The 104,544-nt window shown below is 44.9% G+C and overlaps 2 protein-coding genes across 3 annotated transcripts; one reads left to right on the forward strand and one right to left on the reverse strand.

Moving 5' to 3' along the window:
- Nucleotides 1–4,371: 4,371 nt before the first annotated feature.
- Nucleotides 4,372–83,926, reverse strand: ATP6V0A4 (ATPase H+ transporting V0 subunit a4). 2 transcript variants are annotated; one of them, XM_068277339.1, is made up of 21 exons: nucleotides 83,848–83,926; nucleotides 70,889–71,059; nucleotides 69,557–69,635; nucleotides 50,665–50,762; nucleotides 49,255–49,380; nucleotides 48,456–48,553; nucleotides 47,899–48,025; nucleotides 47,729–47,811; nucleotides 36,357–36,450; nucleotides 34,990–35,202; nucleotides 33,186–33,336; nucleotides 32,880–33,019; nucleotides 32,039–32,196; nucleotides 27,722–27,815; nucleotides 27,519–27,637; nucleotides 21,414–21,630; nucleotides 19,797–19,904; nucleotides 19,565–19,714; nucleotides 11,328–11,445; nucleotides 8,271–8,442; nucleotides 4,372–4,585 (listed from the first exon to the last, which is right to left on the reverse strand). In XM_068277339.1, the coding sequence occupies exons 2-21, from the start codon at nucleotides 71,003–71,005 to the stop codon at nucleotides 4,492–4,494; spliced, it is 2,556 nt and encodes an 851-aa protein (XP_068133440.1). In that variant the 5' UTR covers nucleotides 71,006–71,059; nucleotides 83,848–83,926; the 3' UTR covers nucleotides 4,372–4,491. The 2 variants fall into 2 exon arrangements, with proteins under 2 accessions (XP_068133440.1, XP_068133441.1); XM_068277340.1 differs by lacking the exons at nucleotides 4,372–4,585; nucleotides 11,328–11,445 and having other exon boundaries at nucleotides 8,326–8,442.
- An 8,901-nt stretch (nucleotides 83,927–92,827) lies between these two features.
- On the forward strand, nucleotides 92,828–103,855 carry TMEM213 (transmembrane protein 213). Its single transcript, XM_068272903.1, has 3 exons — nucleotides 92,828–92,934; nucleotides 96,509–96,547; nucleotides 101,987–103,855. The coding sequence occupies exons 1-3, from the start codon at nucleotides 92,871–92,873 to the stop codon at nucleotides 102,157–102,159; spliced, it is 276 nt and encodes a 91-aa protein (XP_068129004.1). The 5' UTR covers nucleotides 92,828–92,870; the 3' UTR covers nucleotides 102,160–103,855.
- Nucleotides 103,856–104,544: the final 689 nt, after the last annotated feature.

Raw genomic sequence — 104,544 nt, forward strand, 5'->3', positions numbered from 1 at the left:
TAGAAACAAAGTAATTAGACATTCAAGACCAAAGCCTTATCAGCACCCCTGATATTACAGGTGTGATTGTCTTTCCACCAAGTCAGTGGAAATGACTGCTAAATTGCTGCTTTCTGTAGTAGAAAAAAAAAAATTCCCCCCAAAAGAAAACACACCTATATGAAGAATCTCACTAATGAATGGCCAGTTAAGTGCTGCACTGGGAGGTTATTGTTCTCAGTCGTCCAGAGATTACTGAAGTTTGGCAGCATCTGCTGCTCACCTCTCCACAGGCATGAGGATAATCAACTCGCTCATCACGTTCATCTATTGGTTGGAATACTTTTGGGATCCAATCAAATTTGGCCTGAGTGCAGGCTCCTTTCCTCAGGCCTGGAGCGAAGGCCTCATAACACCCATCTACAAGAATGGGGACAGATATGATCCAGCAAACTACAGAGGAATCTGTGTCAGCAGCACACTGGGGAAACTGTTTAACAGCATCATCAATAAAAGGATCCTCTCCTTCCTCACACAGCAGGACGTACTCCGCAAAAGCCAAGCCGGGTTCATGCCAAACCACCGCACAACCGACCACATCTACACACTGCACAGGCTCATCAAGACCCATGTCCACAGCTCACATGGCAAAATACACGCTTGCTTTGTTGATTTTAAGAAGGCGTTTGACTCGGTATGGCACCCAGACCTTTTCCTAAAACTCCTAGAGAGTGGAATAGGAGGAAAAACCTATGCTGTTATCAAGAATTCATATACTGGGAACCAATGCAGTGTGATGGGAAGAGAAGTGCCTTCTTCAAGCAGGGTCGAGGAGTCAGGCAGGGCTGAAATCTGAGCCCAACACTCTCCTGGCGGTTAATTGTTTTTGCCAAATAGGCAAAAATCCTTTTTTTAAAAAAAAAAAAAATTTTGTTTCATGTAAAGCTACCAGAGTGGTAGCTACATGAAACACCACTAGAGGGCGCATGTGTCCCTCTAGTGCGATCGTCGCCGGCATCAATAGCAAACAGGGGAACGCGTATATAACGCGATCCCCTGTTTGGCTTCTCCTGTCGCCATGGCGACGATCGGAATGACGTCATGGATGTCAGCCGACGTCCTGACGTCAGAGGCCTCCGATCCAGCCCATAGCGCTGCCCGGAACTCATTGGTCCGGGCAGCGCAGGGCTCTGGTGGGGGGGGCCCTCTTGCGCCGCTGCGTGCGGGCGATCGCCGCAGAGCGGCGGCGATCAAGCTGTACGTGCAGCTAGCAAAGTGCTAGCTGCGCGTACAGCACTTTGAATGGAGCAAATCGCCCCACCAGAAGCAGAGATATCCTCCTGCGCGGCATAGCCCGAGCTCAGCTCGGGCTTACCGCCAGGAAGGTTAACATATACATTAACCAACTGGCTGTAGCCCTGGAATCCTCCCCAGCTCCAGGCCTCCTCCTTCATGACCGTGAGGTGAAGTTCCTGCTGTATGCAGATGACCTTGTGCTGCTCTCCCCAACAGAGAAAGGACTACAGGACAGCCTGGCAGTATTGGAGAGTTTCTGTACCACATGGGCACTGCCCATCAACCCAAAGAAGATAAAAGTGATAGTGTTCCAGAGGAAGAATGGAAATAAAAACCCCACCTCCTCATTTATATTAAATGGCTCCCCACTGGTGTCCACCAACAGCTACACCTACCTGGGGCTGGAGATCAACCAATCAGAAAGCTATAAACCAGCAGTAAAGGCCCTGAAAGAAAAAGCCTGCAGAACAATTTATGCCATCAGAAGGCATCTTTACCACCTAAAACCAGCAGTGAGAGCGTGGGTAAAGATATTCGACAGCATCATCACCCCAATCCTGCTCTATAGCAGTGAGGTATGGGGTCCAGTCACCTACCCAGACCAATCAAAATGGGACTCCAGCCCAACAGAAATCTTCCATCTAGAGTAGAGGTAGAGACAGGGCGGCACAGACGGACATGGAAGCCCCGGGAGGAGAGACTGTGCAGACAATGTGACCAGGAGGTCTTGGAGGATGAGGCCCACTTCATGCTACACTGCAGCAAATACGCACCTGTGAGGACCGCCCACTTCCAGAGACGCTCCGCCCACATCCAGGATTTTACCTCCACAGATGAGGAGAGGAAACTCTACATCCTACTGGGGGAGGAGGAAACAACCGTGCAAATAGCTGCCCGATATGCCACAGCCTGCCACCAACTGAGAGGAACCTGATATCACATGGACTGTATACCCCCAATACCCCCCATGGACTGTATATCCCAGCCCCCCCATATTGTCCCTTACATCCCCCACACCCTAAGGACTACATACCCCATCCCCCTATACCCTTCCCTTATTCCCCCCTACCCCCCCCATGTTAATGCTGTGTTTTTGCTTTGGCAATGCTAAATGTATTTTGGTCCTGCCACTAAAACTTTTTGGGATTGGGTTGGTGTTTGTGCGGGGGGGGGGGGGGGGGGTATTATGAGTGTGTGTGTGTGTGTGGTGATTGGGGGTTCAGGTATTGTGAGCGTGTGTGAGGGGAATGCAGGCATATTGTGTGTGTGTGTGTGTGTGTGTGTGTGTGTGTGTCACTGGTGGTGGTGGTTTGAGGGTGGGGATGCAGGTATTGCGAGTGTGTGTGAGTGGTGGTGGTTGGGGATGCAGGCTTCGTGAATGTCAAGGGGATGCAAGTGCTGTGAGTGTTGGGGGGGGGATGCAGGTGCTGTAAGCGTTGAGGGGGTGGGGAGGATGCAGGTGCTGTGAGAGCGAGTGCTGGCAGGAGGGGGAGGAGGGGCAGGTGCTGTGAGTGTTGAGGTGGGGGGATTCAGGTGCTGTGAGTTTGAGTGTTGAGGGGGAAAAGGTGCAGGTGCTGTGAGTGTTTGGAGGGAGATGCAGGTAGCGGGAGTTTGTTTTGGAGATGGAGAGCGGAGTTGGTGCAGGTATTGTATGCATATGTGCCAGGGGGGAAGGGGAGAAGCAGTGCAAAAAAAACAAAAAACACTTGGTCCTTACCAAGTGCTGAATCTGACTTTGGCCAATTTCCGTCCCTTTCACCCATGTCCTGGACCACAGTGGGTATTTGTCTGGCACAGTAACAGCTGCAGGAGCATTGCAGCCTGAACTGTTCTCTTCCTGCAGCTCACCAGCTAATGTTAGCACGCTGCACTGCTGGGGCTGATGTATAGTCAGAAGCCCTATGGCGGAGGTTGTTTACATGAGCTGATAGTAGCTGATGCTCCAGTTTCATCTTCTAGTTCCTGTGGTCAGCCTTCTGCTGTACACAAGGACAAGCTGCATTGTTCAGAGCATAACGGGCTGTGGATGCAGCGGACTAGGGCGGCCACCAGCCTGTAATGGCTGCAGCAGTTTGGAGGTGATTACAGTAATTGTGAAGACAGCTCCTCACTTTGGCCACATGCCCCTGGAATACATCCACCTTAGGCATGGGCCTGTAGGGCCTTCCCAAAAATCCGTCCATGACAGTCAGACTTTAGAAGGCGGCACCCGGCTGGTTGGCTGGGAGTGGGGCAAACAAACAACTCACTCTCCTACTTCTTTAAGAACACCTCGCTTAGTGTGATTGTCAGTGGGGGTGGGCAGATACTTCCTCATCCCTCGGCCGCGTCCTCCACTCCTCCTCAGGCTCTGCCAGTGCCACTCCTCCCTTCTGCTGTTTGCCATGTAAGTCACAAGTGCCACAGATGTTGTCGGGTCTCTCCTACTCACTGTCACAGTCAGATTGGCACAGAACAGGCACAGCTTCAGCTTGATCCAAAAACCTCTCCTCTGCTATGGCAACAGATCTGGATCCTAGTCATAGCTGCCTGCAGGCAGCCTTAGCATCATGCTGTGAATCAGTCAGCTTACCGCCCTCTAATTCAAGCCGCCCGGAAGCATGCAATTCACGCTGGTTTATGGGAGAACCAGCCCTGCTTCCTCTACACTACTTTTTTTCAGAGCTGGGACAAGGTCCTCCAGCACCCAAGGCTGAGACACCAAAGTGCGCCCCTCCATCCCTCCCACCCCAGCCATCACACAATGATTGCTATTAGAGTAAGAGGTTCCCTGGGGTCCCCAACCCCTCCAACACCCTAATCTCTAGTTATCTGGCTTGCAGTCACTGCTTTCTTATGTCTCTCTGCTTCAAACATAAAAGGGGAATGATAGCTGAGTGAGTTGTGCGACCCCTACTACACTGCGCCCTGAGGCTGGAGCCTCTCTCGTTTCTGCTTCGGCCCGGCCCTACTTTTTTCCCCTAGTATTTACATACTTCTGTGACACAATCTTAACACTCAAATGTCTAGAATAAAATAATGTACAAATGGAGTAATTTGTATGAATGGATATCTATATGTCTTTTGAATTGCTGTGAGGAATCAGATAAGGCAGAATAGAACACAGAGTATGCTTTATTATGGATGATTCAAATTTCTGGCAGTCTAAACAGAGCTCTGTTCTTCCCACGTGGTGGGAAAGGTGACAGTGGGTATTGCTGAAGTGTCCTTTGCAGTTTACTCATCAGCTGTTCCATCCAGCATCCGTTGGAAGGAGAATGGACTGAAAATGTAACCTGTTCCTGAGTAGAATTTGTTCTGGAACTCCACCCTGCGGGGAAATGGAACAAAGCAGCTTGTCAGAACAGAGAACAGGAGAGATTAGATAATAATAGGACAGAGCACATAGGGGGTCAGGTAATGCTAGGTAAGAGTGCAAGTGTGATCACGTAGTATTAGGTCAGAGCACAGGAGTAGTTAGATGAAATTTGGACAGGACAACAGGGTGATCAGGTAAAATTATCCTATACAATAAAACCTAACTGTCGCTGTATTCAGCAGCTGTACCTGTGTTCCAGGTTTTTTTGTTACTGTGCATATGCGCAGTACTGACAGCCAGACCCGGGACAAGGTCCTCCAGCACCCAAGGCTGAGACACCAAAGTGCGCCCCTCCATCCCTCCCACTCCAGCCGTCACACACTGATTGCTATTAGACTAAGAGGCAGTAGGCACCCCAGGGCCCCCAACACCTTATTCTCTAGTTATCTGGCTTGCAGTCACTGCCATTTATCCCCTTTTCTTATTTCCTTTATTTAAATACAATAGGGGAATGATAGCTGAGTGAGTTGTGCGCCCCCTCCTACACTGCGCCCTGAGGCTGGAGCCTCTCCTGCCTCTGCCTCGGCCCTGCTGACAGCTGGGACCAGGGAGCGAGGCGGGCAAGCAAGGTGGGCGGGTGCGTGTGGGCAGGTGTGGGCACGCGGTTGGTGCGCAGCAGACGCGTGCATGTGCACTGGCGGCGGCGGCAGTGCGCATTCGCGCACAGCAACCAGCACTTCTCACCTTCTCTCACATAAGTACCAGCTACACATAGTATATCAATGATTTTCCTCAATGAGTAAATATAATTTGAATCACCTCCTCTGCTACCAGCAATGTCTCCTCTTTCCTTCCTCACACTTCACGTCTAACCCCAAACTTCCCCTCTGTGCCAAACACCACTTCCTCCCTGAGGCTCCATGTATTCCTTTGTATGCGTTCCAACACTTCCTATTAAATGTCTGCTGTGCGTTCCATCAAGTACAAAGAGACATCACCACCGTGTGGACAATATGAGAACTTCAGTGGAGTTCAAAAACGTTATAAACATACTGTACTGTATATCAATACTACACAAATGGTGCCGTTTTCTTAATTTCCAAAACAACTGTTTTGGATCACTTTTTTTAGTCTGAGGTCATATTTCCTGGAGTTTTCAATCCACTTAACCCTTAAAATGTTTTGTTTTTTTTATAATTAACCTTAGTCACATCCTTAAGTATCACACAGCACTTATCAAGCACACTTTGCAATAGAAACTGCCCAGCCAAATTTTACAATATTTGGGATCTCTGGATAGAGGTTCACAGCCCCAATCTCTCTGGACTGCATTAAAGAGACTCCGTAACAAAAATTGCATCCTGTTTTTTATCATCCTACAAGTTCCAAAAGCTATTCTAATGTGTTCTGGCTAACTGCAGCACTTTCTACTAACACAGTCTCTGTAATAAATCAATGTATCTTTCCCCTGTCAGACTTGTCGGCCTGTGTCTGGAAGGCTGCCAAGTTCTTCAGTGTTGTGGTTCTGGCGTTCTGCTATGAACTCCCCTTTATGCAGACTGCCTGTGTGTTATTTAGGATTAGAGCAGCTTCTCTCTTCTCTCTCTTATCTTTTACAAGCTGGATAAATCGTCCTCTGAGCTGGCTGGGCTTTCACATACTGAGGAATTACAAACAAGGGCAAAGCTGTTTGCAGGAAGAAAAGAGCAGCCTGAAACTTCAGTGCATGGGGGAAAGAAACACACAAATGATCTCTTGAGATTCAAAAGGAAGGCTGTATACAGCCTGCTTGTGTATGGATGTATTTTCTATGTGTGGACATACTGTACATCAACCTACTTCCTGTTTTGGTGGTCATTTTGTTTGTTTACAAACAAACTTTTTAAAACAGTTTTTAACCACTTTTAATGCGGCGAGGAGCGGCGAAATTGTGACAGAGGGTAATAGGAGATGTCCCCTAACGCACTGGTATGTTTACTTTTGAGCGATTTTAACAATACAGATTCTCTTTAAAGAGAAACTGTAGTGAAAATAATGCTGTTTAAAAAAAAAAAAGGAGCAATTTTATTAACAATATCCTATACAATAAACCCTAAGTGACACTAGCTATCCCTGTGTCCCAGGTTTTTTGTTACTGCGCATGTGCGCAGTAACTGACAGCTCAGACCAGGGAGCAAGGCGGGCGAGGTGGGCTGGTGCAGGCGCGCGATCGGCGGCGGCCAGACACTGGGACAGAGCAAAAGGTGTGTAGGGCAACACTGGGACAGAGCACAGGGGCAGTAAGGTAACACTGGGGCAGAGCACAGGGGCAGTAAGGTAACACTGGGACAGAGCACAGGGGCAGTAAGGCAACACTGGGACAGAGCACAGGGGCAGTAAGGCAGCACTGGGACAGAGCACAGGAGCAGTAAGGCAACACCGGGACAGAGCACAGAGGCAGTAAGGTATGCAAAATCGATACACCACTGTCTACTATACAAATACACTTTATTTTCCATTGCTAATACAAAACCCCTCACAACCCATTAAAAAGCAGATCTGCGGAGTTCTTCCTAAGCTGACTAAATCTGTGGGGTCTGCCACTGCCGGCTGAGGGAAGTTCTGCGCACGGAGGGATGGTGAGAGCCCGCAGTGGCAGACCCCACAGATTGCTACGCAATGCATGAACTAATGCTTATGCCCACTTACACCTATAGCGCTTACTAACAAGCTCATGACATAGCCTGCCGGCAGGAGGGGAGCTGTCCTTGCAAGTGACATTTTAGAAAAACTGCTACCACAGGAGGGAATTCCGAAATCTTGGAGCACAAAAGTGCGCTGCCAGTGTGGTGGCCTAGTGTGTGTTACTCCCGGGAGTATGTGGACTTCCTCATATGTGTGAATGCAGTGGTGGAGTGAGTCTGGAATGGGTGACACAGCCGGCTGTTAGTCAGCTTAGGAAGAACTCCGCAGATCTGCTTTTTAATGGGTTGTGAGGGGTTTTGTATTAGCAATGGAAAATAAAGTGTATTTGTATAGTAGACAGTGGTGTATCGATTTTGCATTCTAGGATAACATATTCCCCACTGGCTCCCCGAATAGGGTGCACAAAACAGATAGTTTGGGCACAGGATATTGTTGAGAGGCAGTAAGGTAACACCGGGACAGAGCACAGGGGCAGTAAGGTAGCACTACAAAAGCTGGCAGATTGGGTGGAGAAGATGGCATATCTTGTATGGGCCAGGGGCCAAAGGAGAAGCATCCTGTAGGTAGGGGTGGTCAATTAGATGCAAATAATTTTGAACTGATGCAGTATTACTGTATGTAAATTTTGTATAACAATTGATCAGATTTTACCAGGATTTGATTTATTCATTTTCAAGATGCCTACATTTGCATACACAATTTGCATAATGCAGCGTAAACTCAAAAGGATTTGCACCTCATTGACCATCCTTACCCATAGGCAAGTAATGAAGCTTCCCTGCACCCCATGGCACACACCATTACAAATCTCCCTTATGGGGAAGTTGAGGAGTGGAGATTTTAAATTTTTTTTTTACCATTTTTACCATAAGGAGCTTCTAAATTGCTGTTTTTGTAAAGTATTACACATTTCTAATACTAATAGTTCACATTTGCATATTATCATGCAAGATAAATACAAGATGATATTTAAAAGAGTACCCTGAAGCAACATTATGAAGAGGCTACATACCAGTGGAGACGCAGGGCATGCAGGAAGGCGGAGAGACCCTCCATGACCAGCAGGATGGCTATTGTCAGAACGGCAAAAGCAGCAAAGATTATAAAAACACCTATAAGGCCACCCCAGCTGGCACTGGACAGACCAGCATGCATCACCATCGTCCACAGTACCTCAGAGAGCTCTGCAGAGAGAAGAGGAGGGTAGATCAGTACAGAAACCACCACTTACCCCACAGTTCATTCCATACACTGGGAATGAATGTTCATAAAACAGGTAAGAAAAAAAAAGCAATTAGTTGTCCAAAACAAACAATCCTTTATTCATTGAACAGCTGAGACTTTATTCACATCTGTGGACATTGTTTGCTCTTGCTTTTTTTTACTGCACCTAAAGCAACTCCATTGTGTATTGCAAAAGTATTCGGACCCATCAAAAATATTTAATAGAAGGGAGGAGGGCTAGAAAACAGATGTATATATTAATGGACAACTGAAGTGAGAGGAATATGGAGGCTGCCATATTAATGTCCTATAAATCAATACCAGTTGCCTGGCTATCCTGCTGACTAACTGTCTCTTACTTTTAGTCATAGACCCCGAACAAGCATGCAGCAGATCAGGTGTTTCTGACATTTTTGTCAGATCTAACAAGGTTAGCTGCATGCTTGTTCAGGTGTTATTCAGACACTACTGCAGCCATATAGAACAGCAAGTCTGCCAGGCAACTGGTTTTGTTTAAAAGGAAATAAATATGGCACCCTCAATATTCTTTTAAGTTCAGTTGTTCTTTAACTACCCAACGACTGCGTCACGCCGATGGGCGTGACCATGGCATCAGCCCCAGAACCGCCTAACGCCAATTGGTGTCAAGTCCTGGAGTTGCAGTTTACCAGGGTACGTGCCCACTCCGCTCCGTGATCATCCTGCTAGCCGTGATCGCTGCGATCTCCTGCAGCGCTGTACGAGGGACACTCGGCTGTCCCTCAGAGTGGCTCCCGGTTGTGTGTCCTCTCATAGGCTGATTCCTATGAGAGGCGGGGATGAGTGCCAATCACCGTCCTATGGCAATTAAGACGGCATAGGTGGGCGGGAGGGAGGGGGAGGGAGGGAAAAGCCTCCCTTTTTTAATTAAAAAAAAAAAAAAAAACATACACAGGATCGCAGCAGCAATCAGAGTCCTCCAAAAGAGTGTCCTATTAAGGACAATAAAAGGAGGAAAAATGCATTTGTGTGCTGAGTTGTAGGGCTGTGCAGCACGCTGACAAAGCTGCACAGCCCTCTATTGTGAAAAATGGCTTGGTCACAAGGGGGGTATAAGCCTGTGGTCGTGAACTGGTTAAGCAGTGTATGGCTGAAGGGTGTTAAGCATAGTTTTGACTCCCTAGTAGACAGACTTTTTTTTTGACCTTATGGGTTCACTTACCCTACTTCCTCTTCATTGTGCACCTTGGGCATTAGCCCACTGAAATATTATGTGTTCATGTATCCTCTGAGGAAGTGGGCCTCTGGCCAGTAAACACATCGCAAAGTTTTCAGATTAACATTTTTCAAAGCCAACTTCTTCACTGACCTTAAAGCGGAATATAACCCTGCATTTCAACTTTGCTCTAAAACATTATTTACAGTATATTATATGCAACCAGCATTTTTTTTTTACTAGACCAGCATTGGAAGGGTTACAGAGAGCTTTAAAGTTCCTGGAGATTTCTGCAGACGCATCCGAAGCTGACATAGATACATTTTGTTTACAGAAATGTATCCAAGTGTTGAATGTGACTCACTGTCTCTGACTGAGAAGGAGCTGGAGGACAGCCAAAGAGTGTGTAACATTTTTCAATAGAGACATTTAAGTGAATAGAATGTAACAATCTGAACTTCTGCATATCTCTCCTCGGAACTTTAAACCTCTGTGTTTAACCCTTCCAATGCTGGTCTAGTAAAAAAAAAAATGCTTTTTGCATATAATATGCTGTAAATAATGTTTTAGAGCAAAGTTGAAATGCAGGGTTATTTTCCGCTTTAATTGTTAATTGCTTTAGGCCCCTTACCCACTCTAACATTTTTGCCACGATTTGCGGCAACGCAGTCCACAGGGACATCAGAAATACATAGACTGCACTGTGTGATGTTGACATTCAAGCGTTGTGATTCACTGCAGAATCCTAATGTATGGTTGCCGACAAAAATAAGCAGAAAAATTGTATTGGAATAGAAGTGCCATGTCTTGCATCAGCATGTCTGTTTCCTGATGCGCTCAAGTGGAGCAGGGGCCTTAAGACGTGTGCTTTAAAGGATGATCTGTAATCATTTTTAAGCCTTGTTGGCCTTGTCTTGGGCAATGACCTTGTCATATAAATAGACATGTTTTAAATTGTATTTGGCTGCCAATCACATGGGATTTACACTTTTCTTGTTAAAGGGGAACTTCAGCCTAAACAAACATACTGTCATTAAGTTACATTAGCTATGTTAATTAGGATAGATGGGTAATATAATTTTTTACCCACCCTGTTTTAAAAGAATAGGCAAATGTTTGTGATTCATGGGGGCTGCCATCTTTGTCATGGGGCAGCCATCTTTTTGGTTGAAAGGAGGTGACAAGGAGCAGGAGACACAGTTCCAACTGTCCTGTGTCCTGATCACCCCTCCCAGCTGCACACGCTAGGCTTCAAATGTTAAATTCAAAATGTAAGAAAAAAAAATTGCACCAAAACAGCAGAACGAGAGCAACAACATCAGAAATCCCATCATGCTTTGCACAGCATCAGGGGAAAAAATCCCGGGCAGTTTTCTTCTGTGCAGCTAAAAATGAGGCTTGGATAAGAGAAACAAAGTTCTGATGCTGTGAAACTTTTAAAGAAACATCAAGCCTTTTCAGTGCTGCTGAGTAGATTTTTAGTCCGGAGGTTCACTTTAAGTATACACTTGGTATACACTGTATTTATACCCTGCCTACATTTTGCTTGTCTAAATACTCCCTTTTAATTATGTATGTAATAATTGAGTGAGTGAAGCTCACCTTAGTAATGAGTTCATCTTTTTTATATGGTCTGAGGAAGTGACTTACGTGCATGCGCCAGACTCAGCGCCCAGAGCCGCAGGTAGGAAGCTGTGTTAGAGATGCAGCCCAGGCAGTACTCTATGGTGTGAATTGCTTGATGGACAAAAATATCGCCAAAATCAAACTGCAGAGGAAACAGAAAACAAAGCAAACCACATTTTCACCGGTCTGCTTTCTTTTTTTCCTTTTTTTTTAAATATATATTTTGTGGAGTCAAGGTAAAATAAACATTGCAATCTCTCAAGTAATGCGCCGATATTTAAAGAGAGTCTGAAGCTATATTAAATAACTCTTTTTCTTGCGCAGTTAGCTTCAGCATTAAGATCAAAGCTAATTTGCCACATTCCTGTTTCAGAACGAGGTATTTATCCCCCTGAAATCCCCAAGGCAAAATTCTGCGATCGCAGAATTTTGTTTCCTGGTGGAGGCAGAGCTTTGCGCTGTAGCTTTGCCTCTGCTCCAGTCAATCTCAGCCGATATCTGCTTCTCCACGCCCCTCTCAGTCTTCTTTCACTGAGAGGGGCGGGGAGAGGCGGAGAATGACTGGACTGGAGGCAGAGCTACAGTGCAAAGCTCTGCCTCCCCCTGCCAGCAAATTATACAACCTAAAAAGTTGTAGAATTTTGCCCTGGGATTTTGGGGGTATAAATACCTTGTTCTGCTGCGGGAATGCGGCAAATCAGCTTTGATCTTAATGCTGAAACAAACTGCACACGAAAAAGAGTTATTTTATATGGCTTTGGACTCTCTTTAAACCAAGTACAAAACATGGCATCAAGCAAACTTGTTACAATCCTCAGAGTGGGTTTGTGGTACCAATGGTGTCCGAGGACCTTCCAAAGGAGACAGAAAACGAAACAGGGACGCCAGGAGCCCCTGATAGTGTAGCACGTCGAGGGCATGGGATACTCAACAGTATGTGCAGAATACTTATAATAATAGGTTGCTAGACCAGCAACCACAGTGTAACAGCTGGTGAGGAAAGCCCATCCTCATTTGGGTTCTTTAGTCTTCGTCAATGTAGGTCACTCTCCAGGCAAAGAAAACGTGGTGTAAGAGTTACAAGGAACCAACGTACACAGCCAACACCCCGAGCTGAGGGGGTTGGTATGGGATATTACTGGAAGGGAGGAGGCGCCCCAAGATGTCATGTGTAGAAGGGATAATGTCAGCTGGATAAAACATAAATAAATAGGCTTACCTCTAAAAGTAGGGGGTAGCCCAAAATAATATTTTTATCAGAAACCAGACATTTGAATGATAACGTGTTTTGCGGTTCGCAGTTCGCTTCCTCAGATCAAATAGCAAAAGTGTCTCATTACTACCGATTTGCAAGCAGGGAGGGCCTATATGAGGGAGGCTCAAAGTCTCATAGAGGCGCTCCCTGCTTGCAAATCGCTAGTATTGAGACAATTTTGTTATTTGATCTAAGGAAGTAGACGGCGATCCACGAAAGGTGTTATCATTCAAGTGTCTGGTTTCTATTAAACATGTTATTACTTTATTTGGGCTACCCCCTTCTTTTAAAGGTTAGCCTATTTATTTATGTTTTATCTAGCTGACACTATCCCTTCTATACATCACATCTTGGGGTGCCTCCTCCTCCCTGTAATCCTCAGAGTGGATCCTTTAATGGTGCGACTCATTTTAAATCGGCAAGTGCCAATAACAGTAACATTAAAGTTGTGTAGACTAGAGAAAAAAGAGGTGGAAGTTTAAGATATAAATATAGGGGAGAAGGAAGAAAGTATTGGGGAGGGGAGAGGGGGGAGGAGGAGTGCATTCCCTGACGTTGGGCTCCCGCTTCTGACTAGGTTAGTCAATGTAAAAGCCAACAATAGTATTATTCTTGACCTTGTACTTCAAGAGTTACGAGGACGCAGTTTGTTAGCTGAGTGGTTGGCTCGTTATGGAATCAAGGGTTGTTTGGTCTGTCAACGCATCTCTGACATATATCCAACATGCCTAGGCTGAGATGTATTTTTCCATCCTGTTTTGAGAAGAATGCACGGATTCCTCCATTTGTATTATATGGTTGATTGACCAGTTGTGGGAGTTGTAGGGTGTTTGTGGACTTCCATTGTCTTGCTTTGAGTTGCCTAGAAGCTACTAGGATATGTCTCAAAAAAGATTGATTGGCTTTTGATAATGAACCTGAGAAAGAGAGAGAGAGAGAGAGAGAGAGAGAGAGAAACTTGGGTTTTTTTGTTTGCTTGTTTTTTGTTTTTTTTTACAGGGGTTTCATATAATATGATTTATGTTTCAAACATGCCCCCTGTAATTTGGTTGGGCTGGGCAGTGTGTAATGACAAGAGATGGTCAATGAAATGCTAAAAATACTGTCTTGCATGCAAATTTATTGCAAATGGTTTGCAGCTTGGAATTGGGCTATTACGTTTCAGCAGGAAGTATATTTGGTTGAGCCAGTTCCAACCAGCATACAATTTGCAAGCAAAATGTGCTTGAAAGCAAAGACCTTTAAGCTTCTCATTGACCACCTCTAGTGATGACATCATCACATAACCGTTGTAAATTACCTGCTGGAAAAGCACTTTGAATGAGAAGCAATGGATTGTAATATTTTTCAAGGAGCAGTATTTTATTTTAATGTAAATATAGAAGTCTTACAGCTGTGTGTGGGAAGAAGATATGAATTACAAAATCATTAGTAGGCCATGGGGGAGTGCATAAGGCAGTAAGGAGTGTACATATGTTGATAATGTTCGTGAGACAGAAGAAATGGGGTGAATTATAGGCAAAGCACACGAGATAAAATTCAATTCAGAGGTAAAATAAGATTAAACTGAGGTTAGTGTAGAGAGCTGCAGAAAGGAGCAGCACACGAGGAGTTAATGAAAAGGATAGATACATGTATCTGCAGCTAAGTTCTCTAATTTGGTTACAGTTAGCACAGTGTTGACATGATGTAAGCTTATAATCAAGAAAGTTGTCACTAATGCTGGGTACACACTATGAGATTTTCTGGTCGATTTACTGTCAGATCGATTATTTCCAACATGTCCGATTTGCTTTCCAATCGATTTCAGAGAATTTTCCAATAGATTTCCTATAAAAGTGAACTTAAATAAATCGGAAAATGCTCGGAAATCGATTGGAAAGCAAATCGGACATGCTGGAAATAATCAATCTGACAGTAAATTGACCAGAAAAATCTCATAGTGTGTACCTGGCATAAGGCCAGACCTCTTTTACTTGCCTTTAGCTGCTCAAGCAGCATTTTGCAAACATCTTGTGTGATTGTTGCCTGGGGTTTAGTGTGCCGGAGGAATCTGCATTCAGAGCCAGTTACAGAGTTTGTTCATACTTGGAGGCAGCATACATAAGAGATGTTAGATTAGAGACAATGGAGGTGCCTGATGCATGGTAGTCTGAGAAAAGAGTGTGGATTTGGTTGAAGGTCTCTCTTCAATTATCCTGGTCTGGGAGGGGGTGAGGCCAGTGTAAGATGCTGAGAGGGTAAAAGTAAGAAGATTGTGGTTGATGAGGAGAAATACTGAGTTGTTGAGGTAGGCGAAGGTGCAACGTTTAGAGAAGACAAATCAAGCGCATATGATGAGTCTATGCACTGAATAAGCTAGTGATGGAGACATGGCTGGATTTTCCATAAGGCAATATAGGCTCGTGCCTACAGGTGCCTTATGTGGGAGAGGTGTCCCCCTGCCCTAAAGTCCCCCTGTTGAGTCATGAGTTGCAGCTGCTGCGCTCCTCTCTCTTCCTCGTTGTTTACCCATGCTAATGCTACTAACTGGATGCCTGCCTGATGCTACCAACTGGATGCCTACCTGATGCCACCAACTGGATGCCTGCCTGATGCCACCAACTGGATGCCTGACTGCTGCTACTAACTGGATGCCTGACTGATGCCACCAACTGGATGCCTGCCTGATGCCACCAACTGGATGCCTGCCTGATGACACTAACTCCCCTCAGGATCTTACAGTCTGCCTCATATCACTGACCTCAGAACTTACACCCAAATTATTGACTCATGTCACTAAGGATGACATGAGTCAGTGATTAGAGTGTAAGATTCCATGGACATTTAGTGGAATGAGACAGGTATAAGCGTTTAGGATATTTTTACTTCTGGGTGTGGCCTGTGTTGAGGGGTGGAGTTTATAGTGCCAGAACGCCTGGACCTACAGGGTCCTGAGTTGCAAATATGGCCCTGGATTGAGAGCATGCTGGAATTCACCGAGCTGGCAGGAATATTAACAATCAGATATTTGCCAATGATACCGCTCTGATGGCTGAAACTGGGGAATAATTAGGGAGCCAGAAAAAAAGACCCAGAGGAAATCGCACAAAGTTGCAAAAATACCAAAAGTTATTAAACATAATTGCAAGACATAAAAAACAGGGAGAGGGAGGAGAGGTCAATTGACTGGAAAACAATATGAGAGAATATGCAAGTAGTAAATGGACCTCTAGATAGAGCAAAAGTCGTAATGAACAATTCCTAATTACACCAGGAGCAGGAAAAACTGTATGTCTATATGATGAAAGTATTGTACATGTTTCGGACTAAATAGTGCTGAACTTTGATGAAACTGGAGAAAATAAAAGCCTGTAATGGGGTGAGCAACATCTCTGGACTATATAGTATAATAATCAATTATATTCAAGTGCAGGGCGCAATGGACCTATTTGGAGAAAAAAAAAGGGGACGGGGTTGGCTTTGGAGACTGCAGCCATCAGATGAAGAGACACTTTGTGCTTAGAAGAAAAGCTATGGCAAGTTTGGACAAGATACTACAGGACAGGGATGTAATTTTATCAACAATGAAAAGGATCATTTAATCTATGATCTTCCCAGTAGTAACATATGGCTGTGAAAGTTGAACTATAAATAGGGTCATGCATAAAAAATTGTTGCTTTTGAATAGTGGGTGTGGAGAAAGCTACTGACAGTTCCCTTGATCTAACCAGTAAATACTTCAAGTGTTCACCAGAAGGGTTGATACTACTATTAAAACTCAAATACTTTGGTCACACATTGAGAAGACCAGATTCTTTGGAAAAATCCTTGATGCTTGGAAAAATTGAGGGCACAAGAAGAAGAGGACAACAAAGACTAAGGTGGATAGACAGCATAGGTGAAGCTATGAACATGCCTATGCAACAGCTGACAGAAGTAGTGATTGACAGACACATCTAGTGTGCAAAAGTACATATGGTCACGAAGAGTTGGAGTCAACTAAACGAATGAGGAGGAGGGCAGCTTTGCTAAAAGTTGGTTAAGTTCATCCAGTGCGTATTGCGTGGTCACCGAGGATTAGAGTGGGCTATGTGGGAGACAAAAGAAATGAGAAGACTGGGCCAGGCCAGTAGACAGCCTAAACAAAGAAGGGAAACAGATAGCATGGTCCTGAAATGAAGAAAAAATGATGGAGGGGTGGGAAGAACATGGTAGGTAAGTGAAGGGAGAGGAGGTGAACCACATCAACACCTTTCCTGTTGCCAGGTGAAGTGCAAGCCTCCATAAGACAGTAAAGCAGCAGAAGTGGGATCATGGAATCACAGGGTGAAAGTCGGGATTAAGTAAAACCCAGAATAATGACAGATTGTGGATGGAAGTTGGTGCATAATGCAAACGTTATAATGTGTGAACTACAATTCACCCTGCGCGTAGTGAATTAGAATAACATGATCTGTTACAACGCAGAGAAAAGGCCCATAGAACGGTTTAGGCTGTGAGTTGACCGGCAGCATTATTCTGCAGCGCAACTGATACAGTGTAAATGTACCCTTAGATTTTAACATACCTCATACCTTTTTGAGATAAGAAAGAGGGACACTTAAGCCACGCCCCTGCCATAGCCCTTTTCACACCTTCACCATACCCCTAGTCAGGCATACCATAAAGATTTCATAAGAAAAATGTTAATTTATGATTCAAACTACATTGGTCCTTTCTATTCTGGTTCATTTTCCTTTATATTTACATGTTAAAATAAGAAATATATCAATTTAAAGGTTGGGAATAAAGTTTAGAGTCAATTAAACATATTTTTCAGTAGATAAATATATACATTTACAGATTGGTACATCAGTCCTGAAAGAGGGACAAATGAGGAAGAAAGAGGGACAGAGGGACTGGGTTCCCAAAGAGGGACTGTACCTCCGAAAGAGGGCCGTTGGGAGCTATGTTTTTATATTAACTACTTAGCGACCGCCCCACGCCAATGGGCGTGGTCACGGCGGCTGCCCCAGGACCGCCTAACGCCAATTGGCGTCAAGTCCTGGGGCTCAATTTGCATGAGATCGCGCGCACGCTGCACGCGCATCTCATGCTCGGAGGGCGGAGCTCCGCCCCCTCTTCAGTCTCCGAGCGGCTATTGCCGCTCGGGAGACTATTAGACGGCATGATCGCCGTCTATTTACTTGTACAGCGGGGGACAAGAGATCGATCGGCTCTCATAGGCAGAAGCCTATGACAGTTGATCGCGTGATTGGCCGGCTGGGGGGAGGGAGGGGATTTAGGGGAAAAAAAAAAAAGAAGAGTTAGTAAAAAAAAAATCAAAAAGACGCAACATAAATATTTATTAAAACATAAGTAAACACAAGGGGGGCCATCAGACTCCACCAACAGAGAGCTCTGTTGGGGGGGAGAAGAAGGGGGGGGGGGGGCGGGAAATCACTTGTGTGCTGAGTTGTACGGCCTGCAGCTATGCCTTAAAGCTGCAGTGGCCCATTTCGTTAAAATTGCTCTGGTCTTTAGGGGGGTTTTCCACTGCAGTCCTCAAGTGGTTAATTAGCATGATCATCTCAAATTTATTTGCGCCTCAGTGACAATCCCTACTGACTAATATGGACTTTTGTACATGTAGATTTGGGCAAGACATTTAATAAACACAATTTAAACTTAGCTGGTACTGGCATGTACTGACAGTCTAAGTACCTGAGCACACTTGTGTGTTGCATTGCTGATTTCTGCAATGCATGTCAGTGTGCAATATGTAAGGACATCAGAAAGGGCATAGAATGCATTTTAAAAACTCACTCCAACGCACACACTTTTTATTATGCTTTTTTTGTGCATTTTTTTTTAATGCACAAGTTTGCTCAGGTGCTTAGGGTTAATGCCACTTCTCAGTGGAATGTATCCCATTAGATAGTGGAAGCATGAAATGCTAGCGCACAGAGGGAGACAGCAAAATCAGCGTATGATGAAAGCAGTGGCGGACAAAGCCAACGTTGGGCCCCTGTGCAGAATAAATGATGTGGGTGTGGTCATAACAGATCATGGTTGGATCCAAACAATGCCGATAAGATAAAAGTACATGAACCTAGGTCACATTCTGTAGGCACTGTATTAATTCAACACACAATTTAAACTTGTATATGACTAGGATACAAGTTATTATCACTGTTTCTCTTGAGTTTCAGAGAGAAATACATGAAGAAAAGTCTAGAGGATAATCAGGCCCTAACTGGTGCAATTGCAGGGGCCCTAGAGGACATGGGGCCCCTGTGCGGCTGCACGGGCCTATGTCCACCTCTGGATGAAAGCAAACTAAAAAAATAAAATCCAGAAAAGTAGAAGGCTCAGATTTGCCAGTTCTGGATGGCGTGCGTACAATATCTGAAAAGAAAGAAAGTCTTATCTAGGGGCAGAGAGTAGACAATAGGCCTAGATTGGTTGCAGGCAGGGGTCACAAACAGGGCTGGTTCAAGTAACAATTGGGCCCCAGGGCAAAATTACCCTGGGAGCCCCCCAACAGACACCCCCCGCCCGAAAAGCGCCATTGGAGGCCCTTTGTTGCAGCCAAATTTCCCTCCTGGGCCCCTGAGCTGGCTGCTGACCCTCCCCCAATCACCTCTCAACAGACTCTGCAGAGTCCCTGGGGAGCAACAGTTAAGATGGGGGAGGAAAACCTTGGGGGCCCCTACAGGCTCTGGGGCCCTGGGGCAATTGCCCATCTTTTCCTATGGTAGCTCCGGCCCTGGTCACAGAGACATAGCTCAGATGTCAAATGTTTGTACAATACTTTGTTCAAGCACAAATAGCTCTTGATGTCTACTGCCTTGATAAGTTTTCTGTCAAATTTTTGCCCTTCTTTGAACATGTGGAAAGCTGTGTATCATGTAACTGCCCTCTTCTGTACCCACATATTTCTCCACTATCATTTATCTAAGATTCTATGTCTGTGTGCACAAAGACTTGGGAGTATTTTGTGTAGTCCATCCACATGATTCTCAGCATACATGTATGTATATACCTCTTCTCCGTGTTCCCCATGTCCTCCTCCGTGTCCTCCTCCCTGTACTGCCCCATGATCCTCCTTCTTCTCTTCCTTGGTGTGATTGGACTGAGAGTTCTCCATGTCTGATATCTCAACATGAACCTCAGGAGCAGAGGAAGGTGGAAGCTGCAGAGGAAGATGAACTGTGAGTAGCTAAATAATAAGTCCTGAAAAACATTTTAGAATAATATAACCTGTCCCCACTTACCCTGTGCTGGGCCTTCTTGTGATTGGCCCGAAGGACAAATGGTTTAATCAGCAGCATCCAAGGAACCGCAATCAGTGCAAAAATCACCAAAAAGCTCTGCACTTCTTTCTGAAAGAAAAATTAGATGATAATGTGGTAGGTTGAGTTCAGGAATGGTTACAATATCTGATAGAAAGATATGAGGCAGATGAACCCTTAACCTTTCTAAAATAAACAAAACTCAATCAAATTTGTTGAGGATTAAGGACAATGATACAGACGCTAATTCGCTAATTCCTTGTTAATAAATTAATAACTAGTGAGTAGCATGGCCAGATTTCAGGCAAGGCCACAAAGACCATGGCCTAGTGCACCAGGAAAGCAAGGGGTAGGCTGTGGGCAGCAGGGGGGTAGTAACAATTACCTGCTGAACAGACATCCTGCTTCACAGTTTGCACATAGCAGTGGGCAGCTACCAACAGCCAGATCTGGCACTCGGGGGATGTGAACGGGCACTGACTTTGCTGTCACTCACCAAGGAGCTTACAATCTAATCCCTGCGATCATGTCGCTAACTGTCCTCAAAGGAGCCTACAATCTAATCCCTACCATGGAGGGGGGGGGGGGGGGGGGTTAGTATGCTGTTGGCCCGGGGCAGCTGGTGATAGTGGGCCTTGGGCGGTAAGAAGTACAAATCCAGACCTGGTGAGTAGTCACTGAATGTACTTGTATTACAGTACAGGCTAGACCAATTTTTTTTAACCACCTTGGCGGTAATGACGAGCTCAGCTTGTCCATTACCACCGCGGTGGATTTCTCAGGCCCTACTGGGCCGATTTACTTAATTTTTTTTAAACACGCAGCTAGCACTTTGCTGTTACCCGACGTGCAACTCGCCGACCCCCCCCCCTCCCCAAGACCCCTGCGCAGCCTGGCCAATCAGTGCCAGGCAGTGCTGAGGGGTGGATCGGGACTCCCTCTGACGTCACAACGTCGATGATGTCATCACGATCGTCGCCATGGCGACGGGGGAAGCCAAACAGGAAATCCCGTTCTGAATGGGATTTACTGATTGCTCTGATCGCCGGAGGCGATCAGAAGGGGCGGGCATGTAGCTAGCGTTAGGCTAGCTACATGATTTAACACAAACATTTTTTACAAAAAATACCGCTACGCCGCCACCCTGGCGCAATCAATAGAACGCCAGGGTGGTTACAGTTATCAGTGCTGGATTGTGACGGAGCAGAACATGAAATCTGGAATCATACAAAAAGTATTTTGATAGGGATGGTGTGTGTGTGTGTGTGTGTGTGTGTGTGTGTGTGTGTGTGTGTGTGTGTGTGTGTGTGTGTGTGTGTGTGTGTGTGTGTGTATTTAATGTGTGTGTGTGGCCATTTTTTTTATATTATAATTAGCACCGTTCTTTGACTGTTACAGGTTTTTTTTTTTGCAGTGAAGGAACTACTATGGTGTAGCACAGTGACTCTTATGTTTGTGAAGATATAAATACTATAAATACCCTTGTGATAATTCAATATATTCCTCAATATCTGGCCTCATCTCTGTTGAAAGTTTATTCCAAGCATGCATGACTCTCCCTGGAGATAATAAGAGCCTTGGAGAAGGTGGAAGGGTCACCTGGTGCTCATAGAGTGGTGGATTGGTCGGATCATTGTAGTTGAACAGGAACATGTTGATGAAATGGATGAGGATGCTGGGAGCGTCCTGTGAGTTGAACGCGTTGTATGTGCACCACTTGAAGATGATCATGAAGACAAGGTACCCGAACAGGCACAAGATAAAGATGATCTCTGGGATGAACTGCAGGACGATGTTCATGCGATTCCGAAAGTTTCTAAAACACAATAAAATATTAAACTGGGATACTAGGATCAGCATAAAATATCTCCATTCTTAGGCCCAGATGCCAGATGTTCTAAACATCTACAGACCTGTCTCCACCTCCCCTTTCTGGGGATAGTTATTGAAAAGGCTGTCTACAGTATCTCCAACTTGAAACCATGCTATTAAGAAACAACATCCTTGACCCTCTTTAATCTGGCTTCAAAATAACATTACAACTGTAAAACAGTCCTCATCCAGATCTACAATGATCTGCTCTAGCAAGAGACATAGGCCAATGTTCCATCTTAATTTTGCTTGATCATGAAATCTTGCTTAAAACCACCCTGGCGTTCTATTAAGATCGCCAGGGCAGCTGCGGGAGGGTTTTTTTTAAATAAAAAAAAAACTATTTCATGCAGCCAACTGAAAGTTGGCTGCATGAAAGCCCACTAGAGGGCGCTCCGGAGGCGTTCTTCCGATCGCCTCCGGCGCCAAGAATAAACAAGGAAGGCCGCAATGAGCGGCCTTCCTTGTTTTGCTTAGATCGTCGCCATAGCGACGAGCGGAGTGACGTCATGGACGTCAGCCGCCTCCGATCCAGCCCTTAGCGCTGGCCGGAACTTTTTGTTCCGGCTACGCTGGGCTCAGGCAGCTGGGGGGACCCTCTTTCGCCGCTGCTCGTGGCGGATCGCCGCAGAGTGGCGGCGATCAGGCAGCACACGCGGCTGGCAAAGTGCCGGCTGCGTGTGCTGCACTTTATTTGATGAAAATCGGCCCAGCAGGGCCTGAGCGGCAGCCTCCGGCGGTGATGGACGAGCTGAGCTCGTCCATACCGCCAGGCTGGTTTTTAACAGACTACAAGAGTACTGTGGCATACATGGCTTAGTTCTCAATGGTTCAACTCCTTCTTCGTTGGCAGAGCACAAAGGGTATCCTTGGGCCGTTCCTCCCTAACCCTTTACCACTAAAATATGGTGTACCCCAGGGCGTGATACTATCCCCGTTGCTGTTTACCATATACATGCTTCCAAAATCGTCCAAATACATAGCCTGACATATTTTTGCTTTGCTGATGACCCAGCTATATTTATCATTCAAACCTGGCGTTACAGACCCTACTCCACAAATAAACATGTACTTAGCTGAGCTTCAGGAGTGGATGAATGACTTACTGGCTAAAACTAAATGCTGAGAAAACTAAGGTTCTTTTTATCAGACATCAACGCTTGACAGCAAAGCAGCTCCAGTCTCAGCCAGCACCACTAAAGGTGGCCACTAATGATCCAATCTTTTTCATCCAATCTTACCAAATCTATGTAGTATAAGGGTAAATTGAGTGAATATACTGAATGGATACTTCAGGCAGTTACCTTATATTACATAGAAATGGTAAGATTGGATGAAAAAGATTGGATCATTAGTGGCCACCATAAGGATAGGGAGCACAGACCTGAACAGCTCAGACTTTGTGCACAGCCTGGGTGTACAGATTGATGGGAAATTAAGCTCCAGGAACCAAATCTCAACTGTTGTGAAACATTTCTTTATTCACCTAAGGAACATTGCAAAAATTAAGCTCCTCATATCTCCAGCAGATCCAACCCTAGTTTATTCTTTCATCACATCACGGTTGGACTACTGTAATGTTCTCTATAAAGGCATCCCAAAGAAACACCTGCACCGAATTTGTAAAGAATGCCGCTGCAAGGCTGTTAACAAGCTAACCCTGCCATTGCCACATAACTCTGATCCTTCACTCACTCCACTGCCTACCGATAACGTGGAGACTTCTATTTCAGACTGGCTTATTGACATTCAAATATTTGCACAATCTTGGCCCCTGGATACCTGAAAGATTTGTTGCAATTGCATCATACCTTCCACAATCTTAGATCAAAAGATCTAATAACTTGGTCACCCACAGAGTCCACCTCAAAGCCTTTGGAGACAGAGCCTTTTGTCATGCTGCCCCTACACTTTGGAACTCCCTGCCACACCCAGTCAGGACATCTCCATCCCTGGAAACATTTAAGTCCAAACTAAAAGGCTACCTGTAGTCAGCATTTACAAACAGAGACATATCTATGCCCTTAGACTCCTATGGGAGGAAATCGCTCTACAAATGTTATTGTATTGCATTATTTCACCACCACCTATATGCAATGTCTGATTGCAGTGTGATTTTAAACAAAATTCACATAGTTTATTTTTAAAGGAAACCAGAGATGTTTGAATAAGCAGCTTTTATACTTACCTGGACCTTCCTCCAATCCCATGCTGGCTGTGGGCTTCATCCCCGTTCTCCTGGGCCCCTCTGTTCCTCTGCTCTGTCCCTCTACTCTGTCCCCGAGTATATATCTCAGTTGCAACCAGTCGTGGCTCACCATGCATGCACAGCCGTGACTGCGCTCCTGTCGCTGGGAGCGTATTGCACAGGCACAAAACGCCCCCAGTGACAGGAGCACGTTCACAACTGCGCATGTGTGGTGAACCGCTACTGGCTATGACTGAGATATATCCCGGGGGACTCAACAAATGACCAGAGGGGTCCAGGAGAACAGCAATGGAGCCCATGGCCACCAAGGGGCCCAAAGGAAGATCCAGGTAAGTATAAATGGTGCTTATTTAAATATCTCTATTTAAATATAGATCCTTTCCAGGGAGTGTTTTTGTAAAGAAAAAATTAAATACTGAGAATCCCCATGAAGAGATGGACTAGTCAAAAACCAAGTTCCGTAAGATTTCTACTAACGACTGTAAGTGACAGCTACATAGGAGAAAAATAATTTATAGCTCATTTTATTCGGGAAGAAGCATACTTCTTATTTGTGTTTAAATGCATTTGAAATTTTACAGTTTTTTGCAATAGTGGTCCTTTTAGCAATACAATTTCGGGGGTGATTGATGGTTTCTGAAATGATTACTAAGTCATGCCCATTACCGGACTAAAACCTGCTAACCAATCCAATCAGATTGATGCGCTTCACCTGTTTCTTTGGATTAACTACATCAATCTGATCAGATTGGTTAGAAGATTTTTGGCAGTTAATAGGCATAACCGACCGTTTATGATTAATTACTACGGTGTTCGGAAGCGATCGATCACCCCTGGGATTGTATTGTTAATAGGCACCTTAAGATTTCATCCAAACTCAAAAGCAGCCAGTTAAAGAGGGAGTGAATTTGTCTGTTGTTTTGTCTGCTGTTTATCAAGCTCCATCCCCCTATATTAGCACTGAAAGATCTACCATATTACAGTGATGAGGAGAAAGGTCTTTTCTCACCAACATTCTCAGCTTTTATGGGTGGTCAAATCTTGGGAGAGCTTTAGATGAAATTTAATGTAGATAAATGTAAGATCATACACCTTAGATGCCAATGGTAGAGCAACATAAGATACATGACTTACAGCTCGGAACATCAGACTTGGAGAAGGACTTGGGAATAATGGTTGATAATAAGTTAAACACCCATATTCAATGCCGCTCAGCAGCAGCTAAAGCAAATAAAATTGTGGGATGCATGAAACGGGAAATAAAATCACAAGATGCTAGTATACAACTCCCTCTGTATAAATCACTTGTCAGGCCACACCTGGATTATGGAAATACAGTTTTGGACACCACACTATGGGAAGGACATTAACATACTAGAACAGGTACAAAGATGGGCAACTAAATCAATAACAGGGATAGGAGGGCTCACTTACCAAGAAAGGTTGGCCAAACTGGGTTTATTTTGCTTGGAAAAAGATGGCTTAGATGTGACCTAATTAACATGTATGAATACATCAAAGGGAAATGTTAATGCTTGGCAGATCTTTTTTTTCTTCCCTCCCTAGGCTTGTACATCAGGAAATTATCTACGAATAGAGGAAAAAGGGTATTGCCATCTATTTAGGAAGGGATTCTTTATATTAAGAGTTGATAAAATGTGTCATATTTTACCACGGGAAGTAGTTATGACAAAATTTATATTCAAAAGAGGTTTGGATGCTTTCCCTGAATTGAAGGACGTCATCAGCTATAATTACTACGGTAGCTAATTCCCAGCAGAGTTGATACAGGGATTTTTCTGACTGCCGTCTAGAGTTGGGAAGGATTTTTTACCCTAAAGGTTAATTGACCCAAGCCTTTTAAGTGTTTTTTTGCCTTCCCCTGGATCAACTGGGATTTGTGAGGGTGCAGGAGAAAAAGGTACCTAAAGTGTACTTATTTATTTGTCTTCTTGGACTTGATGGACAAATTTATTTTTTCAACCAAACTAACCATGTAACTATGTTGTGGAGGTGAATGTACCATGTGTAGTTGTACATCATATGTGTACCCATGATTTGTAGTTACTGTACGTGCCTGTACCCATTCATTCAGTGGTCTCCAGACTGGGAAGCAGGAGATTTGGGCGCATGAGACAAGTGGACAAAAAGGGCGCCCCATTCACTCCCATTATAAATATCGTTTAATGGGCGCCGAACAGGGAAAAAAGGGCGCCGGAGATAAATAACGTTTTACAAACGGCGCCCGGAGATTTTTAATGTTTTATAACTGTGCTTGTGAGGATTTACGTTTAGAAAATGCACCCGTGACTAATAACGTTTATAAAAATACTAAACATATTTATCCTATTTAACTAAAACATTATTTAACATTTTATCCCTAAGGGCCCTTTTCCACCAGCGCGTTTGCGCTGGCTGAATCGCAAAAACGCAAACCGCTAGCAATTTTACAATCGCTACGGTTTGCTTTTTAACATAGGAATCGCGGTAGGTAATTTCCACTACCGCGATTCGTTTTTTACTTGATCGCGATCGCGCCGCGGAGCGACTTTTGCCGCGATTTTGCTATGCAGTGCATAGCATAGCAAAATCGCGGCCGCGAACGTCGGGGAATCGGCGGTAATTGCGATTCAGCAATCGCTAGCGTTCAGCGTGAACGCTAGCGATTGCTAGTGGAAAAGGGCCCTTACTGTTTGTAAAACATTATTATTCACAAAATAAAGCGATCAGTACCTAACGTAAATTGCAATATATTTTTTACAATCACTATTTGTAAAACATTTCTAAAACATTATTATCCACCCAAAAAAATGAATTAAATTTTTTTATTTACATTTTTTATTTATTAATGTTTGTAAAACATTATTATCCATCGGGGGTCTTAGGTTTAGGCACCACCAGGGGGGTCTTAGGTTTAGGCACCACCAGGGGGGTCTTAGGTTTAGGCACCACCAGGGGGGTCTTAGGTTTAGGCACCACCAGGGGGGTCTTAGGTTTAGACACCACCAGGGGGGTCTTAGCTTTAGGCACCACCAGGGGGGTCTTAAGTTTAGGCACCACCAGGGGGGTCTTAAGTTTAGGCACCACCAGGGGGTCTAGGGGTTAGGGATAGGTACAGGGAGGGTTCTGTGTGAGAGTAGGGTTAGGTATAGTTTTAGTACAATTTTAATAATACTAATCAACAGTTATTATGAATGTACTTATATTAATATCATTGTTATAAACAATATTTTCACATTTTATTATAATAATAAACGATAAATCAAGATTATTCATAACGATATATAATTATAATGTTTAAACAAATATTACTGTTTTTTTAACAAACGTAATTATAAGTTTCAGTTTACAAACAGGGAAGATTAACGTTTTAAGAATTGCAGATTTCATACACATTATTTAATGATTTATAAATTGTTAAAACACTATTTGTAAACGAAATTCTACACAATATTTTTATAAACGATAATAATGCTTATCGTTTACACCACGCGCCCTTTTTTCCCCGACGCCCTTTTTTGATGTACGCCAGACTGGGAGAAGTTTACTAAATTAATTCTGCTTCAAACATAAAATTAACAAATATTGATGTCTTATTCTCTGCTGAGTAAAGCAAACCTTACATGTGGTTGATAAGACCAACTATAACCCCAAACACCATCTGAGTGATCCCCAACACCACCGACATCTTCATCTTGTAGGAGTTAAGGAAAGTCAGCTTGTTCTTGGCAATATTCCAGATCTAGAGGAAGGGGAAATGGTCTAAAAGTCAGAAGAATGTCTGGATTATCTGCAGAGCCTCTGGATGAACTGAAAATTGTCTTACCGGGTCAATACCAAACGGATAGGGGTTTCCAGAAAAGACACCGGTAACACGTGGGTCCAGCTGCAGGTCAATGCCTGAGTGTACTAATGTATCTCTGAAGAAGAAATAATAGAAGATCTGAGCACAACCTAACATTATGTGATGTGTATAAAAATAGAGAATCATAACATTTACTGTACAATTTGTTGCACCACACCTTCCTCTGCTACCAATCTTGACACAGTTTAGAAGAGCTTAGAGGACTCTCTTAGGCAGTTAAAACTGACAGTACCAGGCCAGTCCATCTCCTCGTGGGGGATTCTCAAGGTTTTCTTTGTTTTCAACAGCATTTCCTGAACAGCAGTTGCAAAGTCTAACTGACAAAATAGTTTGCAAGTGATTAGGGAGGCTAGCTGGTATCTTATTATTTTGGCAGTTAAAGGGACTCCGAGCAGTGCCTGTGGTTATGCCTTTAAGCATACCCACAACTAATTAATTATATCCTCACACCTACCAGCATGATGTTTATAATTATATCCCCCTGGGTTCCTTGTATTTCATTGCATTGCACTGAATGGAGCTGCCGACACTGGGGAAAGTGTCGTCCTGCATAATACAATGCTGAATAAGGAATCCAAGATGGCGGCCGCGATTTCGATTGCGAAAATAACGGAAACTAAAAAGGTGTAGGGTGGCGGTTTATATTTTATATATCATTGGAAAGAGGAGAAAGAGAGCTTTAAAATGGTATGCATCTTTCCATAGTTACTGCACTGCTCGGAGTCTCTATAAACTGCTGTTCAGGAAATTGTGTTGAAAATTAAGAAAACCCTGAGAATCCCCCATGAGGAGATGGACTGGCCCAAAACTTGTCGGTTCTGTAAGATTTTAACTGCCTACTATTTCACGATAGTGATCCTTTAAAAACCTATAGCAGTTGCATTTGTATTACTGTGTTTCAAGCAAATGAAAATGGACAATAGTGCATTTCAAAATTATATTTTTAAGAATGCAGGACTGAGAACTCAACCATGGCAAGATCATTTATTCATTTTGCCTGCTATTAGAATGTAAGCTGTAAAAGACAGGACCTACATACCTCCTATTTCATAAAAGGGTGTAACCTGTAATGACTGGCAACCCATACCTCTTTTTCACTATTAGACTTTTATCTGTAAAGCAAGGCCCTGTCATATCTCCTGTTCCCTATACCAGTGCAAACTGTAATGAGCAGGACCCTAATATCTCATGTTCCCTATGAGATTAGACGCTGTAATAATCAGGACCACCATACAACCTTCTCTCTATTAGAGTATAAACTGTAATGAGCACGTTTTTAATACCTCCTATTCCCTATCAGAGTGTAAGCTGTAATGAGCAGGGCCCTCATATCTTCTGTTCCCATTTGGGTTTTAAAATATACGTAAAGACCACCCCCAGCCAAAAAAAAGGTTGACTGGCAAGTGGCAATACATATATGTCGTCTAGGCACAAACACGCTGAAACCAGTGCAGGAGATTTGGGAGCAGGCGGCGCCACCATAGGCCGTAATAGGAATTACGGCTATAGCAGGCACAGGCATACCTCCCAACATTTTAATTTTACAAAACAGGACAATTAGGCCACACCCCTGGCCACACCCCCAACCCCCTAGTCACGCCCACAAAAAAGTTTTTTATAAAAAGAATTATCAATTAATGTTACTTAGTCCCGAAAGGGGAGGCGCTGTGAGGGTGCCAGTGGGTGGGCAGAGAGAGGTGGAAAAAAACGATCGAGGCACCAGCCCGGGATGCGGTTATGCGGGTATGCGCTATATGTTGGGAGCGAATGAGACATCAAGCAATTGCGGCAGTTTGCGCGGGAGTCGTCCGGGATCTTAGAGATCCAATCCACCATAACGGTTGTTATTGTGGTCTGCCACTAAAAGACGTTCGCATGGTCATGTGACTGTACACACGTGGCGATATATCGCGAATACGACCTCTTGGCACTCAAAAAAATCATTGGTAGTTGGGAAAATCATCGGGAAAATTGCGACGTGGATTCATAGCTTAAAGAGGAACTCCAGTGAAAATAATGTAATAAAAAAAAGTGCTTAATTTTTACAATAATTATGTATAAATGATTTAGTCAGTGTTTGCCCATTGTAAAATCTTTTAAATCCCTGATTTACATTCTGACATTTATTACATGGTGACATTTTTACTGTTGGCAGGTGATGTAGCTGCTGCATGATTTTTTGGCAGTTGGAAACAGCTGTAAACAGCTATTTCCCACAATGCAACAAGGTTCACAGACCGGAAACTGCCAGGAGTACCACGGTCCTCAGAGTTTCTTGTGGGAGGGGTTTCACCACAATATCAGTCATACAGCGCCCTCTGATGGTCTGTTTGTGAAAAGGAATAGATTTCTCATGTATAAGGGGGTATCAGCTACTGATTGGGATAAAGTTCAATTCTTGGTCAGAGTTTCTCTTTAACTGCTTGCCCACCGCGTCACGCCGATGGGCGTGGCCACGGTGGCAGCTGATCGGCGTAAAGTCCTGGGGCAGCAGTTTGCAGGAGATCTCCTGCTTAAGCGGCGTGTACCGTGTTTACATCAGTATAGAGCTGCGATCAGCAGCAGCGCTGTACTGGGGACAGCCGTGACACGCCTGTCCCCCTGGGGGACTTAGAAGCGATCGGCGGTAATAGGCTGAAGCCTATCACAGCCGATCGCTGTGATAGGCTGGCGGGGCGAGGCAGGGAAAATCTTTAAAGAGAACCCGAGGTGCGTTTGAAGAATGTGATCTGAATACAGAGGCTGGATCTGCCTATACAGCCCAGCCTCTGTTGGTATTCCAAACCCCCCTAATGTCCCCCTGCACTCTGCAATCAGACATAGATCACAGCCACACTGTGCGTACTGTGTTTACATCTGTAGTGTCAGTCTCGGCTGCTCCCCCGCCTCCTGCAGAGCTCCGGTCCCTGCCCCTGTCCCTTCCCTATAATCAGCGGGAAGGGAAGGGAGGCAGGCAGGGACCGGAGTTCTGCAAGAGGCAGGGAGAGCAGCAGACTGACACTATAGAGAAAAACGCAGCCCGCTGCGACACGCTGTGTGTCGACAGCACGGCTGTGATTTATGAGGGATTTGCAGAGTGCAGGGGGACCTTAGGGGGGTTTGGGATAGCAACAGAGGCTGGGCTGTATAGGCAGATCCAGCCTCTGTATGCAGATCACATTCTTCAAACCCACCTCGGGTTCTCTTTAAAGAAATAGGGTTTTTTATAAAAAAATAAACAAAAATGTTTGTAAAAAAAAAAATTAACATGAAGGGAGCGATCAGACCCCACCAACAGAAAGCTCTGTTGGTGGGGAGAAAGGGGGGGGGGGAATCGCTGTGTTGTGCGGCCCTGCAGCTTGGCCTTAAAGCTGCCGTGGCCAATTTTACATAAAATGGCATTGTCACTAGGGGGGTTTAACATTGCGGTCCTCAAGAGGTTAAAGGGGTTCTGTGGGGTGTAAAAAGTAAAAACAAAAAGTGTCACTTACCTGGGGTTTCTACAGGCTCCCAGCAACTATTAAGTCCCACGTCGTCACTGAAGCCTCCGCTGTTCGTCACCGCCGGTGACCTGATAATTATTCATCTAACTAGACGATTAGCACTGCGGCTGCGTGGCCATGGCGCGCGTCATTGGGAGCTTACTGCGCAGTCGCAGTATGAAGTTTTCTTGTACTGCGCCTACGCAGTAATCTTCTGATGACTTTTGCGGGAGCGAGGACACTCACAGCCACGGCCGCGCAGCTGCAGTGCTATTCATCTAGTTAGACGAATAATTAGCAGGTCAACGGCGGCGACGAACGGCAGAGGCTTCAGTGACGGCGTGGGACTTTATAGCTGCAGGGGGCCGTAGAAGCTCCAGGTAGGTGACACTTTTTGGTTTTTCTTACACCCCACAGAACCCCTTTAAGAAAAGCCCTGATACCACCTATTCACCTATAAGTGTAAGCTGTAATTGGTAGGACCCTCACACCTCCCTCCTATTTCCTATTAGATTGGAAAGTTGTAATGAGCAGGCCCCTTATACTTCCTGTTCTTTATTGCAATGTAAGCAGTAATAAGGACTCTTATACTGTACCTCCTATTAGAGTGTAAGCTGTATGAGCAGGACTCTCATCCTTCCTGTTTCCTATTAGATTGTGTAAATTGTAATAAATAAGTCCCTTTCCTATTAGAATGTAGCATGTAAGGAACATGGCCCTCATACCTCCTGTTCCAAATTAGAGTGCATTCTGGAATGAGCAGGACCCTAATATCTCATATTCTCAAGCTATTAGAAGCAGGGCCCACATAACTTACGTCCAGGTGCCATTAGTGAACATTGGGCGAACTCTCCAGGATGATCCAAATATGTTGAAGGATTTGGCAAAGCAGTCATTGTAGATGAATCCAGTGTAAATGGAGAAAATGCTCATCATAAAGATCAGATATCGCCCTCCAAAGAACGTGTTCCAGATCTGGTAGAAGAAGATAGAAGGTGAAAAACAAAGTCCCTAAAAGTCTCATGGGGAGCAGTGGTGTAGCATTAGGAGTTGCAGAGGTCTCGACCGCACTGGGGCCCTTGGGCCAGAGGGCCGTGAAGGGCCCTCCTCAACCTCAGTATTAGCTCTCTATTGGTCCTGTACTGGTAATAATCACTACTATGTATGTTTTGAATGGTAGTAATCATTAACAAGTGTTCCCCATCCCCTTCTTGCACCTCAGACGCTGTGGTTGTCCTTGGCAGGTTTTGCTATGTATAGAGTGCTTGGGGGGCCCAATGTAAAACCTGCCCTGGTGACCATAGCTCCTTAGCTACGGCACTGATGGCGAGGCTCAAAAAGTTGAACTGTAAGGACGCATGAGAATGCAGAGGATGAACCCGCACCAGGACACCTAGAGCTGAGGGGCCCGCATGGGGAGCTCCTCTAGACACTGAATTAACCCTGTTTTTTTTATTGGTGCTTTAGTGGTAATGATGATCTCTTTTTGTGCTTTGCATAGTGGTAATCATTAACAGACCATTCCTCTCCCTCTACTTCCACCTCTCTCACACAGTGGCTGTCCTTGGAAAGCCCATTTAGGTTTTCTGTATTATGGAATACAGTGCTGGGGTTGGGGGAATGAAGAGGAAGATAACAATTTACTGTTATCAGCTCACCTCATTGTCAGTCTTTGTTGCTAGAAGTTGCTTTTCATTCATAACCATCCAGGCAGCAAAACCGAGCATGACGAGGCCATGGCCGCAATCACCGAACATCACCGCAAACAGGAAGGGAAAGGTGATGATGGTGTATGGAGCTGCAGCACAACATTATAGTTATTTATAATCAAGTGAATTAGAATGAGTAAAAGCAACGGAAGAAAATGGCACCTTATAGAAGAATCCTACCTACAAATATTAGAAACTCAGGGCAGAATGGGGAATTAAATTTCATTTTAAAAATATTATAGGTTTTGGACTCACTTGGGTTCATCTCTCTGTAGTTCCCAACACCATAGGCGTCCACAATGTTCTGGAAGCCGGCAGTGAATTTGTTGGTGCGGTTGAAGGTCGGTGGCACCAGATTGGTGGGGATGTTTGTGAGAATTGGAGGAATGGTGGATCCACTGCGCTCCTGTCATGAAAACAATCAACATCTGGGAGTTACACTGTTTCTCAGCTTAATACGTTAAGCAAAACAGATCATGTGACAATCACCACTCAATAGAAGTGTTATATTTTACAGGAGTGACATCGCTGCACTCTAGATATGATATATTTTACAGGGATGACATAATTGCACTACATACAGTATATGTCATATTCTGCCGGAGTGATATCACTGCACTCAGTATATGTCATATTCTGCAGGAGTGACATCACTGCTCTCAAGATATGTCATATTCTGCAGGAGTGACATCACTGCTCTCGATACATATGTCATATTCCGCAGGAGCGATATCAATGCTTTCAATATATGTCATATTCTGCAGGAGTGACATCACTGCTCTCCAGATATGGTATATTCTGCAGGAATTACATCACTGCTCTACAGGTATGTCATATTCTGAAGGAGTGACATTACTGCTCTCGAATTTCATCACTGCTCTCCAGATATGTAATTTTCTGCAGGAGTGGCATCACTGTTCTCCAGATATATCATATTTTGCAGGAATTTTATCACTGTTATGTCATATTCTGCAGGAGTGACATCATTGCTCGATATATGTAATATTCTGCAGGGCTGACATCATTGCTCTCGATATATGTCATATTCCGCAGGAGCTATATCAATGCTCTCAAGATATGTCATATTTTGCAGGAGTGACATCATTGCTCTCGATATATGTCATATTCCGCAGGAGCTATATCAATGCTCTCAAGATATGTCATATTTTGCAGGAGTGACATCATTGCTCTCGATATATGTCATATTCCGCAGGAGCTATATCAATGCTCTCAAGATATGTCATATTTTGCAGGAGTGACATCATTGCTCTCGATATATGTCATATTCCGCAGGAGCAATATCAATGCTCTCGAAGAAATGTTATATTGTGCAGGGGATATAGATATGTCGTATATTACAGGAGTGACATAATTCCTCTTCAGACATGTCATTCTGCAGGAGTGATATCACTGCTCTCCAGATATGTCGTATTCAGCAGGAATTACATCACTGTTTTCCAGATATGTTATATTTTACAGGAGTGACTTTTCAGACCCAAGTTATATTTTATAGGACAGATAAAATAGGAAAAGGCAAGTCCCACCACCTAAAAAGTGCTGGATCATTTGTTTACCAAACTATCACCAAACACAGAATGATCCATAAACAGCACCATCTTACATGCAGAATCCTACAACTTATTAGAACCCCCCCCTAATAATAATAATAATAACAGCAGGAATATTCACAAATTATAATTATAATATGCACACTGATTAGTTCATTGTGTAAGAAACATGAGTTTTAGTAATGTGTATTATATACTATGCAAAATTGCAAAAAATCCCACAAGCAACATCAATGGAAAAAACCTGCCCCTAAAAATGCAAATCATCCAAACATCAGAAATGCAACATGCTTCAACGATGTGTCCGTATTTACCCTATAAGTGTGCCTGGTTGTAATGAGTGCTATGGTGAAATATAGATAAATGCTATACGTCACCCAGCATAGTATAACATGATTGATCCAGAGACGGGAGTATGTTGTAGTTAGGTTGGGCCCCTAAAGCTCAGTTCAGTAGCATGTTAACACATCAGCAGTACAGCATATATTTACCATGCCCAGCTGAAGTGCTTTTTTGATTCGCTCTTTGTCGGGCACGGGGCACCAGATTTCAGCGATCACACACTGTTGGGTGACATCGATGTTGCAAAGGTTCAGCACATGGTATACAGCCTTCATCTTCTTCACTTTCACATTCCAGCTGCCGAGATTCTTAGCTGCCTCCAGCAGCACGCGCTGGCGATGGGATTCAGTTTGAGTGATGACCTGAAAGAAGAGTGAGTGGACAGACGGATGACTCTTCTTGGTTTATGATGTGCTCCAACACCCTGAGGCTTCTGTATTACATCTGGAAAACACTAGAAGGAGACAAGTGATACAGCAAACTTGGACTAGACTTTTAACAAATCACCTGCAATTACCTGTTAAAGGTTTTCAACCATTGCCTGGGTTATATCAGAGCAAGGTGAAGTTGCTGAAAAATTAGCAAACCAGTAATTCTCCAGCTGTAGACAGGTGCATTGCTTGCAGTGAGAATGTTTTGCTAATAACTTCAGGCTATCATCTGGCTGTGGAGAATGCATTTGGCTGTAATAGCACAGCCACCGATTTACTAACCTTTTACTGAGCACTATATTCCGATACATACACGGATATGACCCAGGTGACGGTTGCAAGCTTTTGCCATCTTACAGCAGACACTACAACATTCAGTCCAGGTTTGCTGTATCAATTATGTTCTTCGACCTTAGTAAATCAACCCATTGTGATGGAACAATTAAACTCAAAATACAAAATGCAAAGTCCACCCAACATAAATTATTTCAATTTATAGCAGTGATAGCGTAAAAATAAGTTACACAAGACTACTCTCTGAAATCACTACAACCCTTAACAAAAAATGCTGCAATCTATAACAATGCCTTATCTCACTTCAGGGAAGTTTGGACCCCCTGGATTGAGAAGGGGGGGGGGGGGGGCCTCAAAGGGTCCAGTTTGTGTTCTAATGCTATGGTTATATATTTTTCAGGAATACCTCCCCTCACTGGATTTATAGTTACCTACTTTTCTATTGTGGTACAATATCATCTCACCTTTGCTCATACTGTAAAGCTATGTACAGTATAGTTCTTGTTTTATTTCCATGTTTATAATCTAGACCTACATTTTAGAGCTTATAATGAACATAATCATGTGAAGACTTAATAAAACTGTTTGAAACTAAAGTAGAAAATGTAGATTAAGAGAAGAAGAAATTTGAGAAAACATTTCTTGAGTATATGATAATTCCCCTATGGGGTCCCGTGTACTAATCATACTTTCCAGGAAAAATAAATAAAAGTCTTTCCCATCACTAAGATTGTGGTGCATATTTTGTGGTGTATAATCTCTCAGATACAGAGGAATGCTCCTGCGCTCACCGAGTTTAGATCCTCAATCCTGACGTTTACATCAGCCGCCATGTCTCGCCGCTCAGATGCCGATTCCGGGCACGGATAGACAGTGGCTTTGAAACTGGAAAGCAAAAAATGTACATAAACGGTTAGCAAAACTACTCAGAAAGCCAGGAATAGGATCACACAACATAGATTTGTCTACAGTCCAAAAAACTGGAACTTCTAGTTACAAGACACTGTATCGAATAGGGACATGGAAATAACGTTCTCAAATTTACTGTTATTGACTACATTCCCAGATCTATGTCTTAGTTCTAAAGAGAAGGGAAGTATTTTGGATATGCACGCTAGATACACGGTTTCCCTAAAGGTTAAGTAACAAATTTGATCATTATTTATTCCTATGATTTTTCTATGATTTTTTTTTCTACAGTATATTGGAATGATTTCCCTTTATCATCAGGGGACATTTGCAAGATTATGTGACTAATGCTGGGAATACACCATGAGTTTTTTGGGCAAATAGATGGCTCGATATATAATTTTGGACAGGTCCGTTTTGATCCCGATAGTTTTTGTGCTAGATTTTCTCATAGAAATGAATGGAAATCGATCAGAAAAAAGATCGGAAAATAAATCAGAAAGTAAATCTGTCAAAAAAAAAACTTGTGTATTCCCAGCATAAGGACTTTTTCTTTGGGATTTTTTTACAGTTACTGTCTCTTTAAATCATGTTCAATGCTGGGAATACACAATGAGATTTTTCAGCAGATTTACTGATCGATCGATTTTCCGATCATTTTTCCAATCGATTTCCGTTCACTTCTATGAGAAATCGATCAGAAAAACAATCGAAAATCAGAACGGACATGTCGGAAATTGTCTAGCGAACCATCTATCTGCCAAAAAACTCACAGTGTATTCCCAGCATAAGACAATTACTAATTATTTCACTTCCTGTTGGTATCTGAACTCAGAACGTCCTCTTTGCTCTAAAAGATACAGCATAATAACCTTGAAACTTTCTTACAGCCAATTCAAATCCTGCAATAAATCTGCAGTGTGTCTACTTCCTGATTCATACAATAAGTCTTCTGCCGCCGCCCACCGCTCATATCTGGAGGCGGAGCCCAAAGGGGGGGGGGGAGACGTCCCCCCTTCCCCACTGCTGTGCCCATCGCTTCCCCTTCTCTGCGCTGCCACCCCTCTGGCTACCTATTCTGGAGACTACTATACTCCTGGCTACATATACTGGGGACACCTATACCCCTGGGCACATATACCCCTGGCTACATATACTGGGGACACCTATACCCCTGGGCACATATACCCTTGGCTACATATACTGGGGACACCTATATCCCTGGGCACATATACCCCTGGCTACATATACTGGGGACACCTATACCCCTGGGCACATATACCCTCAGTGCCGGATTTGTACTTTCCAGTACCCAAGGCCAGGTGTCACCAACCGCCCCCCCCCCACTCCACCCACCCCTTTCCCAACTCCATTCTGTCCAAAAGGATACATATAAAAACGGCACTTACTGAGGCCCTGAACAAGTCCCGTCGACGTTAATTTCTATTTCCCATCCAGGTACACTTGGATAGTGGGGAAAGACGTAATTTAATTACACTGTTTTTAAGCAATTTGGGCTCCGTCTTTCGCTGCCTTCCAAATTAGCTTCTGAGTGATGCTATAGCCGTAATTCACATGACGGTCTATGGTGTGCCTAAATTTGTCGGCGCCAAATTGTTCGGCCTTGGTCCAAAAACCTTACTAGTTGTTACTGATTTGAATGGGCTCCTTTCCATTGTGCTGCTCTGCCCTCGATTCAAGAAAGAAGCAGCGCATGCTCTGTGCGCTCATACTCCCTGTAATTCCACAATTCTGCCCAAATGTACACAGCAGCCAATACTGTTCTGGGCATGTGTACCTCAGAAATGACGCTCAGTTAGTGACATGACAATAAACTCCGTACAGCGCTGCATAATATGTCGGCGCTATATAAATACTTAAATAATAAATGTATGAGCAGCACTTGTACTCATAACACTCCTGGCCTCAGCTGCTAGGTACATCCAGACAGGAGTGCAAAATTGCAAGGAGCATGAGTGGACAGAGTATGCGCTGCTTCTTTGTGCTCTGTGCCACTGGCTGCAGTCAGAGCCACAAACTGGTGACAGGGCAAGGCAATGGAGAAAAGCCCATTCAAAACAGAGTAAGTAGCAAACAACATCTTGTCAGTATACAGGAAGAAGAAGGCTTAGAAGCAGAAATATTTTTCTTTCAAGTTAGCCAATAAATTATATAATCCTGATTAAAAACGTTCTGCTTTCACTGATGGCTAACACTGTAAAATACTCTACTGCTACAGGTAAAAAGAATGATCCTAAACTACATACCCTGCCATAGATGTAGATGTCTTTTAAACAGTGACAATTTAGTGCTTAAAACAGAAAGACTGATCTTAAAAGGAGTCAAGAAAGAGTTAACTGAAGCGGAGATCACTGCTGCCATAAACATCCCTGGCTAGCAAGAAAAAAAAAACATAAAACACCATAAATTTAGGCTTAGATAAGAGAAACTCATTAACAGGAGTCATTCTGACAGCTATAGGAGAAAGGGAGATGAAACTAGCAGAGCTGAAATTCCTCTGTAGCAGTAGAGTATTGTACAGTCCAGAATCAGGATTCATCCTGATTCAAAACTTCTTGAAATTCCTCTGTGAATGTGTGCATTAAAACTGAATGCAGTTCTGTCTGCTTTACTGTTAACTGGCACTTCTCACACAGCAGCATGTATGTCCATCATACAGAGGACTAAATCACCATCAGATATGCAGGGAATACGGGAACTCTGGAAGTTAGACATCAATACAGAGAGGATGGCGCTGCGCTGCAGATCAGAAGAGATGATTCACTTTAACATATAACCTCTTATTTTTCCAAGTCCTGCCGCCCTTCTGATCTTATCTAAATTTTATCACCCTAGGCCATGGCCTTTGTGGCCTTCCCAGAAATCCGGCCCTGTATACCCTTGGCTACATAAGCTGGGGACACCTATACCTCTGGGCACATATACCACTGGCTACATATACTGGGGACACCTATACCCCTGGGCACATATACACTTGGCTACATATACTGGGGACACCTATACCCCTGGGCACATATACCCCTGGCTACATATACTGGGGACACCTATACCCCTGGGCACATATACCCTTGGCTACATAAGCTGGGGACACCTATACTCCTGGGCACATATACCCCTGGCTACATAAACTGTGGACACCTATACCCCTGGGCACATATACCCTTGGCTACATATACTGGGGACACCTATACCCCTGGGTACATATACCCCTGGCTACATATACTGGGGACACCTATACCCCTGGGCACATATACCCTTGGCTACATAAACTGGGGACACCTATACCCCTGGCTACATATACCCCTGTCTACATATACTGGGGACACCTATACCCCTGGCTACATACACCGGGGACACCTATCTACCTATCTACACCGGGGACACACTGTCTACATATATATGGGGACAGCTATACACCTGGCTACATATACTGGGCACATATACCCCTGGCTACATATACTGGGCACATATACACCAGGCTACATAGACTGGGGACAACTATACACCTGGCTACATATATACTGGGGACACCTATAGACCTGGCTACATATACTGGGGACATATACCCCTGGCTTCATATACTAGGGACACCTATACCCCTGGCTACATATACTCGGCACATATAAACCTGGCTACGTATACTGGGGACACCTGGGGACACCTATACCCCTGGCTACATATATTGGGCACATATACCCCTGGCTACATATACTGGGCACATATACACCAGGCTACATATACTGGGCACATATACCTCTGGCTACATATACTGGGCACATATACACCAGGCTACATAGCCTGGGGACAGCTATACACCTGGCTACATATATACTGGGGACACCTATATACCTGGCTACATATACTGGGGACATATACCCCTGGCTACATATACTGGGGACATCTATACCCCTAGCTACATATACTGGGGACACCTATACCCCTAGCTACATATACTGGGCACATATACCCCTGGAAGGGCGGAGCTACCATAGAGGCAAGGAGGCAATTGCCTCAGGGCACCAGAGCCTGTAGGGGCCTCCAGTGGCTACAAGAGGAAAAAAATTCTTTCAAAAAGACCTTATACTTTGAGAAAATCGATTTTAAAGTTTCAAAGGAAAAAAATACACATTTAAAAACACGGTGACTTTAACGGTTAATAGCAAATCCACCTTAAATGCTAGAAACCTGTAATTTGCAGGGTATATTAAGGAGATCATTGGGAATAAGAAGAAAAAACAATTTCAAAAAGACCTTATAGTTTTTGAGAAAATAGATTTTAAAGTTTCAAAGGAAAAAAAGTATCTTTTAAATGCGGTAAATGTCACTTTTAGTAGCAAACCTAACGGTAGTGTAATTTTACATGTATCAAAAGAAAGAGCAATACATTTCCTGACGGGGTTTCCAGGGCATACATAGGCAGCCGCAGCGCTTTGGCCAGGGATCGCTATACAGCCGCAATATGGCTGTATGAAGATCCCTGGCATTATTCCCATTTTCCCATTTTTTTTTATGTTTAGAGTGTGGGGATTTTTTTTTAATTATGTGGGGTCCCCCCTCCTGTAACTTTTTAACCCCTTGTCCCCATGCAGGCTGGGATAGCCAGAATGTGGAGCTCCGACCAATTGGGTCTTCACACCCTGACTATACCAGCTGCAAAAAACGGTCCCTTAATGCCGATTTTTGCTCCGGGGTATCAGTTGGGGGGGGGGGGGGGGGGCAGGTTTACTTTGCCCTGGGGCCCCATTGTTGCTTAAACCCCTGGCTACATATACTGGGGACACATATACACCTGGCTACTTGTCCTGGGGACACCTATAGGCCTGGTTACTTGCACTGGGGACACCTATAGACCTGGTTACCTATACTGGGGGGCACCTATTTTTGGGGAACTGCTGTCAGATTAACTGTATTTTGGGGGAACTGCTGCCAGATTATATGTATGTTGGGGAAACCACTGCTGCCAGATTATGTCTTTTTTGGGGGAACCATTGCCATGTGACCTGTATTGTCATATTACATGGCAGACCTTTTACACGACTGCTAAGGTCATGTATATTTGGCCCCACCCATTACCACACCCACATTCTGTTGCGTGGCCATGTCCCTTTTTTGACACGTCGCAGGGCCCACCTTGGAGGGCGCATTATTAGTCTTTGTCCCAGGGGGCTGAAAGCCCTAGCTATGCCTCTGGGCAAGACTCCCTAACACTGCTACTGCCTACAGAGCTCTGGTGCTTTGAGTCCGTCAGGGGAAAAGTGCGATATTAATGTTCTGTGTCTTGTCTTGTCCTTGTGATTTTCTGTCAGCTTGATACAGAGCAGTAACTGCCTGAAAACTGTTGCTACTATTTTGAATTTTTGCTCTATTAGATAAAGAGAAAGCTGGTGTACTGCAGCTCCTCCTTGTTTTTTTTTCTATATAAGTCGTGGATGAGATATCCAGTAGCTGCATGCACACTGATAAGACTACACGTTTCTGGCCCCAAAACTCAAAGTTAGAGTGTATTATTTATCACAGCTCTATACTCTGACTTCAACATATTTGAGATTAAAAAAAAAAATCTAAATAAAATTTTCAATGGGAACAAGGTGACAGGAGACAGGAACCATCCATGTAAGCTGCATGTTTATTGTGCAACCATTCGTCATAAGCAGGAGAGCAAACACTTCAAAGTTGAGTTAAGGTAGCCATACAGCTAGCAATTTGGCGGCCGATCAACCATCCGATTCAATAATTATTGTCAAATCAGATAAAATCAGTGCCGCCACAAGCATGTCTGATCGGCCCTGAAATTGGTTGAATTTATCAATTGGATATGCTAGGAAATATTGGGCTGACATAATCAAACAGGTGCGTGGTGGTAACTGCGGGCGATATTGCGAGCGACGAGACCCCTAGCTGCTGTCATCACTAATGTTATATGTGCCCTCTGCTGCCTATGCATTAACTTGACCTGTCACGCCTCCCGCCACTCTGTATGCCATACTTCTGCATTCAGGTCCTGCTTGAATTCAGGCATATAGCATGTGTGGCACATGTGTGATGTCGCAGAAGCCCCCATGTGCTATAACGCCAGCAGCCACATGGGTTACCAATGTGGAAGTACAGCAGACATTGGACAGCTAAAGCATCTTATTGCACGTGCACCAGGGGACACATAAAACCTTTGGGGGGACATAGTCAGGGGTGGCAAGGAAGCATCACAAAGCCGATTCCCAAAAGATTTCATGTGAAAATCTATGGGGAATCGGCCTGCGGTGTATGGGCAACCACCAGATCTCTCTCTGATCAGAGAGAGATCTGTCTCTTGGTCGATCGTCCACCAAATAGCTTGATTTATGGCGACCGTAAGAATGAATGATGAGTCCATCAAGGAGGTGGGTTCAGATTGGCCCACACACACAACGACAATTTTGCTTCACTAAGATGCTTGAACTCATGACGAAGTACCCTAGTGACATGATACTGCGTATGGTTCGATCTGCACCTACCTCCTTGGAATCTTCACTGATTGAACCATCATTAAAGCTTACTTAGGTTTGAAGTGTACCCAGAACGTGATACTATCCCCTTTGCTGTTCACCATATACATGTTTACACTTGGAAAAATTGTCCAAAAACATGGCATGACAAATTGCTCTGCTCATGACACCCAGCTATATTTATCTTTCAAATCTGGTGTCACAGACCCTACCCCACAAATAAACATGTGCTTAGCTGAGCTTCAGGAGTGGATGAATAATAACTAGCTAAAACTAAATGCTGACAAAACTGAGGTTCTTGTTATTGGAGGTCAATGCTCAACAGCAAAGCAGCTCCAGTGCCAGCCAGAACCACTAAGGATAGGTAGTTCAGACCTGAACAACTCAGACTTTGTGCGCAGCCGTGGTGTACTGACTGATGGGGAATTAAGCTTCAGGAATCAAACCTCAGCTGTTGCGAAACAGTCCCTTCTTTCACCTAAGGAACATTGCAAGGATTAAACACCTCATACCTCCAGCGGATTTTCCAACCCTAGTTCATGCCTTCATCCAATCACTGCTGGACTACTGCAATGTTCTCTATATAGGCCTTCAAAATACAGATCTGCTCCGCCTGCAATTAGTACAGAATGCCGCTGCAAGGCTGGTAACTACCCAACCCCTCCATTGCCACATAACACCAACCCTTTGCTCATTCCACTGGCTACTGATAAAATGGAGAATTCTGTTTACGACAGGCTTATTGACATTCAAATCCTTGCACAATCTGGGCCCCTGGATACCTGAAGGATTTATTGCAACTGCATCACGCCCCCCCCCCCGCAATGTTAGATCAAAATGATCTAATAACTTGGTCACCCCCAGAGTCCACCTCAAAACCTTTGTAGACAGAGCCTTCTGTCACGCTACCCCTACACTTCGGAACTCCCTACCACACCCTATACGGACATCTCCATCCCTGGAAGAATTGAAGTCTAAAACTGATCAGCCATCTGTTAAGTCTGCCACTTATGAACACTTGACTATTTCCTCTGTAATACAGTCCAGCCTGCAATCCTCTATTGATCTGAGACATATCTATGTGCTTTGAGTCCTATGGGAGAAAAGCGCTTTACAAATGTCATTGTATTGTATAGTATTGTATTGATATTTAGTCCGCCATGAAGCTGTCTTATGATTAGCTAATGAAGTATGTATTTACAATAATAAAAAGAACACTAGATGAATGAAAACCTGCATTCTACTACACCACAGTGCTGGGCGTAATGGAAAAAGCTACGCTTACGGATCATTACGCGTAATTTTACGCTATTACGCATTACGGAATTACGCTTACGGCGTAGACATTCAATTTTGGTACATGTCTGTAATTACGCATAGCCCTTACGCAATTACGCGTAAGAGTACCGTAATTCAGGTTGTTACGTTATTGGTTTACGCGTAAAATCCTACTAGCAATTAATGCGTAAGGTCATGCTGCCAAGCGGAAAAGTTGACGCATGGATCAATGTTAGGTAGCCGCCGACTTTAAGGGTTAATAGCAAAGCCCCCTTAAGTGCTAAGAGCCTCAAATTTGGAGAATATATTAAGGAGATCAGAAGGAATAAGTGGAAATTTTTTTTTTTCAAAAAGACCTTATAGTTTTTGAGAAAATCGATGTTAAACTTTCAAAGGAAAAATATATACATTTAAAAACCCGCCGACTTTAACGGTTAATAGCAAAGCCTGCTTAAAATTTAGGAACACCAAATTCACAGGGTATATTAAGGGGATCAGTGGGAATAAGAGGAAAATTTTTTTTTCAAAAAGACCTTATAGTTTTTGAGAAAATCGATTTTTAAGTTTCAAGGGCAAAAATGTCTTTTAAATGCGGAAAATGTCAGTTTTTTTTGCACAGGTAACAATAGTGTTTTATTTTCATAGATTCCCCCAAGTGGGAAGAGTTTTACTTACTTCGTTCTGAGTGTGGGAAATATAAAAAAAAAACGACGTGGGGTCTCCCCTCCCAGACCTCTTTAACCCCTTGTCCCCCATGCAGACTGGGATAGCCAGAATGCGGAGCACCGGCCGCGTGGGGCTCCGCACCCTGACTATACCAGCCCGCATGGTCCATGGATTGGGGGGTCTCGGAAGGGGAGGGGCAGCCGAGCTTTCCCCTCCCCCTCCGAGCCCTTGTCCAATCCAAGGACAAGGGGCTCTTCTCCACCTCCGATGGGCGGTGGAGGTGGAGGCCGCGATTTCCTAGTGGGGGGGGGGGGATTTCATTGTGGCATCTGGGAGTCCCCTTTAAAAAGGGGTCCCCCAGATGCCCACCCCCCCCCCCCTCCCAGGAGAAATGAGTATAGAGGTACTTGTACCCCTTACCCATTTCCTTTAAGAGTTAAAAGTAAATAAACACACAAACACATAGAAAAAGTATTTTAATTGAACAAAAAACATAACCACGAAAAAAGTCCTTTAATATTCTTAATTAACCATTAATACTTACCTGTCCCTTTAAAAGCCAGTTCCCACGCAATATCCTCGGAAATATACTAATCAGTTACAATGTAACAAAGTTGTTACAATGTAACAACTTTGTTACTTTGTAACTCCACCGCACCCGACATCACTCGCCGCTCACCCGCCGGCCGCCGCATACACTCTAAGTCCCCACCGGCTCCCGCCATCCACTCCGCCCACACCTGTCACCCATATACATGCTGGCACCCATGGGTGCCAGCATGTATATAGGTGACATGTGGGAGAGGCGGGGAGGGCAGCGGAGCCAGCGGGGACTTAGCGTCCTGAACCCGACAGAGCTCTGAGCTATATAGCTCAGAGTTCTCTAATGCATCTTTGTATTTGGGCTCCAAGGAGCCCCATTGGTCCTTAGCAGACCAATGGGGTTCCTTCTGATTTGAAGGAACCCCATTGGTCTGCTAAGGACCAATGGGGCTCCTTGGAGCCCAAATACAAAGATGCTTTAGAGAGCTCTGAGCTATATAGCTCAGAGCTCTGTCGGGTTCAGGACGCTAAGTCCCCGCCGGCTCCGCTGCCCTCCCCGCCTCTCCCACATGTCACCTATATACATGCTGGCACCCATGGGTGCCAGCATGTATATGGGTGACAGGTGTGGGCGGAGTGGACGGCGGGAGCCGGCGGGGACTTAGAGTGTATGCAGCGGCCGGCGGGTGAGCGGCGAGTGACGTCGGGTGCGGTGGAGTTACAAAGTAACAAAGTTGTTACATTGTAACAACTTTGTTACATTGTAACTGATTAGTATATTTCCGAGGATATTGCGGGGGAACTGGCTTTTAAAGGGACAGGTAAGTATTAATGGTTAATTAAGAATATTAAAGGACTTTTTTCGTGGTTATGTTTTTTTGTTCAATTAAAATACTTTTTCTATGTGTTTGTGTGTTTATTTACTTTTAACTCTTAAAGGAAATGGGTAAGGGGTACAAGTACCTCTATACTCATTTCTCCTGGGAGGGGGGGTGGGCATCTGGGGGACCCCTTTTTAAAGGGGACTCCCAGATGCCACCATGAACCCCCCCCCCCCCCAGGAAATCGCGGCCTCCACCTCCACCGCCCATCGGAGGTGGAGAAGAGCCCCTTGTCCTTGGATTGGACAAGGGCTCGGAGGGGGAGGGGAAAGCTTGGCTGCCCCTCCCCTTCCGAGACCCCCCAATCCATGGACCATGCGGGCTGGTATAGTCAGGGTGCGGAGCCCCACGCGGCCGGTGCTCCGCATTCTGGCTATCCCAGTCTGCATGGGGGACAAGGGGTTAAAGAGGTCTGGGAGGGGGGACCCCACGTCGTTTTTTTTTAATATTTCCCACACTCAGAACGAAGTAAGTAAAACTCTTCCCACTTGGGGGAATCTATGAAAATAAAACACTATTGTTACCTGTGCAAAAAAAACTGACATTTTCCGCATTTAAAAGACATTTTTGCCCTTGAAACTTAAAAATCGATTTTCTCAAAAACTATAAGGTCTTTTTGAAAAAAAAATTTTCCTCTTATTCCCACTGATCCCCTTAATATACCCTGTGAATTTGGTGTTCCTAAATTTTAAGCAGGCTTTGCTATTAACCGTTAAAGTCGGCGGGTTTTTAAATGTATATATTTTTCCTTTGAAACTTTAACATCGATTTTCTCAAAAACGATAAGGTCTTTTTGAAAAAAAAATTTTTCCTCTTATTCCTTCTGATCTCCTTAATATATTCTCCAAATTTGAGGCTCTTAGCACTTAAGGGGGCTTTGCTATTAACCCTTAAAGTCGGCGGCTTTTTTATATTATACGGGAGCGTAATATTACGAGATTACGGCAGACTGTGTAATTTCAATGGGAGTTTACTGCCTTACGCGTAATTTGTTACGCGTAATAACGTAACCTACGGTCTACGCGTAATCAATTACGCGTAATACCGTAACCTTACACGTAACGCTTACGGTGCATTTGTAGTGAATTACGATGCGTAATTACGCTAATGCATAATTTCGGCCCAGCACTGCTACACCATAAGTAAACTAATCTGCTTTGTATATTAATGTTTTCACATTTTTTGTTCACTAGGATATGAATATCAAACGTTAATCTAATTACAGTTTGATAAAAAGAATCTTTTGTTAAAATATTTTTGGATATAATCCAATATCTTCTTTCAGCCTGTCCACATACAAAACTGCAGATAAATATGAAACAGCTAAAGGAAAGATGAGAGTCAGGTGGCAGCTGGCCTCTACCTGCCGAAGCTGTCACTCACCCTTCACAGATCTTCTTTATCTTCTGCTTCAGCTGGTCCCCCTGGTAGAAGATGATGAAGACATTTTTCTTCACCTCCTCTTTCTGGGGGAAGGTGAGAAGAGGTTTAATGTGCAGCCAGAGACATGAAAGACAAGCATTGCTGGTAATCATTTAGCCTTCACTCCATACCGTGACGGGATCCTCCAGCGTGGTGTCCAATTCACTGTACTTCACATAAATATTCCCCCTGCAGACCCTCCACAGCAGCCTCTCAAAGGACGCCATTCTCTCCCTCCCGATTACCCCAGCCGTAAACCTGAGACAAGAGCACATCATGGAACAGGGATCAGACATTGAATTCCCAGATCAAACTTCACCACCCCACACCTGGTTTGGTCACCTTTTTAAACATTAAAACCCTCTGGCGTCCCGCAAAAAAAAATAATGTTAAAGGAAGATTACACATATGTTTTCAGAGGGAGAGACTAAAGAGATCTTACAGTAAAATTAGTAAATAATAAAGTAGGACTCCTGGCAAGACAGGTTTCATTAAGGGTTGGGCAATGAGATGCAAATAATTCCAAGTGGATGTGAAATTAGGAAAGTTTTTATGCAACTTTAAAATAGACCACCTTGGCAGGTTTCGATGGGTCAACTTTCAAGCTGCATAACGGTGATCAGTCATGGACTGGGCTGGCCAGTGCTGCACAGAGAGCTGCTATAGAAATCAGCACAGTAGAGCTTACCCAAGCTTTCCTGCAGCAGCAGCAGTGGGGACGGTCCGGAGCTCCAGGAGGCTGCTGGTGTCCTCATTAAAGAAGTCATCTGGCAAATTGGCTTCTGCCTGGAGAGAAAGAATACAGAGATTACCAAAATGGAATAACAATCTAGAACAGTGAATGATAGAAATAAAGAATATTAGGCTTCTCGTTTAGAATGACTTATTTTACATATTTATACAGAGCTGACACTGTCTGCAGTTCTTTAGTAGACATTGGATCTCATCACAACCTAATGTCTCTAATACAGTCTATTAGGACCAGTTGGGGGAAAGCCTTTGTGATTTTCATCAGGCCCTATGTGACTTAGCAAATCTGCAGCAAACTGTTACTAAGTGGTAAATACGCAACCCTTATTTGTGTCATATCAAAACATAGTAAGAATTGCTTAAAGGAGGGTGAAATAGCAATTGTGCAGTTACAGCAGTAAGATTTTTTTTTGCAAAAAATCCATAACTACCTGGAAATATTATAAGCATTCTGAACTACAACTGTTGCTCTAGAATTGCATTATTGCTATTTCCATATCCTTTTAGAAATCCATACAATTGTCCGAGATATCCTATCTGATGATTGCAACCTATTGCCATCTAACAGCAAGGAATTTCTAAAACAATCTTAGTTGGATCCTACGAGTCTTTACTTCTCTCCAATCTTAGTAAATCAGGGCCAGAATGAAGCAATGCATTGTGGATGTTAGTATGACACCGTGATAGGTGGATCTTCCTTCTACAGCTCAGGGTTGTCACAGAGAACAAAATCTAACCTCAAAGAAATCTTGTGTCTTCTTCAGGAGATGTTTGAGCTCTGTCAGCTCCAGGAAGTTCTGCTTCAGTGTCTGCTGGTTTCGATTCACCTCCTGCAGCTCACCCTCCAGCTTCTCCAGCCCAGTCTGGTAGAGGAGGGGGAACACAGAGTCAGGGACAGGTTTCATCCATTCAACAAACCTTCTTCACCTCCATATCTACCATCCTTCACCCCTGCCTTAGTACTAGCCTATGTACACACACTTGACTTAAGTCTGCTGAGGCGCCTCAGCCATTAATCAGGTGTGTGTACAATGGCTGGCGATCCCTGACTCTCAAGTAATCTGGCCAGCAGATCAACACAAACCCCGCGATGGCCAATCCCATTCTCTATGCAGTGCCCTTGCCCGCTGTGCGATGTCACGCATGTTGCTCCGTCGTCCCTCCACCTCCCTGCATTACAGCACATCATCTGTGCAGCCTGGCCCAGTGATGTCACCCAAGGGGATCGGGTCCTGATCCCCAACGGGCAATATCCATCAAAGGCGTCTACACGGCATAACCCAACTATCTACTTTCCCTACCTATCTTCCTGGCTACCACCCTATCTACTTCCCCCCACCTGCCACCTACCTCATTATCTGCTTTCCACTACCCCTTCTACCACCCTTTCTACTTTCCCCCCAAACTATCAATCTACCTAGGTGATCCTCACCTACTTCCCTATCTACTTCACCTACTTAAATATCTACCTTCCCCACCCCACATACCTATCTAGCTATGTGACCCACCTCTACTTTTCCTTCTACCTACCTTCCTCCACCCCCAACTACCTCCTTGTCTAGTCTATCATCTTCCATACCTACCCATCTCTACTTTCACCTACCTCCCTAGGTAACCTTCCCATATTCATCTTTACTCACACCTACCATTCATTACCAATCTAACATCCTTCCCACCCATGTCCCCTGCTTTCATCTCCATTTACTTATTATCCCCAATCCTCAACTCAAAACTATAAGTGACATGTGAGGAGCTCAAGAGGCTTGCAGAAGCATCCAGAGCAAGCATTAAAGGGTCCTCTGCGCAAAACGACAGCTTCCCTTCACTATAACCATCTACATACTCTCCACCTCCTCCATACCCACTAGTCTTACTTCCTGTATATCCATCTACCTACCCTGACACTCCCAGCCTGCCTGACCTCTCCCAAACCTATTATCCCCATATAAACTCCTGTCTGCTAACCTTCCTTTCCCAATAACTGCCTACACCCACTTATTTATCTACCATCCTCACCCCCAGCCTCACCTACTGTGCCACATACCCATTTCTTCATGGCCCCCCTCATCCCCACTATTCCTCCATAACATCCCTAATCCCTACATACCTACCGACCCTCCCCTTTCCCATCCCAACCTACCACTTACCTCCAGGTCTATCATCTCTCGGGGCAGAGGTGTCTGCGGGGGCTTCTCAGGGTTGTGTATTATAATCTCATCATTTTGCATTTCACATTCCAAAAAGCCTACAGGAAGTACAAAAAACTCAGACTTGACACACAATGCAACGTGAGCCCTGAATACATTTTTTTACATCTTATTCATCCTTTTAGATATGTCCACAAAGCACTTGGAATTTATCGGGACTGAAGCTAAGTTAGCGGAAGACATTTCACAGAACAGTTACCAATAAAAAAAGAGACTGGTCTGCAGTATTATTATTGATTTATAAAGCGCCAACACATTCCGTGGCGCTGTACAAAGTAACAAACGAACATGGGGTACATAATAATACAGACAATAGTCTACACCAATGTACAAGATACATAATTAGTGACAAAATAAAAAAAATGATACAGAATACAAAATACAGAATTGGTAATGACAGTTATAAAAGTAACATAATAAATAAAATGTATAATGATTTCGAAGACACAAAAGGGGGAGAGAGCCCTGCCCTTGCGTGCTTACAATCTAAAGGGAATGGGGGTGGGGGGGGGGACAAGAGAATGGGTAGTATACAACAAATATATAGAGGCAGTGTGTTTTAGGATACCTAGTAGGAGTGCAATTTGGCCTTAGGACAAAGGGAAGTGGCCTAAGGTAGCGCATATGCTTGTCGGAACAAATGAGTTTTTAGAGAGTGTTTAAACGTAACAAAGGTTGGCGAGTGACGGATGTGTTGTGGGAGGGCATTCCAGAGGAGGGGTGAAGGGCATGCAAAATCTTGTAAATGTGAATGTGAGGAGGTAATTCTAGAGGAGGACAACAGAAGATCATGTGCAGATCTGAGATTGCGATTGGGTTTGTATCTGGAAATAAGTGAGGATATGTACTGGGGAGAGAGATTGTGGAGAGCTTTGTAGGTTAGGGTTAGGAGTTTGAACTGGATCCTTTGGTTAATTGGCAGCCAGTGAAGAGCTTGACAAAGAGGGGCAGCAGAGGAAGATCGAGAAGAGAGATGAAGGAGAAGAGAGATTAAGGAGACGAGCAGCGGAGTTCAGTAATGACTGGAGTGGGGCCAGTCTGTTAGAAGGTAGTCCACAAAGTAGTATGTTGCAGTAGTCCAGACGAGATATTATAAGAGCATGTATTAACATTTTAGTTGTGTCTTGAGTGAGAAAAGGTCGGATGCGAGATATGTTTTTGGAGTTGGAGATGGCAGGAGCTGGTGGTTATGGAGTGAACAGGAGGATTAACCACTTGCCGACCGCACGCTTATACCGTGCGTCGGCAAAGTGGCAGCTGCAGGACCAGCGACGCAGTATTGCGTCGCCAGCTGCAGGCTGATTAATCAGTAAGCAGCCGCTCGTGCGAGCGGCTGCTTCCTGTCAATTCACGGCGGGGGGCTCCGTGAATAGCCTGCGGGCCGCCGATGGCGGCTCGCAGGCTAAATGTAAACACAAGCGGAAATAATCCGCTTTGTTTACATTGTACGGCGCTGCTGCAACACCCGGCAGGCAGGAGCGATCAGACCCCCCCAGCACATCATCCCCCTAGTGGGGAAAAAAGGGGGGCGATCTGGTCGCTCTGCCTGCACGCTGATCTGTGCTGGGGGCTGCAGAGCCCACCCAGCACAGATCAGCTAATACAGCGCTGGTCCTTAAGGGGGGGTAAAGGGTGGGTCCTCAAGTGGTGAGAGAGAGAGAGAGAGAGAGAGAGAGAGAGAGAGTCGAATATCACCCCCAAGCACCGTGCTTTGGGAACTAAAGTTATGGGAGTGTTATTAACATTTATTAACATTAACAGTTACTTCAGGCAGAGAGGTGGACAGAGACGGTGGAAAAGTTATTAGTTCTGTTTTACTCATATTAAGTTTTATGAAGCGAAAGGAAATGAAGGAGAATATAGCAGACAAGCAGTCAGGAATACGTTTGAGGAGGGAGTTAAGGTCTGAGACCGAGAGGTATAGTTGTGTATCGTTTACATACAGGTGGTATTGAAACCCAAATGAGTTGATTAAGTCACCAAGACCGTGCATGTAGATGGAAAAGAGGAGGGGACCATGAACAGAGCCTTGAGGAACCCCGACAGGCAAAGCATGAGGAGAAGAGATCTGATCTGAGTGAGAGAATGTGAAGGACCTTCCAGAGAGGTAGAAAGATAACCATGTGAGAGCGAGGCCCTTTATTCCTACATTTGAAAGTATTTGTAGGAGTAAGGTGTGGTCGACAGTATCAAATGCAGATGACTGGTCAAGAAGGATGAGTATGGAAAATTGACCTTTGGATTTAGCTGTAAGAAGATCATTGGCCACTTTAATAAGGACAGTTTCGGTGGAGAGGTTAGAGCGAAAGCCAGACTGTAACTGATCAAGTAGGGAGTTAGATAAATAATGGCTTAATTCTGCATGCATATGGTGTTCAAGGAATTTGGATGCAAATGGGAGAAGTGACACTGGGCGGTAGTTGGCAAGTGTGGTAGGATCTAAAGATGTTTTTTTTAAGTAGTGGTGTCATAACACCATTTTTGAGTGGAGACGGAAATATGCCAGTGGAGAGGGACAGGTTAAATAGCCATGTTAGTGCAGGCATGAGAGATGAGGATAGCTGCAGAATGAAATGGGAAGGAATAGGATCCAAAGGAGAGGTGGTTAGATGAGCTTTGGATATTATAGAGGAGAGAGAATGTTCAGAGAGTGGGGAGAAGGCAGTTAGAGAGCAGTCAATGAGAGGTGTGGAGGTGGGATTTGAGGGCTGCATGGAGAATTCACTTTGGTATAAAACAACTTTTACTCAAAAGTTCCTTAAAATACTCCCACTTGTATTGCAATATCTGCATTAACCTCAGGTTTAATCACTGATATCCTACAGGGTTAAGGTTTTTTGGAGCAATAAAACTGTTCCCAGACAGGGCCGAGCCTCTGACAGGCGCCGCCCGGCCGCTGCTCACCCCCTGTGGCCGCCACTTCCTCCGTCCCTGTGGCCGCCGCCGCTGCTCCCCCCATCCCTCCTGGCGCCTCACTCAGACCTCGATCAGGCGGCGACCAATCGTGCGGGCGCTAGGACCCAGTGCCCGCCCTGATATGTGGAAGTGACATCACTTCCGCATATAGAGCGGGTGCGTCCGGCGCCCGCTCGTACTGGTCGGGTCGCCGCTGATCCTGAGGTCTGCAAAGTGAGGGGGGAGCGGCGGCGGCTGGGGGGCTCCTTGTCACTCACTGCCTAAAGGGGCTCTTTGTCACTCACTGCTCAAACGGGCTCCTTGTCACTCACTGCTCAAACGGGCTCCCTGTCACTCACTGCTCAAACGGGCTCCCTGTCACTCACTGCTCAAACGGGCTCCCTGTCACTCACTGCTCAAACGTGCTCCCTGTCACTCACTGCTCAAACGGGCTCCCTGTCACTCACTGCCTAAAGGGGCTCCCTGTCACTCACTGCCTAAAGGGGCTCCCTGTCACTCACTGCCTAAAGGGGCTCCCTGTCACTTACTGCCTAAAGGGGCTCCCTGTCACTTACTGCATAAAGGGCTCCCTGTCACTCACTGCCTAAAGGGGCTACCTGTCACTCACTGCCTAAAGGGGCTACCTGTCACTCACTGCCTAAAGGGGCTCCCTGTCACTCACTGCCTAAAGGGGCTCCCTGTCACTCACTGCTCAAACGGGCTCCCTGTCACTCACTGCTCAAACGGGCTCCCTGTCACTCACTGCCTAAAGGGGCTCCCTGTCACTCACTGCCTAAAGGGGCTCCCTGTCATTCATTGCCTAAAGGGGCTCCCTGTCACTCACTGCCTAAAGGGGCTCCCTGTCACTCACTGATGGCGACCAATCGTGCGGGCGCTAGGACCCAGTGCCCGCCCTGATATGCGGAAGTGACATCACTTCCGCATATAGAGCGGGTGCGTCTGGCGCCCGCTCGTACTGGTCGGCTCGCCGCTGATCCTGAGGTCTGCAAGGTGAGGGGGGAGCGGCGGCGGCTGGGGGGCTTCTTGTCACTCACTGCCTAAAGGGGCTCCCTGTCACTCACTGCTCAAACGGGCTCCCTGTCACTCACTGCCTAAAGGGGCTCCCTGTCACTCACTGCTCAAACGGGCTCCCTGTCACTCACTGCCTAAAGGGGCTCCCTGTCACTCACTGCCTAAAGGGGCTCCCTGTCACTCACTGCCTAAAGGGGGTCCAGGCTGGCTACATATACTGGGGACACTGGCTGTTTGTCATTATGTGCATTTACTGGTGAAAAGCTGTCTCTTATTATGTGCATTTACTGGTGAAAAGCGGTCTCTTATTATGTGCATTTACTGGTGAAAAGCGGTCTCTTATTATGTGCATTTACTGTTGAAAAGCGGTCTCTTATTATATGCATTTACTGGTGAAAAGCTGTCTGTCATTACGTGCATTTACTGGTGAAACGCTGTCTCTTATGTGCATTTAGTGGGGAAATTTTGTCAGTAAAAATAATCTTTTGTCAGTACATTTTTAGGTATTTGTCAGTAAAAAATAACGTGAAAGGTTGGCAACACTGGCAGGCTGCGCAGCGCAACGGGAAAGATACAGGCAGCCCACCTCATGCTTGGGCTTGGCGGGGGGAGGAGCCGACGACAGCGAGCGAGAGTAGGGTGGCCGCAGGCAGCCATAAATACGCAGTGTGTGACTGCGTCGCACTCGCAGAGCCTCTCAACCTGAGTCAGTCCAGAGACTAGCAGACTGGCAGGCAGCCAAAGCCAGCCAGGAGCAAGCCCATGGAAGAGGGGTAGGAATGGGGTATCGCACACATGCGTAAAGAGGTGGAAGGTGTGGGTGTGATTAGGCAGGACATGGGTGTGGTTATGTGGTTGGGCGCGGTTAATTTAACCACTCCCATAGGCGCCAGAGAAAATCTTGCACCCAGGTGCCAGGCACCCCAGGCTCACCCCTGTTCCCAGAGCTGAAACCCAACTAAACTATTAGAGCAATGCTAAATAATTCTGTAAATGTTTCTAAAATCACTATCTCATCCCCCTAACCCTAAATCAATTCAGAAACAACCTAACTCACAATCATGAAGTGCTTGTGTTACACAAATATATACATAACACTAAAACCGAACCTGACAAGGAATTCAAGTGAAGGGCTCCGGGGTCAGCTGGGCCTCTTGAGCATTCTTTACAGTGGCACTGGCACATAGCGGAGTACAATAGGCTACATTTAACCATCATACACACGCTACATTGAACTCGGGCTGGCCATTCAGAGCTGCCTAAGCTTAGAATCTAGTGAGTACATGGGTTCCAGTGGTGCTCAGCAGAGCTCGAATATTCGAGTAGCTCGAATATTCGAGCTCTTTTTCAGCTATTCGAGCTCGGTATTCGAGCTCCGAATAGCTGGAGCTATTCGAATGGGCTATTCGAGTGAACTCGAATAGCCCATTCACTATTCGCGCTATTCGAGCTAACAGCGCTATTCGAGCTCGAATACCGAGTTGGAATAGCGTCATAGCCCAGATTGATGTCCTTAGAGCCAATCAGAGGGCTCCCAGGCCCTCTGACGGCAGCCAATCACTGAGGGGGACCCTGGCCAGCCCCTACCCTATAAATAGCGGCCGCCATGTTCCGTTTCTCGGTCCTTGCCTGACTTTGCAGAGAGAGAGATCTGCTCCTTTGTGCGTTGGCTTAGCAAGAGCTTTATTGTGGTCATTTACCTAGCGTTTTTGCTCACATACACCTCCTATATACACCTATATTGTTGTTAGTTAGATAGACATTGTATTTTAGTTAGTAGCTTTTGTGTTACATAGAGAGAGACAGCTGCTGCAGGCTTACAGCTTTAGGCCTCAGGGCCTTGCCTGTGTGGGCAGCTGTTCTCTCCTGTCCTCTGTTTATTTCTCATCTATACCAGTATTTCTGCTGTCCTTTAGTACTGATTGATTGTATTTTGTATTGTAGTTATATACTGTAACTGTACTAGGACACTCACTCAGTCACTGTTCATAGGCTACTAGCTCCTGCATGTGCGTGCACTCACTGTCTGTGTACTGTACACACACTCTATTTCCTTCTGAATAGTTATATACTGTAACTGTACTAGGACACTCACTGACTGTCACTGTTCATAGGCTAGCTCCTGCGTGTGCGTGCACTCACTGTCTGTGTACTGTACACACACTCTATTTCCTTCTGAATAGTTATATACTGTAACTGTACTAGGACACTCACTCACTGTCACTGTTCATAGGCTACTAGCTCCTGCGTGTGCGTGCACTCACTGTCTGTGTACTGTAGTGTACACACACCCTATTTCCTTCTGAATAGTTATATACTGTAACTGTACTAGGACACTCACTGTCACTGTTCATAGGCTACTAGCTCCTGCGTGTGCGTGCACTCACTGTCTGTGTACTGTACACACACTCTATTTCCTTCTGAATAGTTATATACTGTAACTGTACTAGGACACTCACTGTCACTGTTCATAGGCTACTAGCTCCTGCGTGTGCGTGCACTCACTGTCTGTGTACTGTACACACACTCTATTTCCTTCTGAATAGTTATATACTGTAACTGTACTAGGACACTCACTGTCACTGTTCATAGGCTACTAGCTCCTGCGTGTGCGTGCACTCACTGTCTGTGTACTGTACACACACTCTATTTCCTTCTGAATAGTTATATACTGTAACTGTACTAGGACACTCACTGACTGTCACTGTTCATAGGCTAGCTCCTGCGTGTGCGTGCACTCACTGTCTGTGTACTGTACACACACTCTATTTCCTTCTGAATAGTTATATACTGTAACTGTACTAGGACACTCACTCACTGTCACTGTTCATAGGCTACTAGCTCCTGCGTGTGCGTGCACTCACTGTCTGTGTACTGTAGTGTACACACACTCTATTTCCTTCTGAATAGTTATATACTGTAATTGTACTAGGACACTCACTGTCACTGTTCATAGGCTACTAGCTCCTGCGTGTGCGTGCACTCACTGTCTGTGTACTGTACACACACTATTTCCTTCTGAATAGTTATATACTGTAACTGTACTAGGACACTCACTGTCACTGTTCATAGGCTACTAGCTCCTGCGTGTGCGTGCACTCACTGTCTGTGTACTGTACACACACTCTATTTCCTTCTGATTACTGATTGATTATTGTAATTTCTAGTTGTACTTACTGTTACTACTTACTGTACTAGTAGGGACACTCAGTCACTGTTCATAGGCTAGCTCCTGTGTGTGCGTGCACTCACTCACTGTCTGTGTACACACACTCTATTTCCTTGTGATTATTACTACTGATTATTGTAACTTCTAGTTGTACTTCCTGACTCTGTTACTACTTACTTACTGTACTAGACACTCACTCAGTCACTGTTCATAGGCTAGCTCCTGCGCGTGTTTGCGCGTGCGTGCACTCACTGTCTGTAGTGTACACACACTCTATTTCCTTGTGATTACTACTGATTATTGTAACTGCTAGTTGTACTTCCTGACTGTTACTACTTACTTACTGTAGTAGGGACACTCACTCAGTCACTGTTCATAGGCTAGCTCCTGCGCGTGTTTGCGCGTGCATGCACTCACTGTCTGTAGTGTACACACACTCTATTTCCTTGTGATTATTACTACTGATTATTGTAACTTCTAGTTGTACTTCCTGACTGTTACTACTTACTTACTGTACTAGACACTCACTCAAGTCACCTCGCCCACCAACCCACTCCATTAAAGTACCCCACTTTTCACCCGCCCTTTTAAAAAACTTTTGTGTTTACGCCCAAAACATTGAAGATGTCTGGAAGTGGCAGCCAGGGCGGTTTGGGCAAGGGGAAGGGCAGCAAGGGAATCCGGAGGAGAGGGAGCAGCATTGTGGCAAGCCGCGGGCGCGGCCGCGCCACCATGCACAGTTCCGCAGCAGCAGCGTCAGTGGCTAACATTCCTCCTATAGCCACTGGCCGTGGACGCCTTGGGCGCCGCCCAGCAGGAGCATCTGCAACTCACGCTGCAGAGACACAGCAGCAGCAGCGTGTAGCACCTGCTCCGATTTTCCTCCAGCCGGGTCGGAAACGTCCCATTGAGGAAAAGGATGCAGACACTGTGGTGCAACTGATGACGGAGGATGAGCAGCCCGCCATCAGCTCTGCATCCGAGGCCTCCACCCTCACCACCACCACCACCACCACCCCTGTTCGCAGCAGCCGCCCAGCAGGGCCTGGGGAGGAGGCCAGTTAACCGTCAGTCGCCGACCTGTCACTCAGCACTCTTTTGACCCCAGGCATGATGAGTCAATTGTCTGCTGTTGTTGGCGATTTGGAGGAGGAGATGCTGATGGGCACTTTAGGGGATGAGGGATTGGACAGCAAGACTGTGGCGACAGTCAAGCAGCCCATCCATGCATCAGGAGAGGAGTTTGGGGGGTCATCATCCCAGCAGGACATGTTTCAGGAGGGGGAGGATGATGATGACACGGTGACAGACAGAGACTGGGTGCCACCAGCTCCAGGGGATGTCGTCATCAGCAGCTCTGAGGAGGAGGAGGAGGAGGATGCGCTTGTGGGCCTTGCAAGGAGGCGCATCATTGCAAGCATTGGCAGCAGTAGGCAGGTCCCCCAGCCTGCTGGTGTCTCAGGCTCAGCAGCAGCAGCAGTAGCATCTGCCAGTACCACCACCAGCCGCACCCAAGCCCCCCCCCAACCACCACAGGGAGACAGGCAGCAGCGGTTCCATGCCGTAGGGGGTTGTTTTTGTCACCAATCTGGCGCTTTTTCACCATGCCCACAGTGTACAGCAAGTACGCCACTTGCAACCACTGTCAGCGGAAGTTGAGCAGAGGTGCAGACCCCTTAAAGTTCAGCACCAGCTCGCTCATCAACCACCTTGCTGCGAAACATTTCCACCAGCATGAGGAGTTCCGGAGGCTGAAGGCATCTGGTGCTGGCAGTGGCACCACACCCATCACTGCACAGCCTTCAGCAGCAGCAGCAGCAACAGCAGCCACCCGCCCTCCTGCTCCTCCAGCAGCACCAGCAGGAGTGCGGAAACGCACTGCTCCTCCCCCCTCTGCAACTCCTGCCGCCGACACTGAGGCCTGTTCTGGCAGCCAGTCCTCAGTGGCCTCCTCTGCTGTGTCTGCTGATTCCCGTGCCAGCAAAAGGCCACGCCAGAGCCTTTTGAGCGAGTCCTTCCAGGGGGTGGTTAGGGCTCTGCCTCCCAGCAGCCGTCGCGTGCGGCAGCTGAACGGCTTGCTGGCACGGGCCATGTGCTCCCAACTCCTGCCGTACACACTCGTGCAGGAGGGGAGCGACATGCGTGCGCTGCTTGCTTGCGCAGCCCCAGACTGGCAGCTCCCCAGCAGACACTTCTTCGCCCGCAAGGCCATTCCTGCACTGCACCGCTTTGTGATGGCCAATGTGGAGCGAGGGCTGGAGCACGCGGTTGGTGAAAGGGTCCACGTCACCATGGACTCCTGGAGCAGCCGCTTCGGGACAGGCCGCTACCTGTCCTTCACTGTCCACTGGGTCAGCTTGGTGGAAGGGGGTGAGGATGGGAGAGCAGCAGCGGGCACAGCAGCAGCAGCAACACAGTGGGTGGTGCCACCCCGCAGGGTCGGGGGAACTGCAGCAGGTTCCTCCGATCCTCTGCCATCCTCCGGCACTCCTGGCCAACCCCCCCGCCTCAGCAGCAGCGTGAAGGCCCGCCACTGCCAAGCGCTGCTGCAGTTGGTCAGCCTTGGGAAGACCAAGCTGACGGCAACCCATGTGTTGGCCAAACTCCAGGAGCAGGAGAGGATTTGGCTGACCCCCAGCAGCAAGCGCCCCACAGACCTGCTGTCTCTCAGCCACGAGCTCTACAGGACTGTAGAGGCTCCGGCAGCAGTGACTAGAGAGGAGGTGCATGCAGCAGCATCCTCCTCCGGTCACAGCCAGCGCCTGACCCGCATGGTGGCTGACTACATGGGGTCCTACAGCGGGCTTGACAGCGATGCCCCTGTTGATCCCATGGAGTATTGGGTCAAGCGCCTGGAGATCTGGAGCGAGCTGGCGCAGTACGCCCTGGAAGTGCTGTCCTGCCCCCCTTCCAGCGTGCTGTCCGAGCGCTGCTTCAGTGCAGCTGGTGGCGTGGTCACCGAGAAACGCTCACGTCTGTCTCACAAGTCTGTGGACAGACTGACGTTTCTCAAGATGAACCAGGCGTGGGTGGAAGGCGAGTTCCTGGCCCCTGTTGTCGGCGAGAGGGGGACATGAACTGGCTGCCGGAACTTAGAACCATCGTTAATGTGCCTTACCACCCTTTACCACCTCCTGGCTCCTGCTCACTAAGCCAGCCTGGTTCACTTTGACTATTACGTCGCCTGCAGCCACACATTTTACAACTACAGTGGGCTGCTGTGTACTGCCCTTCTGCTGTCTGTCTGTGTTTCCCACTGCCAGGGTACACAGATTTACCTTCTGCTGCCACTCTGCCACCAGCTATTATGTCAAAAAATAGCTATATCTGTGTAATTGGTTGTAAAACCAAAACTACAAAACCATAAAAAAAAAAGGTTTAATTTTTCTGAGGTGCCCGGGTTGGAAATTGTGTTGTCCCAGTTGTGTATTGGACACGATGTGGGCTGCACGACCGCTGTCTGGGACCTCCTGTTGTGTTTATTTACAGCCCTGGTATCACCCGCTAGGTACCAGGGCTATTATGTCACGCTGCCTGCCTGCTGCCACACTCACACTACTCCTCCATTCCTCCTGCTGCTGCTGCTGTCTTTCTGTGTTTCCCACTGCCAGGGTACACAGAATTACATTCTGCTGCCACTCTGCCACCAGCTATTACGTCAAACAATAGCTGCTCACATTACTCCTCCATTCCTCCTGCTGCTGCTGCTGTCGGTCTGTGTTTCCCACTGCCAGGGTACACAGAATTACATTCTGCTGCCACTCTGCCACCAGCTATTACGTCAAAAAATAGCTATAGATCTGTGTAATTTGTTTTACAAACAAAACCAAAAAACCATAAAAAAAAAAAGGTTTAATTTTTCTGAGGTGCCCGGGTTGAAAACTGTGTTGTCCCAGTTGTGTATTGGACACGATGTGGGCTGCACGACCGCTGTCTGGGACCTCCTGTTGTGTTTATTTACACCCTGGTATCACCGCTAGGTACCAGGGCTATTATGTCACGCTGCCTGCCTGCTGCCACACTCACACTACTCCTCCATTCCTCCTGCTGCTGCTGCTGTCGGTCTGTGTTTCCCACTGCCAGGGTACACAGAATTACATTCTGCTGCCACTCTGCCACCAGCTATTACGTCAAACAATAGCTGCTCACATTACTCCTCCATTCCTCCTGCTGCTGCTGCTGTCGGTCTATGTTTCCCACTGCCAGGGTACACAGAATTACATTCTGCTGCCACTCTGCCACCAGCTATTACGTCAAAAAATAGCTATATCTGTGTAATTGGTTGTAAAACCAAAACTACAAAACCGTAAAAAAAAAAAAAGGTTTAATTTTTCTGAGGTGCCCGGGTTGAAAACTGTGTTGTCCCAGTTGTGTATTGGACACGATGTGGGCTGCACGACCGCTGTCTGGGACCTCCTGTTGTGTTTATTTACAGCCCTGGTATCACCCGCTAGGTACCAGGGCTATTATGTCACGCTGCCTGCCTGCTGCCACACTCACACTACTCCTCCATTCCTCCTGCTGCTGCTGCTGTCTGTCTGTGTTTCCCACTGCCAGGGTACACAGAATTACATTCTGCTGCCACTCTGCCACCAGCTATTACGTCAAACAATAGCTGCTCACATTACTCCTCCATTCCTCCTGCTGCTGCTGCTGTCGGTCTGTGTTTCCCACTGCCAGGGTACACAGAATTACATTCTGCTGCCACTCTGCCACCAGCTATTACGTCAAAAAATAGCTATAGATCTGTGTAATTTGTTTTACAAACAAAACCAAAAAACCATTAAAAAAAAAAAAAAGGTTTAATTTTTCAGAGGTGCCCGGGTTGAAAACTGTGTTGTCCCAGTTGTGTATTGGACACGATGTGGGCTGCACGACCGCTGTCTGGGACCTCCTGCCTGCTGTGTTTATTTACAGCCCTGGTATCACCGCTAGGTACCAGGGCTATTATGTCACGCTGCCTGCCTCATTGACTGCCTGCTGCCACACACTCATCCTCCTCCTCCTGCTGCTGAATTTACCTCCTGCTGTCTGTGTGTTTCCACTGCCAGGGAGCACATACAATGGCGCTTCCAACATGCGTACGCCACCAGCTATTTGTTACGCTCAAAAATAGCTGCATTTCTTTAAAAAAAAAATTGAAAAGAGAAAAGAGTGAAGAAGAAGAAGACGATCTAGAAAAAGAAGGAGAAGAAGAAGATAAAGAAGAAGGAGAAGAAGAAGAAGATGATGAAGAAGAAGAAGATGAAGAAGAAGAAGAAGAAGAAGATGAAGAAGATGAAGAAGATGAAGAAGAAGAAGAAGAAGAAGATGAAGAAGATGAAGAAGATGATGAAGAAGAAGAAGATGAAGAAGATGAAGAAGATCAAGAAGAAGAAGATGAAGATGGAGAAGATGAAGAAGAAGAAGAAGAAGAAGAAGAAGAAGAAGAAGAAGAAGAAGAAGATGAAGAAGAAGAAGAAGAAGATGAAGAAGATGAAGAAGATGAAGAAGAAGAAGATGAAGAAGAAGAAGATGAAGAAGATGAAGAAGAAGATGAAGAAGAAGAAGAAGATGAAGAAGAAGAAGAAGAAGATGAAGCAGAAGAAGATGAAGAAGAAGATGATGAAGAAGATGAAGAAGATGAAGAAGAAGAAGAAGATGAAGAAGAAGAAGAAGAAGAAGACAATATAGAAGAAGAAGAAGAAGATATAGAAGAAGATATAGAAGAAGATATAGAAGAAGATATAGAAGAAGAAGAAGAAGAAGATATAGAAGATAAAGAAGAAGAAGAAGAAGAAGTATATACAGTACTGAACAAAATTCTGGACACAACTTCTCTTTCCACCTTTTTTTTTTTAAAGGAACATCCCCACATAATCACTTGCTGTTGTTACTTGGAAAAAAAGATGTTTCTTGCATCATTCACCCTCAAAACAAGTGTTGGAAGCTATTTAAGGCCAATTCGAATAGTCAGCTCGAATAATGAGCTCGAATACCGACTCGAATAGTGAGCTCGAAGTCCGAGGTCGAATCGAATAGTAAAAATTATTCAACTCGAATATTCGACTGACCTCGAATAATTTACTATTCGAATTCGACCAAACTCGAATTTTAAAAAGGGGTATTTGAGCACCACTGATGGGTTCCCTGATGTTCCTTCATGTCAGGAATGCGAGATTAAGCAACAGGTAAGCGCATGGTTCCCATTCTTAACACGTCCACTGGAAACTGTTCCAAAAACGTATTGATAATTTGTACACACTTTTAGTTTCCCAGCAAAGGTAAATATGATGCTAAGTGATTTTTTACATTACACACTGAGGAAGTAACTTAGATGGTGACATCTCTGTACTAGCACTCCAAGCTTTCCCCACCTGCTGTACTTATAGAGATGGTCAATGATAGCTGATGATTTCCCATTCCCATGCAAATTTAATGCAGGCTGTTCATAGCTGGGAAATAGCCCATTCAAAATCAGCTGGAAGTGCATTTTACCGAAACGTATGGTAAGTAAGGCATAACTCCCATGGTAACTAACCTTCTTTATTATTGACACTTAGATTTATTATTTTTGCCTTATTGCAGGGGTCAGGAAACTTTTTGGCTGAGAGAGCCATAAATGCCACATATTTTAAAATGTCATTCTGTGAGAGCCATACAATAAATTTAAACAGGGACAGTACGCATGCGGAAGAACAAGGCTCACATTCCTGTTTCCATGGTGATGTGTATACAGTTGATCCACTGGGCAGCGGAAGTGTTAGACATGTCTTCAGCTAATCAGCTTCTCTTGGGTTTCAGCAACATTAGCAATTTCCCAGACAGGAGAAATACCGACTAACAGCTTGTACAACTAGCTAGCTGACTTGGGGGTTAATTCACTATGTAGGACAAGATCGCCACACTTTGGCCCAATAGGCTGCTTGTCAAGTGACCAGCAGCCTAATCAAAGTGCGGTGATCTCTTCCTACAAAGTCACTGGACCTGGCAGGGTCCAGAGTGGAACAATTGGAGCAGCTGTTAGTTTTTTTTTTTTTTTTTGGGGGGGGGGGGGGAGTGTGAGTAAGTTAGTTGTGCATGCTACAGCAGTAGCGTGCCTACTCTGAAAATTTTACTTGCACTGCCACACTAAGCTGTGCTGCTTGAGCAGTGTAGCTTAGTGAATCAACCCCATACTGATTTGTATGTGAGCCAGATGCAGCCATCAAAAGAGCCACATCTGGCTCCCGAGCCATAGGTTCCTTACCCCTGCCTTGCTGTGTACCGTAGCTGCAAAGTTCAACCTTTCTGAGCTTCACTTCACCTCAATCCAGAGATCCACAAGGGTAGAAACATTAGATTAATGTATCCCCTTCCCACACCTAGCATCATAGCTGTGGGTGTCCTTCAAAGCAAGGAAAGTGTCCAAGCCACTTTTACATGCAAGCATAGAATTTGTAATAACTACTTCCTGTGGTAAAATATTCCACATCTTCACCTACGACTGCTTTTTGTACTGAGTACTTTACATTTTAGTGAATGTAGTAGCTTAGTGTGCTCTATATCTCCTCTGTATATGGTTACTATTATCAGAGCTCCATCTCCCGGTTGGATATTTCTGTTTCTCAGTTCAGGACTTGGGTAGCGAGATCCCTGTACTCCTAATTTCCAGCTCTGCACACCTACTACACCCATTACTGGCAGGTAACTCCCCGCATTTGGATTTTTCATGTAATTTATATTGTAAGGAATTCTACAGAAGCAGGGGAGCCTAACTGCCAAGAGAAATAAAAACCTCTGTACCGGCTCAGCTTAACAGTGTCGAATATAGAGATGTCAATGAGACATGAGAGAATTTGAGTTGATGCAAACGCCTGGTAAAACAGCTGTACACATACTGCTATTGTACAGTATTTTCAAGCTGTATACATTTGCATAACATTCGCATAACATTTGCTTCAACACAGAACTGTTAGCATCTCATTGACCATGCCTACAAAAAATATATATTTGAGTGGATTCAAGAGACAGAGGATGTTTCATTCTTAAAGGGTACATTAAGTGAACCGTTGAATTTTTTACATACCTGGGGCTTCTTATAGCCCCTCACAGTCTATCTGGTCCCACGCTGCACACCGGATCTGCATTGTTCTGCCACTGTCAGCCCCAGTACCCAACTAAGTCAGTCTGGGACTATTACTATTTATATTTAGTGTTTATATAGCACTGACATCTTCAGCAGCGCTGTACAGAGTATATTGTCTTGTCATTTAACTGTCCCTCAGAGGGGCCCACAATCTAATCCTTACCATAGTCATATGTCTATGTATGTATGTATCGTGCAGTGTATGTATCATAGTCTAGGGCCAACTTTGGGGGAAGACAATGGACTTATCCATAGGTTTTTGGAAAACCTACCCCAGGTAAGTAAAAATCAAATTTTCAGTTCACTTGAATTACAGTGACCAGATTTTTCTTGGCTCAACCTGGGACAGAAGGGGGGTGCTAGCGCTGTGCCAAAAAATGGGCGTGTCCATGACATGGTGTGGGCGGAGCGAATTGTAATGTAACTGAGGCAGTGGGCCAGAACAAAACCAAACCAAAGGTAATTAGGCAATGTTCCCCAAACACATAAGAAAGCAGTGTTCCCACAATGATGTGGTGAAATGGGGGTTTTGTATCATGGATGTCAGTCCACCATGACATGACTATGTACTCTGTAAAATGCTGCAGAAGATGCAAGTGCTACATAAAAACATAATAATGATATGGTGGGACATTAGACTTTCACTATGGCCGGGATTAGATTGTGAGTTCCGCCAAGGACATGTCTACACTCTCTGCAAAGTGCTGCCTTAGATGCCAGTGCTATATAAATATAGAATAATATCGTAAAACAGACTATGACTATGGTGGGAATAGATTGTTAAACCTGCAGAAGCTGCTGATTAGTATACTATTTAATAACCATGAGTCCCCAAAATGCCAAGTGCTGCAACAATAACCCCAAAGTAACAAATGCAGTCTCTATGACCATCAAGTAATAACTGAAGCAACCGTTACCTCTGTCACATGAAATGCAGCAGAAAACGATTACTCCGACTCCACAAACGATAAATGAGGCAAACATTACCTCATGTGGCCACACACAGAGTCCCACAGCCTGGGACACCCGGCGGTCAAAAGTGGGACATAACCTGGGACACATTGCAGCGTGGGACAGGGGACCCTGAACCTGGGACGTGTCCCAGGTAAAATGGGACGTCTGGTCAGGGTACTTAAATAGACACTGAAGCGAAAAGAAAACATTATGATATAATGATTTATATGTTTAGTACAGCTAAGAAATAAAACATTAGGAGCAGAGACATAAGTCTAATATTGTTTCCAGTACAGGAAGAGTTAAGAAACTCCAGTTATCTATGCAAAAAAGCCATTGAGCTCCATGACTTTTAAAGTTGCAGAGAGTTCTGTCTTCCTAAGCTTGTTATCTCAACGGTCAGTCATTGTATTGTTTTTTTCTGCACAGGACAGGTCAATAGTTCACTAGGCTGCTCTGTAAAATCATTCAGAATGCTTAGTAGTGTGTAAATGGCAAATATTAGAGAATGATGCAATGTTATAAAAATCAATACATAACTGAAAATAAAAATGAGAATATTTTCAACACAACCAATTCATCATAATTTTTTTTTTCGCTTCATCGTCTCTTTAAGGTTCTCTTTAACGCTTTCGGGACCAGCTGCCTAACCCCCCTTAAGGACCAGATCATTTTACATGTGGTGGGTTGCATTTGGGGGGGGGGGGGTCAGGCAGCCGGATCCCCATTAAAGCATGGTGGGCATGGTGACCCCTGTGCAGCCCCTTGTTTCCTGAAATGCCAGCCGCTTTTATTCACCTCCCTGGCTCCAGCGATGAGCAGCTTTAGCCCTCTCCACTCTGGCTGGCATCCTCACTCGCACTGCTGTTAAGTTCCGGGGCGTGGCTTGATGACGTCATCAAGCCGGAACCCGACACTTATTTCAGAGCGAATGAGGATGCCGGCCAGAGCGGTGCGACGATCACCGGGGGAGCGTCAGAAAGGTGAGTGGATCCTCTTCTTCGCCTCCTACCGCCGCTACTGTAATAGTGATCACTACGATCCACTGGCGATCATAGTGATCACATGATCAATTTTGAGATGCATTAAAAGGGAAATAAAAACTCGAGATGCTAGCATAATATTGGCCCTGTTTAACTCTCTAGTAAGGCCACATCTGGAATATGGAATTCAGTTCTGGGCACCACATTAGAGAAAAGATATTGCAGTTTTAGAGCAGGTGCAGAGACCAGCAACAAAATTGATACGTGGGATGGAAAGTCTCACTTACCAAGAAAGGTTAGATAAACTGGGTTTATTTAGTCTAGAGAAAAGACGCCTTAGAGGGGATCTAATTAACATGTATAAATACATCAGAAGGCAATATAAAAGCTTCGCGGATGAGCTCTTTGTCCCTAGGCCTTCTCAAAGGACTAGAGGACATGATCTGCGCATGGAGGAAAAATGTTTTAGCCATTTATTTAGGAAAGGGTTCTTTACAGTAAGAGTGATTAAGATGTGGAATGCATTGCCACAGGAAGTAGTTATGGCAAACTCTATACCTGCATTTAAAGGGGGCTTAGATGCTTTCCTTGCGTTGAAAAACATCCATGGCTACAATTACTAGGAATGCCCAATGATGTTGATCCAGGGATTTTATTTGATTGCCATCTGGAGTCGGGAAGGAATTTTTTTCCCTTTTGGGGCTAATTGGACCATGCCTTGTAAGCAAGGCCGGATTTGTACTTTTTGCTTGTAAGGATTTTTCGCCCTTCTCTGGATCAACAGCGATATGTGAGGGAGCAGGCTGGTGTTGTAATTTGTTCTCTGGTTGAACTCGATGGACATATGTCTTTTTTCAACCCAAATAACTATGTCTAAAGCTGGCCATACACTATTCAATTATAAGACATTTTTTATTCAGTCAAAATCATTACAGATATTACAACTGATATTAGGATCGATTCTTTTATAGCCAACTAAAAATCAACATTGCAGATCTATCTTGTAATCAAATTTTAGGCCTTGATATTGATCGTATACCTATATCAGCTTAAAGGGAACCAGAGACAAAGCAAATGAAAAAAATAGGAAAAGCTTTTATACATACCTGGGGCTTCCTCCAGCCCCATAAGCCAGGATCGCTGCCACGCCGCCGTCCTCCGCTTCCTCTATCGCTAGTACCGGGTCCCGTCACTTCCGGCGGACGCGACCAATTTTCCGCATGCACAGGAGCTCCCTCCATATCCTTACGCATGCGCCTGCGTAGTATGAAGGCGCATGCGTAAGGGTATGGAGGGAGTCCCCTATGCATGCGGAAAGGTGGCCGCATCCGCCGGCAGTGACGCACTACGCTTGCGTCGACTGGCCGAAAGTATGGGACCCGGTACCGGTGTATAGAAGGAAGCGGAGGACGGCGGCGTGGGAGCAATCCAGGCTTATGGGGTTGGAGGAAGCCCCAGGTATGTATAAAAAATGTTTCCCAATGTCTCTGGTTCTCTTTAAGAAAGAAAAGTGTCTGTTTTGCTCACAGCAACCAGTCACATTTTGTAATACAGGTCAGCCACTGCTTTATCTGAGGAATCTCGCTGTGTGTTCTGAATAATGCATTTTCTGTTTCCTCCACTGATCTTCTGGACCAGCCTGATTATTGCTGTCAGACCTCTGCATGCAATGAAGACTGTCTGTGTACTCACGGAGGATCCTCTCCATTCCTTCGCATCTCCGAACCTCACTGACATACCGCCGCTGGAAGTTGTTCACCGTCATATTAAGCTGCAAAGACCAGCAAAAGGATTAACAAATAACAATAAAAGCCAATTCAATAATTATCTACAAATTGTAAGCTTGAGAGCACATTATTCTATTCATATTTTTTCTCTTGTAATTTCTATGTTTTGTCATTTTCTGCATTTTCACCCATTTGGTGACTAATTCATACAATGCCTGTATTAGGAGAGGAGTACAAACAATCTCTGTATTAGGAGAGGGTTACAGACAATGTCAATGTACAATGTCTGTATAATGAGAGGAGTACAATGTCTGTATTGTGCTGGGTACCCACGGTACTATTTTCCGACCCGATCGTTTTTTCTGCTCGATTCTGCGCTTGATTCTATTATCTTTGCTCGTTTTTCTTATCTTTTTCCATTCACTTCTATGAGAAATCAAGCCCAGAATCGATCGGGAGTAATATCGGACATGAGGGATTTTATCAATCAGATCCATCTACGCACGGAAAATCGTACCGTGCGTACCCAGCATTTCTTAGTGCTTGATTGGGTAGAGGGTGGTATTCATATATGTGTGTGTGTCCGTGTGTGTGTGTGTGTGTGTCCGTGTGTGTGTGTCCGTGTGTGTGTGTCCGTGTGTGTGTGTGTCCGTGTGTGTGTCCATGTGTGTGTGTGTCTCCGTGTGTGTGTGTGTGTCTCTGTGTGTGTGTGTGTGTGTCCGTGTGGGGGGGGGACCTAGAGCCGGTGACATGTCTACCCTGCTAATGCTGCTTCCTGGGGCCCCATGCAGAGTATTTGCGCAACAAAGTACTTTTGCATTCCAGGCACACTATTTCCTCTTTGCTGCCATTATCTCCCAGTGCCTGTAGTGAACTGGCGGCATGTACACACGACACACCACCGGGTCACTACAGGCACCAGGAGATGACAGAAGCACAGACGTAGGAGCGTGCTGGCTGGAGAGTTAAGCGTGAGGACACTCTGCATGGGTGCCCTGGAGAGCAGCATTAGCAGGGGGGACACCTGGGGAGGTCGTCATACAGCCACCGTAGCGTCCGATTTATTAATTCTTAATTGTTTTTATGCTTAAGATGTCGATCACAGAGTAATCTATCTTTTGAGCACATTGGGAGAAAGTATGCCACTGCCAGTGTATGGCAGGCTTTAGGTATAACTCAGACACTACAGAAGGTAAAAGATCACTGTGACAGACAGAAAACTGGCATTTTAAAAACAGGAAATAAAAAGGGCAACCCCCATATTCCATTCTGTAGCTTTTTTACAATCATTACTTACATCTCGGAACTGGACCAGTCCCAGTTCCCCTAATTCTGCGATGCAGCAGTATCCTGCTTCCACCTGCAGGATCAGCTGGGTCAGGCACATTTCCTCACTGCGGAATATAGAGCCCATCCTGATCGCCCCCTGCTGGACACACCCTCAGTCAAACTGGACCACACACCGCTCCTGTTCAGAACACAGAAAAGAACACAGATCAGAGTCTGACAACTCAAGCATGGTTCCATAGCAATGACAAGTACTATATTTGCTATAAACCTCAAATATTTGGCAATTTTTTAAAAAAAATGTAATATAAATATCACAACATATTGCTACAACAAATAGACTGAACAATCCGGTGCGCACAAACGCACGCACACACACACGTTGAGCTCAGGGGTTGATTTTAGGGGGTGGGGACAGCAGTGAAGTTAGACACTGATTTTAGGGTATAAAGCAGATTTTAGGGTGCTGGGTCAGCAGCAGAGTGATGTGTTGATGTTGGGGTATATGGGGTCTCCAGTGAAGTCAATCATTGATGTTGAGGAATGGGGTTAGCAGTGTCCTCAGGCAATGATGTTGAGTGATGTGGGTCTTCTGTGAGCTCAGGCACTGATGTCAGAGAATGGAGCTGAAGGATGAGTTCTTAATACAAGAGGATGCTAAAATAGTGCATGCCCTAATCAAATCCTGCCTGGATTACTGTAACATCCTACTCTGTGGTCTACCAAAAATCCGTCTGGCGCCTCTCCAATCCCTGCAGAGCTATACAGAGTGTGTAATCCAACTCTCCTTCTGCCCCCTTTTGCCAATCCCTCCATTAGCTGCTAATTACCCAGAGTATACCCAGTTCAAACTCCCTACCTAGTCCTCTCTTACAAAGCTCTCCATAAGTTATCCCTTCCGCACATGAAACCCTTCTATCTTCCATTTTGGTGAACTCACTCTCACAACCAAGACTTATCATGCGTTTTTCCCCTCCTTTGGAACTCTCTTCCACATCTTGCCCATCATGTTTCAAGTCTTGAAACCTTCAAATGCACTCTTAAAATGCACCTCTTTAGGCAAGCATATAATATGTCATATTAACCCTTGAGCCACATCATGCATATATGCAGTTCAGGTACTGATGTTGGTAATGAGTAATGAGTCCAGGTATTGATGTTGGGCAGAGGCAGCCTTTGGGGGGGGGTGAAAGTGGAGCAATCGCCCCAGGCGCAGCGCTGCGAGTACGTATTGCCCGCCGGTTGCTCACAAAAAAGCCCCACTCAGACTGAGGCTCTTCCTGTCAGCTCAGGTGCTGACCCAGCAGTGCATCCTTCATCACATGCCGGCAGTCAGGAACTATGCTCATGGTATCATGCTTGACATCAAGCACATGCGCAAAGTGCTCCCGGCCGTGGACGCGAGATGAAGGATGCGCTCCATGGTGTTAGCGCCGACCTGAGCCAACCAGAAGCTCAGCCTGAAGGGTGCTTTTAGCCTAATATGCAGTGGAGGTACCGTACAAGCAGATGCACATTTGGTGGACTACAAGGTTAAAGAGACACTAAAGCGAAAAAAAAATTATGATATAAAGAATTAGTTGTGTAGTACGGATAATTACTAGAACATTAGTAGCAAAGAAAATATTCTGATATTTTTATTTTCAGTTATGTAGTGTTTTTTTTATAACATTGCATCATTCTCTAATATTTGCAGTTTACACACTACTCAGAATTCTAAATGATTTTACAGAACAGGCTAGTGCACTTTTGAACTGTCCTCTGCAGAGAAAAAGAAAACACAGTGACTGACAGTTGAGATAACAAGCTTCAGAAGACAGAGATCTCTGGGACTTTGAAAGCCATAGAGATCAGTGTCTCTTTTGCATAGATAACAACTGGAGTTTCTTAACTCTGCCTGTACTGTGTAACGATCGGTGTCAGCGCGCAGAGAGAATCTGATTATTGGTGATCTGCAGTATCCCCAAGAATGCAGATATATACCTGATTATGGATGATCTGCAGAATCACCAATAATACAGATATAGTACTAACCTCTGGACACCTGTATGTAATCGTGAGTGTTTGGTGTAACAGTAAGACTTTGAGTAATGCACCTGCAGAGCAGGTGATATTAGGCAGTATGAGCAATACTGCTCTTAGAGAGTACAGAAACCTCCCAGCAGCCTGAGACTCTCCAAGGGGTGGAGTCAGGCTGAGGCTAGGAAGGACCAGAGAGAGAGTGACACCTGAAGGTGGATGTCACCGACAGATCTGGAGACCATCTCTTACGGGGAGAGATAGCTCTCGATGTCGGGCAAGCCAGGTCGGCAACACACGGACAGACAAAGTACAAAGACAGAAAGCTGATTCGGTATCCAGGACAGGCAGGGGTTGGCAACGGAGTATCAGATATGCGTGGCACCGAATCAGAGAGCAGAGGAGTAGTCAGGACGCAATAGGTCATAACAAATACCAAACAATGCCTAGTCTTGGGTGTGAAGTCCGTGGTCTCGACACCCTGGAACTAGTCTGATGTATAACAGAATGACAACACAAGTTCCCTAGTCTTGGGTGTGAGGTCCGTGGTCTCTACACCCTGGAACTAGTCTGAAGTATAACAGAATGATAACACAAGTTCCCTAGTCTTGGGTGTGAGGTCCGTGGTCTCTACACCCTGGAACTAGTCTGAAGTATAACAGAATAACACAAGTTCCCTAGTCTTGGGTGTGAGGTCCGTGGTCTCTACACCCTGGAACTAGTCTGAAGTACAACAGAATGATAACACAAGTAATCTGGCTCAGTGTGAATTCCCAGGTCCTCCTGGTTCAAACACACTGTTGGATCTGACTAAGGTCTGAGTGCTTTCACGTAGTGACCGCAACGGCAGACAACCAGCAACTGACAAGCAGGCTGTATATATAGTTGCAGGACTCTGCCGCCCCGCCCGAGCCACTCAGCCAATCAGGAGTCCAGCAGGAATCAGCTGATCATCCTGATCAGCTGACACATCTCCTGCTGGCATAAAGGTCCTGACTTCTGGCGCGCGCGTGAGTAACTCTCCATCCAGGTGCACTAGAGATCCCAGCCGACCCAGACATGCGTTGCTGCGCGGAAACCGCCACGCTGGACACGGAATCAGCCGCCCTGCCGCCAGTACACGCGGCGGCTTCTCCGCATTTTCTCACATACTGGAAACAATATTAGACTCATGTCTTTGCTCCTCCTAATGTTCTATTTCTTAGCTTTACTACACATACAAACTTCAGTTTCCCTTTAAGTACTGTATACCTTAGGTCTGCATAGCCAGACTGGGCACAATGCTGGAGCAGTATCCAGGGCTCCTTAAAAATTGCAGCGGTCACTGAATAGAGGCAGCAGCTCACTTCCTGTGAGTGGCTCCAATGCTTCCACGGGCACGACTTACAGCATGTGCCTTGCTGTACCAGCCTGAAGAAAGCAGCCGACCATGGGTTTCACACTGACATATGACACATGCACTGCCCACTTTTTTACTACATCCAGAGTGAGCGTCACGTAGGGACCAAAAACATGTTTACTATAACAGAAGTTTTATTATATAAGAGTTTATTATAACAAGATTATACTGTAGTACTATTAACCACCCTGGCGTTCTATTTATTTCGCCAGGGTGGCTGCGCAGCGTTTTTTTTAAATGTTTTTTGTTTTAAATCATGTAGCTAGCCTAGCGCTAGCTACATGATTGGGGGAATCATGTAGCTAGCGCTAGGCTAGCTGCATGATTTAAAAAAATGCTCCCTCCCTCCCACCCTTCCGATCGACGTCGGCGATCAAGCCCGTCCGAAAATCTCATTCTGAACGGGATTTCCTTCAGGACTTCCCCCGTCGCCATGGCGACGATCGTGATGACGTCATTGGGAGTCCCGAACCACCCCTCAGCGCTGCCAGTGCCTGGCACTGATTGGCCAGGCTGCGCACGGGGTCTGCAGGGGGGGGGCCCTCTTTCGCGTCAGGTAGCGGCGCATCGGCGGCGAATGTTAGAAACACACAGCAAGCAAAGTGTTGGATTTGCCAAAATGTGGAGGCATTAAATCTGTCACTAATGAAGAAACATCAGTGGCTGTCCTAGCTTCATTCAGCAAGAGCCCACAGCGCAGCACCCGGCGCATGTCACTAGAGAATGGCATTAGTCAAACATCCCTTCCGCGGATATTAGCTACTCACAAATGGCACCCTTACAAACTCCAGCTACTGCAGCATCTCAACGAGGATGACCCAGACCGGCACACTGAATTTGCAGAATGGGCAAAACAAAAATTGGAACAGGACCCTCAGTTTACGCAGAAGATTTTGTTCAGTGATGAGGCAAACTTTTATGTGAATGTTGAAGTTAACAAACAAAACCACCGCTATTGGTCCGACACTAACCCACATTGGATAGAGCCCTCCAAGTCTGTTGGAACAAAAAAATTGATGGTTATTGTGTGGTATATGGGGTACAAAGATAGTGGGGCAATTCTTCATCATGGAATCCTCAAGACCACTGGATATGCGAAATTGCTACATGATGATGTGTTTCCCTCTTTATGCACTGAAGCTGGCATGTTCCCTGAGTTTTTCCTGCAAGATTGTGCACCACCACATTATGGGTGTCTGGTCCGAGCATTCCTAGATGAACAGTTTCCTGGAAACACAAAGTGGATGGGGTGTGTGAGCACCCTGGAGCAAAAGATACAAGACAGAAAACAGGAGCCCAATGGTGCAGTATGTCAAAGTAACACAATATGTGGAAAGAAAAGGTCTACTCACAAAGGTGGGTTGCTAGGGGCAATCGACCACTGGCAGCAGGTGGAGACAATGAACCCGACTCCACTCAGGGTGGTCCGTCAGGACCTCGGCTGGTCGCTCTCGATAAAAAAAAGGAACTAGGCTCGTGTAAAAACACTGTGACTATTGCTTATACTCCTTCAACGGGGGACGTTGAGGGGTAGATTTAGCACATATAGGGGATAAATAGGTGCCCTGGATGTATAAAATACGTTAAAAACAACTAAAAAGAAACAAGTGAGGTTGCTTACCTTAGAGACGAAATTCTTAGACAAATAATTTTTAATAACAAAGCACAGGCAACGCATTTCACGGGTCTGAGCCCGCTTCCTCAGGCCAATGTGCCGACAGTCTCTAGACCGCTAACTCAGGGAGCCTCCAGTCTCATGGACAGTGGATTGGTCGTCGTGGGCCATTGAAATGGCCCCCAAGGTCTCCCAATCTGACCCCCTTAGACTTTTATCTTTGGGGTCATCTGAAGGCAATTGTCTATGCTGTGAAGATACGAGATGTGCAGCACCTGAAACTACGGATACTGGAAGCCTGTGCTAGCATTACTCCTGCGGTGTTGCTATCAGTGTGTGAAGAGTGGGAGAAGAGGGTTGCATTGACAATCCAACACAATGGGCAGTACATTGAACACATTTTATGATTGGTCAGAAACTTGTAAATAACTCATGAAAGAATAAAGCTACGTAAAACCAAGCACACCATTGTTTTTCTTGTGAAATTCCCAATAAGTTTGATGTGTCACATGACCCTCTTCCAGGGGTGCCGCCACCATACAAGCAAGTCAAGCCCCCGCTTGGGGCCTCTGCTGCTGGTGGCTGGCGTGCGGGCACCAGGCGGAGCAGTGGGGGGAGAGTAGTTTCAACTTACCTTCCTCGATCCTGACAGCTTCTATCTACTTCCTGTCCCTATGGTAACAGCACCCCCTGTGATGACGTACCGCATGTCATCACAGGGGGAGCTCTTACCGATACGAGGTGCGCCGGGAGAGGCTGAGGATAGAAGCTGAGTGCAGGATGAAGGCAGGTAAGTGGAAACTTCTCTCTCCCCGCCGCTGCGCACACCCTCCTGGCTATAGGGGGGGGGGGGGGGCATCTACGTATCTAACCTATACTGGGGGACATATACCTATCTAACCTATACTGGGGGACATATACCTATCTAACCTATACTGGGGGACATATACCTATCTAACTTATACTGGGGGACATATACCTATCTAACCTATGCTGGGGGACATATACCTATCTAACCTATATGGGGGCACCAACCTATCTAACCTATATGGGGGCACCTACCCATCTAACCTATACTGGAGGCAACTATATGGGCTACCTATACTGGGGGGGGGGGGGGACACCTATAGCTGGCTACCTATACTGCGGGCACCTATACCATTCTCCACGTTGGGGGCGCATTTTACGCCCTCGCCCTGGGTGCAATTTAGCCTAGAAACTGCTAGTATTTGGCTCCACCTACATTATGTTTTGACCACGCCCATTTTTCACCTTGCTTTCCCTCCTCTCATATACTAATGTGCCACAAACAGGAAGTTAATATCACCAACCATTTCCATTGTATTAAGGTGTATCCATATAAATGGCCCACCCTGTATATCTGTGTCAAGTGACGTTTGAGATAATCTCTGCCAAATCAAGGGGTACTTGGCAGGCCACAGGCATTCAAATTGGGTACATACCATAATAATGTTGGGAAACACTGATGTATAGGATCCGTTCATACATGCTTATTTACAATGATACTGCTGTCTCCGCTGCATCAAGTGGAATGCAGGGTTATATGCTGTGCACGATAATTACACACACTAAACAAAAGTCATAATAGCAACGCTATGCGTGTGTCATGTCTGATGCAACAGACACAGTGGAGAGACTCTGAACAAGAGGTTGGTGTCGTGGGTGGTGATAGCGCATCATTGTCACCATGCACAGCACAAATCTGCTATAGTTTGGACTAAGCCTATGTTTTTTCCTAGGGATCCATTTAAAAAAAATAATTATGATACTAATCTCCATTTTTTTTTTAAATAAAAACACATGAAAGTTTAATTTGCATAAAACCAAACTACAGAGCCCACATGCAAGTTTAGAAATAAACAACTACTCCTGAGACCAAACACTACTTTTTTATAGGGTGTTCTAGTTTCTAACACATTCACATACAGGTGTGTGGTTAGGAGCTGTGTGTGGCCACGTCTCCTCCTCATGACATAGCTGTGACTCCCACGGATGATATTGCAGCAACGTGCACAACCAGCAAATGATGTGATATAAGGGGTCTGTGCTGTAAGCAGCGGTCATGTGTCCTCCACAACCACCCCCTGTGACTGGGAAAATTTCTCACACACTCAGCAGAAACATGCTTCCCTTTTTGTATGTCAGAGTAGGGAAATGATCTGTAAAGCGTTAGTGCATGTATTTAAATAAGGTCCTAGTCATTAATACAATAAAAGTTGTTACTCTGGTAGTAAACAAGCTGCAGTGTGTAAACTGTTCCCTGCTGCTTCTGAAGTGTTCATTATCTTTTGTTTTACAAACTATTTCTCTACATTGCCAATAAAGTGAGGTTTAATTAATCACATGTCAACACGAAAGTTAACAATTGTTTCGGGGCCACAAGGGGTCCCCTTCATCAGAACAGTGCAGACAAACAATGTGATACAAAATTTGCACCAAGTATATACACCTAGTAATCAAGCAGTACCACCCCCAATCATGAAATACAACCCTCCCTCATCTCTATGTAAACATTGCATTTCTATTCCCCAGATCAAAACTCAACATTCCAATAAGTACATGTATGCAATAATCATGACATAAGACCCTGAGTTTACACAAAATATGCATCGATATATAGGCAAGATTACTGTAAATATCTCAATACATGTAACATCGTCACCTGTCAATAATCCACGATTTCAAATCCATTGGCTCCGAAAACCGCGCCAAACCGCCGTCTCCCGTTGTTCCAGCCGTTTCCACGACCGGGTCTGCCTCCATAGATGGTTGCCACCGCAACCTGTTACCCAGAGCGCTCTGCGCTGTGTTCAAACCAATCCGCATTGAGCGGCCCGGAGAACCACACGCCCCTGAGTGCGTCACAAGTGACGCGCACCGCTCATGCGCGCAACGTCCAGCGTCCACATTGCTATGGAGACGTTGCTGTCCGGATTCCGATCACAACTTGGTGTGAAATGACGCGCACCGCTCATGCGCATGACGTACCGCGTCCGCGTCGCCATGGGGACGTTGCTGCACGGGTTACAATAGCAACCCCCCTAGGGTGAGTCCATTTGGACCTACAGGTAATTAGTACTTTTTGCATATGTGGTGGGCCATATTTTGATGTGACCCATATATGTTCTAAATATGTCCAGCCTTGCTGTGGGGAAAACAGCAATTCATTGCTGCTCCCCACGGATGTGTCACTCAGGGGTATTCTCTGATGCTTTTAGCGGCGGAGGAGTCCCCAGTGCGCAGTGGCTATACGGAGCTGACGACTGCGGGTCTCTAAGTGCACGGGTTGCTATTGTAACCCGTGCAGCAACGTCCCCATGGCGACGCGGACGCGGTACGTCATGCGCATGAGCGGTGCGCGTCATTTCACACCAAGTTGTGATCGGAATCCGGACAGCAACGTCTCCATAGCAATGTGGACGCTGGACGTTGCGCGCATGAGCGGTGCGCGTCACTTGTGACGCACTCAGGGGCGTGTGGTTCTCCCGGCCGCTCAATGCGGATTGGTTTGAACACAGCGCAGAGCGCTCTGGGTAACAGGTTGCGGTGGCAACCATCTATGGAGGCAGACCCGGTCGTGGAAACGGCTGGAACAACGGGAGACGGCGGTTTGGCGCGGTTTTCGGAGCCAATGGATTTGAAATCGTGGATTATTGACAGGTGACGATGTTACATGTATTGAGATATTTACAGTAATCTTGCCTATATATCGATGCATATTTTGTGTAAACTCAGGGTCTTATGTCATGATTATTGCATACATGTACTTATTGGAATGTTGAGTTTTGATCTGGGGAATAGAAATGCAATGTTTACATAGAGATGAGGGAGGGTTGTATTTCATGATTGGGGGTGGTACTGCTTGATTACTAGGTGTATATACTTGGTGCAAATTTTGTATCACATTGTTTGTCTGCACTGTTCTGATGAAGGGGACCCCTTGTGGCCCCGAAACAATTGTTAACTTTCGTGTTGACATGTGATTAATTAAACCTCACTGACTTGAGAAGCTGGTGTGCTGACCAACCTTTTTACCGTTGAGATATTGCTCTGGATGTTGCTTAGCATCCTTGGTCATGCACCCTTAACCATTTTTGGGACAATAGTGCCTCTCTGCATCCTGTTTACCTATTATACATTGCCAATAATTCCCAAACTCATTAGCACTTCACTAACCAATAACAAGAAGATAAGAAAATTGATGACTAATCTTTACTCTGTACTAATTGTAGAATGTACACATTAACAGCAAGCAGGCAGTGGATGGTCCCCCCTTCTAGCTTCCTGTTTGTAAAGGCGCGTACACACACCATACTGTAGCTAATGACAGGTCCGTCCGACCCTCCCACTGGGCGGGCGTTCTGCCGACAGTAGGACGTGTGTACACGCTGTCGGCAGACTGATAAGGCTGTTTCTGACAGATCCGCTTAGCTGAGTGGGAGGGTCTGACGGACCCGTTGTTAGCTATAGTATGGCGTGTGTACACGCCTTAAGTCGCCTTATTACCTTAAGGTGCGTACACACACACACAACTGTAACGAACGAGGGGTCTGTCAGACCCTCCTGCTGGGTGGGCATTCTGCCGACAGTAGAGCGTGTGTACAGTCTGTCGGCAGACTGATAAGGCTGTTTTTGAATGATCCGCTCAACGGATCGTTCAGAAACAGCCTTATCAGTCTGCCGACAGACTGTACACACGCTCCACTGTCGACTGAACGCCCGCCCAGCGGGAGGGTCTGGCGGACCCGTGGTTTGTTACAGTAGTGCGTGTGTACGCACCTTTAGGCGCCTTTTACACTAGCAGGCATGCCCAGATTTACAGCACAGGAGCCTATAGGCACAGATACCTTGGCATACTAGACTTCATCCTTCATTAACCTACAAATCACTGCCGAACTGCACCACAAGTGTGCTGGCAGGCCCAGCTGTCACTCCTCCCTTATTTCCTTTGCCCAATCAAAGGCAACTACAAGTGATCCTTAGTATAAGGTAGCCAGAGGTCAGAAGCGTAGCTATGGGCGGGCAAGGGGGGGCACATGTCCCTGGGTGCCGCACTGTGAGGGGCGCAGATCATGGCCACCGCGCCCCCAAGTGAGTGAGTGGCAGCTTGCAGGCTGCCCTAAGTGCCCCTGCTTCTCTCCCTCCCTTTGCAGAGAAGCGCAGAAGTGTTAATAGCAGCAGAACAAGGGGGGCACATCTGGCTAACTATAGGGGGTACATCTGGCTATCTAAACAGGGGAAGGGAGGCACATCTGGCTATCTAAACAGCATTTGTGCTTTTGGTTCCATCCACGACCACACCTACATTCTGATGCGTGGCCATGCCCGATTTGTCCGGAGGGGGCGCAAAAACTGTCTTTGTCCCTGGGAGCTGAAAAGCCTAGCTACGCCTCTGCCAGAGGTGTATACATGTAGTAAAGGTGCCTGGAAAAATGGCGCCAGATATTGACAATAGTAGAATATCAGTAAAGTTATCGATATTCTAGTGTTATCACCAATATTTCACTCTGACCTAACCTAACACTACTGTCACACAGAACTCTACCGATGCCTGACCCTTAGCCCTCTCTCTACCAATACCTAATTCTGAAGCCTCCCTCTACTGTTGCCTAACCATCAACCCCCATGGTGTCTAACCCTTATCCCCCTGGTGGTAACTAACCCTTAACTCCCCCCCCATTGGTGGTACCTAACCCTTAACCCACCACCTAACTCTTAAACTCCCTCCCTGCCATAAAGCCGCAACTAGCGATAATGAACATAAACGACAAAACGCAGTGCATCACGGCGCGCATGTGTGAAGGATGGGAATCTCAGTGACCTACTTCCTGCCCAGCAGGGAGTACGTCACTGAGTAGGGTGTGGCGCTATGCATATGAACCTGTTGGTGCACTCTGACGCAGGGTGATATGTTTGTCATTTTTGGTGTTGCAGTGGGATGCGGCAGGAGCATCACATCCCCACCGCAAGGCAAAAAAAAAATAGGTGAAAAACCAGCCTTAAAGAGGAACTCCACTGAAAATAATGTAATAAAAAAAAGTGCTTCATTTTTACCATAATTATGTATAGATGATTTAGTCAGTGTTTGCTCATTGTAAAATCTTTCCTCTCCCAGATTCACATTCTGACATGTATTACATGGTGACATTGTTACTGTGGGCATTTTATGTAGCTGTTTCTAGCTGTTCTGGCTGTTAGACAGCTCTAAACAGCCATTTCCTGTCTGTGAACATTGTTACATTGTGGCAGTTTGCCAGAAGTACCGCGGTATTCAGAGCCTCTAGTGGGAGGGGTTTCAGCACAAAATCAGTCACACAGCGCCCCCTGATGGTCTGTTTGTGAAAATCATTCTATTTCTCATGTAAAAGGGGGTATCAGCTACTGATTGGGATAAAGTTCAATTCTTGGTTGGAGTTTCTCTTTAAAAAAAACAAACACTTTCCCAGATGTTCTTTGCACAAACATGCAGCCAGTGCAGTCAGTCCAGAGGCAAATCATTGTGGTTAGTGACTCAGTGTAGTTCTCAGTGCTCAGTTGCATTGCACAATAATTCTGCATGGCATCTCATTGCCCATACAATTCTATGGAACTGTTCACAGTACGGAGTTGTAAACGGATAATTTTATTCTTACTCGCTGCATGCAAGTTTTGTATTAAAGTCTATGTCCAGTCTCCACTGCAGTTCACACACATTTTAACATGGGTGTTATGCAACTGACCACTGTGAATCCAGTCTTAGGCCCTGTTCACAGTGGTCAGTTGCATTGCAGACAATTCACTGCTCATACACTTCTATGGGGCTGTTCACAGTACTGTGTTGCAATGGAATGCTTTATTCTCACTCACTGCATGCAGGCTTTGCATTAAAGTCTATGTCCAGTCTCCACTGCAGTTCACATTCATTGTAATGCATTATAATGTATGCGCTATGCAACTGACCACTGTAAACCTATATTGGAGGCAGGGCATCAGCAGAAAAGTCAGGCAACTAGCATTATTTATTAGAGAATGAAGATGGCAGCCTCCGTATTTCTCTTGCTTTAGGTTCTCTTTAAAGCGTCATGAAACCCAGCATTTCTTCTTTGCTCTAAAAGATTATTTACAACATATAATATACTACCACATTTCTTTTTATCAGAACAGCATTCAAATAGTTAAACACAGGACTTCCTTTTTCAATAGAAAGCTCTCTGCAAAGAGAGTCGCATCCAAACTGGTGATAACAAAACCTCAAACTTTCATGTCCTACATTGAATTGAAATACTGACTTTTTTTCTTCTCTCACCCAATGCACTGTATACCTCGTTCTGGTTCTCTAGATGATTGAAAATATAGTATGCGTACAATGTTACCTTGTTTACTTATGCATTTGTTACTACAACCCCATGTTTGTTACCTTAATATGAAACATTTTCAATAAAAACTTTGAAAACAAACTGGTGATAACATTCTCATTCTCATGAATGATGCCGGTCACAAAACTGCAAGAAACAGCCAGTAGCAGATATAAATGCCACAGTAGTACTATGCACTGTATTAAACAATTCACATCAGTCTTTGCCCCAATACTAATGAAATGTATGTTATTATCATTTTAGTAAAGTTCTGATTTTGAGGGAAAGAGTTTCCTGGAACCTCCAGTTTTCTGTCCATGAATCTTCCTGTAGCAACAGGTTCTGTTTAGCCTTAAAATGCTCGATGACAGAAAACGATTGCCTGTCTTTCTATCAGCTAACATAACTGGATGAAACTGCAGGATGTGTAAAGGACATTATTTCACAGGTCTCTGAAAGTAATTCTCTTTATAGACAGAACATAGCAGGTATGTTTGGTTTGTCAGATCTTCAATAAATAATACATAGCAAAAGTGTTAAATCTAATAAATACCAATAATAGGTGAAATCTGAGGAGTTACCTGGGGTCTCCTATGATTCTCCACAGGAATCTGAGTTCTGCTCTTTAGCACTGAGCACTTCTATTGTAATAATGTCCTGTGAGCAACAGGTTACCTGTGAAGTTTGGTGTTGGGAGGCTCCAGCCTTGTAGTGCCTCCCCCCCTCCTGTACACACTCCCCCTCCAGGAATGGTCCTCAGAGCTAAGTTAGGCAGCATCAGTCCGGTTCTCTCCTCCGCTGTGTATAGTGTCAGCACAGCCAGTTGTGAGTAATAACAGAGAGGTTATGTGCTTACCTGTCCGTCCTCTAACATCAGCTTCTAATTTCATAGCAGAGATGCAGCCTGTCTCTGACAACCAGTGGCGTAGCTAAGGAGCTGTGGGCCCCGATGCAAGTTTTACAATCGGGCCCCCCAAGCTCTCTAAACATAACAATTGATACTCAAACCTGCCAATTGCAACTACAATGTCAGAGGTGCAAGAAGGGGATGGGGAACAGTTTGTCAATGATTACCACTATTCAAAGTATCTATAGAAGTGATTATTATGAGCACAGGATCAATAGAGAGCTAATACTCAGGGCCCTGATGCGGTCGAAACCTCTGCAACCCCTATTGCTACGCCCCTGCTGACAACCAGTCCAAAGTTTCTCCAGAAGTAAAACAGATCCAGCTTTTCATATTTATCACTGGAAACGTTTCTTCATTTATGCATAAAAACGAACTAAAATAAAATTATTAGCTATTATTGATGAATATACCAGCAGTAGTGGTGCTTGTCACGACCTCGTGATCACAAATGCCGATCACAAATGCACTCGTGATTACTAGTCGGTATTTGTGATTAAAAAGCTGCCGATTTTAGCGGTTATTAGCAAAGCCCCCTTACAAGCTAGAAACACCAAATTTGCTAGATATGTTAAGAAGAACAGTGGGAACAAGAGGAAAAAAATGTTTCAAAAAGACCTTATAGTTTTTGAGAAAATCGATTTTAAAGTTTCAAAGAAAAAAGGATACATTAACTGTCATTTACAAAATTTAAATGTATACTTTTTTCCTTTGAAACTTTAAAATCGATTTTCTCAAAAACTATAAGGTCTTTTTGAAAAACATTTTTCCTCTTGTTCCCACTGTTCTTAACATATCTGGCAAATTTGGTGTTTCTAGCATGTAAGGGGGCTTTGCTATTAACCGTTAAAGTCAAATTGTGATCACGGCTATCACTTTTAATCATTGTTAAAAGCAGCGTCGAATTCGGAATTGGGCATCAAGACTGGATCACGATCACGCCGAAACCGGATTTTGATACTGCCGTGATCGGATTTACTCGAATCCGTGATTGGGGGTATCTGAGCACCACTGACTAGTAGTACCCAATTTCTCCAAAATTACTAATTAAACAAAACACCAAAGACAGGCTGGCATTACAGTGTGCCACAGCTAACTTATTTTTTTTACTAGTGATGGCCAATGATATACAAATAATTCCAGTTTGCATGCAGATTTCATGGCGACGATCGGACATGACGTCATCAACGTCATGCGCAGCCGCAGTTCCAACCCTCCCCATAGTGAAGCCGGGTGCTGATTTGGAGGCTGCACTATCGCGGAATCCCTGGGGGGTATGTATACCGGAGGCGATTGGAGGGGACCGGAGGGACTTGGGCACCATAGTTAGCAAGCAAAGTGCTAGCTTAACAGTATGTAAAACATTTTATTTAAAAAAATCCTCCCGGGCCGATGTGATCCCCTGCGGTGGCTAGCTCGACACTGTGTCGGGCTTACCGCCAGGGAGGTTAAAGATTAAATAACTTGAGATCGTTTTAGGTTGCGTTTACAGTGGTGTGTTGTGGTGGGGCATCTCAACGCAGAAAGTCACACTGCAATAAGACCCCTTTCACATGAACAGTTGATAGGCAGTGAAAAGACTGTCAAACTGTCACGACTGTTTGCTGCTGCCTGGCAACTGCTTGCTGCTGCATGGTAACTGCTCACTGAGAGTGCAGTTCAGCTGCCCATGTGAAAGGGCCCTAAGTCTGCAACATTTGCAGTGCATGCAGTGCACTGGGATCCAATACACTACATTACCACATAAAGCACACACTAACAGAGGCAGTGAAGCATACTGTATACTGAAGCATTGACTGTATGCTTCACTGTCGCATGACGTGCGGTGTGACTTCTTTGTAATCATTAATTTTGCACAAAATTTGCTTGCACAAATTGCACATTTAACCTGGGTTCAGCACAGAGGGGGGTTCTAACTCAGAACCTACCAATGTGATATATTGTTATTGGGAATATACAATCATGGAAGGATGCGTTATGCTCTATGTCAGGTACAATTCATTAGGAAAAACTGATCATTTATGAATGAATATTGATAGCATCACCAGCTAGCGTTTTCTTTTCAAATGCAGTACAAAGCCATGGGAATGTTGACCATGCACCACTGTCACCTGATGACCGCCATGCATTGGATCAATGCTTGATCCAGCTGATCCTTACTTGATATGTCCTTATTTTTGTTATTATTGCAGGTGGGCAGATGCAGCATTTTAACAGTCTTTCCTACTGCTTTATGCTGCATGGAGTGGCTGCAGAAGTCACACGAAGATTCCATCAGATCTCTGCTGACATCTGAGGGGGTGCACAGCAATATCCAGGTAAGTGATCAGTTTTAAGGTGGCCACACACAATACAACAAAAAGATTTGATTTTACAACAATTCGATAAAAACTGATCTGTACAGAAAAATCAAAAGCTCCATAGTTACAGTACATAGTTATTTGGGTTGAAAAAAGACTTATGTCCATCGAGTTTAGCCATAAAATAACGTACAACACTAGCCTGCATCCTCAGATACCCCTGTTGATCCAGAGGGAGGCAAAAACCCTTACAAGGCATGGTCCAATTAGCCCCAAAAGGGAAAAAAAACTCCTCCCCGACTCCAGATAGCAATCAGATAAAATCCCTGGATCAACACCACCGGCATTACCTAGTAATTGTAGCCATGGATGTCTTTCAATGCAAAGAAAGCATCTAAGCCCCCTTTAAAGTTTCCTTTTAATTTGAGCAAAAGATAAAACTTGATCGGAAGGGGTGTACATTTCTGTACAATTTTTCAGAAGATTGAATGGTGCAGAATAGATTTTAATCATTTTCTTTTCATAAGTAGGGAAAAACTGTACACGTGTGTGATGTATTGGTCAGATATTTCAAATGTTACAATCAATAAAAAAAAACTGATTTATATTCTTCAATTGAAAAGAAATATTAAAAGTTGGATCATGTGTGACACCTTTAGATTATCCCACTAGATTTGATCCAATAAATTTTTAAAATGCTCACAAACGGATCAAAAGGAATAGCTCAAATGTTTTAAGGTTGATCAGATGGGTGGTAAAGGCAGCATTTTCAGCGGGCGACAAAAGTGGCATTTAAGCATGATCCATCGCAGCTCCATTCAAATGACAGAAAAAGTATTTTTTAAACAATAGTGATAGCTACTTGCGTCGTTCACGTAAACGGCTTGGTAGATTCCATTGTCTCAACTTGTCTTGGATGTTACATCTACCATCCAAGACGACTGCGTTCTAATGGTTCCGTGTCCCTCGAGGATGCTGAAACCTTCGCTACTTGGTAGCAGAAAAGTGTTTAGCATTGGATAAATGAGCCCAGCCCAGCCCAGCCCTTAAAAATAACTGATTCCCTACATATTGGAATTTAAACAGATGTAAAGTTTAGGCCGGGAGCACCGTGCTCCCGTTGTTCACACTTACTACATTGCCTTTTGATTGCATTGCTGCAGCAGGCACAGATCATGCGGCAACACGCTGCAGACTTTCCGTCGGTATTGATACTTTTGGCGCACCGCGTTGCACCACATTACGTTTACAAGCCTCCATAGACTTGCATTGCACTTGCAGCAAGAACATGGCAGGGAAGCCTAACGCGGTGCAACGCAGGCCACAGATGTAAAAGGGGCCTGAATGCTGTCTGTTTCACAGATAGGTCTGCAGATCGTCCAGCACATTAGACATCTATTGGATTGGAGACAAAGTGGGCTATGCTCAGACATAACAAATACAACTGACTGATAATACTCAGCACTACACAGAAATATGCTGCATAGAAATGTTTTGGGTCTGCAGGTGTTGCCTTTATCAAGATTACAAACAATTACCCAACCATAAAATGTCCTCACTGGGTTGGAACAGCATTAAAAAAATGTTTCAGTTCTTTTCCAGTCTATTATTGCTGACACCCTCGGTCAATTTGTTTGCTCTGTCCCTATGCAAAGGTCAGTCACATAACCAGTACAGTACTTGATTACCAAGGAGAAATGACAGAATTGATGTCTGTTATTGTTGAGTCTGCTTGCTATATCAGTGTGGTGTTATGTGGATAGGTGGAGGTTCCCTTTAAACATTAGCATAAATAAGTTTGCATGTAAGATCACTTGCTCTCATCTGCATAGTACATGTTTTCCCGGAGGTGTAACGAGGGGTCGCAGTAAACACTGCAGGTTTATTAAACACGCTGTACATACAAGGCAGGTCACCTTCATACAGCTTTGCACACAACTCTGTCTGTTTAGCAAACATATAACTGGTTTGTCCCAATCCCCGGTGCCCAAAGCAGCCTCAGGCCCTCAACTCCCAGCTCCGGCCTCTGTCACTGCTCAGGCTTGCTAGGATTTCAGCAAAAAGATGTTAGATGATGTGACAGTGCTGCAGACCAGGGGATGTAGAAATAACTTCTCTTCTACAGTATACAGTATATGAAGCAGTTACTGTATATAATATGGACATGAAAGAATTCGCTAATAATCAGTCCAAAGATTTATTGTGCTTATTTTTCCATGCAGAATGTGCATATCCCAAAACTTTGGCACCGAATGACCTACACTAAGCTAGGTGCAAACTTGCAATGGTCATTGTCCAAAATGATCATTTTTGATTTTGCTTATTTTTGTGTACAAGCATGCTGAACGGTGTGGTTTGATCTATGCGAGAGGAAAGAGGGAGACCAGGCTGGAGTAAGGGCAGAGATCTGAGGTGGGATTTCACTGTGGGGAACAGCAATTGTTAACAGCCATAGTTTTACAGCAGCTGGTGGGCTCTAAAGCCTCATCTACATGGTACAATTTTCCATCAGATAGACAAATCTATTAGATAGATCTAATAAGAAATTGCATCGTGTGTAGAAGCTCCAAATTGTTTCAGATCAATTTTGCTTTGATAAGTACCTAAAATCTATTGCAAAATCTAATGCAATCCGATTGGACCGGTTGGAAATTATCTAATAGATCCATCTAATAGATGTGATCTGATGGAAAATTGTACCGTGTAGATGAGGTACCTGAAATGATTAGGAACTACCATTCCAAGAAACCCAAGTTAGAAGTGTGTATGGGATCGGTTGAAAAGGGCGCCCGAGCTGCCTGTATGAAAAGGGCGCCGCCATAGACATCAATGTTATTTCTGGAAATATGGGCTACAAGGTGTAGAAAAGGGCGCCCGAGTTTTGATATAGGCTACAAGCGGGCTCCCCTTTGTAGCCCATATTTTTTCGGCTACAAGGTTTTCGGCTACAAGCGGGCTCCCCTTTGTAGCCCATATTTTTTTCGGCTACAGTAAGGTGCCCCTCTGTAGCCCATATTATTGACTTTTTTTTGTAGCCGAAGTTTTTTTATGGGCTACAAGCACTGTAAGCCGAATTATTTCATTCCCCCACTATCCATGGCGGCCTGGAGGGGGAATAGTAATTAACACATCCCGGAGTTTTTTTGTAGCCGAAGTTTGTATATGGGCTACACCAGGCGCTCTTTTTTTTTTTTTAGCCGAAGTTTTTAAATGGGCTACACCAAGCGTCTTTTTTGTAGCCGAAGTTTATATGGGCTACACCAGGCGCCTTTTTTTGTAGCCGAAGTTGGTATACATATGGGCTCCACCAGGCGCCCTTTTTTACTGGCGCCCTTTTCATGTAGACCCGTGTGTATTAAATGGCTGATATCCCTTGTAGGATTGCTATTCATGTGGGAATGCTGCTGTGTACCTGAATATTTTTAGGATGATAAAATATTGTGCCGTTTTTTGCTGTACTCCCCTTCCTTGAGATGCTGTTGCTGGGAGACACTGCAAGAGGGAGAGCTATTGTAATAGCTGAGGATTGGTAGTTATGTGCTCTATTTTCCCTTCAAAACGGCTCCAATCAGGATTTGTTTAGAGCTACTTCATAGCTGATACATTCAGTACCCTGCCTTGAGTAGAGGGAAAAAATACTTAATAAAGCCCATTACCTTTTCCTTTGTTTCCAGGTGCTATTCGTAGTCTTTGGGGTCCCTCCTGTTTCCCAGGTCCTCCTCTCTCTCCAGCTTCCTGGAAGTTCCTCCAAGCAGCACCAAGTGATTCTGAACTGTACTGAATTGCACAAGTTTCGAACTGTACATACGCAGTGAAAGAAAGAGCTCATAAACGTGTGATTACTTTACTTTTGCCCGTCATTTTGCCCTGTGAGACCCATAGACAAGATTGCACTGTGGTGACACAATGTACCACACTTTACTGCTTTTGCTGTGCACGCTCGGTTTGGAAATTGCACCTGCGCAGCTCTGAAATGCTCGGGGGAATGTCTGGTAAAGTATTCAGGGAGGGATCCAGTCAAATACTTAGAGAGCGGGGAACAGAAGGGACCTTGAGGACAACGAGCAGCATCAGGAGTATAAGGAAGAGGTAAACTAGCCCACCGTGGACTTTATTGAAAAATGTTTCCCTAATTTCGGGGATACTTTGAGCTAACCATATTAGGTCAATTATGCCCCAAAATGCATAGTCAACCGATGCCTATTAGGCAGGAAATTGATAGGAATCAATTCCCTACCATGCACACGCAAACTCAATTTTAATTTCAGCAGAAATCTATTGAGCATATATCTGATGCAAAACATTGTACTGCAACACAATGGGGCCACCAACCCACTGCTCCTGCCCACATCACACACAATCACAGATCTTCTAACATGCCTGCCTAACTTTCAATCGATAAACTGCACAAAGCCAAACGGGGTATGTTGGAGCAATAGAATACTGGCAGATTGAGGCTAAGTTCACAGTGGGACGTTAATCTCCTGAGCGATAATCCCGAGCTGAGCTCGGGGTATGTCGCGCAGGAGGATTTCTCAGGCCCCGCTGGGCCGATTTGCATGATTTTTTTTTTGTTACACGCAGCTAGCACTTTGCTAGCTGCGTGTAACTTCCGATCGCCGCCGCTCGCCGCCGATCCGCCGCTACCCGCCGTTCCGCGCAGCCCCCCCCCCTCCCCAACCCCTTGCGCAGCCTGGCCAAACAGTGCCAGGCAGCGCTGAGGGGTGGATCGGAACTCCCTATGACGTCACGACGGCCATGACGTCGGTGACGTCATCCCGCCCCGTCGCCATGGCGACCAGGGAAGCCCAGCAGGAAATCCCGTTCTGAACGGGATTTCCTGCTTACTCTGATCGCCGAAGGCGATCGGAGTGGGTGGGGGGATGCCGCTGCGCTGCGGCTATCATGTAGCGAGCCCTGGGCTCGCTACATGATTTAAAAAATAAAAAAAATAAAAAAATAGTGCTGCGCCACCTCTTGGGCGATATAATTGTATCGCCCAGAGGGTTAAAGTCGCACGTTATTAAAATGTATAACACAGAGAAACGCACTGCAATAATAAATCAATGCGCCGTTTACAGTGCACACGTTGCGTTATTGTATAATGCAACACGTTAAAAGAAAGTACTGCATGCAGTGCATTATACACAACATGAGCTGCGTTAGTCTGTTTGCACTTTGCACATATGCTCAGTAAATAATGACATGACAGCATTTATAATCATCATTATGCGACCATAAAGTCGCATTTAAATGACGTTTATGCATAACGCAGTAGGACTGAATGTGTATAGACGCACTGTGCGCCTTTATGTTGAGTCACAATCTGCGTTGCGATTTTAACGTCGCATCATAATGCAACATCCTACTGTGAATCTAGCCTCAAACAAAGTGATCGGATCTGCCAGAAACCAATCATAAAAAACTGAGTATAGCCATAGAAATATTCATTTTTGCATTACATTCCCAAGTGATTTGCCTACTTTGATCTAACCTGTCTATCATATAGAGCTCCAACAATATACCCGTAACATTAATTCCCTTTCAATCAATGCCTTGCCATATATTGATCAGAGTCTGACTGGACAAATTGGTAATTTTCGGTGTGTGGGTGGGGGGAGGAGGGATGGTGGGGGATCACTGGCAGAATAGAATTGCACTGCATTGAGGGTAGTACACGGTTTACCGTTTTGACTGATGCTCAATAGATTTCTGCAGGGGTCTTAAAGGGATACTTAAGTTAAAATAAAAAAATTAGTTTTACTCACCTGGGGCATCCCTCAGCCCCCTGAAGCTGTATGGTGCCCTCGCAGCCTTGCTCCGATCCTCCTGTCCCCGCCGACGGCCACTTCCGGGTTCGGCGACAGCCGCCGACAGGCTGGGAACGCGAGTGATTCTCCGCGTTCCCAGCCGCTATATCACCTCTATGCTATATCACCATATCATATCAGCATAGAGGGTGATATAGCAGCTGGGAACGCGGAGAATCACTCACGTTCCCAGCCTGTCGGCGAGCCCGGAAGTAGCCACCGGTGGGGACAGGAGGATCGGAGCGAGGCTGCGAGGGCACCATACAGCTTCAGGGGGCTGAAGGATGCCCCAGGTGAGTAAAAATCATTTTTTTATTTTGACTTAAGTATCCCTTTAAAGTGAGATATTCATCTTAAACGTTACTGAAGGTTTACTTTAATAACATTTCCTAGCATTGCTATTGATAATGGCTTGATGAAGCAGCTCCCCATATTCATGTTGTGTTCTGGGAGTGAGGGGGTTACAGGTGAGTATGGGTGGAAATCAGCCTTCACTGGTGGCTCCGCCCCCTGCTTTGGCTCTGTTCTCTCAGGTAAGGGACTGACTGTCACAGCAGAGTCATTGCTGGGATCTCAGTGCTGGCACAATGGAGAGCAGATTGTGTGTGTGTCTGCTAATGCTGCTCTGCTCTGTACAGCTCTGTCACTCAGGTAGGTCACCTTACTTTATATATCACTGTTATCCTGACTTTTCAAATAAGACCTATTCGTGCTGAGATAAAAATACCTATGTGACACTATTGTAACATTAACACATTTATGCCAGATGATGCTGCAATAAGGTACAATTTTCAATATTCAATTTCTTATTCAAAACTATTACAGTAATATTTGGTAGTTTTGACTGAATTCAGTCTCCGAAATTATTGCATATTAGAAGTTGAGCTGCTAATTAGTCAATATCACAGCTATAAATAGTGATAAATCTGCACTGACTGGGCGATGGGTTGAATAAAGAGCATATAGCATTATATCAAGCGTAAAAGCTATGCAGAGCTATCAGTCATTCAGTCATATCTGACAAAGGGCCAGCGCACAAATAAAATTGCTAGTGTAATCGCAAACGCTCAGCACTTTTTGAAGTCGTTTTTAAATGTGATGCTAGGAAAGTGCCAAGCGTTTTTTTTAATCTATACCTAGCGATTTTTGGAGCGTTTTTGTGTAACATCATATAATATTATATATATATATATATATATATATATATATATATATATATATATACACACACACACACACAGGATAGCTTCTAGTGTGCTGGTTTTGTCACAAAAACACTTGGAAAATCGCTCTGATCTAGCACTTTTCAGAGTGATTTTCCACTTTTCTATACTTAACATTGAGGCTGAATCACCTCAGAAATCAGCAGAAATGTTGCAGGACCCGCGTTTGGGAAAAAAATCATATCACTCTGGTGTGATCCATCCCATTCAAATACATTAGCCAAGCGCTTTTAAAACCCTAGCGTTTTCCAAAGTACTCAGAAGCGCTCTTGGTGTGCACCAGCCATACTTTGATCGCTATTCCGTGATCAATGTGCTGGTTGTGAAAAAATCTACTTATATGAGATTATGGGGTGTGGTTGTTGTTACCAGTCAATAAACTTGTTAATATGGAGCGGTCACTTGTAACAGTATTAATGACATTGTACATACAGGAGACGCTAGAAGGCCGTTCGTTAATACAACTAAATGGTTCATATTTACAGATAGATTGTATACACACACACACACACACACACACACACACACACACACACACATACATATATTCTATCAATATAAATCAATAACAATATCTATCAGTACATACAAATTAAACAAACCTTATCTTTCCATTGATAAATCTTAATTGATATTGTAAAAAATTGGGTAAAATTACTAATCATGTATTGTGGAAAATTCTATTTGTTCAATTGTTTAAAAAAATATGTGGCTATTACCGTACTCCAGAGCTAGAGATCATCAGAGAACATAAGTGATTTATCAAACGAAGCCTATATGTATTACTAAGGGGCCTTTTCCACTACCTGCGATCCGCTTCCAAATTGCAGTCGTTTTACATGTAAATAGCGGGGCTCGCTTCCCACTAGAGCATGAGTTTTTTCCCGGAGCGCAAACATTGGCTTGCACGATTGTCGCAATTGCACTCCGTTCCCAGCGGCTATATAGCGAAATCGCGGCAAGTGGAAAAGGCAGCCTGTGCGATTGCAAACACAGCTCAATTGCACTTGTAATGGAAAAGGGCCCTTATTATCTGCTATTGGCTGAGAAGGGTTTCCAACCCTCACCTGCGCCATCAGACCACAGAGAAGAATGCTAAAATGTTACTACACTATTAAAGATGTGATTGTTGTCATGTGTAACAGCTCTGATGAAGACTTTTAATAACATATCCAGAGCACCCTGATTTTATTACCAAACATTCTCACATCTAGTGTGTGCAGGAGATGGATATCACACTCGCACAATTACACTGAACTTTCAGCAATCCTGAAAGTGTGTTATGTTATATGTTTTGATGCAACTTGAGGAGGGTTACACATTTTTGCCATCTAATAGCAGAAGAATAGCATAGCGCCGTCCCTTCCCCTTTGCTGCCCCTCATCCAGTGACATACTCCCCTGCTGGACAGGAATAATGTAACTGGGATTCCTGGATTTCCCGTGTATTTACAGTAGTCATGAAGGAGTCCGCACACAGACTTAACGGAGCAATTCACATCAATTTATTGTCCCATCACATGTGTGTAGATACATAGTCTGACCTGCATACACCTATGCAGGTCAGACTATGTATCTACACACATGTGATGGGACAATAAATTGATGTGAATTGCTCCGTTAAGTCTGTGTGCGGACTCCTTCATGACTACTGTGACTTATGGCCTTGGGGCCCGGCACCAGCATACCCACTGACGTGAGTGCGGTCCTTGGATTGAATTCCTGTGTATTTAAGCTGTTCCTTGCATACGCGCCGCACTTCTGGCAAAACAAATTCAAAATCCCATGCGTCACCCATTGACTTACATAACATGACGTGGTAAGTGTGCTAGACCCCATTGCCTTGATTTGTCATTGTATTACCCGGTGGTAAAACAGGGTAACTGATCGCACACTTGCAAGGCAAGTGTAAAAGAGGCCTTAAGGAAGCAGTTATGTGCTTTGTAAATGGGAAATGGGTTTTATACTGAGCCTTTGGTCAAGGTCACACTTAGCAGAATCGCATGGGTTTTCCGATGTGTTCTATGGGGAAAACTCATGCGTGTGACTCTGGCCTTAGTGTTGCATGTTGTCTTCTCTACATCATACCAGTATGTTAATTATTTCACACCCCTGCATTCTGCCCTCTGAAATGCAACATACCTTTATAACTAAGTAAAAGCAGAAGAAGAAAAAATAAGAGTATCAGTAATTTTTGGGTAAACATCCGATTTAGGGTGATGACAAAGATTCTAGATTTGCTAAAAGAAAATCACACAAACTTGATATACTGTATCCATGGCATGAGAGGTTTCTTTGCGGATTGGCTGCACTTGCGGTTGGGGAGAGATAGGTGGAAGGGCCCCCAAAGGATCGGGGCTCCCCTGAGATGGCAGGGGTGATTGCTACGCCCATGACTGTGGTAAGGACATTAGTGTGAAAGCTCTTCTGGTGCAGAGACAGATGTAAATGGATCATTGATCTCTGTACAGTACTGACAAATATGTCTCAGATACATACATGTGCAACATAATAAATTATCTAGCCCTTTTAAGACACAGGCCAATATGCAATTACCGTTTTCTCCTAGGAGATAATGTTTCAGCTTCTTTTTAAAATAACTTTTCAGCACACAGAAAAGTACCAAAAAGTAGATGAAAAACTACTATCAAAATTAGTATTTACTTGCTGGTGGTTTACAAAGCATTTTATTGACAAGGGGCAATATGCAATTCACTTTGTCACCAGAGTTTTCTCCTAAGTGATATTTTCACAACTTGTAAATAAAACGCCTTTTACACGACCAGCAAGCAAAAAAAACACTCAAAATAATTTTGACACTGACAGTACTTTTGTACTGGAAAGTTGGAGTACCGACTTCGTAGCGCTCTCCTTCTGATACAGGGGCTGTCCCTCCAGAGTAAATGTAGTTGTGCAGTTTCAGATATAAGAAAGAATCTTTAAAATTGATTTATATATTGTTTAATCCACTTGTTAACATAATTTGTCTTTTTCTTGTTTCAGCGAGCAATACCACCGTTGTCAGCTTACTCCAGTGTCCTGGTAAGTCATCAATATAATTTGATCTGTTAGATGAATTTAGATTTTGAATGAAGTTAAATAGTTAGAGCATCATGTCCATATAGCATCATGTCCATATAATCTTGAGACCAATGAGTGCAGAACTAACCTTCTAAGTACTGCTAGGGTAGTATGGGACATCTCTTCCTTAAACTGTAGCCCTATCAGTTGCTCCACTAGCTAGTCTCATCCTTGCTCACACTTAGATTTCCTGATCACCCACCAGTGGCATATCGATAGGGGATGCATAGATTGCACTGGGACTAAATAGGGCCCACCTTCAAACATTGCATTAGCTATTTAATGAAGCCGTTGGCTACTCTTACTATATTTTATCAACAAAGAGCATAATTACTCTAACGTGGTGTTGCCAGTCTCAATTTCTGCATTTACAGACTCCTAAAGATTGTGGAATCCTCCTGGCTTAGCACATTTGGTCACCATTGGGTGCTGGTCGACTTCTGTGGTTCCTTAGCTCTTTATTGGTGCTGTAGTAGTAATGATAATTCCTAATGTATTTTGAATACAGAGCACTATTAACAACCAATTCCCTGCCCCTACCTACAACACATTCGCACTCTAGCGTTTTTTTTTATCAGGTTTTGGCCATCTTTATCATTTGATTTTTATATATAATACTGGTCAGATGCCCCATTGAAAAATCAGCACAGGGGGGATATGGCTCTCAACCCTCCTCTCTTACTAACTTTTCCACATCAATTTATCCTTTTAAACTCTTGAACACTAACTATTCCCTCCTATCGGATTCTCCAAATATTAGTTACTATACTCTCCCCACCAATTACCCATCATTCACTTACTGCACCTCCTCCTCCAATTCCCCATCACTAATTGCATATTTTCCTCTGGTCCACCATCCCTTACTTTCAATTTACTCACCACTCATTTTCCATCCCCCATTTACTGTTCCCCATCACCCCCCTAACTGTTCCCTCTCAACTAGTTTATCATTCCTTGCTGTTCCCCTTAAAGAGTAACTGTCAGGCTGCAGAAGCTAATTTAAACCTCTATTCTCCTGTGTTAAACAGTTTAGACGGAAGCCAAAAGGGCAATAGTGAAGATAAAAATCTCTCTTTCATTTGACGTGTGCTTATCAGCAAAGCTGTTAGACCCAAGCTCTTAAGAGGACGCAAGCCGCAAACCATACTGCAAAGCATTCTGGGGCTCTCCCCTCGGCTGCTAATGAGAAGTTACAGGGTCAAGTAACAATAGCATGTAACTCAGTCCAGCGCACAGCACTGATAAATCTCCCGGCAGAGTACACTGCAGGAGTCCGCTATTGTTCCTAGCCACATGGCTCATTAATATTCACTGCAAACTAGTGTTATTCAGTACGAGCTTTTCTGTGATCAGGAAGCAGGGAGGACATGACGACACATTTGGCTTCATAGGAGACAGGCAAACATGGAGCCTGCCATGAGCTGTCAGGAGCATCATTCTCTGCATATACTATATAAAAATTCTGTGAAATCCAAACGTGGACAGTGAAATGCATATGTAATGTAAGTACAGCCTATATTTAGCTACTGCTATATGTGTTTATTTTCTCTGAGACCTTATACCTAACAGCTCCTCTTTAACCTAACCTCCCTTCACTAACACATTGGCCTCGATGAATCAAGACTTATCGAATCAATTACCGTCAGCTCGGTAAAATACCAAACTCAATAAGTTGATTTCAGGATTCATCAAAGTTATTTACAGCTGTTAGTGAGCATTCGGTAACGATGCAATAAAACGGAAAGTGCAATTCATGAAAATGAAAGTGGGCGTGGTTTAGCGTTACATTTAGGATTAGTTATCCCTGTCAGATCATTGCTGACAGAGAAGATGGAGCCATTTGAAGTGGTTATGTATCAGCTGAAAGTGATTTAAAGAAGGGCAAGAATAAGGTCTAGAGCAGGCATGGGCAAACTCTGCCCTTCAGCTGTTACGGAACTACATGTCCTATAATGCATTTGCCTTTATGAGTCATGACTGTGGCTGTCAGACTCCTGCAATGCATTGTGGGACTTGTAGTTCCTTAACAGCTGGAGGGCCAAGTTTGCCCATGCCTGGTCTAGAACCATATCAATTTGCAAGATTATGGATTTATTTGCTATACCAGGCCATCTGCATTTCTTTCGAATCATTTTGTAAGAGAACACGGGCAGTGCCAGGGTTAACTAAATTGCTAGCTGCACTACATTTTTTTCCGAAAAGGCTCCTATCAAGCCGTAGCTGGCAAAATTGTTGGATTGTCCCAAGCCACTTCCAGAATCCTTGTCCAGGTGTTAAAGCCCTATTCAGAATGTTGCTACATGGTTTTCAAAGGACTGCCTTTTTACCCACAATTCCATGGGAATCTTATGGCCTTGTGTTAAATTACCGCTGTAAAATGGAAATATCAAAATGTTACCGAATCGTTACCGCATTGTTATCGAATTCACACTGAATGCGGAAAAACCTTGATGAATACAACTAGAAATCAATAAACTTCGAATTCGGCAATTTAACAAACTGGAAAAAGTTATCGCAAAGACAATGATGAATTGAGGCCAATGTCCCCTCACAGGTTTTGTTCAATAATCCTCCCACGATTAACTTGCTGCCCTCTGTCTGCTGATTCCTCACTTACTGTTCCTCTTTCTCTGATCCCACATACCTCACTTACTGCCTATAGAATCAGAATCTTTATTATCGCCAAGCACGACTGGGTCGTGCCCGGAATTGGGCTTGGTACCGTACAGGGTACTGATACAGGATATAGATACAGATACAGGACAAATCAAGCAGTTAGAAAGGAACACAACATTTGCAGAGAGACAATGTAGCATAAGTTACAACACAAAAAAACATCCAAAAAAGAACAGCCAGAAAAAAAGTCAGCTTGAGCTCGAGCGCCGTCTATCTGTGTGTAGAGTGCCTAAGTGCCGGCATGGTATTGTGGTGTTGGGCTGGGCCGTTCAGAAGGTTGACAGCCGAGGGAAAGAAGCTGTTTTTATGCCTTGAGGTCTTGGTGAAGATGGACCGTGTCCTAGTGGCTGCAGCTCTGGCGCTTTGAATCCGCCAGGAGAAAAACGCGATATAAATGTTCTGTGTTTGTTTGTTGTCACCACTGATCCCTTACTTTTTGTTCTTCCTCCCCACCTATCCCAGTCTCTCATTTACGGTTTCCCCTCCACCAATCCTTTATCTCTCACTTACTGTTCTTCTTCCCACAATACCCTATCCCACACCCACTGTTCTTTCTCCACCGATCCCTCATTTTATACTAATTGTTCCAGCTACAATGATCCATGCCTTAATTTCTTTTCCCACGCCAATAATCTGTCAACCTACACCTACTATCATCTTACCACTGATCCTCCATCACTTACATACTCTTCCGTTGCCACAGATTTTACACCTCCAACTTTCTGTTCATCCTTCACCTATTACCCAAACTTCACTCACTCTTCTTTTTCCACTGATCCTCCATACCTATTGTTGTTCTTCCACGGATTCTCCATCTCTTACTAAAGGTTCATACACACTTTAGGTTAAACTAGACCTCTAAAGACCACCTTGGGCAAGAATCTAGTGTGTGTACTGTGGTGCCAATACGTGGGAGACAGATCCCGCATGCCGGGTCATCTTGTCTAAACGCAGCCTGACAGCATTGTTCTCTCCCTCTCTGCACCCTCTCCATTGTGACCCGCACATTGTCCCTCATAGTGAAAGAGCGTGTTGCTAGCTATGAAATGTCACCTGTGGGATTGTATCCCAATCCCTGTCGGGTGTCAGTAGTCTCAAGTGTAGACGAGGCTTAACTTCCACTGATCTGCCATTGTTCTCTCAATGTTCCATCCTCACGCATCCTTCTTTGCTCACTTATTGTTCCCTTTTAAAGGACAACTCCAGAAAAAAAACAAAAAAAAAACAGTTAAAATCTCACAGAACTGACAGGTTTTGGACTAATCCTTCTCTTAATAGGATATTCTCAGGGTCTCGTTTTCAAAAGCATTTCCTGAACGGCAGTTTAACTGCCAAAATATTAAGATACCGGTCAGCCTCCCTTGCACACTATTTTGTCAGTTAGACCTAGCAACTGCCATTCAGGAAATGCTGTTGAAATCTCTGATAATCCCCCATGAGGAGATGGACTAGTCCAAAACCCGTCTGTTCTGTCGCATTTTAACTGCTTAATTTTTTTCCACTGGAGTGGTCCTTTAAGTGAGCCACCAGGAATCACTTACAGTTCCCCCTCCACTGCATTCCCATCCCACTTCACAAACTGTTCCCTGTCCCACACTAACTTCTGTCTTCCCGTTTCCCCAATCTTTGTTCCTTTTATGGCCCATACTCACGGGCTACAATTGTCGCTGCAACACGTGTTGCGGCGACAGGTCGCCCGTGAGTATGCGCCGCTGCACGGGCGCACACCCCGAACTGTCGCTCGTCGCTGATGTCGCCAGGCGATTGAACTGCTCAATTGCCTGGCGACAGTTGACGCCACAACTGTCGCTAGTCCGCGTGAGTACGCGGACTAGCGACAGTAAGCTTCCGTCGCGCCGCTGGTCCCTCTTCCGCGTGTGTACGCGGAGGGACCTGGCGAGGAGCTGTCGCCCACACGCTCACGTGTGCTGGCGACAGGCCCAAAAAGTTGCCCACGAGTATGGTCCTTTATTCTGCTTCACCTAATCATCCATTCCTTATTTCTGGCCCATACTCACGGGCTACAATTGTCGCCGCAACACGCGGCGCGCGCGTGTTGAGGCGACAGGTCGCCTGTGAGTATGCGCCGTTGCACGGGCGCGCACCCCGAACTGTCGCTCGTCGCCAGGCAATTGAACTGCTCAATTGCCTGGCGACAGTTGACGCCGCAACTGTCGCTAGTCCGCGTGAGTACGCGGACTAGCGACAGTAACCTCCGTTGAGGAATACGGAGCTTCCAGCTGGGGAGGAGGAAAGTCGGCGACAGCTTCCGTCGCGCCGCTGGTCCCTCTTCCGCGTGTGTACGCGGAGGGACCTGGCGAGGAGCTGTCGCCAGCCTGTCGCCCACACGCTCACGTGTGCTGGCGACAGGCCCAAAAAGTTGCTCTCACTTACTGTTCCCTATTCGCTGATCTGCCATTCTTCATTTACTGTTCCCCTATCCCTCCCTCAATTTCACCTCCACTGATCCACCATTTCTCACTTACGGTTCCCCCTCTCCTCATGGTTTCCTCTCCACTGATCCCTGTGTGCACTTACTGTGAGGTGTATCGAGCAACATGAATGATTTAATGCTCTATGTTGTGGAAAACACCAGTGCTATATAAATGTATAATTATAGTAACAATTTTATATAATGATCGTGTCATTTGTGTGGTCGGAGATGCAAGAATTTATTGCTATTTCTACTGAGGCATTACATTTGTTTTGTGTCTCTCTTTACAGATGACAGTAGCATCTGTGATCAGGCCAGCCTCTGCTGCATGCCGGGGATGGACAGTTATGGTTGGATCGCGGCTGCCGTCGGCTGGGGCTTGTGGTTCTTCACGCTTATCCTCCTGTGCGTCTGTAAGGTTATGGACCTGCGTCCGGATGAGCCCAAATACCTCCAGGCCTGAAGGACTAAGTGTTGCACAATTAGACAGACTGAACATTGAACAACTGAGCTAGAATTCACTGACCGATAGAGGTGTACTCACAAGAATTCTTCCCATAATTATGGCACCTGGAGTGAAGAATAAACTCGGAATACCAGGTCTAGGGTCTACTAACCTTGGATGACATATGCGAGCCTGCAAATCCAGCCTGGATTTATTATGCTTCAGGTAGCAAAAGCTTGTACATTTCACTTGAGTCATATCAGACCAAAGGCTTCTGAAAGGTTACTGTAACAGTTATGGTCATGAGCAAACTCTGTGTGAACGTTTCCTAATAAATCCAGCAGTGCCTAGATTTACTGTATGTAAAAATTGTCCCTGAGGGGGTGTGTATAATTTACATGAACCGCGGTGTGAACTCTGCACAACTGCAGCATGCAAGACATAGCAGCAGCTCAGATATTCTTAATTCACTAATGTGTCAGCAGCCCTCACTGTGGCCTGACACAAACTTTGCTTCCTAGTAGCCAACTGTACTTAATAAATACAGTCCAAGTTTCCTAATTAACATATTCCAAAGACCAGATCTTTTGTCACAATTGTGCATTCTCTATTTATCCCAAAGACTGATCAATTATTGCAGAAATTCTCAAAGTTCTAAGAACTGTATTTGAATAATATTCTATAAAGCAAAGTGAGGCCCATGCCACATCATAATGGCCCAAATGCAGCTAACCTAAACCTATAGCTTGTGACCTCTAGAACTATGAGAAGGTGATTGTAATTCTCCATTAGAAGTCATAAGTGATCAAGGTATAGATTTATTTTTTTTTTAAAAGGATTGCATAATACTTTGCAGCCCTTGGATTGGTCACATGAGGATTGTTAAAAGACTGCAATCACATGTACACACTTGCAGTTACAAGTTTTTATAATAAATTCAGCACATCCTGCATTTATATAAAAAAAAAAAATCTGCTTTGGGTTTGCATGTGAGGACAATCATACAGCCACTGCGTCACTACCCTTTTAGCAATCCTCAGTATAATCTCATATGACAAAGTGTGCAAAATTGTCATTTGACGCAGATAATTCAGAAACATTAAAGATGCACTGTAGTAAGATATAGTAGCATGCGGTAAATTATTCAGGATACCCACTTTTACGGTAATTATCCAGGTTTCAGTATCAGAAACATTCCCTATACCTATATATTGCTGTATATTAGTATGTAGCCCTGCCCATAGGGGACTGGTGCAACAGAGGGGACTGGATGGAATCTGAGGCACCAGATAGCTTAATGGAGGCTGGAAGAAGCCCCATGTAAGTATACTGTAAATCCTGAAGTGCTCTTTATCTCAGGTTCTTTAGTCCAGGATTTCTGGCTCACAGATGTCCTCCAAGCCTGTGGAAGCTAAGTAATTTAGACACAGCAGCAGTTGGTTGGGATTAGTCAACAAATAGCCCTGCTTGCCAGAAACCATAACCTACAATAAATGATACATAGAAGCTTCCACTTATTGATGTGCTGCTAGTGTGACAATCAGCTGTGCGATGAGGGCTAATAGGCTTCTGTACACAAGTGTTTAAAAATCATACCTTGATGATCCTCAACTGTGCTCCTGTATAAAATGAAATACCATTCTTGTTAAAAATGTGTCATGAGCAAGTATCAGTGCTGCACAAGTATTTCTGTGATTTAATGCTATTAAAAATTAACAACACTAAATGTAAGCAGAAATTACATCTCTTTTTAAGCCTGTACATGGTTTCAGTTCAGACAGCTCAGATGTTTCCTCTTCAGTATTAGTAGTTAGCTGCAAAAACAGGATGTCTTTTCAGTTACTTTCGACACCTGCGCGAAGGCCCAGTGTACACCGAGCGGTTTTAGGAGCGATCCGCCAACTGCATCCGCCTGTGAAAACGCTTGGCCAATGTATTTCAATGGGATGGTGCACACCAGCGATTTGAGGTTTTTAGCAAACCGCAAACGTGCCTCCTGCTGCACGTTTGCGGTTTGCAGAAACGTTTCTGCCTCAATGTAAAGAATAGGAAAAAAGCAAACTCTACATCAGAGCGATTTTCCAGGCGTTTTTGTTACAGAAACTGTTCAGTAACAGCTTTTACTGTAACAGTATTTGTAACCTGCTACACAAAAACGCTCCCAAAAACGCTAGGCGTGTTTAGAAAACATCTCTAAACTTGCCTAGAATCGCTCTGAAATATGCTCCAAAAACCGCTAGCATTTTGTGGATCTGCTAGCGGTTTTGGTGTGCACTGGGCCTAACTGAGTGACTGGCAGTGACATGGATACTCCTTACCTGACAGACTGCGGTAGGATCATGGTGAAATGTGTGCTCATAATCCAGGTAAGTCATTTGAAATATTGTTTGTCATCATTCATAG

The sequence above is a fragment of the Hyperolius riggenbachi genome, chromosome 3 (assembly GCF_040937935.1).
Source record: "Hyperolius riggenbachi isolate aHypRig1 chromosome 3, aHypRig1.pri, whole genome shotgun sequence".
In the NCBI taxonomy this organism is placed as follows: domain Eukaryota; kingdom Metazoa; phylum Chordata; class Amphibia; order Anura; family Hyperoliidae; genus Hyperolius; species Hyperolius riggenbachi.

Coding starts and splice junctions, on each gene's coding strand:
- ATP6V0A4 (XM_068277339.1), bottom strand. CDS start 71,005: ATGGGCTCTATATTCCGCAGTGAGGAAATGTGCCTGACCCAGCTGATC. Junction 33,337..34,989: donor AAGCACTTCAGCTGGGCATG/GTAAATATATGC, acceptor TTTTCATGACAG/GAGCGCAGTGGATCCACCAT. Junction 21,631..27,518: donor GTTGGTCTTATCAACCACAT/GTAAGGTTTGCT, acceptor ATTGTGTTTTAG/AAACTTTCGGAATCGCATGA.
- TMEM213 (XM_068272903.1), top strand. CDS start 92,871: ATGGAGAGCAGATTGTGTGTGTGTCTGCTAATGCTGCTCTGCTCTGTA. Junction 92,935..96,508: donor TGTACAGCTCTGTCACTCAG/GTAGGTCACCTT, acceptor TTCTTGTTTCAG/CGAGCAATACCACCGTTGTC. Junction 96,548..101,986: donor CAGCTTACTCCAGTGTCCTG/GTAAGTCATCAA, acceptor CTCTCTTTACAG/ATGACAGTAGCATCTGTGAT.